This window comes from Lithobates pipiens, unplaced genomic scaffold (genome assembly GCF_037356315.1).
Source record: "Lithobates pipiens isolate NorthernLeopardFrog02 unplaced genomic scaffold, aLitPip1_a1.2 Scaffold_22, whole genome shotgun sequence".
NCBI lineage: Eukaryota > Metazoa > Chordata > Amphibia > Anura > Ranidae > Lithobates > Lithobates pipiens.
This window is the reverse complement of record NW_027507784.1, coordinates 41277023-41392128: the sequence shown is the minus strand read 5'-3', so window position 1 is coordinate 41392128 and position 115106 is coordinate 41277023. Positions and strand designations below refer to the sequence as shown.

General features: G+C 43.6%; 2 protein-coding genes and 1 long non-coding RNA gene across 5 annotated transcripts; 1 reads left to right on the top strand and 2 right to left on the bottom strand.

Annotated features, from left to right (window-relative positions):
• Positions 1-1326: 1326 nt before the first annotated feature.
• On the bottom strand, positions 1327-67859 carry LOC143923661 (uncharacterized). 2 transcript variants are annotated; one of them, XM_077447470.1, is made up of 6 exons: positions 67589-67859; positions 26190-26525; positions 20189-20251; positions 14479-14520; positions 8868-9209; positions 1327-4468 (listed from the first exon to the last, which is right to left on the bottom strand). In XM_077447470.1, exons 1-6 carry the CDS (start codon positions 67677-67679, stop codon positions 4311-4313), a joined length of 1032 nt encoding a protein of 343 aa, XP_077303596.1. In that variant the 5' UTR covers positions 67680-67859; the 3' UTR covers positions 1327-4310. The 2 variants fall into 2 exon arrangements, with proteins under 2 accessions (XP_077303596.1, XP_077303597.1); XM_077447471.1 differs by having other exon boundaries at positions 1327-4465.
• Positions 34542-45634, top strand: LOC143923662 (uncharacterized). Of its 2 annotated transcripts, XR_013261750.1 has the most exons (4): positions 34542-34678; positions 37583-37661; positions 41003-41081; positions 44547-45634. It is a non-coding gene; the product is annotated as an uncharacterized LOC143923662 (long non-coding RNA). The 2 variants fall into 2 exon arrangements; XR_013261751.1 differs by lacking the exons at positions 34542-34678; positions 37583-37661 and adding an exon at positions 39203-39338.
• Positions 67860-77673: 9814 nt separating the features above from the next.
• LOC143923659 (uncharacterized) lies at positions 77674-89313 on the bottom strand. Its single transcript, XM_077447468.1, has 3 exons — positions 89148-89313; positions 84918-85244; positions 77674-80981 (listed from the first exon to the last, which is right to left on the bottom strand). The coding sequence occupies exons 1-3, from the start codon at positions 89197-89199 to the stop codon at positions 80839-80841; spliced, it is 522 nt and encodes a 173-aa protein (XP_077303594.1). The 5' UTR covers positions 89200-89313; the 3' UTR covers positions 77674-80838.
• Between the last annotated feature and the right edge of the window lie 25793 nt (positions 89314-115106).

Here is a 115106-nt window from a genome sequence, read left to right as displayed (position 1 = left end):
ATTCAAACGAAAATGACTTGGGGATAGAATATCACCTACTGAAGGTGCTCATTAGCTACAAATTGCACTTCCTGGGATGAGACCTCCCTCAAACCTGCAACACTTGTTCCTCTCTAGCATAGGAGAGCATTTCTAGAAGTTGGGTATCGGTATTATTGTGTTTGGATCCTACGATCACTCACTGAATCCATCAGAGAAATATCCAGGTACCTGTAGTCAATACTCGTAATTTGTTCAGTTCCAGTGAACCTCAAATTACAAGAGTTGTCATTTAAATATCCCAAAAACTCATTGATTGAAAGACCTCGGTCTACAATAAAGATTATATTGTCAGAGTATTGGAAGAAGCACCCAATCCCATCTGTAGAGATGTGCTGCTTCTCCCACCAACCCATAAACAGGTTGGCCTATGTGGGCGCCAACTTTTGCACCCATGGAAGTACCACATCTCTGAAGATAAAACATCATAACATAAGTAATTGTGAGTCCATTTTTTTTCTTTATTCAAACGAAAATGACTTGGGGATAGAATATCACCTACGGAAGGTGCTCATTAGCTACAAAATGCACTTCCTGGGATGGGGCCTCCCTCAAAACTGCATCACTTGTACCTCGCTATCATACCCAGCTAAAGTAGAGCAATTCCACCTAACCCTAATAAAATGGCCATTTGGTATGGCCTTTCTAACATGTAAGGCACACAGGAGAGCATTTCTAGAAGTTGGGTATCGGTATTATTGTGTTTGGATCCTACGATCACTCACTGAACCCATCAGAGAAATATCCAGGTACCTGTAGTCAATACTCATAATTTGTTCAGTTCCAGTGTACCTCAAATTACAAGAGTTGTCATTTAAATATCTCAAAAACTCATTGATTGAAAGACCTCGGTCTACAATAAAGATTATATTGTCAGTGTATTGGAAGCACCCAATCCCATCTGCAGAGATGTGGTGCTTCTCCCACCAACCCATAAACAGGTTGGCCTATGTGGGCATCAACTTTGCACCCATGGAAGTACCACATCTCTGAAGATAAAACATCATCATAACATAAGTAATTGTGAGTCCATTTTTTTTTCCTTCTGATTCTCCCAGAGCTTGAAAATTTAGGTGTGCCTAGAGGCAACTCGATTTCTCAGTACTCAGTACTAACATTGAGCGCCCCTAAAGCTGCTTTATCCCAGGAATGATGACCAACAACCTTTGGACTGTCATTTCTTCATAACCCATCCAACTGCTGAAAATTCCCCTTATCAATTATTAAAAAAAAAAATCGAATTAATCAATTATTCAAATAGAATCAATACTCAATAAAAATAAACACTTTTATCACAAAGGCACAATTTTATTGTAGTCATTATTTTTACAATTTTTTTGTTAATTACTTATTTACTTTTCACTCTTCACCATTAACTACTGAATATCCAATGCATACGACAATTTATAATATTTAAATAAATGCACACAAACCCTTTTGTTTTTATATTTGCACGCTTTACTTAATTTTTTTTCTATATTTTTACCATTCAACAAAATTTTTGTTACTATAAAACATAAAAACTTGACTTATAAAAAAAAAAAAAAGGGAAAGAAAAACACAGCCACCTAGAGTTGATTATAGTTTTTGGCCTCATGCATACTGACCTTTTTACAGCTGCTGTTTTTGGCCTTTTCTGCAGTCAGTAAACACCCCTCCATGTTTCCTATGTGTCCATGCTCACACAGACTGTTATCAGCATTTTTTGACAGGGGTGTTTTCTGGCTGGAACCCCCAACCCCAAGTACTAGTAAGATTGAAGAGGAGTTTTCAGCTGTAAAAACGCTCTAACATTGAAAAATGCAGAAAAACACGGCTATTCTGCATTTATGAGTGTTTTGTGAGCCATAAGTTTTTGTGGGAATATAGTTTTGCTAAAAAGCGCTAAAAACGCAAAGGCTACTACAAAAACGCTGCAAAACTCATTATGCAGCTACAACTTTCTAGCGCTAACGCTGCTGGTGTTTTCATAACGACCAGCATGCATGAGGCCTATTAAGCAGCGTCAAATGGAAAGAATGATAGCACTAAAGATTGACATCTGGGGAAAATGAATCAAGAATCATAATGTAATATTTAAAAAGGTGAAGACCTTTGTGGAGGACTGGTAAAGACAGGTGGTTGAGCTGCATTTTTATCACCCTCTTCACCCAAGCTGCAAAGGCAGCCGTATGAGGGTGTAGACATGTTGCGGCCATGATGCGGCAAAAATGATCCCCCTTGTCAAGAGAATGTGGATACACCAATGATTGGTATGTGATTTTCTTTTTTTTTTGCTAATTTTTGAATACAATAAAAAAACAAATTGCCATAAATTAAAAAAAAAAAAAAAATTATTTTATGTTCTTTATTGTATTCAAAAATTAGCAAACAATGTAAGAATTTAGTTTTTTAAAATTTTGTTGCATTTTTTTTTTACAGTTTGTGGCATATTTTGGCATACTTTTAAGATACTTTTACTTTTAAGACTAGCAAGGATTTGCATGATTGGTAGGTGATTTTTTGTGATTTTTTTTTTTCTTTTTATTGCTAATTGTGACAGATCCCCACTGTGTGCAAAATACAATAAAGAAAAATGTAATTCTAAAATCAAAAACAGTCAGTATGCAAGAACAGACCTGCCATGTAGCTGTAGCAATGGTTTTTGTTTTAGAATTTGTGGCATTTTCTAGAATAATTTTAATTTTACTAGCAAGGATTTTCATGACTGGCAAGTGGATTTGGTGATTATTTTTTTGTTTGTTTTGTTTTGTTGATTTTTTTTTTATAATTGTGACAGACCCCAGTCACTGTAACGAAGAATAATTCAATTCTGAAATCAAAAACTTTCACTCATCTGGTATGCAAAAATTGAGCTGCCATGTAGCTGTGGCAAGACTTATTTCTTTAGTGTTTGTGGCATATCATGGTGTACTTTTAAGACCAGCAAGGATTTACATGACTGGTAGGTGATTTTTTTTTGGGTGATTTTTTTTTTCTTCTTTTTATTGCTAATTGTGAAAGACCCCCAATGAATGCAAAGCTTAAAGCAAAAAAAAAAAACTTTTCTTTTACTAAATTCTAAATTTGAAAATCAGAATTCTGAGATTAAAAGTCAGAATTATGAGTTTCAAAGTCAGAATTCTGAGATTAAAAGTAATGATTCTGAGTCTCAAAGTCAGAATTCTGAAATTAAGTCAGAATTCTGAGTTTCAAAGTCAGAATTCTGAAATTAAAAATTTGAATTTTGAGTTTCAAAGTCAGAATTCTGAGGCTCTTCTATAGCCTTATAGCTGTAGCAATGTTTTTTTGAGAATTTGTGGCATTTTTTAGTATACTTTTGAGACCAGCAAGGATTTGCGAGATTGGTAAGTGTTTTGTTTTTATTTTGTTTTGGTGTTTTTTATTTTATTTATTTTTTATATATAATTGTGACAGACGCCAGTCTGTCACAACATACATTCAATATGCAAGATTTGACCTACTATGTATATTTAGCTTGTTATTTTAGAATTTTTAGCATTTTGTTAGATACCTGTAATTATATATTACAATATACAATATATATAATTATATATAGCGGTTATATATTACGCAGTGCTTTATACAGTATATATATTTTGTACATTCACATCAGTCCCTGTCCACAAGCTTACAATCTAAGGTCCCTAACTCAGATTCATACATACACATACTGGGGCAATTTACAATTTTTTCAAGGGGATCGCAGTTGCGGCACCTCCAGCATTAAATGTATGCAATGACAAGGGGTGCTGGGGTGTGCTGGAGAGTCTATTGATGGTGGCCTACTGGGGGATTTATTGTTGCTGGGAACATCTATTGTTGAGGAAGCTGTCTATTGTTGTTAAGGAGGTCTTATGTTGCTGGGGGCTAATTGATGCCCAGAGGGATCTACTGTTGAAGGAGGTATCTATTGCTCCTGGCTTCTAGGAGAGCTATTGTTGCTGGTAGGAAGCTATTGTTTCTGGGGTGAATCTATTGTTGTTGTGGGGGCATTTTGTTGCAGGGGGGGCAATTGTTGCTGGAAGAGATGAAAACTCCAAGCAGGTAGTTCCATGGTTGGGATTTGAACTAACGACCATTAAGCTGCTAGGCAGCAATGCTAACCACTTAGCCACTTTTTGTCAAAAAACAACCAACTGTGAGGTCTGACGTGACTTTATTTATAAACAAAGCCGTGTCTACGTTTACCTAAATGTAAACTCCTATATTGCAATTCTGCTCTAATTCCAAAACAACAGCAGCTGTATAGCATTGTGGGTAAAATAAAATTAAAGTGCAATAAAAAAGTAGATGAAAAAGACCAGGCAGTTTGCAACGACTACCACTCCGACAACCATTCCAACTTTTTCTTTCCTGTATTTATCAGTGCTGCCGATTGTTGGTGCTGATTTTGGAGAGTCTGGCTTTGTCAAAGGGTCCAATTCTTCTGTACAAAGAAATAATAAGCAATTAGTTGTGTATGGACTGGTCTCTGGAATTTAGGATAGAAGGGGGGGGGGGGGGGGGTGTATAGGCTAGAGGTCTTTCATGTAGGAGTGGACTGTGATGGAGACTTTCATGTAGGAGTGGACTGTGATGGAAACTTTCATGTAGGGGTGGACTGTGATGGAGGCTTTCATGTAGGAGTGGACTGTGATGGAAACTTTCATGTAGGGGTGGACTGTGATGGAGGCTTTCATGTAGGAGTGGACTGTAATGGAGACTGTCATGTAGGGGTGGACTGTGATGGAAACTTTCATGTAAGGGTGGACTGTAATGGAGACTGTCATGTAGGGGTGGACTGTGATGGAGACTTTCATGTAAGGGTGGACTGTGATGGAGACTTTCATGTAAGGGTGGACTGTAATGGAGACTGTCATGTAGGGGTGGACTGTGATGGAAACTTTCATGTAGGGGTGGACTGTAATGGAGGCTTTCATATAGGAGTGGACTGTGATGGAGACTTTCATTTAGGGGTGGACTGTAATGGAGACTTTCATGTAGGAGTGGACTGTGATGGAGGCTTTCATGTAGGAGTGGACTGTAATGGAGACTGTCATGTAGGGGTGGACTGTGATGGAAACTTTCATGTAAGGGTGGACTGTAATGGAGACTGTCATGTAGGGGTGGACTGTGATGGAGACTTTCATGTAAGGGTGGACTGTAATGGAGACTGTCATGTAGGGGTGGACTGTGATGGAAACTTTCATGTAGGGGTGGACTGTAATGGAGGCTTTCATATAGGAGTGGACTGTGATGGAGACTTTCATTTAGGGGTGGACTGTAATGGAGACTTTCATGTAGGAGTGGACTGTGATGGAGGCTTTCATGTAGGAGTGGACTGTGATGGAGGCTTTCATGTAGGAGTGGACTGTGATGGAGGCTTTCATGTAGGAGTGGACTGTAATGGAGACTGTCATGTAGGGGTGGACTGTAATGGAGACTGTCATGTAGGGGTGGACTGTAATGGAGACTGTCATGTAGGGGTGGACTGTAATGGAGACTGTCATGTAGGGGTGGACTGTAATGGAGACTGTCATGTAGGGGTGGACTGTAATGGAGACTTTCATGTAGGGGTGGACTGTGATGGAGAATTTTATGTAGGCATGGACTGTGACAATGCTGTATCTTGGTCTATGCCAGGGGTCTTCAAACTGTGGCCCTCCAGTTGTTCAGGAACTACAAATCCCATCATGCCTAGTCATGTCTGTGAATGTCAGAGTTTTACAATACCTTATGGGATCTGTAGTTCCGCAACAGCTGGAGGGCCATAGTTTGAGGATCCCTGGCCTAGGCCAACAAGGCCCAGGCCTAGGGTGGCACTTTGGAGAGGGGCAGCAAGAAAGCTACTCCCCACACATAAAAAAACAGCCTCCTGTGTGTGTGTATATTGTGTGTGTATAAAAGGTCAATGAGTTTCTGGACTCCTGACATACCCTTGCATCTTTCATCCAGTGCTGCACTGACATTTCTGGATTCTGAGTCATGGGGAAAGAAATAGAATTGTCAAAGGATCTGCCAGTAAAGGTAGTTGAACTGTACAAAACAGGAAAGGGATCTAAAAAGATATCCAAGGAATTGAGAATGCCAATCAGCAGTGTTCAAACTCTAATCAAGAAGTGGAAAATGAGGGGTTTTGTTGAAACCAAACCACGGTCAGGTAGACCAACTAAAATATCAGCCACAACTACCAGGAAAATTGTTTGGGATGCAAAGAAAAACCCACAAAAAACTTCAGGTACATAAATATATAAATACAGGACTCTCTGAAAACATGGTGGTGGGGCTATTTTAAGATGCAAAATAAGGAGGCACTTGAAGAAAGATGGGCTGCATGATCAAGTCGCCAGAAGAAAACCATTACTATGCAAATGCAACAAAGTATCCCGCTTACAATACGCCAAACAGCACAAAGCCTCAAACCTTCTGGCACAAAGTCATTTGGAGTGATGAGACCAAAATATAGCTTTTTGGCCACAGTCATAAACACTACATTTGGAGAGGAGTCAACAAGACCTATGATGAAAGGTTCACCATTCCTACTGTGAAACACGGAGGTGGATCGCTGATGTTTTGGGGATGTGTGAGCTACAAAGACACAGGACATTTGGTCAAAATTGATGGCAAGATAAATGCAGTATGTTATCAATAAATACTGGAGGAACATTTGCATTCATCAGCCAGGAAGCTGCGCATGGGACATACTTGGACCTTCCAACATGACAATGATCCAAATCACAAGGCCAAGTCAACCTGTCATTGGCTACAGCAGAATAAAGTGAAGGTTCTGGAGTGGCCATCTCAGGCTTCTGACCTCAATATCATTGAGCCCCTCTGGGTAGATCTCATACGTGCCGTTCATGCAAGATAGCCCAAGAATTTACATGAACTGGAGGCTTTTTGCCAAGAGGAATGGGCAGCTTTACCATCTGAGAAGATAAAGAGCCTCATCCACAAATACCACAAAAGACTTCAAGCTGTCATTGATGTTAAAGGGGGCAATACATGGTATTAAGAACTGGGGTGTGTAAACTTTTGATCAGGGTAATTTGGTTAGTTTCTGTTGCCATTGTGATTTAAAAAGAGTAAACACAGTAGACTGATAATAAATGGCTTCAGCCAAACACTACTAATCACAACCATGAGAGAAAGAAAACTTTTTGTGTTATCCATTCTTATTCTCTGAAAAATGACCAAGAAATCATGAATTCTGCCAGGGTATGTAAACTTATGATCACAACTGTATAAGGGGAAAAACATTTTTGAAAAAAAAAAAAAGATGTTTTGATTGCATTTTCGAAGCCCTAAAATGCCAGGTCAATATGCCTTGTACTCAGTGTACCCCCTTGCTACTCGGCATCCCCCCATTTAGTTGGTGGTCAGGGGGAGCAGCATTGCTTACATTAAGAATTGCCAGAAGAGGAAGGAGGGGGGCTTCCAAATATAGGTGTTTGATCACAAATGTGATGTGATTGGCCGTCACAGAGATGATAAGGCACAAACATACTTTGAAAGGGCACACTGCCCCGTGTGTGTTTTCTGCAGTGCCGTTTATGAAAGAAAAGAAAGCCACCTCTCCGGCATTTTTACTATATGGTGGTGTTGATGTGGTTAAAGTGGAACCTCTGCCATTTTTTATTTTCATTGTGAATGTAGTTAAGAAAGGTTAGTGAGTTCTTGGGTCTGCTTACCTGCTGTACCCTTTATTTGAGGTTTACACCATTCCTGTGCTGTGTTCCCAGGTTTGAATGCCTGCCGCATCCATTATGAGGGTTTCCACCATCCCTCTCCTGAATTTCTAAGGCCGCGTACACACGAGAGGATTGTCTGCCCAACTAAGTTGGTCAGACAATCCGACAGACAGTTCGTCCTAATTTTGAATGAACGGACTTGACCACATACGATGAACAGACAGTCCGCCGAAAGCTTGCGCGATGACGTGTACAGCACGTACGACGGGACTAGAAATACGACGTCCAATACACTGCAATGCAACCTTTCGCCGTGTAAATCCTTTCTGAGCATGCGCCATACTTAGTCCGTCGAACTAGCCTACTCACGAACGGATTGTCCGCTGAAACCAAGTTTGGACGGACTGTCTTACGGAAATTCCGAAAGACTTAGTCCGCCAGACTGTCCGCTGAAAAAGTCAGCTGAAGCCCACACACGAGCGGATTGTCCGCTGAAACACGTTTCAGCGGACTAAGTTGGATGGACAATCCTCTCGTGTGTATGCGGCCTAAGTCTGTACAACTCCTATTCCCATTATGAGGGGTTCCCACCATCCCTGTGCTGTGTTTCTGGATCTGCACACTCACTGTACCCCTTATGAGGTGTTCCCACCAACCCTGTGCTGAGTTCTCAGGGCTGTACACCTGCTGTGCCCATTATGAGGGGTTCCCACCACCCACGTGCTGAGTTCCTGGGCCTGTCTACCTGTTATGCCCATCATGAGGTGTTCCCCACCATCCCTGTGCTGAGTTCCCAGGTTTGCACTCTTGCTGTGTCCATTATAAGGTGTTCCCACCATCCCTGTGCTGAGATTCTTGACCTGCACACCCGCAGTACCCATTATGAGGGGTTTCCCACCCTCCCTGCACTGAGTTCCCAAGCCTGTACACCTGATGTGCCCATTATGAGGGGTCCCATCATCCCTGCTGGATTTTTTTTATTTTATTTATATTGTTGGGAATGTAACAGGAGGAACTGAAGCAAACAACAGCTGAAGGTGGCTAAAAACTGAACTATGGCAGAGACATCTCTCCCGCTGGGCTCTATGTGAGATAAACTTGTGGATGACTCTACTCGGTTTTGGATAAACCGACCTTAATGGAGCTATCACCTACCTTTCACATTAACAATAGTGAGTAAGCGACGCTCCATTGAGCGGTATCTGATGGTGCAGGTGTACCTCCCGCTGTCTGTCGTCTGGACGGAAGTCAACTTCAAGCTCGCGTTTCCTCTAGAAAGTTCTTCCAACTTGGAATCATCCTCCTGGGAGTCTTTGTTGAAGACCCACATGGGGACACCATCCTTGGACCAGCGTATGTCTAACATGGTCAGCTCCATGGAGGGATCCGTGTGGAATCTACACATCAGGCTAATGTTTTCTCCAGGTGTAGCACTGACCGATTTATATCCTCCAATTTGTAGAAATGGTGCGGAGCTTAGTAGATTGCTTTGCTTGACTGTTGAGGGATCAAAGAGATCAGATCATCAGCATTATTCAAATTCATAATTAATTTCATATTTTTACACGGGGTATATTACACTCCTTTGAGACTCCACAGAATGTACCTGGATCGAGACCCTAGTTGCCCCTGGAGTCCATTGAATCATACTTTCATGTTTTGAGAATGCCCTCTCATTGTGTCATATTGGTCCTATATTTTCACAGAGAATAATCTCAGGTTTCAGTTGTCTCTACCTCCCCGGAATAAAGCCCCATACACACTATTATATTTTCTGCAGATAATTGTCTTCAGATTTACCAAAACCATATTTACCAAAACCATATAATATCAAAACTCTTAGCCCTTGTACACACGGTCGGACATTCCGATGGAAAATGTCTGATCGGACCGCGTTTTCGGATAATCCGACCGTGTGTGGGCTTCATCTGACTTTTTCCGTTGGACTATCCGACCAACAAAGTTTGAGAGCTGGATATAAATATTTTCTGACAACATGATCTGATCGGACTTTGTCTGATCGTTTGTAGACAATTCCGATTGGACAAAGTGCCACGCATGCTCAGATCAAATTACGAGACCAAAGCTATTGGCTACTAGCCTGAACGTATTCCCGTCGTAACTAAATAACGTCATAACGTTATGAACGATCGGATTTTCCGACAACTTTGTCCGACTGTGTGTATGCAACACCAGTTTCGGACAAAATCCGTCAGACAAAATCTGACGGATTTTGTTGTCGGAATGTCCAACCGTGTGTACAGGGGCTTAAGGTCAAATCTTAAGAGTTTCAATTTGTATGCAATCAGCCAAGCCCTTGCAATACATGGTTTTGGTAAATCTGAAGACAAAAATCTGCAGAAAATCTAATAGTGTGTATGGGGTCTTAGCCCTTGTACACACGGTCGGAGATTCTGTCGGAATGTGTCCTATCGGACCGTATTGTCGGATATTCCGACTGTATGTGGTATGCATAGGACTGTTTCTGTCGGAATATTTGTTGGACCAAATTTTCCAACTTGCTGGAAATATTTTCGACAAACTGGTCCGATAGGACATACTCCGATCATGTGTAGAGAATTCCACGCATGCTCAGATCAATTTCCTACATCAAAGCTATTGGCTACTAGCCTGAACGTAGTCCCATCATAACGAAATTACTTCATCACGTTCTGAAAGATCGGATTTTTCGACAACTATGTCCGACCGTGTGTATGCAACAGTTTCGGACAAGATCCGATGGAAAAAAATCAGACGGATTTGGTTGTCAGAATCTCCGACCGTGTGTACAAGGGCTTAGTCCTACTAGGTATGGAGGATGACCAACGCTCTCACCATTCTAAATGACTGATCTCCTATCTTTTGTAATATGCCAAAAAAGAAATCTTGTTAAAATGGACCTCGTCAACTCCCCCTGGGGTATCTTCCTGGGAGGCCATGGTGGATGCGGCCCTAACTATGTATAAGATTACCTATATAAACAGGGGTTGTCCTTGGAAATATGATAAAGTGTGGCTTTCTCTGTACTCTCGGTGGGATGAATAGATGGAGTGCACTGGACAAGGTGATAGGAAGGAAAGGAAGTGGGTGGGGGAACAAGGGCAGGAAAGCCCAAACCTTATCTCATTTATTTTCACTGTTCCGTTCCCATGATCTTCAGCTGTGCATTAACCTTCTCTCTCTCTCTCTTCATTGTACTCTAATCCTCTCTATTGGGTATGGAAAACTTGGCTTTTGATACCCCTAACTAAATCTATTGGAACCAATTGCCTTCGGAAGTCACCTAATTAGTACATAGAGTCTGCCTGTGTGTAATTTAATCTCAGTATAAACACAGCTGTTCTGTGAAGCCCTCAGAGGTTTGTTAGAGAACTATGGTGAACAAACATTGTCATGAAGGCCAACGAACACACCAGACAGGTCAGTGATAAAGTTGTGGAGAAGTTTAAAGCAGGGTTAGGTTATAAAAATATTTACCATGCTTTGAACATCTCATGGAGCTCTGTACAATCTATGATCTGAGAATGGAAAGAGTATGGCACGACTGCAAACCTACCAAGACATGGCCGTCCACCTAAACTGACAGGCTGGGCAAGGAGAGCATTCATCAGAGAAGCAGCCAAGAGGCCCATGGTAACTCAGGGGGAGCTGCAGAGATCCACATCTCAGGTGGGAGAATCTGTCCACAGGACAACTATTTCATAAATCTGACCTTTATGGAAGAGTGGCAAGAAGAAAGCCATAGTGGAAAGAAAGCCATATGAAGTCCCGTTTGCAGTTTGCAAGAAGCCATGTTGGGGACACAAGAAACATTTGGAAGAAGGTGCTCTGGTAAGATGAGGCCAAAATTGAAATTTTTGGCCTAAAAGCAAAGCGGTATGTGTGGCGGAAAATTGACACTGCACATCACCCTGAACACACCATCCTACCGTAAAACATGGCAGTGGCAGCATCATGTTGTGGGGATGCTTTTCTTTAGCAGGGAGAGGGAAGCTGGTCAGAGTTGATGGGAAGTTGGATGGAGCCAAATACAGGGCAATTTTAGAGGAAAGCCTGAAGGTTCACCTTCAAGCAGGACAAGGACCCTAAACATACAGCCAGAGCTACAATAGAATGGTTTAGATGAAAGCCTATTCATGTGTTAGAATGGCCCAGTCAAAGTCCAGACCTAAATCCAATTGAGAATTTGTGGCAAGACTTTAAAATTGCTGTTCACAGATGGTGTCCATCCAATCTGACAGAGCTTGAGCTATTTTTCAGAGAAGAATAGGCAAAAATGTCCCTCTCTAGATGTGCAAAGCTGGTTTGTAGAGACATCCCCAAAAAGACTTGCAGCTGTAATTGCAGAGAAAGGTGGTTCTACAAAGTATTAACTCACGGGGCGCCATACAAATGCCCCCCCACACTTTTCAGATATTTATTTGTAAAAAAAATTGAAAACTATTTAATCATTTTCCTTCTGCCCTGGTTCACACTGACTGCAGCTGAACTCGCACGCTTTCATTCCCGCATGTTAGTCCCAATTTCATATGTGCAGAAACCTACATCTGTGTGGGTTTCTGCACATATGTCAATGTAAATCACACCCCGAAATCGGCAAAAGTTGTACAAAAACAAAAACAAAAGCAAAACAGTGCGGTGCCGCAAATTTGGCACCACACCGATTAGGTCGGTGCAATCGCCGTCACTTGCCGCCGGTTTGGCATGCAATTTTACATGTCAAACCGCATGCCAAATCGCACCAATGTGAGCCAGGGCTCCACTTCACAATTATGTGCCACTTTGTGTTGGTCTATCACATAAAATCCCAATAGAATACATTTAAGTTTTGGTTGTAACATGACAAAATGTGGAAAATTTCAAGGGGTGTGAATACTTTGTCAAGGCACTGTGTATATGTATGTGTATATATCTATATCTATATATACATATATATGGTAAAAACATAGTTGTCATAGAGAGGTCCTCTGCTCCATCTCTTATCTGTTATGTTTTTAGTACATCAAAAAATTGTACAAGTCTAAAAAAAATGTTCGATCTTTAGATGAGTTTAGTTACATAGTTAAAGTATAGCCAAAAGCCAAAATTTTCTTTCTGCAGAAGTTAGCTGGCCCACCCATGGTGAACTCGTCATGAGTGAGTTGGACTTTGCTTTGACAAAACAGGGAGCAAATGTTCTTTAGGGAGATGTCCTACAAGAACTTACCTTGTTGAGCATGCATTGCATGCCTGGTTTGAGGCCTCGGATGGAGCACAGACTTAGAGGATATCGCCAGCAGTGGCGTAACTAGAACCTTCAGGGCCCCGATGCAAGAAACCATGGTGGGCCCCCCTGAACCCCAGCCAGGGCCCTTCCCTCCGAGTCCGGCGGTGGAACTCCAGGGCGTAGTCACAGGTATGACCTTTGTGAGCCCTGTAGTACCACCACTGGTATCAGTAGTTTTTATTTTAGGTGCCCCATTGGGGGACTGTCCCTAGGCAGGATTGGGTCCCCGTCCCCAGAAGAGATGAGGTCCTTTTCTCCAGGGCAGATGAAGTTACTGCCCCCAGGTGAGAAGGGGTCCCTGTCGCCAGGGGAGGTGGGGGTCCCTGTCCCCACGTGAGAAGGGGTCCCTGTCCCCAGGGGGATATGGAGGGGGTATGTAATAGTGTGTGCTAGCTGCCTATGCTGCTGCCGGCCATATGTAGAGGGGGCTGCATGGGCCCCCTGCATCACAGGGCCCAGTTGCGGTCGCGACTGCTGCACCCCCTATAGTTACGCCCCTGATCGCCAGGTCATATGGGTCTAAAGCCTTGTACACACGGTCGGAGAATCCGTCGGAATGCGTCTTATCGGACTGTGTCGTCGCATAATCCGACTGTGTGTGGTATGCATCGGACTGATTCCGTCCGAATCTCCGTCGGACCCAATTTTCCAACATGTTGAAAATATTTTCCGACCAACTGGTTTGATCGGACATACTCCGATCATGTGTAGAGAATTTTGATCGGACCAAGTGCCACGCATGCTCAGATCAAATTCCTACATCAAAGCTATTGGCTACTAGTCCCATCGTAACGAAATTACGTCATCACGTTCTGAATGATCGGATTTTTCGACAACTTAGTCCGACCGTGTGTATGCAACAGTTTCGGACAAGATCCGACAGGCAAAATCCGACGGATTTGGTTGGCAGAATGTCCGACCGTGTGTACAGGGGCTTAGAAGATCTTCTGCTAGAGTCATCACTGGAATGGAATGGAAAACCTTTTGTTTTGGGGCTTATGTGCACCAGAAGAAGTGCTTTGTGATGAATTCTGGATGCTGATACCCCCCAGAGCAGTGGTCAACTCCTGTCCTCAGGGCCCACTAACAAGCCAGGTTTGCAAGATAACTGAAATACATCAATAATCATCATAATTTGCTGCTCAGTGATTGCAGTATTCTAGTCTGCATCTCCCCAAAGTGATACATAAAACCGGGCCTGTTAGTGGGCCCTGAGGACAAGGTTGATGACCACTGCCCCAGAGGCTTCCAGCCAAGGAGCTGTAGAAGCTTGTTTTTTCCATCTCCATCGTCCAGCTCTCCTACTATTAAGTTCAAGTAAAGCATTGAAAACTGCTTTCAAGTGTGGTCCTGGGTACTAGAAGTTTCGTTTAGGGAGTTCTTGTTAAGACACCTATAGCTGGAGGCACTCTAGAGACTTAAGACTGTATGAATTGCAAGGTAGGGCTCATTCCACATGACCCCCTACCTGCAGAAAAGCTCCTGCAAGTAATTGCTTACCAGATTTCTTTGATGACCGTTTCATCAGCTTAATCTTCTGCTCTGAACAAGATAAAGAAAAAGACGTGGTATTAAAGACGACCAAAATCATTCACAAACGTCCACATTCCACCGGTATTAAAGCCTTCTGCAAGAGGGAATTCCAGCAATTAGTCAACTTATTTATTTTTAATATTTAAAATACAATGGAGGGCATTGTGCCACATTTTTCGCACCTTCCCATGAAAAGTGGACGATGGTCAGATTGATCAGGTGCAGGGTCCCCGAATTCTCAGTTTACGAACTCCACAAATACTGTACACTCAGAGTAAGTATACCCAGGAACAGCTCCTCATAGGCTCCAATGGGAAAAATATGGAAAAGAAAGGAGAGCTCTGGATGGTGCAGGTCAACCCAATAGGTTTATTAGGATATGTCATACATTAAAATGACAAAAATAAAAGTGTTCACAAAATTTAAAAACATATAAAAAGCAATGTGGGGTGCAGTAAATGCTAGCATTTACTGCACCCCACATTGCTTTTTATATCTTTTTGTGAGCACTTTTATTTTTGTCATTTTAATGTATGACATATCCTAATAAACGGATTGGTTTGACCTGCACCATCCGGAGCTCTCCTTTCTTTTCCATATGTAGCACTAACCCCCCGAAGGAGCTGCCGGTTAGATTTGGGCTTACCGTTACCTTTCTCCTCACTTAACGTCTAGGGGTGTCCTGTGGTAGATGGCCCAGTAACTCGAGAGACTGACAACAGATCCACTTGAATGGATTTTATTTGCAAAAAACGTAGACAATGAACAGTCTCTTAAATTGGGATCAGAGGGTTGGAAAGGAAGTTCAGGTACTCTTAAGCCACGTACACACGAGTGAATTGTCTGGCGTACTTAGTCCGGCAAACAATCCGGCGGATAGTCTGGCGGACTTTCTACCGAACGGACTTGGCCACACACGGACACACAGAAAGTCCGGCGTTTGCTAGCGCGATGACGTACAGCACGTACGACAGGACTAGAAAAAGGAAGTTCAATAGCCAGTAGCCAATAGCTTCCTTTTTCATACTTGCTTCTGAGCATGTGTCATTCTTAGTCCGCCGTACTAGCATACTGATGAATGTATTGTCCGCTGAAACCCAAGTACGATGGGAAGATTGGAGTGCAAAAATACTTTCTTAGTCCGCCGGACTTCACGCTGGAAAAGTCCGCTGAAGCCCACACACGATCGAATTGTCCGCTGAAGTACGCCGGACAATCTGATCGTGTGTACGCGGGCATAAGTGTCAAAGTCAAATGTTGAAGAACTTGCTTACTTTGACTGCATCCAGAGAATAGCCATTTGCAACTGGATGTTCACTCAGGTTGGACAGTCCCTCTCTCACAAGGCCTAGCAGCCAACAAGGTGCTTAACTCAGGAACAAGTCTCTGCCACAGACGTTGTTGTAGAACATACAAGATATGTCTCTGCCACAGACGTTGTAGAACATGTAGGAAAACTAAACTTGAAGAACACTTGTGGGATACCTGGATCTTTCAGCCAGCTTGGCGATATCCACGAGACCAGATTCTCTTGGGTACTTCAGTTCCTCCAGGCTCTTACTAAGAAACCAACCCGTACGTGGTCTTCTTCTGAAGAGTCCTCCCCTGGATAGCGTGAAGTCACTGGGTCTCTCCCAAACCGGAGACGGCACCCAAACACCTCAGAATCCTCCTTTAGTTTCCTTGCCTCGAGCTAGTCAGCCCCGAGACATCAAGATCTGGTGGATCCGCACCCCAGGCCATAGCCTTCCTGGGGGCTGGTCAGGAGGACCAGGATCATGAAGTCAGTACATCCTTCTAGACCGGAACATCGAACCACGTGACGTCTGCATCTTAAATACCCTCTGCCAGAAAGCACAGCAAGAGCACCACACCCACTGGGCAGGCTCTGAGAGAGAAACTACTTTAGCACCCAACCAGACCATAGATCCATACCTGCCAGAAGAGACAGTGCCCCCTGTGGTCAGGCGGAACATTTCATAGTCCAGTCAGACTGATGCTGAAGTCCAAATTTGGACAATTGTACCCAAACCAAACTGTAGTTTAGGTATGACCTTAAATTTGAAAAAGGCATAGCACGTGCTCTTCAGGAGCTGGCACTACACATATTTTTACCATTGGAGCCTATGAAAAGCTGTTCCTGGGTACACTTACTCTGAGTGTACAGTATTTGTGGAGTTCGTAGACTGAGAATCGGGGACCCTGCACCTGATCCGTCTGACCATCGTCCATACACAGCATCTTATCCGGACTACCCAGGATTCCAAGCCTTACTGACTCAATGTCGTACGACATGTGTGTCCATCCCAGTCGGTAAAAGTATCCATCTTCTTATCATTGAAGGGTTGTTTTAGAGTGACTACAGACAACTTGCTGTTTTCCTTTGCTTGGTTTGGTGTCACCCAACAGGAAGAAGTTCCATCTGTTCACTTTTCTGTTCATGTGGACTGTTCTCCATATCATTAATTGGAGTTTACACTTCTAATTGGACTCAACGCACAAATTGAGTTTATTGTGTTATGCACATTTTTTTTTTTTTACTCTTATATATTGTTTATTCACTTAAACATTAACATTGTGTTTTGGGTACACTTTTTGGTATTTTTACCAAACATTATTAGCGCTACACTAATTTCCCACCATTCGGTTATCTGATGCAGGGAGGAGCTACAAGAGCCACCGAGTGACCCCAGAAGTCAAGGTTCGGGGCCACTCTGTGCAAAACGAGCTGCACAGTGGAGGTAAGTATGACATGTTTGTTATTTTAAACTTTAAAAAAAAAACGACCCTTTACAATCACTTTTACTCTTCAATAAGACACAGGAGTTGAACCCAACACAATTTAGCTTCAGCTTACTGTAATACAGAGGACATCACCTACTATCGTCATAGTGGGTGGCCCATATGACTTCCAACCTCTAGGGATTGGCGACCCAAGCTGGTATCTTTAGAAGGCATCATTCAGTGGGTTTTGGGGGTCTTAGCAGCCTTCTTTATAAGGGCTGGTTTATATTTCCCATCACTTTCTATCCCAGTGACAAAGATCACCAGAACAAATAGTGATGGCAGTAAGGACCTGACAAAGGTTCTTTTTCTTTTCCAATAGATCCAAAACTGGGGGGAAAAAACTGAAAGGTGTTTTTAGGACAGCCTTCTTGAAACTTTTGCCTGATCTATCATCATCATATTGGATGGCCCATATGGCTGCCAACCACTAGGGATTGGTGAGCCCAGCTGGTATCCTTAGAAGGCAACATTCACTATTCAATCAGTGTTAGAATTCATCACCAATGATCTAGATTCTAGAACAGGGTAGGCAACTTTTTGAGCACAGTGTGCTGAAAAATACTTTTCAAAGAAATTGAGAGTGACGATTTTATAACAAAAAAATGTCAACTTCACAATCTCAATCACGAAAAGGATTTTCTATAAAGTAAATGCTGTAAACTACTTGAGTAGTAGTGAGAAATTAACATCCCACATTCTCACGCCTGAGATCAGCCCCAATTCCATCAACTCCACACTTCAGATCAGCCCCAATTCATGCACCTTCACACCTGAGATCACTGTCCCCCCCTGCAAATTTGCTTCACCACTGTACCCCCCTGCTCCTCTGTCCCACCACTGTACCCCTATGCTCATCTGTCCCACTACTGTAACCCCCTGCACATCTGCCCCACCACTGTACCACCCTACACATCTGCCCCACCACCATAACCCCCTGCACATCTGCCCCACCATTGTACCACCCTGCACATCTGCCCCACCATTGTACCACCCTGCACATCTGCCCCACCACTGTACCACACATCTGCCCCACCACTGTACCACCCTACACATCTGCTCCACCTCTGTACCCCCTGCTCATCTGTTCCACCACTGTAACCCCCTGCTCTTCTGTCCCATCACAGTAACCCCATGCTCATCTGCCCCACCAATGTTCCCCCTTTCTCATCTGCCCCACCACTGTACCTCCCTGCACATCCGCCCCACTGCCGTACCCCCATGCTCTTCTGTTGACCATCTTCTCATCTGACCTAAAACTGAACTTATCTTCTCATCTGCCCCACCACTGTACCTCCCTGTACATCTGTCCCACCTCTGTTCCCCCTGCTCATCTGTTCCACCAATGTACCTCCTTTCTCCTCTGCCCTTCCACTGTACCCCCCCTGTACATCTGCCCCACCCCTGTACCCCCTGCTCTTCTGCCCAACCACTGTCACCCCCTGCTCATCTGTCCCACTAATGCACCTCCTTTCACATCTGCCCCACTGCTGTACCCCCCTGCTCTTCTGTCCCACCTCTGTACCCCCTTCTCATCTGCCCCAACACTGAACCCCCATGCTCATCTGTCCCACCACTGAACCCCCTTTTCATCTTCTCCAACATTGAATCCCCCCCCCCGCTCATCTGCCCCACCACTGTAACCCCCTGCTCTTCCGCCCCATCACTGTACCCCCCCATTTTCTGTCCACCACTGAACCCCCTTCTCATCCCTCCCACTACTTTACCTCCTGCACATCTGCCCCACCACTGTACCCTCCTGCTCTTCTGTCCCACCTCTGAACCCCTTCTGCTCATTTTCCCCACTGCTGTACCCTCCTCTCATCTTCTCTATTGCCGTTCACTCTTCTCATCTATGATATGTGTGATATGCAGAGAAGTGAAAGGAAACAGAGATGAGACACATCTACCTGTCCTGTCACACTCATCCTTCTGATCCGCCTCTCGCATCCAGCCCACGTGCTTGTATGGGATGTATGTGATGCATGTGATGTATGAGATGTATGTGATGTATGTGATGTATGGGATGTATGTGATGTATGAGATGTATGTGATGTATGTGATGTCACATGTAAGCATCTGGAATGGATGTGCAATGATGAGCTCAGGTCAGGGGCATTTTGTGAAAGCAGTGGGCCTGTGTGCAGGATCATAAGTTGGGCCCCCGCAGCTGAGGAAAAGTGCGGCGCTCTGCACCACAGGAAAAGTTGGGTGTGATTATAATTGCGCTGAATACTGACTGTGGCTTAAAGGGACACAGAGTGCCGGGGTTCAGTAGTAAGTGACGCAAAGGTTCAGGAATAATTTCAACAAAGTTCACAGAAACTCAACAATAATTCCACAAACTGTCACCTGATTGGGGTTTTCTCCATCAGTGAAATCCCTTCTTTCTGAGATTGGTAGTGACAACCAAGCGAGTCGTCTTCCTCTAGATGTTGGGCGGGGCTAGCAGGACTTTGATTGGCTTTAGCAGTGGCCAATGACAGTCCTCCTCCTGGAAACAAGGACCACCCCCCCCCCCCCAGCAGAACTGCACCCAATCTCTTCCCCATCACAAAAGCTGATGATCACAGCTACAGCAAAGTTAGAGAACCAAACAATGTTCCCCATCTTTTACAATGTGTGGGGGCGCAGTGCCTCCCCCCCAGTGCGGAGTGGGGAACTCTGAGACTGGAATGCATTAGTGTCTCACCGACACTTCCCTGCACCACTCTGCTGATGGGGAGGGAGTCCAGTGCCGGTAAAAGAGGCTTTGAGTGCCGCTCGTGGCACCAGTGCCGGGGGGTTGCCCACCCGTAAAATAGAACATAGTTCACACCACACACTGCTTGCAGAAAAGGATTTCAGAAGGTAAAGAAAAGCAAGTGAGTAATAATTAGAATATAGGTCTTACCATCCTTATCACTGGTCTCCACAAACTTCTTGCGTGACAGATCAGTCAACTTGATCTGGTATTCTGGGAAAGAGAAGAATAAGTGTAAGGGTTCTCCTCCATCACATCAAATAAAATTAATTGGTACTCATGTGTTGACTGTAGAATAATCTATTAATTCCGAAAATGTTCTCTTCGAGGGAGTTGATTGGATAGCCATCGTATTATCATTTTGAAAGTAATCTGTTACTTTATTTACTGCTTGCTGTGTCATATATCCCATCATGGATCTGGGATTGAAGAACCACATCAATAATGAATTGTCCAGGTACAAATTTATTCCACAAAGGATGGAGCCAACACATTTTGGGAGCTTCAGAATGGCTTCCTTCATCAGGGCTTGAAAATGGGGAATGATGCATGCTGGGCAGAATAGAAGATGAGAATATAACGTTTTTAGACAGGATGAGTGCCATCCTGTTAAAGGACTTCACACTCCTCCAGTGAACAAATTCCATTCTGGCCAGCATGCATCTTCCCATTTTTAAGCCCTGATAAAGGAGGTGATTTAGAGGCTCCCAAATTGTGTTGGCTCCATCCTGTATCCAAATGCATATTGGAAGATATTTGTACCTGGACAATTGATACTTGGTGTGGCGGTTTAAAGATGAAGTTTAGCTATAGTAATTTTTACACACAGTAGTTCTATTGGAAGTAAGTACTGTATATGCCATACCTGTGGCATTCCCCGTGGAAGCTGGAAATCACTGTAGTTGGAAGCCCTACTACAGTGATCTCCTCTAGCTTCTGGGTCTCGTGCTGAGGAGTCGCCCTTCTGCTTAGTGAATACAGGGGGTCATCCGCTGAGCTGGGGCCCTATTCAGAAAACACTTAGCATTTTCTCAATGCAAAAAGCCCCAAGAAACTGACAGTGACCACTGTAGTTGCGATGCGTACTACAGTGATTTCCAGCTCCCACGAGGATCTCACAGGTATGACATATACAATATCTCACAAAAGTGAGTACATCCCTCACATTTTTGTAAATATTTTATTATACCTTTTCATGTGACAACACTGAAGAAATGACACTTTGCTACAATGTAAAGTAGTGAGTGTACAGCTTGTATAACAGTGTAAATTTGCTGTCCCCTCAAAATAACAACACACAGCCATTAATGTCTAAACCGCTGGCAACAAAAGTGAGTACACCCCTAAGTGAAAATTTCCAAATTGGGCCCAGTTAGCCATTTTCCCTCTCCAGTGTCATGTGACTCGTTAGTGTTACAAGGTCTCAGGTGTGAATGGGGAGCAGGTGTGTTAAATTTGGTGTTATCGCTCTCACTCTCTCATACTGGTCACTGGAAGTGGCACCTCATGGCAAATAACTCTCTGAGGATCTGAAGAAAAAAAATTGTTGCTCTACATAAAGATGGCCTAGGCCGGGGATTTGCAATTAGCGGACCTCCAGCTGTTGCAGAACTACAAGTCCCATGAGGCATAGCAAGACTCTGACAGCCACAAGCATGACACCCAGAGGCAGAGGCATGATGGGAATTGTAGTTCTGCAACAGCTGGAGGTCCGCTAATTGCACATCCCTGGCCTAGGCTATAAGATGATTGCCAAGACCCTGATACTGAGCTGCAGCATGGTGGCCAAGACCACACAGCAGTTTAACAGGACTGTTTCCACTCAGAACAGGCCTCGCCATGGTCGACCAAAAAGTTGAGTGCACATGCTCAGTCTCATATCCGGAGGTTGTCTTTGGGAAATAGACGTATGAGTGCTGCCAGCATTGCTGCAGAGGTTGAAGGGGTGGGGGGTCAGCCTGTCAGTGCTCAGACCATATGCCGCACACTGCATCAAATTGGTCTTCATGGCTGTCATCCCAGAAGGAAGCCTCTTCTAAAGATAATGCACAAGAAAGCCAGCTGAAGACAAGCAGACTAAGGACATGGAGTACTGGAACCATGTCCTGTGGTCTGATGACACCAAGATAAACTTATTTGGTTCAGATGGTGTCAAGCGTGTGTGGCGGCAAACAGGTGAGGAGGACAAAGACAATTGTGTCTTGCCTACAGTCAAGCATGGTGGTGGGAGTGTCATGTTCTGGGGTTACATGAGTGTTGCCGGCACTGGGGAGCTACAGATCATTGAGGGAACCATGAATGCCAACATGTACTGTGACATACTGAAGCCAAGCATGATCCCCTCCCTTCAGAGACTGGGCCGCAGGGCAGTATTCCAACATGATAACGTCTCCAAACACACCTCCAAGATGACCACTGCCTTGCTAAAGAAGCTGAGGGTAAAGGTGATGGACTGGCCAAGCATGTCCCCAGACCTAAACCCTATTGAGCATCTGTGGGACATCCTCAAACGGAAGGTGGGGGAACGCAAGGTCTCCAACATCCACCAGCTCTGTGATATCGTCATGGAGGAGGGGAAGAGGACTCCAGTGGCAACCTCAGAAGCTCTGGCGAGCTCCATGCCCAAGAGGGTTAAGGCAGTGCTGGAAAATAATGGTGGCCACACAAAATATTGACACTTTGGGCCCAATTTGGACATTTTCACTTAGGGGTGTACTCACTTTTGTTGCCAGCGGTTTAGACAGTCATTAGTGTGTTGAGTTATTTTGAGGGGACAGTAAATTTACACTCTTTTACAAGCTGTACACTCACTACTTTACATTGTGTAATTTCTTCAGTGTTGTCACATGAAAAGATAGAATAAAATATTTACAAAAATGTGAGGGGTGTACTCACTTTTGTGAGAAACTGTACATGCTTCCATCGGTCCAAACTGGATCAATGTAACATATGTAAAATATCCATAACTAAACTTCCGCTTTATCCTTGGAACCATTCAGACACCCAACGAAGGAAACTGCGGAAATCCTTTGGTGTGGAGAAGTTTAGAATCCATCCACCCTGACCAAATACCATCATACATTTCTATACTAATAGTATAACCCTAGGGTTTCAGTGTTAATCTTTCCTCTTCAACATTAATCTGATCATGACTATATTTTATGTACCCTATATGGCTGGTTTATGGAACATTGACAATCGGTGATGGGTACTGCTATGTTACATTATGTAAATACATTATAGACTATTGTGCTCTTCCAACCTTAAGGTTTTATGAGGACCCTTTTCTGTTCCAGTATGACTGTGCCCTTGTGAACAAAGCCAGCTTCATAAAGACACGGTTTGATGAGTCTTGTGTGGAGGAACAGACCTCCACCCTACTGAACTTCTTTTGGGATAAGTTGGAACTTTGATTGTGAGCCAGGTCTTCTCATCCAACATCAGTACCTGACTGCACAAATGAGCACAATTTCCCACAGACACCTTCCAAAATCTTGCAGAAAGCCTTCCCAGAAGAGGGGACGCCAAGTCCTGGTTTTGGAATGAGAAGTCCAGCAAGCTCATGTAGGTGTGATGGTCAAGCGTCCAAATCCTTTTGGCTAAATAATGTATGTAGTAATTTAGGCTGAAAAAAAAGACTCATGCCCATTAGTTTACAGTTCTAATAGAGTCAAACTAAACCCCACCCCTATCCCTGAGCAAGTGCAACCCTGAAATATTTCATATTGCAGAAGAGACTGTAGTGTTTCTAAAACAGTGTTTCTCAACCAGAGTTCCTCAGTATTCTGAAGCATATGGGGCCTGCAGCCGAGTGGGGCCCGGGGAGGATGAGGAATGCATACTGTACTTGGCAACTTTTTTTTTCCTTGAAGCCGCTAGAGGTCCGCGGCACTGGTCATTTCTGTCTCCGTCACCATTTTACAGAAGACCAGTTAAGACCATTGAAAGCGGCTGCAATAGAAGTGGAGCTCCATTTCTATTGTCCACTTTCTTGCCACCCAGGCTTCGCCCCCTGGTTCTGTAAAAGGTGTGGAGATGAGCACAATGAGTCCTGGGGGGGTCTGTACTCCTGGGGGGGATTGTCCTGGGGGCGTCTGTACCCCTGAGGGTGATGAATTCTCCTGGGAGGGGTCTGTACTCCCTGGGGGGTGAATTCTTCTGGGGGTCTGTACTCCTGGGGGGTGAATTGTCCTGGGGGCGTCTGTACTCCTCGGGGGGTGAATTGTCCTGGGGGGGTCTGTACTCCTTGGGGGGGTGAATTCTCCTGGGGGTCTGTACTCCTGGGGGGGGTGAATTGTCCTGGGGGGTTCTGTACTCCTGGAGGAGGTCTGTACAAATGGAGGGGGTTGAGTTGTCCTGGGGGGTCTGTACAGATGGGGCTGGTTTGTCCAGGGGGTCTGTACTGATGGAGGAGGGTCTATACTGATGGAGGACTATGGGGGGAGGGGGATAATGCCGTGTTTTTCCACATTGGCATCTAGTGGCAGGCGAAGTGGCAAGTGACACACTCGGGGCTCCCACTGATTCTGCATTAAGGTGAGTTGAACGATTTCATGTTATATTACAATGTAATAATAGAAATAATGCGCTTTAATCATCCTGACACCATAACAATCATGGTGCTGTGATGATTGAAGCACTAACACCAGGTGTTTGGAGTATCTTTATCTGTTGATTGTTAAACTTTCTGGAATACATATATTGCTATTGTGGTGTAGGATCTGGGCCTGTTGTCCCTCCATCCCTCTCTTTTCTTTTTTCTTTCTTTCTTTCTTTCTTTCTTTCTTTCTTTCTTTCTTTCTTTCTTTCTTTCTTTCTTTCTTTCTTTCTTTCTTTCTTTCTTTCTTTCTTTCTTTCTTTCTTTCTCTTTCTTTCTTTCTTTCTTTCTTTCTCTTTCTTTCCTTCCTTCCTTCCTTCCTTCCTTCCTTCCTTCCTTCCTTCCTCTCAGACTTGAAGCACACCCCTTTGAGCCACGCCCTTTAAGCCACGCCCACTATTTAATTTGTGGGGAGGGGGGCTGTTTGCGGGGGGGCATACAACATTTTGCTATGGGGCTCTATGATTTCTAGTTACGCCCCTGCACTGAAGTTCCATTTGGGTAGGGGGTATCTGATGTATAGGGGTGACTCTGCTGCAATGGGCAACTCTGATGTATAGAGTGGCCCCTGAGGAATAGAAGGTACTCTGATTTGATGGGAGTCTGTGATGTGATGAGGGACTCTGATGTGATGGAGAACCTCTGATATAATGTCCCACCATCTGATGTGATGGTGGGACTCATATATATAGGGGGTCTCTAATTTATGGACGTATAAAGGGGCATAGGGGTATAGGTATAGGGGGAAATCTGAGGTGATGGGGTCTCTGATGTGAAGGGGGATTCTGATGTGATGGAGAACCTCTGATATGATGGGGAGGATGCTGATGTGATGGTGGGACTCATGTATATGGTGTCTCTGATATATAGGAGTGATGCTCATGAGATGGGGGGACTCACTTATAGAGGGGCCTATGAAGTATGGGAGTACTCTTAGGTGATGGGGTCTCAGATGTCAAAGGGAGCCTCTGATGTGAGGGAGAATCTCAGATATGATAGGGGATGCTGATGTGATGATGAGACTCATGTATAGAGGGTCTTTGATATATGGGGCAATGCTCGTGAGATGGAGGGACTCACGTATAGAGGGGCCTCTGAAGTATGGGGGCACTCTGAGGTGATGGGGTGCCTCTGATGTGATGGAGAGTCTCAGATATGATAGGGGGATGCTGATGTGATGGTGACACTCATAAATAGGTTGTCTTTGATGTCTAGGGGCGACACTGATGTGATGGGGTCTCTTATGTGAAAGGGGGCCTCTGATGTGATGAAGAACCTTGGATATGATGGGGGATGCTGATGTATGGTAAGACTCATAAATAAGTGGTCTCTGATATCTAGGGGTGAAGCTGATGTGATGGGAGGCTCTCATGTATAGGGAGACTCTGGTGTAATGAAGGGGGTGCTTCAGGATTTTGCATAGTTTTAGGGGTGCTACAACTGAAAAAGTTGAGAAATGCTGTTCTAAAATGATAAGCAAGACTCTTTTTTGCCTATTTTCCAGATTTTGTTTCCTGTTCATTGCATTACAACGATTTATTGGTTCAACCTTACTCTCTACTTGAAGATAGTATTGGATGATCTGTTGCGTCCCATCATATTCAATCATGCAGGTGTAGTTTCCGGTGTCGTTCTTGGTGATATTAATAAGGATCAGAGAGACGTTACCCATATGAAACTTCTCCTGAGGCATCAATGCCCTGGGCTCATGAGAGGTCATGATATTATCTTTGTACTCCACCAGGGGGCGCCCATTATGTTCCCAGCTCAAAGACAACTGATCCAGGTTAAGCGATTCCTGGTTCGCCACAATGATGGCGGTCATGACCAATTGTTTGGGCAGGCGAGGAGAGATGGAGGCAGCTTCTGAGATTGACTGCAAGGCCAAGACTGCAAAAACAAAGAAAAAAAAGTGAACGGGTGCTGTTGTTCTATTTCGGAGTTTAAAGGCAAACTACCAGATAATTTTTCATTAGAGTTTATTTTTAGAAGAAGACAAGCTCTGGCTGTAATACTTACCTTCAATCTGTAGCTAGCCCCTGCAGTACGTCTTTTTCACCAAGAGTGTACTGTGTTGATGTCAAGCATCACTCAATTCCAATTGGCTAAGAAAGAACTGTGAGTGCAGGGATTCATCGGCTCCAACTCCTGAGCATGGCAACATGCTCTCACAGGAGACAAGGCAAACCTCTGCAGGGAGACCACTGCGCTCACACAGAGAGCCATGGTCCTTCTCTGCAGCATGCTGGAAGACCACAGGCTTTTCTACTCAGTTCAAAAGTTTAATTGTCCCTTTAACAATAGATTAACAGCAGTGAACTATGTAAATGCTGCATTCTGGCTACTAGATTGAGCTGATGATCATTCATAGTAATAAACTATTTTATTCCTATAAAGTGCCATCTAGAGATGATAATGTGGCTCCATCTAGAGGTCATAAGGTGGCTCCATCTAGTGGCCGTAAGGTGGCGCCATCTAGTGGCCGTAAGGTGGCGCCATCTAGTGGCCATTAGGTGGCTCCATCTAATGGTCATTAGGTGGCTCCATCTAGAGGCCATAAGGTGGCGCCATCTAGTGGTCATAAGGTGGCACCATCTAGTGGCCATAAGGTGGCACCATCTAGTGGCCATAAGGTGGCACCATCTAGTGGCCATAAGGTGGCGCCATCTAGTAGAGGTTCTCCATCACATCAGAGTCCCTCATCACATCACAGACTCCCATCAAATCAGAGTACCTTCTATACCTCAGGGGCTACTCTATACATCAGAGTTGCCCATTGCAGCAGAGTCACTCCTATACATCAGATACCCCCTACCCAAATGGAACTTCAATGCAAGGGCGTAACTAGAAATCACAGGGCCCCATAGCAAAATGTTGTATGCCCCCCCCCCCCCCCCGAAAAACAGCCCCCCTCCCCACAAAAAATGGTGGGCTCAAATTAAATAGTGGGTGTGGCTTAAAGGGCGTGGCTCAAGGGGGGTGTGGTTCAAGTCTGAGATGAATGAGGGATGGAGGAAGGAAGGAGGGAAGGAAGGAAGAAAGAAAGAAAGAAAGAAAGAAAGAAAGAAAGATAGGAAGGGAAGGAGAGAGAAGGAAAGAGAGGGATGGAGGGACAACAGGCCCAGATCCTACACCACAATAGCAATATATGTATTCCAGAAAGTTTAACAATCAACAGATAAAGATACTCCAAACACCTGGTGTTAGTGCTTCAATCATCACAGCACCATGGTTGTTATGGTGTCAGATTGATTAAAGCGCATTATTTCTATTATTACATTGTAATATAACATGAAATCATTCAACTCGGGGACGTGGCCTGATGCGAATGGCGGCGGATGTGTTTGAGCAGAGCTCCGTCCAGCCAGGGGACAATCTACCGACATCTGTGCCCTAGCGAACCCATCCCTACCAACATCCACCGTTACCTGGAACAGGGCAGCCGGCTCCACAATCCTAGTGGAGTATTTCTGTGAATTCAGTCCGTGGACACTCGGGATTCGCCGCCGCGGCCCTCTCCCGGCCGCCGCCATCTTGTCTCCCCGGAGTCTCCGGAATTAAAAGGTCTCCTACAGCTTCAGCGAGGTAAGGGACCACCATCTGTCCCCTCCGTTCCTGCTCCTTGCCTCCTGGGATACCCCGGTGCTATTTCCAGCCAATATTATCACCCGGGGCGGCCGTGGCTGGCTCCGGCCTAGCGCAGCCTAGTCAAGCCTGCGGATCCCCGGTGTTTCCTACGGCAGCAGCCCGGCAGAGCGCGCCACGGCGGGTCGGGCCCTCCACAGCAGCAGTGATCTATAACTAAATGTTGGCCTGGCATTTGCGGCCCCCTTGCTGTGATGTTCTCTGCAGGTCCTCATTAAATGTAAACAGGCCTCCCAGAGCCTGCTACATCCATCCTGTACCTCCTAGCTCAACACCCCAGGCCATCACAATACTGGCATCTCCCTCAAGTGCCTAAGTCCACGTCTCAGGAGGTTTTTACCTGCTTTCATTCCCTGGCTGTGTTAATAAAAGGGGCCATACACCACACAGTTGAGCCTGCAGCACTAGCACCATCAGCCAAAAATTAACTTTTATTTCGGATCCCCACATTTACTCTTTTATAGCTCATCCACTCTCTCTGCTATACTACTTCATTATCACCCACCTTATTTTTGATCCGCTAAAATGAGCTAGACTCTCCCCCCCATCCCTAAAGGGGGCGCATACTAGATGAGATGCATACCAGCTATACAAAAATGGTTATATTACCCAAACTACTTTTCCTTTTTAGAGCCCTTCCTCTCACGGTTCCCAAAAACACTCTAGACTGTCTCCAAAGAGAAATCAACAAATTCATTTGGCTAAACAAAAAACCAAGATTCAGCTATTCCTTAATGTTCAGGCCCCAACTGAAGGGAGGTCTCGGTATACCCAATCTATGGCTGTACTACCTGTCAGCTAGGCTTACTCAGCTTGCACAATGGTATGTAGGGATGAGCCGAATACCCCCCGGTTCGGTTCGCACCAGAACTTGCGAACGACCCCCACGTTCGTTACGAACGTTAGAACCCCATTGAAGTCTATGGGACTCGAACGTTCGAAATGGAAAGTGCTAATTTTAACGGCTAATATGCAAGATATTGTCCTAAAAAGGGTTTGGGGACCTGCCTCCTGCCTCAGGGGACATGGGTCACTGCAAAAAAAAGTTTTAAAAACGGCCGTTTTGGCGGGAGCACTGATTTTAATGACGATTAAAGTGAAAAAAAAAGGTGAAATATTCCTTTAAATATGGTGCCTGGGGGGTGTCTGTAGTATGCCTGTGAAGTGCCACGTGTTTCCCGTGTTTAGAACAGTCCCTGCACAAAATGACATTAAATGGAAATAACACCATTTAAAACTGCTTGCGGTTTTAATGTTATATCTGGTTCCTGCAATATGGTTGAAAATCATTCAGAAAAATGGCATGGGTAGCCCTCCCTGCCCATTACCAGCCTATTTGGGTCTTGTACGCATATTAAGGGGAACCCCGTACCCATATTAAAAAAAAAGGAAATGCGTGTGGCCCCCAGGCCCTATATACTCAGAACAGCAGTATACAGGCGGTGCAAACAAGACAGGGACTGTGTAGGTTTGTTGTGTTAAGTTGAATCTGTTTATAATTTTCAACCAGTACATTTTTAAAGTGTAGCTCCAGTCAAAAAAACTTTTTTTAAGCTTTTTGGAAAACATAGGGAAGGGTTATCACCCCTGTATAATTTGTTTTGTCGTCCATCTTTTTTCATCTCACTTGCTGCTGTCTCCTTGCGTTTGCAAGTAGGAGATGTTTGTAAGTTGGATGTTTGAAAGTAGGGGCCTGCCCTATATTATAGCGGTATGTACTGGGTACAGAGCACGCAGACAGCACGCACTATCTCCTAACACTACTGACTGCAAGCTCTATTATTAACCACTTGACCACTGGGCACTTAAACACCCTTAATAACCAGACCAATTTTCAGCTTTCGGTGCCCTCACATTTTGAATGACAATTACTCAGTCATGCAACACTGGACCTATAGGAAATGTTTGTCCTTTTTTCACACAAATAGAGCTTTCTTTTGGTGGTATTTAATCACCTCTCAGTTTTTTATTTTTTGTGCTATAAAAGAAAAAAGACCGAAAATTCTGCGAAAAAATGAATTTTTCTTCGTTTCTGTTATAAAATTTAGCAGATTAGTAATTTTTTCTTCATAAATTTTGGCCAAAATTCATACTACTACATATCTTTGGTAAAAATAAGTACAAATTGGTGGATATTATTTGGTCTTTGTGAAAGTTATAGAGTCCACAAGCTATGGTGCCAATATCTGAAAATTGATCACACCTGAAGTACTGACGGCCTATTTCCTTTTTTTTTTTTTTTTCCACAAAATTGTCATATTATCAGGTTATTTCACACACACAGCATATGCATACCACAAATTACACCCCAAAACACATTCTGCTATTACTCCCGAGTACGGCGATACCACATGTGTGAGACTTTTACACAGTGTGGCCACATACAGAGGCCCAACATGCAGGGAGCGCCATTAGGCGTTCTGGAGCACCCAGGCCAATTCTGACATTTCTCTCCTACATGTAAAAATCATCATTTATTTGCTAGAAAATTACAGAGAACCCCAAGACATTATATATTTATTTTTTTTTAGCAAAGACCCTGGAGAATACAATGGTGGTCGTTGCAAATTTTTACCTCACACGGTATTTGCGCAGCAATTTTTCAAACGCGTTTTTTGGGGGGAAAAAACAGTTTTGTGCTTAAAAAACAAACAAAAAAAACAGTAAAGTTAGCCCAATGTTTGCATAAAGTGAAAGATGAAGTTATGTTGAGTAAATAGATATCAAACATGTCACTCTTCAAAATTGCACATGCCCGTGGAATGGCGCCAAACGTCGCTACTTAAAAAATCCCCATAGGCGACGCTTTAAATTTTTTTTTACTGGTTACATGTTTTGAGTTGCAGAGGAGGTCTAGGACTAGAATTATTGCTCTCGCTCTAACGTTCTCGGCGATACCTCACATGTGTGGTTTGAACACCGTTTTCATATGTGGGCGGGGCTTACGCATGCATTCGCTTCTGCATGCGAGCACATGGGGACATGGGCGCTTTAAAACATTTTTTTTTTTTTTTATTGTTCATTTTACTTTATTTATTTTAGTTTGACATTTTTTTCCCCAAAAATATATTTTTGATCACTTTTATTCCTATTACAAGGAATGTAAACATCCCTTGTAATAGGAATATGGGGTGACAGGTCCTCTTTACAGTGAAATCTGGGGGTCAATATGACCCCACATCTCACCTCTAGGCTGGGAAGCCTGAAATAAAAAATAAAAAAAAAGATTCTGGCTTTGATCGTACTGGCGAGTTGGTAGAAGCACCGGAGGGCGGTGAGGGGTGGGGGGCGTCTATGGCTGGGTATTTCAGGGTATCACCGAGTATGGCTGGGTATCTCCGAGTATGGCTGGGTATGGCAATTTATGGCAGGGTATTGCAGAGTATTGGCGGGGTATTGGCGGGGTACTACAGAGTAATAGCAGGGTACTGCAGAGTATTGGGGAGTACTACACAGTATTGGGGGGTACTCCAGAGTAATGGCAGGGTACTGCAGAGTAATGGCAGGGTACTGCACTGCAGAGTAATGGTGGGGTACTGCAGAGTAATGGCGGGTACTGCAGAGTATTGGGGGGTACTGCAGAGTAATGGCAAGGTACTGCAGAGTAATGGGGGTTACTGCAGAGTAATGGGTGGTACTGCAGAGTAAAGGCAGGGTACTGCAGAGTAATGGCAGGGTACTGCAGAGTAATGGCAGGGTACTGCACTGCAGAGTAATGGCGGGGTACTGCAGAGTAATGGCGGGGTACTGCAGAGTAATGGCAGGGTACTGCACTGCAGAGTAATGGCGGGGTACTGCAGAGTAATGGCAGGGTACTGCAGAGTAATGGCAGGGTACTGCAGAGTATGCACTGGTATTGCAGAGTATTGGCAGGGAATTGAGGGGTTAAATTCGGTGAGCAGCGATGTGGGCACTGCAGATGCAGCCCACATCGCTGCTGACACCGATCTCTTTCCCCTCCGCTGTACCGATCGGTACAGAGAGGGGAGGGAGGAACTGACGCCGGTTTGTTTACAAGTGATCACTCCGTCATTTGACGGAGCGATCACGTGGTAAACGGCCGCGACAAGCGGCCGTTTACCGTGATCCGTGATGCAGGACCCGGCGGTCACGGATGCTCTCGAGTGCGCGCCCCAGGGGGCGCGCGAGAGCAGAATTCTGGGAGGCCGTTAATTAACGGCCTCTCAGAGTTAAACAACCGCCCTGAAGCCGTTAATCGGCAATGGGCAGTTGTTAAGTGGTTAAAGCTAGATCACTAGCTATATAGGTGAGGTGAATATAGCGGTGTATACTGCAGTCAGGGCACAGACAACAACCACTACACAGCAGCAAGATAGGAAATCAGCCAAAAACGATTGGTGTGTACTGTGTTGAAGGTACACAGAACACCCACTGCTTCAGATGCCAACACACTACACGAGGCCGCCTCAAAGGCGGCCTTATATAGTGTGGGGCGTGCACTACACAGCCTGAGCTATGATGCCTGTGGCCAATCATGGCTCTCCTTGCTGCTGGTGCTGCGATTGGCCAAGCATGCGGGGTCACAGTGCATGCTTGGCCAATCATGAGCCAGCAATGCACTGCGCCAACGCAGTGCATTGTGGGCCACACGAATTTTGACGCGAACGGCCAAAACGTTCGGAATTCGCCGAACGGCCAAACAGCCAATGTTCGAGTCGAACGTACGTTCGACTCGAACACGAAGCTCATCCCTAGTTATAACTAACTCGAAGGAGAAGGGGGGGAGGGGGGGGGCAAGAAGTATAGAAGAACATACGAGTCATGGGACGGAGAACGAGACTGTATACTAACTAAGGGGAAAACTCTGTGGAGTGGGTCTATCTATTGGAGGTCCTGAAACGCTATGGATTTAGCACTAAATACATCAGTTGGATACAGAGGCTTTACAGGGAACCAAAGGCACAGGTACGCACCAAACAATGGTTACCTGAGGCATTCCCTCTTTACAGAGGTACAAGACATCAGGGCAGCCTCTCTGGGGCCCATCAGGGCAGCCTCTCTGGGGCCCATCAGGGCAGCCTCTCTGTGGCCCATCAGGGCAGCCTCTCCGGTGCCCATCAATGTAGCCACACCTGTGCAACAGGAGCCAATATGAGGCCTGGCTGCAAGGATGGGGAAAATATCAGCTAGATCTGTGGGGCAGGCCAGGCCAGCCGGCCAGCCCCAGACAGTCTTAGGGACAGGATGAAGCTGATGAGTGTGACCTGGGGGGGTGGATACAGCTCATAAAGCCCAGGAGGTGGCCAAGATGGCGTTGGCCAGATGAGAAGACTGGCCTGGAAGTAGTGATTGAAATCAAGGCATCCGCCGTGCCTCACTTGAACACACCTCCCGCGGGTTGGGTAAATTACCTACGTGGGCCACAGTTTGAGGACCCCTGCTCCAGTCGCATGACAAGTCAGGGCAGTGTGAACCGGGGCTTATGCTGCTTTGCTTGCTACAAAACGGAGGACTCGCAAAGTGGGGTAGGCTTATAGAGGACACATCCAACGGCCTTGTCCTCAAAAGATTTCCAGCATTGATTTACTTTGAAGGTACCAGCTAGGATCCATGATTGCTCAGGCTATGTCCTGCACTGTATTCCAAGATATTAAATTTACAGGCAAGTAAAGTATAAGTTGTGCATTTTTTGCAGGTAAAAAATTAGCATTTACAATTTTTTTTTTCTTTTCTTAGGAGCCTGGAAAGCATTGCACCAGCGATCAGAAGAAAGTGGGTGCAGTGTCAGGCTCCTGCAAACTTGTCAGTGTCGCTGTCTGCTCATACCTCCACTATGGGCAAGCAGTTACCTCAGTCCAGGAAGATCCAATGAACTACAATGATGTTCACCAGCGTCCTGGTAGTTCATTGAGAGCTACAAGCCTTCAGCTGCTAAGGATGTCTGTCAGTACTTGTAGTCTATTGACTCTCAGGACTCTTGTGAATAATGCAGCCATGTGGGCAGAGTCCCACACTGCTGCAGTGTTTTTAAATTGTGAAAGCGGTGCAGGGAGTAGATCCCCAGCAGGGGCGTACCAAGCGGGGGGCGGGGGGCGTTCTGCCCCAGGTGCCACACATTGAGGGGGGTGTAAGTGGCTGGGTGCCATTGCTATGGGGTTCACTCTTCACTCAGACACTGTCTGACAGAATCCTGAAGGGAATCCCTGGCTCTGGCTGCTCTGTTTTTTGTGAGTTTTTTGTGAGCTGGAACACCCCCAGCACTGCGGCCGAAATAGTATGGTCTAGTTTCTGTTTTCCCCTGCTAGCTCCACCCACCACTGCTGAGCAGCCGAGCTGAGTGTGTCATCATCATTCATCACGGGGGTGGCTGCTGTTACATTCTGTGTCCACATCATCTTCCGGAGTCTAAACCTCCCCAGCTGAAGCTGAGAGCCGAGGTGAGCTGGTGATAGGGGGTGTGTGGGTTGTGAGAAGACGCTGGAGGAGTGTGTCTGTCCTGTCATCCTTAACTGTGCTGGCCTGTCATAGAAGGGGAAGGGGAAGGGGGGTTGCTGTGTCCACCACCACCCAGGTATAGTGTAGCTGACCTGATGGGGAGGGGGGGATGCAGGCATGTGCCGTGCACAGTTTGCAGAAGGCAGGCGTGTGCCGTGTACAGGTTGCAGAAGGCAGGCGTGTGCCGTGCACAGGTTGCCGAAGGCAGGCGTGTGCCGTGCACAGGTTGCCGAAGGCAGGCGTGTGCCGTGCACAGGTTGCAGAAGGCAGGCGTGTGCCGTGCACAGGTTGCAGAAGGCAGGCGTGTGCCGTGCACAGGTTGCGGAAGGCAGGCGTGTGCCGTGCACAGGTTGCGGAAGGCAGGCGTGTGCCGTGCACAGGTTGCAGAAGGCAGGCGTGTGCCGTGCACAGGTTGCAGAAGGCAGGCGTGTGCCGTGCACAGGTTGCAGAAGGCAGGCGTGTGCCGTGCACAGGTTGCAGAAGGCAGGCGTGTGCTGTATATTGCTGTGTGACTACCACCCACCTATAGTAGCTGAGCTGTGATCTTACCTGGTAAGGGGAGGGGGGGGGGGTGGTTTTGCTGTGTTCACAAACCAGGTATAGAGTAGATGAGCTGATCTGATAAAGGGGGATTTACACCCACATCTTGCAGCCATCAGATCCGTCCAGCAAGCAGCAGGTCACAGCAGCATCTTGCCATCTTCCCTGCAGCCCTCAGATCCCATCCACATCCAGCAAGCAACACGCCTTGTCAGCAGGTCAGTTCCCAAATCTGAATCAAATCATCAATGCCAATGCTGTCCCCAGGGACAGATCCGATCCAGAGATCGCCATACAGTGGGATCTCTGGATCAGATCTGTCCCTGAGGACAGTAGATAATGCAAAGTATGGGCAGAGGAGGGTGTTTTTACAGTTGGGGGGGTGCCAGATATAGGATGGGCCCTGGGTGCCGAATGCTCTAGGTACACCCCTGACCCCCGGCATGCTGTCATTGGGTGGGGGGAGCTGCAGGATTGGGAACATGAAGGTGAACTTCTCTAAAATATTTTAATTGTATTTTTTATTGTCAAGTCTACCCTAGCATCTGTAGTTTCAAAACACTGAAGTGACTCCTAGGCTTGCATTTTACATTTGCATAAAACAAGTATGACAATTCTCTGTTGCTGTAGTTGGTTGTTCAGATTTTAAATGTTTTTTGTTTTTTTTTCCCTGTAAAGCACAACTCAGGGCTCAGCTGCCTGGACACTCACCCATCAGTATTTTATGCTTTTATTATTTTAATTTATACTTGCCTTTATCCAAAATCGTTGGGCTAGTCTGGCAATGCGCTTGGTCCTCTTCAGTCTTCATTTGGAGATGGGTGATCCTCATGGCACCTATGTAATGAGTTCAGTGCTGGGCTCTGCATCACTAAATAGTAAATGCAAACAGGATCTCCTCAGTCTCTGAGACGACAGATATACACTGGGTGTCCTTTAGCTCAGAAGACTAAGGAAAACCGAGTACTGTGAGGGTAAGCTTCAGACATAAGCCCCATACACACTATCAGATTATCTGCTGAGTTTTTCCTTCAGATTTACCAAAACCATATAATATGAGGACAAACCTTAGGAGTTTCAATGTGTATGCAATCAGGCACGCCCTTCTACTACATGGATTTGGTAAATCTGAAGAAAAAACTCAGCAGATAATCTGATAGTGTGTATGGGGCTTAAGGCCTCGTGCAGACTGGACGTTATAATAACCTTTGAAAAACTCACTGCAAAGCTATTGGCATTTTTATAAGTTTTTGCAATAGCATTTTTTAGCGTTCTTCAGCATTAGCGTTTAAAAAAAAAACATTTTTTTAATGGATCAAAAACGTTAAACGCTGGTGAGCCGTGTTTTTCTGTGTTTTTTTTTTTTTTTTTAACGTTGGAACGTTTTTACAGCTGAAAGCTGCCTCTCAGAACCCACTAGTTGTGGGTTTTTTTACAGCCAAAAACAGTTGATAACAGCCTATGCGTGCATGGACACATAGGATAAAATGCTGGAGAGTTTGACTGTAGAAAAACCGTCTGAAGCCAAAAACGGCTGCTGCAAAAACATCCAGTATTTTTTTTTTTTTTTTTTTTGTAGTGTTAAACATATTTGTGTTTTAAAAGTGTGTGTATCTATATGATTTTACAAGTGTTTTTATGTCACTCTTTATGAAGACTCAAAACACTTTTTTTCAAAACAAAAAAAAAAAAAAAAACACACGATGTGTTTGAACTGGAATATTTTTTGCATATTTTTTGTCAGTGTAAATGAACCTTAGACTGGGCCTTGAACAACTAAAGCCTCATACACACGATAGGACTTTGTACAAACTTTCCCTTGGATTTTTGTACAAAGGGCGTCGGCCCTGAACTTGTATTGTATACACACAGCAGGACTTTTTCAGCCAACTTTCACCAAATCATGTGGTTTTTCTGCTCTTTACCGCCACCTTTGGTCAACTTCTGTATTGTTGTCTGATCTTTTACATTGGTTCTGAGCATGCCTGTTTGTACTTTGTACAAAAGGCCGATGGTTTTCTGTACACACGATCAGACTTTGCTCCATCGGACTTTTGTTGCCAGAAAGTTTGTCCGTTCGCACAGCCAATAAAAGTCCGATGAAAACCAAAAAAGTTTGTCCAATGGAGCGTACACACGGTCGGATGTTGCTCCAAAACAGCTAACTTGCATGTTTGTTATCAAAAAGTCTGATCGTGTGTATGGGCCTTAAGTTTTAAAGCAATATTTGTAAAGAATATATTTGCAGTCGTGCATTTTTTTATTTATTTTTTTTTTTTTTTTATTCTTGGTTTATTGTTCCTCAGGTCAAAGAACTAACCAAGCCTGCCATTAGCTCAGCTCCCATGTTTGGAGGACAACAAAACTCTTCCTTTCCCACTGCAAGTGAGTTTCCATTAAAGTTATGCAAGTCATACATTTTGGTATGTGGATACTGCTCACACTGATTACCGATGGGATAAAGGGAACACCAGTAGGCCAGCACAGACATGATTACTGTATCAGGTGGATAAAAAATCATCAGCTTTACTTGGGGACACCCCATATGGCACCATTGTTTACATAGTTTTAATTCTATTTTAGATTTAGCTTCAGTAAACAGCCATTGTGTTCTAGATGCAGAAACATCCTGTTCAAATTAACTTTTGACATTTTAACCACTTGCTTACTGGGCACTTAAACCCCCCCTCATGCCCAGACCAATTTTCAGCTTTCAGCGCTGATGCACTTTGAATGACAATTGCGCGGGCATACAACACTGTACCCAAATGACATTTTTATCATTTTTTTCCCACAAATGGAGCTTTCTTTTGGTGGTATTTAGTTACAGCTCGGAGTTTTATTTTTTGCTAAACAAACAAAAAAGATGCAAAAAAAATAAAAAATCATGTTTTAATAGTTTGTTATAAAATTTTGCAAACGGGTCATTTTTCTCCTTCATTGAAGTGCGCTGATTAGGCGGCACTGATGGGCTGCATTGGTGGGCACTGATGGGCTGCATTGGTGGGCACTGATGGGCATAGTCAAGGCGGCACTAATAGGCACAGATAAGGCAGCACTGATGGGCAAAGATGGGCACAGATTGGGTGGCACGGATGGGCACTGATAGGTACCACTGATAGATGGGACTGATGGGCTCTGATAGGTGGCTCTGATAGGTGGCACTGCTGGGCGGCACTGGGGTGCAGCACCTTTGAGACAGATTGTGGGCACTGTGGGTGGCACTGTGGGTACTGCTGGGTGGCACTATGGGCACTGCTGGGTTGCACTTATTAGGGTGGCACTGCAGGGGGCAGGTGGGCACTGGCAGGGGGCAGGTGGGCGCTTGCATTGCTGGCCGTGATCGGGACTGATGTCCCGATCATGGCCGCCGGTGATCAGCTTTTTTTTTTTTCTCCTCGCGCTATCAGCGCGAGGAGGAATACTAGCCGATTACCGGCTCCGTTATGTCACCCAATCAGCTGTCATTGGCTGACAGCTGATCACGTGATAAGGGGTCGGGATCGACCCCTTGCACGGATCGGTGATCAGGCGAGTCTCATGGACTCGCCGATCACAGGGCGCGCGCAGGGCGCTCGTACACGGGACAACGTCAATAGACATAGTCCCGGAAAAGGAGATCCGCGCTGTAGCCGTCAATTGACTATAGCACGGGTCTCAAGTGGTTAAATTGTGAAAGCGGGTGCAGGGAGTAGACCCCCGGCAGGGGCGTACCAAGTGGGGGGCGGGGGAGGCATCTGCCCCAGGTGCCACACATTGAGGGGGGTGTAAGTGGCTGGGTGGCATTGCTATGGGGTTCACTCTTCACTCAGACACTGACAGAATCCTGAAGGGAATCCCTGGCTCTGGCTACTATGTTTTTTGTGAGCTGGAACACCCCCAGCACTGCGGCCGAAATAGTATGGTCTAGTTTCTGTTTTCCCCTGCTAGCTCCACCCACCACTGCTGAGCAGCCGAGCTGAGTGTGTCATCATCATTCAGCACGGGGGTGGCTGCTGTTACATTCTGTGTCCACATCATCTTCCGGAGTCTAAACCTCCCCAGCTGAAGCTGAGAGCCGAGGTGAGCTGGTGATAGGGGGTGTGTGGGTTGTGAGAAGACGCTGGAGGAGTGTGTCTGTCCTGTCATCCTTAACTGTGCTGGCCTGTCATAGAAGGGGAAGGGGGTTGCTGTGTCCACCACCACCCAGGTATAGTGTAGCTGACCTGATGGAGGGGGATGCAGAAGGCAGGCGTGTGCCGTGTACAGGTTGCAGAATGCAGGCGTGTGCTGTATATTGCTGTGTGACTACCACCCACCTATAGTAACTGAGCTGTGATCTTACCTGGTAAGGGGAGGGGGGGTGGTAGGACAGTAGATAATGCAAAGTATGGGCAGAGGAGGGTGTTTTTACAGTTGGGGGGGTGCCAGATAAGACTAAGGAAAACCGAGTACTGTGAGGGGAAGCTTCAGACTTAAGCCCCATACACACTATCAGATTATCTGCTGAGTTTTTCCTTCAGATTTACCAAAACCATATAATATGAGGACAAACCTTAGGAGTTTCAATGTGTATGCAATCAGGCAGGCCCTTCTACTACATGGATTTGGTAAATCTGAAGGAAAAACTCAGCAGACAATCTGATAGTGTGTATGGGGCTTAAGGCCTCGTGCAGACTGAACGTTATAATAACCTTTGAAAAACTCACTGCAAAGCTACTGGAATTTTTATAAGTTTTTGCAATAGCATTTTTTAGCGTTCTTCAGCATTAGCGTTTAAAAAAAAAAAATGTAATGGATCAAAAACGTTAAACGCTGGGGAGCCGTGTTTTTCTGTGTTTTTTTTTTTTAACGTTAGAACGTTTTTACAGCTGAAAGCTGCCTCTCAGAACCCACTAGTTGTGGGTTTTTTACAGCCAAAAACAGTTGATAACAGCCTATGCGTGCATGGACACATAGGATAAAATGCTGGAGAGTTTGACTGTAGAAAAAAAACGTCTGAAGGCAAAAACATCCAGTATTTTTTTTTTTTTTTGTAGTGTTACACATATTTGTGTTTTAAAAGTGTGTGTATCTATATGATTTTACAAGTGTTTTTATGTCACTTTATGCAGACTCAAAACACTTTTTTTCAAAACAAAAAAAAAAAAAAAACCACGGTGTGTTTGAACTGGAATATTTTTTGCCAGTGTAAATGAACCTTAGACTGGGCCTTGAACAACTAAAGCCTCATACACACGATAGGACTTTGTACAAACTTTCCCTTGGATTTTTGTACAAAGGGCGTCGGCCCTGAACTTGTATCACATACACACAGCAGGACTTTTTCAGCCAACTTTCACCAAATCATGTGGTTTTTCTGCTCTTTACCGCCACCTTTGGTCAACTTCTGTATTGTTGTCTGATCTTTTGCATTGGTTCTGAGCATGCTTGTTTGTACTTTGTACAAATGTCTTATGGTTTTCTGTACACACGATCAGACTTTGCTCCATCGGACTTTTGTTGCCAGAAAGTTTGTCCGTTCGCACAGCCAACAAAAGTCCGATGAAAACCAAAAAAGTTTGTCCGATGGAGCATACACACGGTCGGATGTTGCTCCAAAACAGCTAATTTGCATGTTTGTTGTCAAAAAGTCTGATCGTGTGTATGGGCCTTAAGTTTTAAAGCAATATTTGTAAAGAATACATTTTGCAGTCGTGCATTTTTTTAATTTTTTTTTTTTTAATTCTTGGTCTATTGTTCCTCAGGTCAAAGAACTAACCAAGCCTGCCATTAGCTCAGCTCCCATGTTTGGAGGACAACAAAACTCTTCCTTTCCCACTGCAAGTGAGTTTCCATTAACGTTATGCAAGTCATACATTTTCGTATGTGGATACTGCTCACACTGATTACCGATGTGATAAAGGGAACACCAGTAGGCCAGCACAGACATGATTACTGTATCAGGTGGATAAAAAATCATCAGCTTTACTTGGGGGCACCCCATATGGCACCATTGTTTACATAGTTTTAATTCTATTTTAGATTTAGCTTCAGTAAACATCCATTGTGTTGTAGATGCAGAAACATCCTGTTCAAATTAACTTTTGACATTTTAAACCCCTGAAAAATTGACTATTGCACTGTACAATTGGCCCTTCAGTGCAAAATATTTCAGTCAAATTCACTAATATGTCCTTAAATGCAAGCTAATCTCTGGCCCTTAACCACTTACAGACCGGACCATTTTGCTGGTCAAAGACCAGACCACTTTTTGCGATTCGGCACTGCGTCGATTTAACTGACAATTGCGCGGTCGTGCGACGTGGCTCCCAAACAAAATTGCCGTCCTTTTTTTTTCCACAAATAGAGCTTTCTTTTGGTGGTATTTCATTGCCTCTGTGGTTTTTATTTTTTGCGCTATAAACAAAAATAGAGCGACAATTTTGAAAAAAACGCATTATTTTTTACTTTTTGTTATAATATCCCCCAAAAATATATAAAAAAAACATTTTTTTCCCTCAGTTTAGGCCGATACGTATTCTTCTACATTCAAGCGATTGATTGGTTTGCGCAAAAGTTATAGCGTTTACAAAATAGGGATAGTTTTATAGCATTTTTATTAATAATTTTTATTTTTTTTTTTTTTTTTTTTTTTTTTTTACTAGTAATGGCGGCGATCAGCGATTTTTATTGTGACTGCGACATTGTGGGGGACCCATCAGACATTTTTGACACATTTTTGGGACCATTGTCATTTATAGAGTAATCACTGGTATATAAATGCAGTGATTCCTGTGTAAATGACACTGGCAGTGAAGGGGTTACCCAGTGGGTGGCAGTGTAGGGGTTAAGTGTTCCTAGGGATGTGTTACTAACTGTGGGGGGGTTGGGCTTAAATTTAGTGAACACTAATCTCTGCTCCAATCACATGGAGCGAAGATCAGCGTCACTAGTTGCTAGGCAGAATGGAGAAATGTTGTTTACAACGGCACTTCTCCATTCGGCCGCTCCGTGAGATGATCGCGGGGATGCCCGCGGCGATCGGGTCCCGCGACCGGACTCACGGGGATCCCGACCAGCGTGGGAGCGCGGCACCGGCGGCGCGCTCCCCGATGGCAGGGCCGCAAATTTAAAGGGACGTACATGTACGCCCATTTGCCTGCCCGTGCCATTCTGTCGACGTACATCGTTGTGCGCTGGTCGGCAAGTGGTTAACTAAACAAACAAACCTTTTAAATGTCGCACAGAATGACAGGGATGGGTCCTGGACAGCAGGTATATTTCCTCACTATTTGGGTTGTGGTCCCTTTTAAGGGGGACAGTTTGAAGACATTGTTGAGTACTCAGGGGGTCACAATCATGCAGGGTGAGGGGATCTGGGGTAGTCTGGCTGGAGAAGAGAGGACTTCCTTTTTTTAGTACATTCTGGATTGGTAAGTCCACATTAGTGACTTTCAAGGGTTTTAGGAGGGAAAAATCTTCAAACCTTGATTATGGAGACCAAGTCCAGAAAAGGAAGAAGAAACAGATGGCACCTGTCTGTGAGGGAGAGAGCAGAACACAGCTGATTGGGCAATGTGGACTAGCTCGTGGCCCAGACACGCTTGCTAAACACTTCTCAGATGACCCGTGTGTCGTATTTTTTTTTTTTTAAGGTCAGTATGGGAACTTACCACTTTTGACCCTTTTCAACCACACTGTAAATGCCATAGACGCGTTTACAGTGTGTTTAAGGTGCGGTTGTCGTGAAGGGAAGAAGTGAATGGAGACCGTTGCAAAGTGTCAATGGCTACCAAACTCTGCAGGCAGCATTATTTTGGCCTCGCAGCAATGCTAACGCTGCAGTGTGAACACGTTCCTCCGCTCCCTATTGTAACAATTCAGTGTGGAATTAATAGGCGATTGGGAAGCAATAAAACGACACAACCACCTCATTTCAATGCCTGTGTGAAAGAGCCCTTAGGCAGCTGGAAACTTGAAAATGAGTGGGACTGGAGGGGTGTGGACTGTTTTTGCACCAGGACTTGATAGTTTTTGCTTGCTGAAGACAAGCTGTTTGCCTGTTTTTGTTTCTCTATCAAGTGATGTGCATGAGTGCCTTGGCTTTCTGGGACTCTCCTGATTGGCAGAGACACAGGAGTGGTGCCATTATCTTCCGCTGCTGTCAGTCAAAGTCAATTAGCCAATCAGACGGGGGGCTGAACCACAGCTCCATGTCTGAATGGACACACAGAGCTGTGACTCGGCTCCAGTGCCCCTTTAGCAAGCAGCTTGCTGTGGGGGGCGCTCAACAGGAGGGAGGGGCCAGGAAGAGGGATCCAAGAAGAGGAGGATCTGGGCTGCCAAGTGCAAAACCATTGCACAGAGCAGGTAAGTAGGGGCGGCACAGTGTGTAGTGGTGTAGTGGTTAGCACTCTCACCTAGCAGTAAGCAGGGTCACTGGTTCAAATCCCAACCATGACACTACCTGCCTGGAGTTTGCATGTTCTCCCTGTGCCTGCGTGGGTTTCCTCCGGGTACTCCGGTTTCCTCCCACACTCCAAAGACATGCAGGTAGGTTAATTGGCTTCTGTCCAAAATTGGCCCTTGTATATGAATGTGGACCTTGGATTGTGGGCTCCTTGAGGTTAGGGACCAATGTGAGTGTGCAATGTACAGGGATAGGGGTAGACACTCACTGAGGTTGAACTGGATGGACTGGTGTCTTTATTCAACCTTACTAACTATGAAACTATGAAACATGTTTGATATTAAAAAAAAAAAAAAACTGACTTTAGTATCACTTTAAGCTTTCTAACCCTGCTACACTCTATCAAAAAAGATTTTGGCTGGAGTTGGAAGCACTTGTGACTATGTGTATGCATACACAGCATCTTGCACATTATGGCCCATTTACCTCCCAAGCTTATCCTCTTCCAGCAATGACCATTCAGGGCTTCCCATTGCCACTCTGTTGAAGTGGCTGCCATGCTCTTGGAATTATTCTACTGGACCAACATCTTCTTCAGCAAGTGGGCAGGCACTGATAATGTAACTTCTACACGTGTGTTGGAGCTACATTGTCCTGCCAAATGGGACTTCTTACAGATTCCAGGCATCTATGCTGAACATGTGCAATAGTCAGTGTTCAATTAAAAAAAAAAAGTTGCTAAAAAATAAAAAAGCGGTTTATAGCATAGTAATCCATGATAGCCTGTCTTTATGAATGTTTTCTCATTCAGACGTGCATTCAGGGGGCAGAAAGAGCAGGCAGCTGATCCACGGTTTTACTGCCTCACACTGATTTAACAGTAATCTCTTATTTTGCAGGCTCCTCCGCCAGCAGTGCACCTCAGTCTGCCAGTAGTTTCAGCTTCAAGCCGGATTCTCAGGCACCTAGTGCAGGGCCTATTTCCAGTTTTCCCACTGCTTCAGGATTTGCCAACAAACCGGCAATCAGTTTTAGCAATGCAGTCATGGGATCCGCAGCTTCATTTACTCTTGCGTTTATAGGATGTTTATATCGGATGTTTATATCGGATGTTTATATCGGATGTTTATATCGGATGTTTATATCGGATGTTTATATCGGATGTTTATATCGGATGTTTATATCGGATGTTTATATCGGATGTTTATATCTGATGTTTATATCGGATGTTTACCGTATATACTCGAGTATAGGCCGACCCGAATATAAGCCGAGGCCCCCAATTTACCCCCAAAAAAACTGGCAAACTTATTGACTCGTGTATAAGCCGAGGGTGAGACATGCCTGTCCATCCCTGTGTGTGTGTCCGTCCATCCCTGTGTGTCCGTCCATCCCTGTGTGTCCGTCCATCCCTGTGTGTCCGTCCATCCCTGTGTGTCCGTCCATCCCTGTGTGTCCGTCCATCCCTGTGTGTCCGTCCATCCCTGTGTGTCCGTCCATCCATCCCTGTGTGTGTGTGTGTGTCCATCCATCCATCCATCCCTGTGTGTGTGTGTGTCCATCCATCCATCCATCCCTGTGTGTGTGTGTCTCCATCCATCCATCCATCCCTGTGTGTGTGTGTCTCCATCCATCCATCCCTGTGTGTGTGTGTGTCTCCATCCATCCATCCATCCATCCCTGTGTGTGTGTGTCTCCATCCATCCATCCATCCATCCCTGTGTGTGTGTGTGTGTGTGTGTCTCCATCCATCCATCCATCCGTGTGTGTGTGTCTCCATCCGTGTGTGTGTGTGTGTGTGTGTCCAGCCTACCTGTGTCCCGAGCCTTTGTCCCGAGCCTCCGTCCCGTGTCGTGCCTTGCCTTCGTCCCGTGCCTTGCCTTGCCTCCGTCCCGTGCCCTCTTCGTCGGCGGCCATTGTAAAATTCAAAAGCCGCGCCTCCTCCTTCGCCTGTGATAGGCGGAACACTGAATTTCCCAGCAGCCTGTGTTCCGCCTATCACGGACGTCGTATCATCCTCGTCCGTAGTACGAGGATGAGCGGATGCCCGTGATAGGCGGAACACAGGCTGCTGGGAAATTCAGTGTTCCGCCTATCACAGGCGAAGGCGGAGCCGGAGGCGCGGCTTTTGAATCATAGAATGGCCGCTGTCTGTCTGCTCGACACGCTGATCGAGCAGGCAGACAGCGATGACTCGAGTATAAGCCGAGGGGGGCACTTTCAGCCTCAAAAAAGAGGCTGAAAATCTCGGCTTATACTCGAGTATATACGGTATATCGGATGTTTATATCGGATGTTTATATCGGATGTTTGTATATATATATTTATATATTTATTGATATATTGTTGGAGCGAGTTTTAAGACGTGTTTAATAAAGGCTGTATCCAAGAGGTTTTCACTAGAGAACATTCCCACGTGCCCTCCACCTGCAGATCTTTCAAAGGTGGCAAAGCAAAGCAAGCCTGTTTATTGAGATGTGGGCTGTTTATTTTATATATTAAACATATTTTCAGAATTTTGAATTTTTGTTTTTGTTTTTTCTGAAAATCTTAGGGTGAAATTTTCAACATCGAGTTGAGTTTGTTAAAATATAAATATGTATATAAATATATAATTTTTTTATTATTTTTTTCCCAATGAAAAAATAAATCTGGTGCTTTTCCCTTACAAGTCTGTTAGATCTCTGTAAATAAATGTGGATGTGAGCAGAACTTAGCACAGCTGTGCTAATTTCAAAAGCTACAGCTGCTATGAGGAAAAAGAGAAGCACGGAATATAGCCTGAAAGGGTTAATGCAGTGCTGGCATGACAGGGGTGACTGAGGAGCAATATAAAGCACAAGGGCGGAGCTAGTGAGTCACTCGGGAGAAGATCACAGAGGAGGCAGCTTGTGTTTCTGGTGGTTTCTGACGGTAGACGGTTAATCAGAAAATGGTCTGAAGGTGTGGGGGGCTCGGGTTGTTATAAGATGTTTGTTTATAAGATGTTTGTTTATAAGATGTTTGTTTATAAGATGTTTGTTTATAAGATGTTTGTTTATAAGATGTTTGTTTATAAGATGTTTGTATATATATATATTTATTGATATATTGTTGGAGTGAGTTTTAAGACGTGTTTAATAAAGGCTGTTGTGGCCAGTTTACTCCAGCAAAAGGTGTGGTCTCGTGTGTGTTTTTGTAGTAGAGACACTAGAGAATAAAATGGCGGTCCTTGCAACTTTTTATGTCACATGATATTTGTGCAGCAATTTTTTTTCAAACACATAAAAAAAAAAAGTTTCATGAATTAAAAAAATCTGTAAAGTTGGCTCAAATTTTTTGTATAATGTGAAAGGATTTGTTACCTCAAGTAAAGAGATACCTAACATGTCATAAAAATTGCGCACACTTGTGGAATGGCGCCAAAATTTGGTACTTAAAAATCTCCATAGACGACGCTTTAACATATAACATATATATATATATATATTTTTTTTTTTTTTACAGTTTTTATTTGACTACCGTTTACATATGTGTCTCGGCCTTTCCAGTCGCGCCCCCAGCATTGTTTACTTCCACCGGCCCAGACGTATTGTCATAATGTCGCTCCTGGGCCTCCGAGGGTCATAGAGATGACTGGGGACCATCTGATCACCAGAAATCTCTATGCTCGACTTCTGGCGGTGACCGATTCATTATCCGGCTCGCCAGTCGCATGGACCGGAGGACGGCGGGAGAGGGGGAGGAGAGTCCCCTCCCACCGCCTGTAAAAATGATCAAGCTGCTGAACTGCCGTCATGATTATTTGTGGGGTGCAGGGAATCTGCCGGCCGAAAAGATATCTGGATGATGCCTGTAGCTGCAGGCATCATTCAGATCTCCCCGCTTAAAGTATGATGTGCCTTGGGTGGGAAGTGGTTAAATCAATTCTTTAAAAAAAAAAAAAAAAAACTTCTTATACTTGCATTTGGTTTCGCACAGAGCAGCCCAAAACCTCCTCTTCTAGGGTCCCCTGCTGGCGTTCTTGGCTCTTCCTTTTCTCGTAGCTCCCTAATAGGAAGATGCTTCCTATGGGAGCCCACCTGAGGGCTCGCCTGTGTCGTGCTGCCTGCGTCCATAGTCCCAGACAATGCGGCTAGGCCCTGCTCCCCGATCCCTCAGGATTTGACTGGTAGGAGACAAAGGTTCCCACTGCTGCTCAAGTGCCTGTGAGAAGAGGAAGAGAGGGAAGAAAAGACAGCAACAGGGACAGCCCTGGCCACCCCAACATACACAGGTAAGTGTTGGGGGGGGGGTGAAATAGTTAATGGGGTGTTAAAAAAATAAAAATAAAAATCTTCATGCAGGGAATGCGTTAGGATCAAAAACCACTTAAGGCTTTAGAGCTATTTTAGGACCTCTGTTACCGAGAAGAAGCGTCACTCGGTGGGAGTCTCCCATGGAGGCGGAGCTGTTGCTTTTTTTTTTTTTTTTTTTTTTTTTCCGGCTCTTAATAAAGGACTTGTCCCAAAATGTCTCCTGTCTTTACTATTTTTGACACTTTTTGTGAAATGGTAGGGGTTCCCGAAAGGGGACACAGAGTTTTACTCAAACCTATTCAAGGTTCAAAAACCAAACAGGGACACAAGGCCCATTTTGGACCTAAGATCCCTAAACCAATATCTACTGATCCAGTCCTCTGTCTGCTCAGTAGTAGCCTCACTCCAGATGGGAGACTTTCTAGCCTCCATTGATATAAAGGACGCGTATTTACACGTACCTATCTTTCAGCCTCATCAGAGGTTTCTGCGATTTACAGTAGAGGTCATTTTCAGTTTGTGGCTTTACCCTTCAGGCTTGCTACAGCTCACCGGGTGTTCACAAAGGTCCTAGCACCAGTACTGGGTCTTTTAAGGGCTCAAGGGTTCCTGGTGCTTGAGTATATGGATGATCTCCTGCTCAGAGATCACTCACTACAGGCTCTAGAACAGAGCATAACATGCACAGTGCAGTATTTGGAAAGCTTAAGCTGGATCATAAATACTGAAAAGTCAACCTTTTTTTTTAAACTTTATTAACCAGTTGCCGACCGCCGCACGACGATGTACGTCGATAGCATGGCACGGGCAGGCATATTGGCGTACATGTACGTCCCTTGCCTCCCGCGGGTCGGGGGCCCGATCGGGCCCCCGCCCGGTGCCTGCGGCGGTCGGTATTCGTGCGGGAGCGATCCCGGACGAGGGGACGGCCATTCGTTCATGGCCACCCCCTCGCGATCGCTCCCGACGAATAGGAATCCCCCGTGACATCACTTCCTCTCCTGTAATGTAAACACAGGAGAGGAAGTGATGTATTCTCTCCTCCGTGTCGGTATTTTTCGTTCCGACACGGAGGAGAGCGGATCGGTGAGTTGCACCAACACTCTACACACACAGTAGAACATGCCAGGCACACTCACACCCCCCCTTTACCCCCCGATCACCCCCCCAATTACCCCTGCCCCCCAGTCACAGTGACACCAATGTCATTTTTTTTTTTTTTTTTTTTTTTTTTGCATTGGTGTCATTTGTGACTGTAATAACTGTTAGGGCAGTTAGAGTTAGCCCCCTTTAGTTCTAATGTACCCCCCTAACCCCCCCAATAAAGGTTTAACCCCGTGATCACCCCCCGTCGCCAGTGTCACTAAGGCTGGGTTCACATTGCAGCGGTTTATGAGAACGAATGTGATTCGCACCGCACTGCAGTGCAAATCACATCCGATCTCTGTGCGATTCGAGTTCAGCCATTCGCCGCACCCGCCGCACCCGCCACACCCGCCGCACCCACCGCAAATTCGCACGGGACCCTTTTTTTGGCTCGCAGCAGAATCGGATCGCATGGGTGTTCACACCATGCGATCCGAGTTTGCAGATCGCACTGCGATATGCGAACTGATCTGGGGGTGTCAGTAACATTTCACTGACACTCCCAGCAGTTCGCATAGGGCAGTGTGAACTGCCGCCGGGAGGCATGCGATGCGGGAACCCGCCGCGGATTTGCGGCGTTTCCGCATCGCTCCAGTGTGAACCCAGCCTAATAAGCGATCATTTTTCTGATCGCCGTATTAGTGTCACAGGTGACGCTAGTTAGGCAGGTAGGTATTTAGGTTCGCCGCAGCTTTTTATAGCGCCGGGGACCCCCATATACTACCGCATAAAGCCCCCTGATTGCCCCCTAGTTAACCCTTTCACCAGTGATCACCATATAACTGTTACAGGTGACGCTGGTTGGTTAGTTATTTTTTATAGTTTCAGGGCACCCGCCATTTATTACCTAATAAAGGTTTAACCCCCTGATCACCCGGCGGGTGTCATTTGTGACTAATAACTGTTAGGGCAGTTAGGGTTAGCCCCCTTTAGTTCTAAGGTACCCCCCTAACCCCCCCAATAAAGGTTTAACCCCGTGATCACCCCCCGTCGCCAGTGTCACTAAGGCTGGGTTCACATTGCAGCGGTTTATGAGAACGGATGTGATTCGCACCGCACTGCAGTGCAAATCACATCCGATCTCTGTGCGATTCGAGTTCAGCCATTCGCCGCACCCGCCACACCCGCCGCACCCGCCGCAAATTCGCACGGGACCCTTTTTTTGGCCCGCAGCAGAATCGGATCGCATGGGTGTTCACACCATGCGATCCGAGTTTGCAGATCGCACTGCGATATGCGAACTGATCTGGGGGTGTCAGTAACATTTCACTGACACTCCCAGCAGTTCGCATAGGGCAGTGTGAACTGCCGCCGGGAGGCATGCGATGCGGGAACCCGCCGCGCATTCGTGGCGTTCCCGCATCGCTCCAGTGTGAACCCAGCCTAATAAGCGATCGTTTTTCTGATCGCTGTATTAGTGTCACAGGTGACGCTAGTTAGGCAGGTAGGTATTTAGGTTCGCCGCAGCTTTTTATAGCGCCAGGGACCCCCATATACTACCGCATAAAGCCCCCTGATTGCCCCCTAGTTAACCCTTTCACCAGTGATCACCATATAACTGTTACAGGTGACGCTGGTTGGTTAGTTATTTTTTTATAGTTTCAGGGCACCCGCCATTTATTACCTAGTCTCACTAGTGTACCCCTAAATTTAGGGGTGTCTACTTTCCAAAATGGGGTCATTTGGGGGGGGTTTGTGCCATCTTGGCATTTTATGGCCTTCAAAACTGTAACGCCCTTAGAAAGCCTGAAGGCGGTGCTTGGTTTTCGGGGCCCCGTACGCGGCTAGGCTCCCAAAAAGTCCCACATATGTGGTATCCCCGTACTCAGGAGAAGCAGCAGAATTTATTTTGGGGTGTCATTTCACATATGCCCATGGCATGCGTGAGCAATATATCATTTAGTGACAACTTTGTGAAAAAAAAAAAAAAAAAAAAAAAGTTTGTAATTTTCCCGCAACTTGTGGCAAAATATAAAATATTCCATGGACTCAACATGCCTCTCAGCAAATAGCTTGGGGTGTCTACTTTCTAAAATGGGGTCATTTGTGGGGGTTTTGTGCCATCTTGGCATTTTATGGCCTTCAAAACTGTAATAGGTAGTGAGAAGTGAACTCAAAAATGTACGCCCTTAGAAAGCCTGAAGGCGGTGCTTGGTTTTCGGGGCCCCGTACGCGGCTAGGCTCCCAAAAAGTCCCACATATGTGGTATCCCCGTACTCGGGAGAAGCAGCAGAATTTATTTTGGGGTGTCATTTCACATATGCCCATGGCATGTGTGAGCAATATATCATTTAGTGACAACTTTGTGAAAAAAAAAAAAAAAAAAAAAAGTTTGTAATTTTCCCGCAACTTGTGGCAAAATATAAAATATTCCATGAACTCAACATGCCTCTCAGCAAATAGCTTGGGGTGTCTACTTTCTAAAATGGGGTCATTTGTGGGGGTTTTGTGCCATCTTGGCATTTTATGGCCTTCAAAACTGTAATAGGTAGTGAGAAGTGAACTCAAAAATTTACGCCCTTAGAAAGCCTGAAGGCGGTGCTTGGTTTTCGGGGCCCCGTACGCGGCTAGGCTCCCAAAAAGTCCCACATATGTGGTATCCCCGTACTCAGGAGAAGCAGCAGAATTTATTTTGGGGTGTTATTTCACATACGCCCATAGCATGTGTGAGCAATATATCATTTAGTGACAACTTTGTGTAAAAAAAAAAAAAAATTTTTTTTTTTGTCATTATTCAATCGCTTGAGGCAAAAAAATAAAATATTCAATGGGCTCAACATGCCTCTTATCAATTTCCTTAGGGGGTCTACTTTCCAAAATGGGGTCATTTGGGGGGGTTTTGTACTGCCCTGCCATTTTAGCACCTCAAGAAATGAGATAGGCAGTCGTAAACTAAAAGCTGCGTAAATTGCAGAAAACGTACCTTAGTTTGTAGATGTGACAACTTTTGCGCAAACCAATAAATATACAATTATTGACTTTTTTTTACCAAAGACATGTGGCTGAATACATTTTGGCCTAAATGTATGACTAAAATTGAGTTTATTGGATTTTTCTAATAACAAAAAGTAGAAAATATCATTTTTTTTCAAAATTTGCGGTCTTTTTACGTTTATATCGCAAAAAATAAAAATCGCAGAGGCAATCAAATACCATCAAAAGAAAGCTCTATTTGTGGGAAGAAAAGGACGCAAATTTTGTTTGGGTACAACATTGCATGACCGCGCAATTACCAGTTAAAGCAGCGCAGTGCCAATGTGTAAAAAGACCTCTGGTCATTTACCAGCAAAATGGTCCGGTCTGAAAGTGGTTAAGATTTATTTTGTTTACAAAATACATCAAAATTGAACATCCCCTCAGTCCCCCCCACCACCTTATCAGATAAAAATATAAAAAAGGATGGTTCATATCTTGGGTGGCCTAAGAGGGGATTGGTATCATGAGGGCCATCCTAGCTGATGTTCCATGTAATCTAGATTCCCACTCTATCACACTTCCCTCTCATCCCCATTCTCGCACACTTCCACCCTCTTCATTTGTCCTCTTACTTTAATTCTTATTGGGTCACTTTTCATCGTTAAAATATTTATTTTTCACACTATTATTATTCACATATCAATCCCTCTGGCATCCCACCAAGGTTTCCACATCTTGTCATGTTTCCTTAAAGTCCCTTGTTTTATATATAATGCTTTCTCTTTAAGAATTACCACATTCATGCTATTTATCCATTCTCTACGGGACGGAGGCGACACTGACAACCATCTTAGGGCAATCGGTTTCCTTGCCTGAAATGGGCATCTCGGGACCGCCGTCTGGCTCCTTCCTGGGTTTCCAACTCCCTCAACTAATCCCAGGAGACAATACTTCGCCTCCATCCTGGTGGAGGTTCCAAACACCCGATCAGCAGTTCCTGTCACCTCCGCCCAGTAGCGGATCGACTTTGGGCATCTCCAAAACATGTGAATCATGTCTCCCGCCATGTCCCCGCACTGGGGGCAGCTTGCATCCGGCCATCGGCCAAATTGAAAGAGGTTACGAGGAGTATAATAGGTTCTATATAATAAGAACAGATGTGACATCCTCTGAGAGGGAGAGAGTGATACCAACGGAGCCAGTTCAAGAATTCGATTCCGTTGTATTTCGGAGATATCTCCCACATCTTTTTCCCACTTCCTCTTGTACATAGGGGTCTCTATCCCTCCCATTCTCCCCTTGTTTATATGTGGGTATATTTTCGAAATTAACCACTTCCCGACCAGCGCACGATGATGTACGTCAACAGAATGGCACGGGCAGGCATATTGGCGTACAGGTACGTCCAATATTCAATGCCGCCCTGCCATCGGGAGCGCGCCGCCGGCGGGACCCCCGTGAGTCCGGTCGCGGGACCCGCGGACTCGATCGCCGCGGGCATCCCTGCGATCGTCTCACAGAGTGGCTGAATGGAGGAAATGCTGTGTAAACAACATTTCTCCATTCTGCCTAGCAACTAGTGACGCTGATCTCTGCTCCATGTGATTGGAGCAGAGATCAGTGTTCACTAAATGAAAGCCCAACCCCTCCACAGTTAGTAACACACCCCTAGGAACACTTAACCCCTACACTGCCACCCACTGGTTAACCCTTTCACTGCCAGTGTCATTTACACAGGAATCACTACATTTATATAGCGGTGATTATTGTATAAATGACAATGGTCTCAAAAATGTCCGATGGCTTCCCCACAATGTCGCAGTCACAATAAAAATCGCTGATCGCCGCCATTACTAGTAAAAAAAAATAATAAAAAATGATTAATAAAAATGCTATAAAACTATCCCTATTTTGTAAACGCTATAACTTTTGCGCAAATCAATCAATAATCGCTTATTGCGATTTTTTTTTTACCAAAAAGATGTAGAAGAATACGTATCGGCCTAAACTGAGGGAAAAAATGTTTTTTTATATATTTTTGGGGGATATTTATTATAACAAAAAGTAAAAAATAATGTGTTTTTTTCAAAATTGTCGCTCTATTTTTGTTTATAGCGCAAAAAATAAAAACCGCAGGGGTGATCAAATACCACCAAAAGAAAGCTCTATTTGTGGGAAAAAAAAGGACGTCAATTTTGTTTGGGAGCCACGTCGCACGACCGCGCAATTGTCAGTTAAAGCGACGCAGTGCAGAATCGCAAAAAGTGGTCTGGTCTTTGACCAGCAAAATGGTCCGGTCTGTAAGTGGTTAAACCTTTTCCTGTTTCTGCATTATTTTTTGAAGAACACATGGACATCACTGAAGAGGAGAAAGCTGTTCTTTTTGCACCGTGAATGCACAATTGCACTTTATATTTGGACTGTTTATGATTTTTTTCACTTTATTATTCACCATTGGATCATTTCTATTTTAAATTAATATTGTGTTATTAGCATTTTTATATGCACTGCAGCACTTTAGTTTGTTTTATCACTAGGTTTTATCACAGCACAAGTGGTATTTTGCTGGATACACAGCACAAGTGTAATTTTTGTTGTTTACACATTAATTATTTGTAGTTTATCACGTTTTTATGACATCTCTATTTTTATACACTTGAACACTTTATTTGCAAGTTTATGATAAGAATTCTTGCTTTACATTATTTAGAATCAGTTTTTTTTATTCTGTGGGATATATTTTCCAATTTTTTATTGTATTTATGGTAGCGCAGCACCTTTTTTATCACTGATATAGGCCACTGTTGTGGCACTGTCGGATGGATACTGACAGGGCAATCCCGTAAATCTGAGCGTCCAGGCCTTCAGGGCCAGGCGCGTTGCAAGGTCATTTCTGATTTGGACCTTTTTCCTTGGACAGATGCTTCTTCCAGGACTGCTCCCCAGCCCAGAAGGCTGGTATCTGTTGTTACCACCTTCCAGGTAACTGGTAGAAAGGATCTTCCTTTTTTTGAAGATTCTTGGGTATCAACCACCAACTGAGGTGTTGACGCACTTTGGGGATAAACGCATTGGGAAGTCTAGAGCTTGGATCTTCTTGTTCCAAGTGGACAGGATACTGTTTTGCAAGAGTCTTGAATGCAACTACGCTTAAGGAATGGCCTCGAATGAAGCCACCATCTTTCCCAACAATTTCATGCAAAGTCGAATAGAAGGATTCTTCTTTGTTTTGACCAACTGAATCAGTTCCCTTATAGAACTGTTCCTTGCCTGGGGCAAAAACACCTTCCTCTGAGCTGTATCTATGATAGGACCCAAGTACTGCAATCTCCTTGATGGTTTTAAGGAGGATTTCTCTAGGTTGAGAATCCAACCTAGGTATTCCCGGTAGCTGACTGCGGTGACCAAGCATTGGTTTAAGCAGGCTACCGATTGATCTATCAAGAGTAAATCATCTAAGTAAGCTAGAATCGTTAAACCTTGAGCCCTTAATTTGGTTAAAGGAGGAGCCAGGACCTTTGTAAACACTCAAGGTGCAGTAGCTAGACCGAAAGGCAGAGCTACACACTGAAAATGAAGATTTTCTATCTCTATCCAAAGCTAGAAAGAGAGAGTTTTTTTTTTTTTTTTTTTTCTGGATCCCTGGGAACGTTTCATCTGAGAAAATGAGGAGACGGGAACTCTCGGAACTCTAGTTTATAACCTAGAGATATTGAGAAAGCCATCCATCTGTCTCATCACTGTTCCTGCCAGACCCTTGAGAACTGCAGAAGTCTTGCCCCCATTTGAGTGAGTGGGGGCGCCCCTTCATAAGGAGGTTTTAGTATTTTGTTTTGTGGGTTTCCTCCCCCAGTATCTCTTTTGACCCTGGGGCTGACCCTGAGGTCTACCTCTTGAACCTGAGGGTGGAGGCCGTTGTGACTGCCTGCAGGCTGATGCTCCTGGCACTGGAGAAGAAGCTTGTTTAAAAGAAAAAGCTTAAACTTCTTCTTAACTTGTAAAAGGGAACTTTTGCCATTAAAAATTCTTTGGATGTTTTTATCCAGATCGTCCCCAAATAACCATTCGCCGTGAAATTGAAAACTGGCCAAGAGCTTTTTGCATGGCGCTTCGGCTGACCAATTTTTCAACCATAAAATTCTACGCACATGTACCACCCCTAGCATAAGCCGTGAGGCTTGGAGAATAGAATCTCTCGTAGTGTCTACTGTAAAACATATCCTGGGCCTGCTGATCAGGAATAATCTTGATTACCTCTTTAAACTGGTCCTTTAAGGACTGAGATACCCCGATCGCTGCCAGCGCAGGCTGAACCACTGACCCTGCCAGCTAAATATAGTTTTTAAATAGGAATTCCAACGTATTATCTGTTGGATCCTTCAGCATTTGAGCATTGTCTACTGGACAAGTCAAGTTTTTGTTCACAGAGGATATAGCAGCGTCAATTGCTGCAATCCCCCATTTCTTACAAAACTCTTCCTCCATAGGATAAAGTGTTGAAAACTTTTTTGGAGGAAAAAACGTTATCTGGTTGCTCCCATTCAGAATACATCAGCTTATTTAGTAATGAATGGCTAGGAAAAGCATTGAATAGTTTGGGGAGGCTTTAGTGAGAGATTGTACCAACAACCTTTCTTATTAACCTAATCCTTCCGTATTAGGTTCTTCGGAAGAGGAGTCAGTAGCCTCTTCCTGGTCCCCTGAGAGAAATTTGTCATCTCTTGCCCCCTGTTCCTCAGTTTGAGGGTCCTGAGTAAAGGACGGGGCCTGTTATGCTTAGTCCCACTCTGGGGAGGGAAAAAACCTCTTTAGTAATATATACAGGGGCTGCAGTGTTCAGAGCAGCTGCAACACTCAACATCTCTGATGGCTCACTCTGATCAGCCAAATCACTCTCAGTGGAGGATGCCTTTTGAGATGGTTCTAGGCTTCCTTGTGGCTGTAGAAGTCTTTCTAGAGCCCTTTTTTTGAGATTCTTTTACCCTCCCCATCTGACCATAGCCCGATGCACAAAGCAGAGGTACTACCAGAAGGAATACATCCACTGCTTGAGCAATAGTCCAGCCCTGCCGCTGCTATCAATGCTCAGCTTGATGGAAAAGTAAATGTGTCAAAAGAAATGCCTCTTTCATGCCACTCTTGCTCTTGTGTCCCTTTGCAGCTTGCAGCAGTAACAATGGTGCTTTTTAAAACACATTTTCCCGCCCTGGATGTTGGAGGACGCCAATGCCGCGCTAAGCCATGTCCTCCTCCGTCGCCTACGGTCCCCTCCTCTCTTTTAAAAAAAAAAGCTTTCCCACGTGAGCACGGGCCTCTGATCCTGTGGGATCATACAGTGAGGGGGAAAATGGCAAAGAGGGAGCCTGGAAGTCGCTTAGTAGGGCGGCGTGCCGTTCGTTTTTTTGGGGTTTTTTTGGTGCTTCTTCCTCGCGAAGAGGGAGAGAAAACAGCACAGGTGGGGGGAGTCTAGTGGGAGGAAAACCTCCCCCCAGATTTACTGGAGGTCTGCTGCTGGCTGGAGGAAAGGAATCTGCTGTACCAGACACAACGTGAGCTCTCTGAGGAAGCATGAGAAGGTATGTGCTCTATACAGCCCCCAGTGGTGACACCTAGGCATGACAACATTCACTAAATTAACCACTTGCCGACCGCCGCACGACGATGTACGTCCTATTTTTGAAGAGGGATATCTCGGTAACGTCAGCAGCTGCTGCCACAACCGAGATATCCATCTCTTCAGGCGGCGGTCGGCTGTACGATAACGGTGGTCTCCGTGGCAGATTCGCAGTGAGATCACCGCTATCGGCGGCGGGAGAGGTGCCACCCCCCCCTCCCGCACCTTCCGCCGCTTACCGGAGCCGTCGGTAGCGGCGGAGGCGATCGGGTCCTTTTATCTGCTGGGCATAGAGACAAGTGAGGCTAAGATGGCCCCCACTCGTCTCTATACTATAGGAGGGCGGAAGCGACGTCAAAACGTCACTTCCGCCCATACCTCTTAAAGGTGTATTTTTTTTTAAATGTCAGATTTTCTTTTTTTTTTTTTTTTTTTTGCATTTTAGCCCAAATATGAGATCTGAGGACTTTTTGACCCCAGATCTCATATTTAAGAGGACCTGTCATGCTTTTTTCTATTACAAGGGATGTTTACATTCCTTGTCATAGGGATAAAAGTGATCCATTTTTTTTTTAAAACAGTGTAAAAATAAATAAAATCAATTAAAATAAATAAGAAAAAAATTTTTTTTTTTAAAAACACCCCGTCACGACGAGCTTGCGCACAGAAGCGAGCGCATACGTGAGTAGCGCCCGCATATGAAAACGGTGGTCAAACCACACATGTGAGGTATTGCGCGATCGGTAGAGCGAGAGCAATAATTCTAGCCCTAGACCTCCTCTGTAACGCAATAAATGCAACCTGTAGAATTTTTTAAATGTCGCTTATGGAGATTTTTGAGGCTAAAAGTTTGACGCCATTGCACGAGAGGGCGCAATTTTGAAGCGTGACATGTTGGGTATCAATTTACTCAGCGTACCATTATCTTTCACAATATAAAAAAAAAATTGGGCTAATTTTACTGTTGTCTTATTTTTTCCAAAAAAAGTGCGCTTGTAAGACCGCTGCGCAAATACGGTGTGAAAAAAAGTATTTCAATGACCGCCATTTTATTCTCTAGGGTGTTAGAAAAAAAACAATATAAAATGTTTGGGGGTTCTAAGTAATTTTCTAGCAAAAAAAAAACAGTTTTAAACATGTAAACACCAAGTCTGAAATAGAGGCCTGGTCCTTAAGTGGTTAAAGGAGACATTCATATCTTTCCCGCCTCATGGTTTTCTGTGGTAAAACCAATGGACTCAATCTTCACCCTTCATGGTGGGTTGCGTTAACAAACCTTCAGGAGCTGAGGACCCTCAGGGAAATCTACAATCCTGGACCTGTAATAACACCACCGCCAGTAAAACTTTATGGCCTTAATACCAAAAGTACTGGATCTCTGGGTCCAGCTCTCTAAAAGAAGAGAAGAGAAGTGTTTACAGTCAAAACCTTGTTTCTTCGGACACGAGGCCCGGGTACCATTCACTTTGGCCAAAAAGACACTTTGAATGGACCAATGTGCATGGCTAGCCCCAGCAAGGATTGCTCCAGTGGAGCTCAGCCCAGCACATCTTTACTCGTGAACAGCACGTTAGACACTGGCGAAAAAACTGAGGTACTCCCAGTAGTGGGAGGGGTTATATAGAGAGTGGACATTTTGTCTGAGGGCGTGCCAGTGTCCATCACCTAGAACCCACATAGTAACTACTATGGCTCTGTTTCCCATGATGTACAATAAGAAAGTCGAGTTTTCCAGGGTTTACAAATTCCAAAGTTAATTGGAACAGGGTGTTTCTGCATCTAAAACACAATGGCTGTTTATTGAAGCTAAAAACGAAATATAATTAAAACGATGTAAACAATGGTGCCATATGGGGTGTCCCCAAGTAAAGATGATGAGTTTTATCTATCTGATACAGTAATCATGTCTGTGCTGACCTATTGGTGTTCCCTTTATCCCATCGGTAATCCGTATGAACAGTATCCACAGGTGAAAATGAATGACTTGCATGACTTTAATTGAAACTTACTTCTAGTGGGAAAAAAGTTTTGTTGTCCTCCAAACATGTTAGCTGAGCCAACTGCAGGCTTGGTGAACTCATTGATCTGAGTAACATAGTAAAAGACCAGGAATAAAAAAAGAGAATAAAAAAATAAAATAAACAAATGCACTGGAAATGTTTACTTTTCAAAAAGTTCTCAACAAACACAGTCTTAAAACTTGTCTGTTTTGTCTAAGGTTCATTCACACTGGCAAAAAAATACATGCACGATCGATCAATCAACTTGGGTAGAACCCACCTGCTGGATTAGTTAGTGATAATCATTGGCTTCCACACCCCGCCCGCCCCCCCCCCCCCCCCCCCCTGCCGGGAGCAGACAACTGCCAGGCAAGAGCGACCCTCCTGTCAGCACTGTCTGTGTTGATGGGGGAATCGTGCAAATTTCTTTCCTGCAACCCCTGGTTACAGGAAAGAATTTTGCACCGTCCATGGCCGGACTTAGTCTTCTGTGCTAAAGGACACCCAGTGTAACTCTGGAGTGTCATCGACTGCGGAGATCCTGTTTGCTCAGGGCATCAAGGACCCACCCCCTGAAGGGGAGTAATCATGGTGGCCTGCATTTACTGTGTAGTGGTTAACTCATTACATCGGTACCATTTAAGGACCAACCATCTCCAAATAAAGACTGAAGAGGACCCAGCACATAACCAGACTAGCCTAATGACTTACGAAAAGGCAAGTATAAATTAAAATAGCATAAAATGTTGCTGGCGTGGGACTCCAGGGGGCTGAGCCCAGTGTTGTGCTTTACAGGAAACAAAAAACAACTCTTGAACAGTCTACTATGGCAACAGGGCACTGTCATACTTGTTATGTGTAGATGTAAAATGAAAGCGCAGGAGTCACTTTAGTGTTTTCAACAACAGACGCTATGGTAGCCTTTGACAATAAATATTCAATGAAAAAAATAGGAATTTTAACCACTTCAATACCGGGCACTTAAACACCTTCCTGCCCAGACCAATTTTCAGCTTTCAGCGCTGTCGCACTTTGAATGACAATTGCGCGGTCATGCTACACTGTACCCAAATGAAATTTTTATCATTTTTTTCCCACAAATAGAGATTTCTTTTGGTGGTATTTGATCACCTCTATGGTTTTTATTTTTTGCACTACAAATAAAAAAATACCGAAAATTTTGAAAAAAAAATGTTTTTTTTTTGTTTCAGTTTCAAAACTTTGTAAATAAGTACGTTTTCTCCTTCACTAATGGGCACTGATGGGGCTACACTGATGGGCACTGATAAGGCGGCACTGATGGGCACCAATGTGGCACCAATGAAGTGGCACTGATAGGCGGCACGGATGGGCGACACGGATGGGCGACACGGACTGACACTGAGAGGTGGCACAAATTGGCACGGATGGGCGGCACGGATGGGCATGGATAGGCGGCACGGGTGGGCATGGATAGGCGGCACAGGTGGGCATGGATAGGCGGCACAGGTGGGCATGGATAGGTGGCACAGGTGGGCACTCATAGGCGGCACAGGTGGGCACTCAGGTGGCACAGGTGGGCACTCAGGCGGCACAGGTGGGCACTCATAGGCGGCACAGGTGGGCACTCATAGGCGGCATCGGTGTTATACTATAGTAATGGATGCCAATCAGTGCCAAACAATAATGCATGCCAATCAGTGATGCCCATTGTGGGCACTGATTGGCATCCATTATGGGCACTGATTGGCACCCATTGTGCTGACTGGCATCCCTGGTGGTCTAGGGAGGATTATGACCTTTATTACCTTTTCCCTGGTGGTCTGGTGGCGTCCCTGGTGGTCCAGTGTGGGCATCCTCGGGGAGGCTGTGCTGATAATCGATCAGCACAGACCCCCCCTGTCAGAGGAGCAGCCGATCGGCTCTCCTCTACTCGCGTCTGACAGAGGCGAGTGAGGGAAAGCCGATCACTGGCTTTTCCTATTTACACTGTGATCAGCCGTGATTGGACACGGCTGATCACATGGTAAAGAGTCTCCGTCGGAGACTCTTTACCGAGATCGTAGTTGCCGGGTGTCAGACTGACACCCCACAACAACGATCGCCGCAATGCGTGCCCCGGGGGCGCGCAGCGGCTCATAATCCTGATCACGTCATGTGACGTCCGGTCAGGATTATGAAACCACTTTGCCGCTGTCTATTGCCTATAGGGCGGGCGGCAAGTGGTTAAATTACCTTTAAATTGCAAGCTTTTGACAACAAGGCAGTTGGACATGTCCTCTATAACCCTACCCCAATTCATGAGTCCTTAAATTTGTAGCATGCAAAGCAGAACAGCAAGGGAGGGTGGCCTGTCTCCTGTACTATACTCCAAGATATAGAATTTACAGGCAAGTCAAAATTCCTCTTACAATAATTGTACAGTACACATGGGCATCCACAAAGGGTGGCAAGGGGGGTCAAGTGGAATTAACGATCGGATCAGCACTGTTACATTCAGCACAGTGGTGTCGCTATGGGGGGGTCGGGGGCCTCCAGTGGGATGACACCATCAAGGTGCTGTCAAGCCCATCTGTAGTTCCACAAAAGCTGGAGGGCACCAGGTTGCCTACCCCTGGTGTAGTGTGGCTGCGGGCTCTTTTCCCCGCTCAGTCCAGCAGAGAACTTGGCGACGCTGTGACAGGGGAAAGGCGAGCTGTGGACTGTCAGAGGTTTCCCCCACTCGGCCTCCTTTCTCCTGTCAGGGAGAAGAGACAGAGGCTCTCACCAGGTTCCCCCGCCCAGCTTCCTGCCTGCTCTGTTCCTTCCCCATTAGCCACAATGGAGGGAAAATCAAAGGAGACTAGGAGAGGATAGCAGCATGGAACATGTAGTCTCGAAGATCGGTAGCCCCATTTTTCACAAGGAGGTGGCTACAGCTCGATCGAAAGAGAGATTGGGAAACTTCAGCCTGGAAAAAAGCTGAGGGAGTGAGTGCTACCAGACAAAAAGGAGTGCGTTGGGCGGAAGCCAGAGAGAGACGTGCTGCCCAGTGCCACCAGAGAGAGCCACGCTTCCCAGTGCCACCAGAGAGAGAGACACACTGCCTAGTGCCACCAGAGAGCCACGCTGCCCAGTGCCACCAGAGAGAGAGCCACACTGCTGCACAGCACCACCAGAGAGAAAAAAAAACTGAGCTACTGCCAGGGTACAGACATGCTACACTACTGACCAGTCACCCCGGGGAACCCAGAGTGAGCGATCATCCAGCCGGAGGTATCATTGCTGCTGTTTCACTGGGTCTGGTAAGAGGGTGGTCAGCCATTACCCATTACTGCTCCTAAGGACTGAGCCATTAGGATGTCCCTAACATCCTTTACTGCACCAGGTGATGCCACTGAATGTCCCGGAATGACATAGAGGACACAGGACGCCCTACTAACTGATTTCCAGAAGTGTCCACAGTCTCTGGCCATCTCTTGTATCATGTCCACAGTCTCTGACCATCTCCTATATCATAATGAATGAGAAAGGTGGGCAATAATTAGGCAAACAGAACTGTATCAACAAGCCCTACAACAAGAGTCAATCGACCCAACTTCAGCAAGCAAGAACCTTGTGGTTGAAAGCTGCATATGCTGAAAATTGTCCACCCGATAGAAACGATTAAATGGTATAAACAGAGGACAAGATGGCAGTGTTACAAAGCTAAGGAAACATCCGCCGACCTGGTGGAGTGATCACATAGAAGCACAGGAAAAGATTTGTTCTTTAGAGTGCAAGCTCTGGTGATGAGTTGTCTTATCCATCTAGCGATGGTGGACTTGGAAGAAAGATGCCTTGCAAGGTCCTAAGGAGCAAAAGAGGGTAGAGAATTTTGAAAAAGAATAGACAAGCCCAAGACCTGTTTTTTCAAAGTGCGGGTCTGCTCAAGTCCTTATTCTAGTAAGGGCAGAATGTAAGGTAGTAGTTTTTGGGATTGAAGCAGTATTTCCATGCATGATAGAGCTTTCTGGAAGTGTAAATGATTTGGCCCTGGACTTCATCCAGACCGGCCCACTTTAGTTTTGCAAACAAGCATAAAGACAGTATATAAAACTATACGTAATTGTGCAAAAAAACATAAGTAGCATAACATAAGGAGTCCTCACTAACCTCTTTTATTATTTTACTTATTCTCCTCTGTATTTTTCTCATCTTTCTCACATCACTGCACAGCCATTACTTTGTCACTGAAACCGGCCCACTGAGTCATCGGCCCACCGGGAAACTCCCTGTAGTCCCAATTGCCAGTACATGCCTGCTCATGTCCATAATGGGGGTGGTAGTGACACAGCCCCAAATGATCCACAATAGCTCAAAAGTGATATGGTCCAGAAATATTTAGACAGAATAAAGGTGGATAAAGCACCTGGATCTGATGGCATCCACCCACGGATCCTAAAAGAATTGAACTCTGTCATTTTAAAGCCATTGTTTTTAATATTTAGGGACTTGTTAATGACTGGAATGGTACCACTGGATTGGCGCAGGGCCAGTGTGGTGCTGATATTTAAAAAGAGAACAAAGTCTTTACCAAGTAACTATAGACCTGTTAGTTTAACTTCTATAGATGGGAAGATATTGGAGAGTTTAAAAAAAGGTCACGTCAAACAAACCTGATTTCTTTTTTTGAGGAGGTAAGTAAAACCTTGGACATAGGGGTGGCGGTGGACGTGGTATACTTGGATTTTGCAAAAGCGTCCGACACAGTTCCCCACACACGGCTCATGTGTAAGGTAAAGTCTGCAGGTTTGGAAATATCAGTTTCTAAATGGATAGAAAACTGGCTAAAAGACAGAATTCAGAGAGTCGTGGTTAATGATTCTTACTCTGAATGGTCTAAGGTTATCAGTGGTGTACCCCAAGGTTCTGTGCTGGGACCCTTACTTTTTAATATCTTTATAAATTATATTGGGTCTGGGATTAAAAGTAACATTTCTGTCTTTGCAGATGACACCAAGCTATGCAGTGCAATAACGTCCTTACAGGATGTCTCCAATTTATAAGCCGACCTCAATGCTCTGTCTAATTGGCAATTAAGTGGCAAATAAGGTTTAACGTTGATAAATGTAAAGTTTTGCACTTGGGGGCTAAGAATATGCATGCATCATACATACTAGGGGGAGTACAACTGGGGGATCCATAGTGGAGAAGGATCTGGGGGTTTTGGTAGATCATAAGCTCAATAATAACATGCTATGTCAAGCTGCGGTTTCCAAAGCGAGCAAAGTCCTTTCTTGTATAAGAGAGGTATGGACTTCAGAGAGAGAGAGAGAGATAATTTTGCCCCCCTGTACAAATCATTAGTAAGATCTCATCTGGAATATGCAGTTCAGTTTTGGGCACCAGTTCTCAAAAAGGATATGGGGGAACTGGAAAAAGTGCAGAGAAGGGCAACCAAACTGATAAGAGGCAGGGAGGAGCTCAGCTATGAGGAAAGATTAGAGGAACTGAATTTATTCCCTCTTGAGAAGAGGAGATTAATGCCATTAAAGCCATTTCTCAAAGATATCCATAAAAAGTCTCGTCTAAAGTTTGCCACAAGCCACCTGGGAGACACACCAAACATGTGGAAGAAGGTGCTCTGGTCAGAATATACCAAAATCCAACTTTTTGCCCACAATGCAAAACGATATGTTTGGCATAAAAGCAACACAGCTCATCACCCTCAACACACCATCCCTACTGTCAAACGTGGTGGTGGCAGCATCATGGTTTGGGCCTGCTTTTCTTCAGCAGGGACAGGGAAGATGGTTAAAATTGAGGGGAAGATGGATGCAGCCAAATACAGGACCATTCTGGATGAAAACCTGTTGGAGTCTGCAAAAGACCTGAAACTGGGACGGAGATTTATCTTCCAATAAGACAATGATCCCAAACATACAGCAAAATCTACAAAGGAATGGTTCACAAATAAACGTATCCAGGTGTTAGAATGGCCAAGTCAAAGTCCAGACCTGAATCCAATCGAGAATCTGTGGAAAGAGCTGAAAACTGCTGTTCACAAACGCTCTCCATCCAACCTCACTGAGCTCCAGCTGTTTTGCAAGGAAGAATGGGCAAGAATTTCAGTCTCTCGATGTGCAAAACTGATAGAGACATACCCCAAGCGACTTGCAGCTGTAATCGCAGCAAAAGGTGGCTCTACAAAGTATTAACACAATTTTTTTTTTATTAATTAAAAAAGTTTCAAAAGTTTCAAAAATCCAATAGATTTCGTTCTACTTCACAATTGTGTCCCACTTGTTGGTGATTCTTCGCAAAAAATAAAAATGTTATATCTTTATGTTTGAAGCCTGAAATGTGGCAAAAGTTTGAAAAGTTCAAGGGAGCCAAATACTTTCGCAAGGCACTGTATATAGACAGTGTGACATGAAATACTGCAAAGATCGCCCATTTTATTCTCTAGAAAGCGTGACACGTTCGGTATCTATTTACACAGCATAATATCATCTTCCATATTATACAAAAAAATTGAGGTAACTATTTTTTTTTTTTAATACATTAAACTGTGTGTTTTTACAAAAATAAAATGTGTTTGAAAATACACTGCGCAAATACAGTGTGTCATAAACGATCACCCATTTTATTCTCTAGGGCAGGGGTCTTCAAACTACGGCCCTCCAGTTGTTCAGGAACTACAATTCCCATCATTCCTAGCCATGTCTGTGAATGTCAGAGTTTTACAATGCCTTATGGGATGTGTAGTTTCGCAACAGCTGGAGGGCCGTAGTTTGAGGATCCCTGCTCTAGGGTCTCTGTTAAAAAAAATAATATATATATATATATATATATATATATATATATATATATATATATAACATTTGGGGGTTCTAAGTAATTTTCTAGCAAAAAAATACAGATTTTAACTTGTAAGCAACAAGTATAAGAAAAAGGTTTAGGCATGAAGGAGTTAAAAGAAGTATTTATTTTGTTCGAAGCTCCATCTAGTGGCCATTCCCTGCACCCCGTGTGGACAGGCCGCCACTGGAAAACATACTATAAAAAATGTTTGTTTTTTAAGCCAGACACTATTGCCTGCATGGGCATTTTAGCATTTTAAGTGCGTCCTTACGTGTTGTGTGTAATTGAAATGAATGGGCTGCCTTACACACGAGAAATGCAGAAAAGAAGTCCCCTCAATTACAACAACGCGTTGCACCATGCGGTTTGGAGCTTGCCAAAATGTACCTGTTTACAGATGCTTCAGGGTGCCATTAACAAATAATGGCACCCCTGTATGTTGTGTGCTAAAAAAAAAATAATGCGAGTTTGTGCGTGTTGTCAAAATGCGTAGAACCGAGGACATGGGTGCTCAACCTGTGGCTCTCCAGCTGTTGCAGAACTACAAGTCCCATTATGCCTCCGCCTTTGGGAGTCATGCTTGTAACTGTCCGCTTTGCAATGCCTCATGGGACTTGTAATTCCACAACAGCTGGAGGGCCACAGGTTGAGCAGCCATGCCCTAGGGGTAAGAATGGGGCCCTGATTCTCCGGAGATGGATTCCTATGGATCATACATAGGGGCTATAGCAATAAAGTATCTCTTTGTATCACTAAGGTATACATTGTAACCATTGGAGGATCTGACACTTTCAAGGAGCGAACAATGGAAGCTGCCATCACCCAATTCTTCCCCTGACAATGCTAGTTTCCTGGCTGCCTGGCTGAGTCTATTACCCAATACAAGAACGTAGATAAGTACTTCTGGCTCTGTGCACGCTTGTTCCGGGTTTGTGACTCTGAGCATTGTAGCCTATCAGCCGTTCTCAGAGGGAGGTAACAATGGCGGCCCCCATATTCCTCTCCGTCTAATATTGAGGCAGCCTATATCCTATATCTGTGTATATATGGGCACAATGCAGGGCTGTCACTCTGCTGGAGCCAGTTCTTCATGTTGTTTTCAAGATCATGAAGTTTAAGTGGAACTCCACCAAAATAGATATAGATATAGGTAAATATAGATAAAACAGATATTGGGTACTTACAGGTGATGCAGAGGGGTAGAAGGGTCATGGTGGGTCCTCGGCACCCCATAGTCCTCCGTAGCCGGTCCTGACCGCTCTGTCCCTTGTCCATCGTACACACACAGGCATCGGGCGGGCAGGACAGTCTCAGCACTCAGCTCTTATCTTGCCCACACACTGGCAGCCTTCACATAGATAAGGTTTGAGTTGTCATAACCGCAAACTGACCTTCAATGACAACTCACAGCGCGCTTTTCTCCATCAGTATCTGCCAGACCCATCTACCACCAAATATGACTCCACGTATGTCAGCCAGTTCTGATATAATGTTATTTGGAACAAACAAGGATCCCGCACCAACCAAAACATCCTGTTTTATGGATTACATAATAAAATCCTATCTTCTCCTCAAATAACCATCAAAATATACCACAAATATACACAAAATATACAAAAAATATAAATAAAATATTCAAGAAATATAGCAAATATAAACAAAATATACAAGAAAATATTCAAGAAATATAAACAAAATATACAACAAATATAAACAAAATATTCAAGAAATATAGCAAATATAAACAAAATATACAAAAAAATAAATACAATATTAAAGAAATATATAAACAAAATATAAAGAAAACATTCAAGAAATATATAGAAAATATAAACAAAATATACAACCAATATAAACAAAATATACAACAAATATAAACAGAATATTCAATAAATATAGCAAATATAAACAAAATATACAACCAATATAAAGAAAATATACAACAAATATAAACAGAATATTCAATAAATATAGCAAGTATAAACAAAATATACAACCAATATAAAGAAAATATACAACAAATATAAAGAAAATATACAACCAATATAAACAAAATACTCAACAAATATAGCAAATGTATATTTTGGTTACATTTGCTATATGTGTTGTATATTTTGGTTATATTTGTTGTATATTTTGTTTATAACAAATATAACCAATATATACAACACATATAGCAAATGTAACCAAAATATACAACAAATATAGCACATATAAAAAAATATACCACAAATATAAATAAAATACCCAACAAATATAAATAAAATACCCAACAAATATAAACAAAATATACCACAAGTATAAACAAAATATGCAGCAAATATAGCACACATAACCATTAAAAAAATGCAACAAATATAAACAAAATATACAGCAAATATAAACAAAATATACAACAAATATAGACAAATAAACAAAATATACAACAAATAAAACCAAATATAAACAAAACATGCAGCAAATATAAACAAAATTTACAGCAAATATAAACAAAATATACAACAAATATAGCAAATATAAGCAAATTATGCAACAAGTATAAACAAAATATACATCAAATAAAACCAAAATATACAACAAATATAACCAAAATATGCAAAAAATATAAACATAATATACAACAAATATAAACATAATATACAACAAATATAAGCATAATATTCAGCAAATATATATCAAATATAAACTAATTAAATACAACAAATATAAACCTTGGGAATGTTTTTCTTTCAGAAGTTCTGTTTATTGATATAAAGAAAAAAAACCCCCTGACAATGGGACATTAAAGCTGAACTCCAAGCACAAAAATGTTAATTTACATATATTCCTCAATCCACCCAATGGCCTCTACAAACCCAGATATTACCTTGCAACAGTAGCAGTGACATCATCACTGTGCTGGACAAAGACTGTGCAGAGAGCAGAGCTGTGGGAGGGGCCAAGCAGGCTCCACCCACTATAGAAAAGTACAGGAGGGGGTGGAGACGAGACCTGTCACGCTGCATAAAAAGAGAGAGCAAAGCTCTCGGAAGGGCCCAATAGGCTCCACCCACTACATAAACCTAAAGGAGGGGGTGTAGACAAGACCAGTCACCCTGCACAAGGAAAGAGAGCAGAGCTGTGGGAGGGGCCCAATAGGCTCCACCCACTACAGAAACCTAAAAAAGGGGGGTGGAGACAAGACCAGTCAGCCTGCATAAGGAGAGAGAGCAGCAGTGTGCGGTCGTTATTATAGGAAGCTCCTGCTCAGATCTGGAAGAAATACACAAAGCGCACCTTGATTCCAGGAGAAAACACATGACTCTTGTATGTAGACAATATTTGCTTATCCTTCAGCTTCAAGAGAATACCTGTGATATGCCCATCCCCTGCCAATAGAGCACCATGCTCACAGTAAATATATACATGCCCATCAGGACCCATTTCCCATTATAACCCTGAAGGAGCTAGCGATGAGGTGTAGTGATGAATGTCTGAAGGCAGGTGCAGGTATTCTTTCTTCCAGTAGGTGGCATTGTGCAACACTTATTCAAGCCAAAACTAAACAGACTCGGCCTTTGAGCTGGAATGCGAAGTCATTGATCAGCACTTATTGGACCGAGGTTATAACGAATCTGTTATACCCCAAGGACTAGAAAGGATGGAAGTAAATAAATAGAGGAATTACTGTGAGATAAACCTAAAACCAAGAGAGAATTTAAGAATAAGAACAAATCTTCTAAACCTTACAAATCTGGAAATAGAAGAACAGGCAAACTTATTACGTTTGTAACTACATTTTCCCAAGAATATCATCAAATAATCAGGATAATATAAAAGAATCTGCCAATACTGTATACAGATAAAGATTTAAATGGGATATTGCATGCAGGTTGCCATTTTTTTAACCGACGTGCGCCCACATTAGGGACATTATCACCTAGCCTTTTCTCATCCAAACAATGCCAACCCACCTGGCTCTCCTTTCCTGGAAGTTGCCCTTGTAATAAAAAAAAACCTAGTAGGTACTGTAATTTGTGTCTTTTGGGTAAAACGTTTGTTGCCACAGCCACAGGTGAAGAGGTCATTGTACAGCAATACATGGATTGTGGCACAAACTATGTAATTTACCCGATGGCCCGTATTTCATGCAGCCTCCAATATGTAGGTTGTACCACACGTCCTCTGAGAGCCTGTATAGGGGAACGATAGTGTGACACAAATAACCCAAATTCTAGAAATATTTCGAATGCAACACGTCACTTTAGAGAATGCCATCAGGGCGATCTTTCTACATTTCGCTTCAGAGGAGTAGAACGATTGTCTCACTCGCCCAGATGAGGTGATAGGGAGAGAAGAATACTAGGGAGAGAAACATGGTGGATTTTTAGATTAAAAACTAGATCACCTTAGGGTTTAAACCTGAGGTGGGATCTGGACTTGCACTTACCCTGTTTCCCTTACCCTGTTTCCCTGAAAATAAGACAGTGTCTTATATTAATTTTTGCTCCCAAAGATGTGCTAGGTCTTAATTTCAGGGGATGTCTTATTTTTCCATGAAGATGAATAGGGTACACATTTATTGATTTCGCCCCCTTCTGATCCTCCTGTGCCATTTTGATCCCCCCGCCTCAAGTCCACCCTGTGTCATTTTAAGTGAGTCCTCCTCCACCCACCTATGTGCCAGTGGATTATTTAGTCCCCCCCCTCCCATCTTCACCAGACATATCCCACCCTTTACCAGACACCCCCCCCCCCCACCTCAGTCACCCCTGTGTGTCTGTGGAGGCCAGATTCCACACAATGTGCCCGACTCCTGCCCAGTGTGACTCACTGTCTAATTGTGAGTCAGCCAGACTCCGTCAGGGCAGAGCGAGCAGCAGGCGGCAGAAGGTGGCAGCTTGTGCTGGCGCCAGGGCGGACTCTCTGATGATGGGTGACGTCACTCGTCATTCAGAGAGCCAGCTGTAGCTCACTGATTTATAGAGACCTCACACCTACCTGCCTGAACAGCTCCGGCTGAGCTGCGGCCAATCAGTGAGCTGCGTGGCAGCGCCCACCGCTATGGTCCAGAAGAGTCAGATGCCTTATGGCAGCTTTAGGGGCCTTATATTCAGGGGTGGCCTTATTATTGGGGAGGCCTTATTATCAGGGAGGCCTTATTATCGGGGGATGCCTTATTATCGGGGGATGCCTTATATTTCTGCGAGAGGGAAACCTGGTGGGAGGTCTTACTTTCGGAGGATGTCTTATTTTCGGGGAAACACGGTACATTAAAACCTCGTACACACAATCGGATTGTTGGCCAACTAAACCTTGGACTTTTGTCCGAAGGGCGTTGGCCCAAACGTATCTTGCATACACACGGCCACACAATTGTTGGCCAACAATTACAAACGTAGTGACGCACTACGTGTTTTTTCAGCTCTTTAGCGCCACCCTTTGGGCTCCTTCTGTTAATTTTGTGTTAGTAGAAGTTTGGTGAGTGTTGATTAGCGTTTTTCTTTTTGCACTTTCCATTTAGCGATTTTCAGTTCGCACTTTTCATTTCGCACTTTTCAGTTCATTTCTGAACGGCCGTTCGCCAACCAGCCATGTTGCGGAATCGGAGGAGATAATGTGTTAATTATTATTGGCTTTGGAGTTATTGCTTTAACATAATTTTTTTGGTTGAATAATGATTTCATTTGGTATAGTTTCTATATTTTTGGATTCATAGAATGCACTTTTTGGTTGAGTTCTATCAGCAGATAGCATGTCAAATTATTTGTTTTCTTTTCTTAACGCACAATAAAAAAAAATTGTGGCGAATAATACTTGGCTATTACTTCAAGTGACAGTTTGGGAGTAGGCAGTTACACTTTAACCGCTCCAGCCCCAGAAGATTTTACCCCCTTCCTGACCAGACCACTTTTTGCCATTTGGCACTGTGTCGCTTTAACTGACAATTGTGTGGACGTGCGACGTTGCAACCAAACAAAATTGACGTTCTTTTTTTTCCACAAATAGAGCTTTCTTTTGGTGGTATTTGATCACCTCTGTGGTTTTTATTTTTTGCGCTATAAACAAAAAAAAGAGCAACAATTTAGAAAAAGACGCATTATTTTTTACCCTTTTCTATAATAAATATCCCCTGAAAATATATAAAAACACAATTTTTTTCCTCAGTTTAGGCCATACGTATTCTTCTACATATTTTTGGTACAATAAAATTGCAATATATAGACTGGTTTAAGTAAAAGTTATAGCGTCTACAAAATAGGGGATAGTTTTATGGTATTTTTATTATATATATATATTTTTTTTTTACTAGTAATGGTGGGACTGAGACATTATGACGGACACATTGGACACTTTGGCACATTTTTGGGACCATTGGCATTTATACAGCGATCAGTGCTATAAAAATCCACTGATTACTGTAAAAATGTCACTGGCAGGGATGGGGTTAACACTAGGGGGGTGATCAAGGGGTTAAATGTGTTCCCTAGTGTGTTTTCTAACTGAAGGGGGGAGGGGACTGTGTAGGGGAGATGACAGATCGCTGTTCATACTCTGTATGAACAGACTATCTGTCTCTTCTCCCTTCAGAGAACCGGAAACTGTGTGTTTACACACAGAGATCCCGGTTCTTGGTGTGTCACCAGCGATTGCGGGAGCCCGGCGGTGATTGCGACCGTCAGGCACTCGCATCGGCTCCGGCAGTGCATGCGCCCCCCTAGTGGCCACAGGGCAAAGTGATGTTACATACAGGGCCATCTTTAATATTGATTGGACCCTGGGCAAACATTTTCTTGGGCCCTCCCAAATCTACTTGTCAACTATTTTCAGGCAGTGTAGGCTCAAGGGGGCAGCTGCTTTGGGTCCCTCAACAATGACTGTGCCAAGGGCAGCTGCCCTTTTTCCCTGGCTTAAAGACGGCCCTGGTTACATAACATCGTTTCGCCCAGCTGTGCCATTCTGCCACAATAAAACTGTGGCGGCTGGTCGGAAAGTGGTTAAAAAATAAAATTTTAAATTGACAAGGGACACCAACATAGTTCTATCTTTGATCTTAAAAACTACGGGATAATGGTGTTATGGTAACTTGCCCAAATAAAAAAAAGGGGTGCTCTTGGCGCCTTGCACTGTATATGTGTATTGCGGTGCTCTTGGTATCTTGCACTGTAGATGTATATTGGGGTGCTCTTGATACCTTAAACTGTAGATCTGTATTGCCCAACTTGCTCAAATAAAAAAAAAGAGGTGTTCTTGGTGCCTTGCACTGTAGATGTGTATTGGGGTGCTCTTGGTATCTTGCACAGTAGATATGTATTGGGATGCTCTTGGTATCTTGCACTGTAGATGTGTATTGGGGTGCTCTTGATGCCTTGCGCTGTAGATGTGTATTGGGGTGCTCTTGGTATCTTGCACAGTAGATATGTATTGGGATGCTCTTGGTATCTTGCACTGTAGATGTGTATTGGGGTGCTCTTGATGCCTTGCGCTGTAGATGTGTATTGCGGTGCTCTTGGTGCCTTGCACTGTAGATGTGTATTGGGGTGCTCTTGGTACCTTGCGCTGTAGATGTGTATTGGGGTGCTCTTGGTATCTTGCACTGTAGATGTGTATTGGGGTGCTCTTGGTTTCTTGCACTGTAGATATGTATTGGGGTGCTCTTGGTTTCTTGCACTGTAGATATGTATTGGGGTGCTCTTGGTTTCTTGCACTGTAGATATGTATTGGAGTGCTCTTGGTTTCTTGCACTGTAGATATGTATTGGGGTGCTCTTGGTGACTTGCACTGTAGATGTGTATTGGGGTGCTCTTGGTATCTTGCACTGTAGATGTGTATTGAGGTGCTCTTGGTATCTTGCACTGTAGATGTGTATTGGGGTGCTCTTGGTATCTTGCACTGTAGATGTGTATTGGGGTCGCTCTTGGTGCCTTGCACTGTAGATGTGTATTGGGGTGATCTTGGTTTCTTGCACTGTAGATGTGTATTGGGGTGCTCTTGGTATCTTGCACTGTAGATGTGTATTGGGGTGCTATTGGTATCTTGTACTGTAGATATGTATTGGGATGCTCTTGGTATCTTGCACTGTAGATGTGTATTGGGGTGCTCTTGGTACCTTGCACTATACATGTGTATTTGGGTGCTCTTGCTATCTTGCGCTGTAGATGTGTATTGAGGTGCTCTTGGTATCTTGCACTATAGATGTGTATTGGGGTGCTCTTGGTGCCTTGCACTGTAGATGTGTATTGGGGTGCTCTTGGTATCTTGCACTATAGATGTGTATTGAGGTGCTCTTGATATCTTGCACTGTAGATGTGCATTGGGGTGCTCTTGGTGCCTTGCACTGTAGATGTGTATTGGGGTGCTCTTGGTATCTTGCACTGTAGATGTGTATTGGGGTGCTCTTGGTATCTTGCACTATAGATGTGTATTGAGGTGCTCTTGGTACCTTGCACTATAGATGTGTATTGGGGTGCTCTTGGTATCTTGCACTATAGATGTGTATTGGGGTGCGCTTGGTACCTTGCACTATAGATGTGCATTGGGGTGCTCTTGGTGCCTTGCACTATAGATGTGTATTGAGGTGCTCTTGGTACCTTGCACTATAGATGTGTATTGGGGTGCTCTTGGTATCTTGCACTATAGATGTGTATTGGGGTGCGCTTGGTACCTTGCACTATAGATGTGCATTGGGGTGCTCTTGGTGCCTTGCACTATAGATGTGTATCGGGGTGCTCTTGGTATCTTGCACCGTAGATGTGTATTGCAGTGCTCTTGGTATCTTGCGATTTAGATATGTATTGGGGTGCTCTTGGTACCTTGTACTGTAGATGCGTATTGGGGTGCTCTTGGTATCTTGCACTGTAGATGTCTATTGAGGTGCTCTTGGTATCTTGCACTGTAGATGTGTATTGGGGTGCTCTTGGTGCCTTGCACTGTAGATGTGTATTGGGGTGCTCTTGGTATCTTGCACTGTAGATGTGTATTGAGGTGCTCTTGGTATCTTGCACTGTAGATGTGTATTGGGGTGCTCTTGGTACCTTGCACTGTAGACGTGTATTGGGGTGCTCTTGGTATCTTGCACTGTAGATATGTATTGGGGTGCTCTTGGTATCTTGCACTGTAGATGTGTATTGGGGTGCTCTTGGTATCTTGCACTGTAGATGTGTATTGGGGTGCTCTTGGTATCTTGCACTATAGATGTGTATTGAGGTGCTCTTGGTACCTTGCACTATAGATGTGTATTGGGGTGCTCTTGGTATCTTGCACTATAGATGTGTATTGGGGTGCGCTTGGTACCTTGCACTATAGATGTGCATTGGGGTGCTCTTGGTGCCTTGCACTATAGATGTGTATTGAGGTGCTCTTGGTACCTTGCACTATAGATGTGTATTGGGGTGCTCTTGGTATCTTGCACTATAGATGTGTATTGGGGTGCGCTTGGTATCTTGCACTATAGATGTGTATTGGGGTGCGCTTGGTACCTTGCACTATAGATGTGCATTGGGGTGCTCTTGGTGCCTTGCACTATAGATGTGTATCGGGGTGCTCTTGGTATCTTGCACCGTAGATGTGTATTGCAGTGCTCTTGGTATCTTGCGATTTAGATATGTATTGGGGTGCTCTTGGTACCTTGTACTGTAGATGCGTATTGGGGTGCTCTTGGTATCTTGCACTGTAGATGTCTATTGAGGTGCTCTTGGTATCTTGCACTGTAGATGTGTATTGGGGTGCTCTTGGTATCTTGCACTGTAGATGTGTATTGAGGTGCTCTTGGTATCTTGCACTGTAGATGTGTATTGGGGTGCTCTTGGTACCTTGCACTGTAGACGTGTATTGGGGTGCTCTTGGTATCTTGCACTGTAGATATGTATTGGGGTGCTCTTGGTATCTTGCACTGTAGATGTGTATTGGGGTGCTCTTGGTATCTTGCACTGTAGATGTGTATTGGGGTGCTCTTGGTATCTTGCATTGTAGATGTGTATTGGGGTGCTCTTGGTGCCTTGCACTGTAGATGTGTATTGGGGTGCTCTTGGTGCCTTGCACCGTAGATGTGTATTGGGGTGCTCTTGGTGCCTTGCACCGTAGATATGTATTGGGGTGCTCTCGGTATCTTGCATTGTAGATGTGTATTGGGGTGCTCTCGGTGCCTTGCATCGTAGATGTGTATTGTGGTGCTCTTGGTATCTTGCGATGTAGATGTGTATTGGGGTGCTCTTGGTACCTTGTACTGTAGATGCATATTGGGGTGCTCTTGGTATCTTGCACTGTAGATGTGTATTGTGATAGTACTAGTGCTAGTATTTTGTACTTATGAAAATAATGAAATGTACAATCTCACATAAGTCTCATTGTGAGCTGAATCTGTCCTCATAGCATTTCCAGTAAGGCCCTGGAGGGGAGGACTCACACAGGTGAGTGGTGGGTTGCAGGACTGGAAGTCCCTTATTTTGTACTATAGTCTTCTATTTTCTACTATAGTGATGACTTCATCAGTAAGCATACTTACCAGCCTGCTTTAGGCCCGCCCAGTGACCAGGTGGTCCTGCCCAGACTTCACCCACATCCCAGAGAGTTCCCACTCAAAATCCACCTCGAAATTTTGCAGGAAACACCCACTTCCAGCCAACAATCACCTTAATGATTGCTTTATTGAGTTACTGTGTGTGCCCTGCAACTCAAATACCAGTGAATATTGGGATCCTAGCTGGGATACAGCAGCACTGAGACTGAGCAGTTAGCCTATATGCGTATGCTGAGACTGAGGACAGTTAGCCTATATGCGTATGCTGAGACTGAGGAAAGTTAGCCTATATGAGTATGCTGAGACTGAGGATAGTTAGCCTATATAAGTATGCTGAGACTGAGGAAAGTTAGCCTATACAAGTATGCTGAGACTGAGGACAGTTAGCCTATATGAATATGCTGAGACTGAGGACAGTTTGCCTATATGAGTATGCTGAGACTGAGGAACGATAGCCTATAAGAGTATGCTGAGACTGAGGAAAGTTAGTCTATACGAGTATGCTAAGACTGAGGAAAGATAGCCTATAAGAGTATGCTGAGACTGAGGAAAGTTAGATTTATATGAGTTTGCTGAGAGTGAGGAAAGTTAGCCTACACAAGTACTGTATGCTGAGACTGAGGAAAGTTAGCCTACAGGAGTATGCTGAGACTGAGGACAGTTAGCATCTAGGAGTATGCTGCTGCTCCCTCATTGTCCAACCAGCAGGGGGCAGATTGGTGACTGAACTGCTTTGTAAATCCCCCCTTATTGACAAACAAGACATTCACCTTTTCACTCCATAAAAGATTTTATTGAAAATAATTTATAATTCTGCACAGCAAACCCAACAATACAAGCCGAGATTTTACCGCCCACCATGGCGAAGCATTTTCTTATTATGTTAATAAAAGGTTTGCAGAAATGTTATCGCACACAATCACCTACAGAATGGGAAAAATTTCTTCTACATCCGATAAAATATACCTTCTAAAAATTGGGCCCCCCTGAGACCTGTATGATACGGGACCCCAATTTTATGATCACATCAGGTTATATTTTGTATTCATTGTGATGATAACGACATGTCCATAAAGTATTTTATTCATCCAGAAAAATTGGCAACAATATTCAGTGCTTGTTTTGACTATTACCCTAAAGCCCCCTTTCACACCTTCCGATCAGGTCCCCCTGTCAGTTTTTCTGGCAGACCTGATTGGACCCTCCATTCACCCTTGTGGAGCGGCGAATTTCAGCTGTGATATGTCCGCTGACACCCGCCGTCATCCGATCCGATCCTGTCCATAAAATCCAGACAGATGGTGGTCCTATTTTCCATCCATCTGGTGGATCGGATGGGATCGCATGAAAATGGACAGGCGGTCCATTTTTACCCAATCTCCCCATAGAGGAGAGCGGAACTGTGTCTGTCTCCGCTCTGTACAGTAAGCAGACACAGACCTGGCATCCACCTGCTCAGCGAGGATCGGAGGAGCGTTCCCCCACTGAGCAAGCGGAGTCCGTCATACGGAGACGCCCGTGTGAAAGGGGCCTTAGGCAGCCAGTTGATTGGCGTTTTTACCGCTGGAGATATTCGGAGATTCAGATATATTTGAATTTCCGAATCCCAATAGTAACGACTTTCTACGTATCCAAAATAAATTTTAACGAAACAATTATTCAAATTCAAATCGAAAATGAGTTTGGATTCAAATATGAAAATAAGTCTGAATTTGAAATGGGAAATTTTGCAATTAATACAGTATGGTATAAAGGAGAAAAGGGTGATGATTCCTATTTAGGCTGCATTATAGAATAGAATAGAATAGAAAATAAAATAAAAGCATAGAATAGAAAATAAAGGAATAGAATAAACCAGAACAGAATATAAAATAAAAAATAGAATAGAATGAATAGAATAGAAAAAAAGGAATAGAATAGAAAATAATAAAATAGTATAGAACAGAAAGGAATAGAATTTGTTTTTAAATGAAATAGAAATTAGAAAAACATAATAGAAAATAAAAGAATAGAATACAATAAAGTAAAATGGAATAGAAAAGAAAAAATAGAATACAATAAAATAGAACAAATGTAGCCACCCTCCAAAATTCTAAATTCTAAATCCAAGTGTCGAATTGATTGTAAAATAGTGAATATACCAAAAAAATCTGAATATTAGAAATGAATCCTGAAAACAAATCATTCTATTATGATGAAACAAAATTATTAACAAATTAATACAAAAACAAAACAAATGTTTCTGCCAGGGACATCTCTAGTGATGACTATTTGTTCTACAGAAGAAATGTTTGTCAAAGTCATTAGGCTGTCTTCTGTTTGCACTAGACACCTGATATGTGGATGGAAGTGTGCTCCATTGTACAACATAAGAGAGTGACTACACGAGAGAGATTCCCCTCACTTCCTGTCCTGGTTTCACCAGACAGGAAGTAGAGGAAGGTCTTTAACAGCAATACAAACCAAAATCGAATGGTTCTTTAGTAGAGTAGGGAAAGGCTTGAACCTGGGTCAGCATTAAAGCCCTGGCAGGGGTTATAACCTCATCATTTTCTATCCATCACTAAATAAAAAAATTATTGGGTGGACATACACTTTAAACCTTATTGTGCCTCGGCAATCACATTTTTTCATTCCAAATTTAAAGAAAAAAAGTTTAAGCTTTTGATCCATTTCTGCAGAGCTTTTTTTGTGTTTATGACCTTGTTTAGCGTTTTTTAATTTTGGTCAATTTGTTGTTGGGCAGATTCAAATTTAAATTAAATTTTTTTTTTTTTTTTTTTTTTAGGGTTTTGGGTTTGTATGATTTTTTTTTTGTGGTTTTGTCTATACTGTGTTAATGTTGTTTTTATATAAAATAATGAAAAGGATTTGATAAAAAAAAAAAAAAGAAAAAATGCGTCCAGCTCACTACATGCTTTTCTGCAGCATCTCCATTGAAGTCTATTGAACCAAAAATGCACTTTTTTGCATTTAGAAAAGTCCCTGACCCTTTTCGAAAAATGCAGCGGCTGAAAAAAAAATGCATAGATGTGAACGCGTCATATAGGAAGCCACGTTAAAGTGTAAGTAAACCCCCCTATCGTTTTTAGCCAAGGAAGCTTCCATCTTTGCCTCTGTTTAATCGTAGCCCTTGTACACACGGTCGGAGATTCCAACGGAATGTGTCCGATCGGACCGTTTTGTCGGATATTCCGACTGTGTGTGTGGTCTCCATCGGACTGTTTCTGTCGGAGTATCCGTCGGACCAAGTTTTCCAACTTGTTGGTAAAATTTTCAGACAAAATGCTCCGATCGGACATACTCCGATCATGTGTAGAGAATTTCCGATCGGACAAAGTGCCACGCATGCTCAGGTCAAATTCCTACACCAAAGCTATTGGCTACTAGCCTGAACGTAGTCCCATCGTAACAAAATAACGTCATCACGTCGGATTTTCCGACAACTTTGTCCGACTGTGTGTATGCAACAGTTTCGGACAAAATCCGTCGGACAAAATCCGACAGATTTGGTTGTCGGAATCTCCGACCGTGTGTACAAGGGCTAAAACTTCCATGGTGCTGCACATGTTATCAGTCATGACACCAGCCATTGGATGGTTTAACAGTTTGATTGAGAGCACAACCAATGGGAGTGTTACGTTTCCGGCATGCCCCCGGAAATGAAACTGTTTTATGAATGGGTTTACTTCCGCTTTAAATGGACTGTAGTGCGTTTCTGGAAAAAGCGGCAAAAAAAAAAAAAAACGCATAGGTGTGAATCAGGCCTGAAAAAAACATTTAAAAATAGCAAAAGAACGGACCTTGGAGTTTCAGCAAGGCCAGCAATGGTGGACGATGTTGGAGGGATCAAAAGTGAAACCGAAGCCTCATTGTAAAGTTTGCCAGCATAGATAAAACACACAGAAAAATGCAAAACAATTCATGGCGAGCTTTTTATTTTGGGCACTTCTTCAGCTCCTCCAACTTGGCATCGACCTTCTCAGACCACTTAATGATGGTGTCCAACTTTTTGTCTAGGATGGTCTCACAAGTGCTCAGCTGGTCGTCCACCACCTCCTCCTTTGGCTTGGAGGCATCTGCAGACACGGGAGATAGAAAGGATAGGTCACACACACTTTATAAAGAAGATATCTGCATGAAGATATACAGTAAGAACTGGTGGTATTATTAACTTTTGTAATACGCTGTACTGTTGAGGACTATTACTTTGGATTGCACTATTTATGCCAAGGACTATATTTTGTTTTTACACTTATCAAAGAGGATTATTATTTGAGTTAGAAGCACATTTATAATGGTATTGTCAAATTACTGTTGGTGATATTTATTACACTAGGCCAGGGCTTGACAAACCCCAGGGGTCCTGGCGCCTGGGCTGCTACCCAAATGCTGCACAGACACCCCCCCCCCACCACTATGTATTTTGGGCTTTGCTTGCCCATCTGCGAGCCCAAGACCGGTATAGCAGGTGCCGTTCTTCTCCCCTTCTTGTTGTTGACCCGGGAGAAACGTGTGTGATGTCACTTCCGGGTCACCGTTTACAGTTCCCTGTAAACGGGGACCCAAAACCCCCTGTGACATTGACCCTAGACCCCCTGTGACATTGACCCTTCACCCCCTGTGACATTGACCCTACACCCCCTGTGACATTGACCCTTCACCCCCTGTGATACTGACGCTGTTACACTGACCCTGCACCCCCTGTGACACTGACCCTGCACCTGTGACACTGAACCCACCCCTGTACTTACCCTTTGTTTAGAAAGTCTGGAGACCCCTGACTTAATAGTTTAAAACCATTTGCTTGTAAAATGTGTGGACAGCTTTAGACTCAGATTTTAACCAAAGAGCCTTTTTTATCTATATTCTTATTAAGGGTTATGCAATATAAGGTGTAATGGAAGCGGTGGATTTGCAAGGTACTTTTAGATGTTCCTTGAGTGTCTTGCTTCTATGGCCAGGGCCTCTTGTCAGCAAAATAACAGAGTCCAACTCTGGAAAAAGTGCAGCAGGAAAGGGAAAGGAACCTTAGGCAGAGAATTCAGCAAAGAGATGGGAAATAAGAGTAGGAAAAGAGGACATTCAAGGTCAAGGTTCAACAGCCTCACTCCATCATGGTATGTTGCAAGCCCCAGAACAGATAATAAAGTGTACCCTGAAAAATACTCCTCGAGACCCACTAGTTGAGTATACTGTGGCTTCACTCATTGGGAGGTCCAACTTAAATTTATATGGAACAAGCACCCCTATTTTAGTTAGGGACCATATCACACCATCATACCCATGGGTGCCTTGAGGCTTTTTGGACCCTAGCACAGGCCTTGTCAATGGGGATTATGGTTTGTTGGAAATTGGGTCAGCCTTCTCAGAGGTGTATGGAGAATTGGACACAAAAAGTTCTCTTTCACTATCCACAATTTTCCCCTGGGCCTCAACAGTGCAGTTAAGATACTTGCTCATATGTCAAACATCCATGTTTAAGCTATTACATGATCCCTCCTCTCCACTAGTGGGTTGAGAGCCACTAAATAGCAAAAGGAGGTTGCACTTAGTAGTGAATTATGGTTGATTTAGCTAGAGTATGTATAGCCAAAACATTTTATATACATTTCAAATACAGTAAAGAAGCTTGAAGACCACTGTCATTCTATTTTTCGCTCTCAGTGCCCTGTTGGGGAGATTTCCCTTTACTTCCTGTTCCTGAAATTTAACATTGAGAAGAAATCTGAGGGCAATTGCCCCTTTAGACAGTAGTCACCGGAACAAAATGCCCCTATTGGAAGACTTATCCTCCCCTCTTGTTCTGGTGACAAATTTTTAATTTATTTTCATTGTATGTCACAATTAGCCCTTGTACACATGGTCAGACATTCCGACGGAAAATGTCCGATCGGACCGTGTTGTCGGATAATCCGACCGTGTGTGGGCTCCATCGGACTGTTTCCATCGGAATATCCGACAGACAAAGTTTTAGAGCTGGGCTATAAAATTTTCCGACAACATGATCCGATCAGACTTTATCCGATAGTTTGTAGAAAATTCCAATCCGACAAAGTGCCACGCATGCTCAGATCAAATTCCTAGATCAAAGCTATTGGCTACTAGCCTGAGTGTAGTCCAGTCGTAACGAAATAACGTCATTGCGTTCTGAACGATCGGATTTTCCGACAACTTTGTCCGACCATGTCTATGCAACACCAGTTTCGGACAAAATCCGTCGGACAAAATCTGACGGATTTGGTTTTCGGAATGTCCGACCGTGTGTACAAGGGCTTACAGTGGTCAACTGGTCAAAGAGTGAAGGGGAATCTACCATGCTGGGGACACAGACAGCAATAAAATTAAAATAAATCCTGACATCATGTTGATAAAACAAGAAGAGTTTGAGGGGAACCAGATCTGAATTTAGGAGCCATTCTAAAGCAAAACCAGCTCCGTGTTTACAAGAGCAGAGAACTTTGAGAAAGGTGACCATGATGGATTCGTTTTTTTTTTAATCCACCCAGATGATAGTGATATAATATTTCTGCTTCAAAAAAATAGCAAACATTGATATTGGTGAATTGATAATCAGTCACCTAAATATTGTGAATCCTACACAAGAGCTTTAACATTTAAAAAAAACAAAAAAACATTTGAGCTACAACCACTAGCTACTGGCTGCTCCAACACTGTTAGGTGATTTCAATCCACCCCTTGAATATACACTTTACCCTTTACGATGTAGCACAACTTGTAAAAACAATATAGAATAAAAAACATATGAAATCCCAAAAAGTCCACAAAATTGATTGTGATTCAACAGAAGTCCACAAAATCTTCTGTGCTTCCAACCACCAGTGAAATTGATGTATCCACTTATCTTCACACTACATATCACACGTGCCCAACACGCAATTCGCCTCCCATTAACCGTATATGCTCACCTCCAGTATTTGACCCCAAGTATTAGGCTTGTGCAATTCGTTTCGTAACTAATCAAAATTCGGCCAAATTTTGCATCTTTCGGACATTCGGATGCATCTGAATATCCGAATAAAAAAATAACGAATTACAACGAATACGAAAGAAATATAACGAATGAATTCAAATGAATTCAACATGATTCGGTAATTCTGTAAAGATCTAATGAATCAAAAGGTCAGCTCAAAGTAAATCTTATAGTCCAATCAGCTAATTAATTTTGTGTCGGAGGATGGATTACTGGCAAAGTGCATTCCTGAGAACTGAGTTAGAAGGGTGTTGTATTGTATTTGAGCCGAGGAGAAGAGACGTTGTCATTGTGTGTGTTAAAAGATTCAATAAACAAACGACTTTCCAAACTACGAATCATTATCACGAATGTCTATACATACATAAAAAGCGAATTGAATTCGACACTCTACGAATAATAACGAATTATCCGAAAATGTATTAAAGTAACATAACGAATATAACAGAACGAAATTATGTATTTTACGAATGACAACGAACCGAAACTAAACAAAATTTTCCGTTGTGTACAAGTCTACCAAGTATAAATCACAGTCAATAGCGCTTTTGCCCCTTCATGTGCTATACATTGAATGGCTTCTCAAGAAGTTCCTTCCTCTTCTCTAGTCTCACCAAATGCAGGCATTCATTCGTGGAAAAGAGTAGGAACATCTTAAGGAGCTATCCAATGTATAGCCCATGAAGGGGCAAAAGCGCTATTGACCGTAATTTATAATTGAAGTCAAATGCTGGAGGTGAGCATATATACGGTTCATGGGAAGTGAATTGCGTGCTGTGCACGTGTGATATGTAGTGTGAAGATAAACAGATACATCAGTTTCACCAGTGGTTGGACGCACAAAACATTTTGTGAACTTTTGTTGAATCACAAACAATTGTGTGGACTTTCTTGGGTTTTTATTCTGTATTGTTTTTACTAGTTGCGATATTGGTGAATTGCCAAAGAAAGCATACAAATAGTGTATAGCTGCTTTATACAGCCATCCCACCTACTCCGTATTGGTCTGATGTCCACTTACCTGACAGCACAATTTGTTTCATAGCAGTATCTGAGTTATAGTAGACATAACAGCGATAGTTGCCAGCATGGTCTGGGGAGAAGGACTCAACGGTCAAGGTGAGATCTCCTTTCCCTATGGCGTCCAGGGACATTGACAATCCCGGTTTACTGATGGTGATTTTATCATCAAACTCAGCCACTTGCACCCCACGGGTGAACCACTGCACCATTAAATCCTTCAGAACCAGAGGCTTTGATAAGTTCTGCAGAATACATTTCAGCTGAACCTTGTCTCCAGGTTTGGCTGATACAGTGGGATGTTCCACAAGGACATCCAGCTTGGCCCCTGGAGGAAGATAGAGATTTATTGGTCTAAATATGTCAACATAAAACTTGTGTTTCCAGAGGAATATTTAAGGCAAAGCACAACAATTCAATACATAGAAACTATGGCAACAGATGTGTCTACGCTACGTTTCTAGGCTCAAACTAAAAGCTAAGGCAGTGGGAAACCATGAACAAGACCGGTACACTCAGGATCAGTCCAATCAAGTTTGTCCTGCATGTTTGGCTAGTAGTAGTTCATACCTCCCAGCGTTCTAAACTGAGAAATATGGCTACTGTGAACTAAACGGTATGTAGGTAAAGAACATGCCCATGCCACACTGCCAGTTATGTAGGCCACAGAGAATAAATTCACAATACAACCTTTGCTCAACCCTACAAACATTTATTTTCCATATTGCTTTTCTTTTAAGTTTGGATGAAAGGTTTGGTGTAGTAGGACAGTGGTGGTCAGAATTCGCCCTTTACAGACAGCTGGTGACATGAAGCTAGTTTTGCCAAGTGGATTCAGACCTGGAACTTTGCAGACACCATAAAATGAGGGGTCAGTCAGCCACCTCTTGAGGAACCCCTGACAACCCCTGGAGGAACTCTAGGTTTCCAGGAACCCTGGTTGAAAATGGCTGCCTGATTGGGTCCCCCAAAACAAACAGGCAGCAGCCAGGTAAGATTGTGGATATAGTGATGGAGACTTTATCACACCCAAAGCTCTACAAAGCCTCCAGACTCCGGGACCAAGAAGAGGACTTGTTAACATTCTAAGCCCTTGTACACACGGTCAGAGAATCCGTCGGAATGTGTCCTATTGGACCGTGTTGTCAGATAATCCGACTGTGTGTGGTATGCATCGGACTGTTTCCGTCGGAATATCTGTCGGACCAAATTTTCAAACTTGCTGGAAATATTTTCCGACAAACTGGTCCGATGGGACATACTCCGATCATTTGTAGAGAATTCCAATGGGACCAAGTGCCACGCATGCTCAGATCAAATTCCTACATCAAAGCTTTTGGCTACTAGCCTGAACGTAGTCCCATTGTAATGAAATTAGGTCATAACGTTCTGAAAGATCGGGTTTTTCTACAACTTTGTCCGACCGTGTGTATGCAACAGTTTCGGACAAGATCCGACTAACAAAATCCGACGGATTTGGTTGTTGGAATCTCCGACCGTGTGTACAAGGGCTTAGAAAACAAAAAGTCTGTTTTCTCCACATAAGACACAATCCCCGGAAGCCCTTCACTATGTGTACATGAGATCCCCAGGTGATATAAACCATCTATAATCCTATATAGTTTAAATGTTCTGCACTTACCAAAGCGATAATGTGATTGTTATTATAATAACAAGCGGTTGTGAAAGAAAAAAATTTGAAAAATAATTGAAAACAAATTAGCAAATATATGTGTAAGTGCCGCTACTCCCAAGAATGAAATACTCAATTCAAACACAAATATATATATATATATATATATATATATATATATAAGGGAATTGCGCAATCCTAAACCACATAAAGTTGCAAATAATAGAGACTTAAAGTGGAGGGCCACCCTGAAAACAAAATTTTTTAAAAAAATGAAAAAAAAATCTAAAAAAAAAAAAATGAAAAAAAATTTTTTTTTTTACTTACCAGAAATGGCTGTTGCTAGGCACTTAATTCTAATCTTCCTCTTCCTCCTCCGCGGAGATCTTCTGTCTTCTCTCTTCGTCGCGGCGTCTTCTGGGTAATGGGTCGCGCTGTGTTCTGGCAACTGTGTGTTCCAGAACACAGCGCGTCCCATTCAGAAAGCGCTGCGGGACTCGCGCATGCGCAGTAGCTGCGGGACTCGCGCATGCGCAGTAGGAAACAGGCAGTGAAGCCATAAGGCTCCACTGCCTGTTTCCCTTAGAGGGAATGGCGGCGCCGGGACCCGAGAGCCGAAGGACGGGTCGGCCTCGGGCGGCCGACATCGCGGGCGCCCTGGACAGGTGAGTGTGTTTATTAAGTCAGCAGCTGCAGTGTTTGCAGCTGCTGACTTTTTTTTTTTTTTTTTTTAAATGGCCCTCCTCTTTAATAAAACAAATGAAAAACAACAAAGTAATATTGATCAATCAATCAGTGCAGAGCGATTATTAAATTAATCAAAAAAAATAATTTTGTTTTACTGTGTTATTTGAAAGTCCCAAAGACAAAAGAAGTGATGATAAATGTTCATATAAGCTTCCCGTTCCCAGTCGATGCTTGTTACAGGGAAACGCGTCGGTTGTCACCACTCACTAGCTGGCAGTTTGAAAGTTTGCAGCTGTGTTTGTATTGATTTCTTCGCTGTTTATGTGCAATACTTGGAATAAAACAACCATTTCTACTGCACTATGAAGTTTCCTCTTTTTTGAATCTTTCACACATACTGGAGAAATACAAGGCAGATCGATTGGAAGGTTTGGAATTTTTTAAAATCATCCCTTTTGTCTCTGGCGGAGGAGAGTGGTTAAAGTTTGGAGCAGACCGAGTGGAACATCACAGGTGACCACTGTGCATATCAAACGTGTTTGACCCCTATAATTTGGGGTCCATCTTATCTGGTAAGAGGCCATCCGGACGTTTTTTTTTCTCGGCTGGGAGATAAAAGTACCCTTTGCTAAAATTGCAGATATCCAGGTGCTGCATCAGAAGCTTATATGAACATTTATCATCACTTCTTTATGTTTTGTCTTCGGGACTTTCAAATAACACAGTAAAACAACACAAATTTTTTTATTAATTTATTAATCGCTCCCCACAGATTGATTGATCAACATCACTTTGTGGTTTTTCATTTGTTTTATTAAGTCTCTATTATTTGCAACATTATGTGGTTTAGGATTGCGTAATTCCCTTTTATATACACATCCATAATCCTCACAATATATATATATATATATATATATATACATACATACATACATACATACATACATATATATATATATATATATATATATATATATATATATATACATATATTATATATATATATATATATATACACATATATATATATATATATATATATATATATACACACATATATATAAATATATATATATATATATATATATATATACACATACATATAACACATTTTATATATAAACTATTAAATTATATGTTAGGTTTCTGCTTTGGGTGCATTACGCATATTTCTGTCTTTGTTCCCAATTATATATAAAAGAAGATCCACTGGGCTCACGAAGAACGCATAAAATAAAAATTTAACATGTATTAATGAAATATGAATATTTTTATTACAATTGTATAAATAATAATTATTCTTAAAGCGGAGTTCCACTTAAAAAAAAAATAAAAAAATTAAAAGTCAGCAGTTACAAATACGGCATCTGCTGACTTTTAATAAATCGGACACTTACCTGTCTCAGGGTCCAGCGATGCGGGGGAACGAAGCCTCGCTTGTCTCCCCTCGTCTCCCCCTCCACTCAGCGGCGCCGGCATTATAACTGTGGGCACCAGGCTGTTATATCACAGCCGGGCACCCACAGCGCATGCTCGTCCTGTATACTAGCCCATGGTAACCTATTACAAATTATTTTTCACTAACCCAAGCCACAGTCCTGAAGTCTAACAGTTGCCACTGACTGCTGATCTCTATATATCCCTTCTGATATTTGCACTTCTCATTTAAATATATACATTTTAAATGAAATTTTACATTTTAAAATTAAAAAAATACATTTCAATTAAATTAAGTAAAATTAAAATTGAAACGTTAAAATTAAAATAAAATGAACGATGAGGTTAAAATTCCAACTAAACATACATTTTAAAAGTAAAATAAACCGATAACCTGATACTTTGTATTGATTAGACTGCGCTACTGTCTTGTCAGTGCTGTGGTCTCCTTATCAATATTGTATTGGGACTTACATGTAGTGTGGAAGGCCAGGAGTGTGGTTAGGAGGAAGATCCTGGAAGCCATGTCGTCTCTCTATCTCGTCGTCTCTCTGAGTCCTGTGAGCTGTGACCCCCCGTCTCCATAATAACCGAGGGCGTACCCCTCAGTGCCCTTATCAGCCTCCATATTGAGCCGGGTATGAGCTGCAGAGCATAGATAGACCTTCTTTATCAACGTCTGCCCTGTGTTCTAACATCTGTAAACAAGGGACATGGTGTTCTGGTACAGGGGGGTTATTAAAGTTTCTTATTATACTTAATTATATTTATACATTTTCCTAAGGGCCCATTCCCTCCATTGCATTTTATGAGCATAGCAATGCTGGATCACAGCGTGCTAAACTGATTACATATATACATGAGTATGCAGCAAGCAAGATTTGTTGAAGCAACACACTGAAGTAAAGATCTTCATATATATATATACAGTATATATATATAGACATAAAAATGTAATTATATATATATATATACAGTTATATATATATATATATATATATATATATATATATATATATATATATATATATATATATATATATATATAAGGGCTGTTACGGATTACATTTTTCGTGTTTGATTTTTTTATTTTATTTATTAATCGACTAATTTCAATTAATTATAACGCACATACAGTTTTTACAATGTTTTCAATTAAACTTTAAGAAAAACATAGAAAGTTAGTTTAACTTTAATTATAAAACGTATCTAGTATATTGACAAACTGTAATGCCCACATCTGCCACCATACTGTAATGTCCACATCTCCCCACATACTGTAATGTCCACATCTGCCCCCATACTGTAATGTCCACATCTGCCCCCAAACTGTAATATCTACATCTCCGCACATACTGTAATATCCACATCTCCCCACATACTGTAATATCCACATCTCCCCACATACTGTAATGTCCACATCTGCCCCCATACTGTAATGTCCACATCTGCCCCCATAATGTAATGTCCACATCTGCCCCCATAATGTAATGTCCACATCTGCCCCCATACTGTAATGTCCACATCTGCCCCCATACTGTAATGTCCACATCTGCCCCCATAATGTAATGTCCACATCTGCCCCCAAACTGTAATATCTACATCTCCGCACATACTGTAATATCCACATCTCCCCACATACGGTAATGTCCACATCTGCCCCCATACTGTAATGTCCACATCTCTCCACATACTGTAATGTCTACACCTGCCCCCATACTGTAATGTCCACATCTGCCCCCATACTGTAATGTCCACATCTGATCCCATACTGTAATGTCCACATCTGACCCCATACTGTAATGTCCACATCTGCCCCCATACTGTAATGTCCACACCTGCCCCCATACTGTAATGTCCACATCTGCCCCATACTGTAATGTCCACACCTGCCCCCATACTGTAATGTCCACATCTGCCACCATACTGTAATGACCACATCTGCCCCCATACTGTAATGACCACATCTACCCCCATACTGTAATGTCCACATCTGCCCCCATAATGTAATGTCCACATCTGCCCCCAAACTGTAATATCCACATCTCCCCACATACTGTAATGTCCACATCTGCCCCCATACTGTAATGTCCACATCTGCCCCCATACTGTAATGTCCACACCTGCCCCCATACTGTAATGTCCACATCTGCCCCATACTGTAATGTCCACATCTGCCCCATACTGTAATGTCCACACCTGCCCCCATACTGTAATGTCCGCATCTGCCCCCATACTGTAATGCCCACATCTGCCCCCATACTGTAATGTCCATATCTGCCCCCATAATGTAATGTCCACATCTGCCCACATACTGTAATGTCCATATCTGCCCCCATACTGTAATGTCCACATCTCTCCACATACTGTAATGTCTACATCTGCCCCCATACTGTAATGTCCACATCTCTCCACATACTGTAATGTCCACATCTGACCCCATACTGTAATGTCCACACCTGCCCCCATACTGTAATGTCCACATCTGCCACCATACTGTAATGACCACATCTGCCCCCATACTGTAATGACCACATCTACCCCCATACTGTAATGTCCACATCTGCCCCCATACTGTAATGTCCACATCTCTCCACATACTGTAATGTCCACATCTGCCCCCATACTGTAATGTCCACATCTCTCCACATACTGTAATTTACACATCTGCCCTCATACTGTAATGTCCACATCTCCCCACATACTGTAATATACACATCTGCCCCCATACTGTAATGACCACATTTGCCCCCATACTGTAATGTCCACATCTGCCCCCAAACTGTAATGTCCATATCTGCCCCCATAATGTAATGTCCACATCTGCCCCCAAACTGTAATATCCACATCTCCCCACATACGGTAATGTCCACATCTGCCCCCATACTGTAATGTCCACATCTGCCCCCATACTGTAATGTCCACACCTGCCCCCATACTGTAATGTCCACATCTGCCCCCATACTGTAATGTCCACACCTGCCCCCATACTGTAATGTCCACATCTGCCCCCATACTGTAATGTCCATATCTGCCCCCATAATGTAATGTCCACATCTGCCCACATACTGTAATGTCCATATATGCCCCCATAATGTAATGTCCACATCTGCCCACATACTGTAATGTCCATATCTGCCCCCATAATGTAATGTCCACATCTCCCCACATACTGTAATGTCCACATCTGCCCACATACTGTAATGTCCATATCTGTCCCCATAATGTAATGTCCACAACTCCCCACATACTGTAATATCGACATCTCCCCACATACTGTAATGTCCATATCTGCACCCATACTGTAATATCCACATCTCCGCACATACTGTAATATCCACATCTGCCCCATACTGTAATGTCCACATCCTGCTATTGTCCGCTCTGTCCGGAATAGACAGGCAGACCCATCCGCAGAGTAGACGACACAAGCAGGGGGGTGATGATGAATTCATCGCGCCGCTACTAGGCAGCTGCCGGGCGGACCAAGATGGCCGCCGCTCCGGAGCTAGGCGAAGCTGCGGCCTTTCCTATGGGCGAGACCGCCGAGCTTAATTATTTTGATCGATCAAAGAAATGAACGATTAATCGAGCAATTAATCGTTAATTTCCACAGCCCTAATATATATATATATATATATATATATATATATATATATATATATATATATATATATATATATAAAGATTTTTTTTGGATTTTTTTTTTTAACAAGTAATATATATTAAGATCTTTACTTCATTGCATTGCTTCAACAAATCTTGCTTGCTGCATGCTCAATTGGTTAGCACCTCTGCCTTGCAGCATTAAGATCGCTATCTGCACTACCAACATGTTCTTCCTGTGCTTGTGTGAGCTTCCTTCCACACTCCAAAGTAGGGTTGCCACCTTTTCTTCAATCCAAACCCGAACACATTAACGGCGGCATTTTTTTGTCAGGAAGGATACAGCTTAATCCTTTTCCCCTAGTTTCAACACACATTTAACCCTTGCAGTGTGGGGGGGGGGGGGGGGGAGGTTGGGGATTGGGTCACATTGCTGGAGTATCTCCCTCCTCTCATCTCCTTCAAAGCCGCATGATAAAATCACTCTCCCCATTTTTTGCCATTTAACCCTAACAGACTTGCCCAGTAACCCTACAATGGCTTTCAAAAAGGATATGTCCCCACCCAGTTTCCTGTGTAGGGCTCTTCCGCTAAGTTTGGTTTCTCCATATTTCGATCCCGGGCAGACTCGCTCATCCCTAGTGACCCACATAATAGAAGATGCCATCTATATAGGTCTGTACACGTGAGCCTGGGGCCAGGTGGAATCGCAGACCGCGTCTCATAATCTTGCTGTCACTGTGCTCCAGGTGTTCACCCTCCTCGTCTCACCCTCCCCGGACTCAAGGTCCAGACATACTAACCTATTTTCCTGATCGGGGCTTAGAATTAAATTACAGAACCATGTAAAGAGGAAGGTGTAATCTTTATCGCATTAATATCTGTCTGAACAGTCAACTGTCCCCATCCAGCTTCCTGCGTACCGTCTCCAACCCGCTTCCTGCATAGCAAATATCTGTAAACCTCAGAAGTATTATTACTCATCAAAGCAGCCTTGCTCAACCTTTCCACCACCAAAATCCATACCAGACCCCTATCCAGGCAAGCAGCCTTTCTGGCTAAGAAAGAAAGGGGTAATGAATGTGCACCCCCATTTCTCAAACCATACAAAGCCAGATGCCTTCAACAGAAGCCAGAAGGCTCCATTGGCAAGGGTTAAAAGCCCTATGTTGATAGAACCAAGGGCCTTATACCAACATCCAGCGGCTTATCTAGGGCATGGCAGATAGTGCATGTGCCCTAGGTGCCACTTATAGGGGGCGCCAACCCTACTTGTAGGCAGAAGCAGTCTATTTTCTCCACGGCAGGTGACGTTCAACCGCAGTGGCATTGCAGAGGGAGAGGAAGTCACGAGGAACCTAGTTCCTCTATGGTTTCCTGGGTCACAAAAGGAAAGCTATCCGATTGGATGCTGGGACCCCCAGGTGACTCTGGCAGCCATCTTGGGTCAGGCAGAGTCTATTTAAGAGATACAGAAAAGACTCTGCCCACTCTCCACTTGCCCCCATCTATAGTTGGCTATCGCAGTAAGAAGAATTGGAAGGCTAACAACAGGTATAAACAAGGCCAAGAATAAATCCAAGGGAAAAAACCTAGCTTAACTTACCGACCAGACCGCAGACAACCAAGTAAACCTGTCTAACAGTATGCATTAAAAGCAGGGGTTTAGTCTACACACATTCGCAAATGCATGGGTAAGCCACAGAGCCTCGTCAAGGCACCCTAGTATCTGTGGTACCTAACACTAACTTATAAGTATCCCCACAGTGGAGGCACATGCATTCTAATGGATAGGTGGACTGAAGGGGAGCCATCCCTTCTTAAAGGTACAGGGGTACACTGAACACCCAGCATTTAGCACAATGGCTGCAAAGGTGTCAGTGCATTGCCTGACCAAAAAACAAGACAGTGATACAAAAAAGAAGCCACTTGTCCCTATCTATAGCTGGCTATCGCAGTAAGAAGCATTGGAAGGTCTATTTAAGACTCTGGTTACTGGGCTTGGTGCGCGTTTCACGTGCGGCTAGAGTAGGGACAGGTCACACTTCTGTCATGGACAGTGCTTAGCAACAAGGAGAGGTTACTGAGGGGTAAGGAAATTGCAGGGACATGGCATCCTTTCTGGAAGCCTTCCCACTTGGGTACGGAATGGCCAGACCGCATTCCGCCCAAGATACAGGCTGTCAGCACGCCTGAGACCTTCTGCTACTCCTCATTGCTGTACATCCTGTGAGTGCTCCCGGTCAGGTTGCCTTCCCGTCTATCTTTTTGTATTTAGATGAACTTCAATTACAATATATGTCTGTTCTCTGCACCTGGACCTGGTGTTTTTATTTTTTTTTTACCACCACACCACGCTGCACCTACCCACATACTCAAGGTCAGTGGTGGGGTCTGCCCCCTTAACTTAGGCTGAACCATATTCAGACCTCCCGTCAGCATGGTCCCTTAGTGATTGCAGCTGGAGCCAGGGCAGAGGAAATTACAATAGTCACTTCCTTTGCTGAGCCTGACTGATGACCCCATCTAATCTAATAGGCAAGATAATTTCCTACACTCTGACTGCTTGTTTACAAAGAACAGCAGTGATTGGCCAAGCTATCACTGCAGGGCCAGGCTGATGGAAGATCTGAATGGTGCGCGGCTTAACTCATCTCTGGGACCAGGGGGGCTAATGGAGGTTGGAATGGGGCCGGGATTGTTCTATTTAGGTATAAAAATATCCATGCTAGTATACCCCATACTATACATTCCCTATTTTGTACTACTTCATTCAATATACCATGCTTGCGTGTTACATATTCCACACCACCTCACTCCATGTTGTATGTTCCCAATTGCACATTGCTCAATTTTGGTATACCAACGCTTGCACTTTCCCCATTCCATATGTTCATTATTTATACTATTTTTTTACGTTCCCTATTCTGCACCCCCTCATTCTGTATTCCATGCTGTGCATTCCTTATCCCATAGCACCACATTTCGTATACCATACTGTATTTTGCCCATTCCCCACTGCTTGTGCTATTACTATTCCACACCATCTCATTCTGTAAACCATGTTACTTGATTCCCTTTTCTGCACTACCTCATTCTGTATATCATGTTTTACGTTCCCTAATTCAGCACTGCCTCATTTTGTATACCATGTTATACATTCCCTATTCCACATCTCCTCGTTCTATTTTCCATGCTGTGCATTACCTATTCCACAGCGCCTCATTCCGTATGCCATACTGTACGTTTCCCATTCCACACTGCTCTATTTCGGTATGCCATGCTTCTGCTATTCCACACTGCCTCCCTCTGTGCACCATGTTTTACAATCCCTATTCCACACCTCCTCGTTCTGTATAATATACATGTGCACACTGAAATATTTTGAATCGGAATTTAATTTTCGTCTGAAAAATACATTTATTTAGTTACTTCCGAAATTCATAGTTGCATAGTTAGTAAGGTTGAAAAAAGACACCAGTCCAACCTGAGTGAGTGTCTACAATTGTCCCAATCCCTGTACATCGCAAACTCACATCAGTCCCTACCCTCAAAGAGCCTGCAATCTAAGGTCCCCATTCATATACTAGGGTCAATTTTGGACAGAAGCTAATTGACCTACCTGCATGTCTTTGGAGTGTGGGAGGAAACCCGCGCAGTCACAGGGAGAACATGCAAACTCCAAGCAGGTAGTGTCATGGTTGGGATTTGAACCAATGACCCTTCTTACTGCTAGGTGAGAGTGCTAACCACTACACCACTGTGCCACCCGAATTCATTCTTATTTATTTTCCTTAAAAATGCATTCATCCGAAAATCTGAAATAATTAAGGTCCAATCCGTCATTGAAGGCTTATGGTGTCCGTTGAATGTTCTAAAAAGATTTGACGGAGCAGCTAAACTGTTCGACGCTGCAATCGTACATTTCCGGTCGAATGTTCTTCCTACAAGCTATAATAGAATTCTAATGTTGTATGACACTAGTAATAATTATATTTATTAATTATTATTACTAACATTAGAATTCAACCAACATTAGCATTCTTCTATAGCCTATGGGCTGAGCATTTGACCATAAATGTCCACTCGTGGCGACTGCTTCGTCAAATCTTCATGTCAAATCTTTTCTCTCTATGTCGAATAATCTTGGACTAATAGAGTTAGGTTAGCCACATTCAATCTTTTTTGCTATTGTCTCTATAATGTCGAATCTTTTCTCTCTATGTAGAATAATCTTGGACTAATAGAGCTAAGGTTAGGTACATTCCACCACAGGTTCGATGGACACAGATCGCAATTGTCAGCGTCATGTCAAATCTCCTATCTATATCGAACTGTTGTCACAATGAAAAACGAAAATAAAGTATTTGTTTATGTTGGATCTTTCGGTTTTCGGATTCTGCACGTTCAAACGATAACCAAAATACCCGCAATTCGGACGAAAATGCATTTGCAAGAAAACAAATGCACATGTCTACTGTATACCATGTTTTATGTTCCCTATTCCACACCGCCTCATTCTGTATACCATGTTTTATGTTTAACCTTAGAGGGTTCTTTAATGTAAGAGTGGCAAAGATGTGGAATTCCCTTCCACAAGCGGTGGTCTCAGTGGGGGGCATGCATAGTTTCAAAAAATGATTAGATAAGCACCTGAACAACCGCAACATACAGGGATATACAATGTAATACTGACATATAATCACACACATAGGTTGGACTTGATGGACTTGTGTCTTTTGTCAACCTCACTTACTATATAACTATGTAACTATGCTTTGTTAATTTTGTTTACATACTATGGAGTATGGGGATGCTAGAAAACGACAGAAGCGTAACAGATATAATTGATTGGGCAATCCAATCAAAAATATTTCATGTGAACTGGGCTCTGTGTTTGCAGGATTTCTGACATGTTGATGAGGATTGATACGCCATGTTTGTGTTTAATTGCACTCTGTAATTACGGATGTAGAGCACTGGCCTTTTAGCCCAGAGATTTTACTTTCTCCTTCCTGTCTGTGTGCCGCAGCGTTAAATCACAGATCAGATCGGATCAGAGACTTAATCCCGGGTAATCCGGATCTCTCTTCAATCAATTACTTGTGTCCAGAAAGGGTGTTAGTGGTGGCAGCTGGGGGGGGGGGGGGGGGGCATGTCCCCTCTTTGAGTAATGAAACACTTCATGTCACGTGTCATATTTTCTGTCTGGGAAATATTTTATATTTGTTAATTTTCATTACAAAGTTCTTCCATCCTCCCTTTTCTCCTTCCTTCTTTCATTCCTCCTTTCCCTCTTTTTCTTTCATCCTTCCTTCCTTCCTTTTTCATTCCTTTCTTCCACCTTCCCATCCTTCTTTTGTTCCACCACTTTTTTCCCTTCCTTCCTTCCTTCCTTCCTTCCTTCCTTCCTTCCTCCCTTCCTCCCTTCCTTCTTTCCTTCCTTCTTCATTTCTTTCATCCTCCCATGTTATCCTTCCTATCCTTCTTTGCATCTTCCCATACTTCTTTGCTTCCTTTCCTTTTTTGCATCTATCCATCTTTCATTTCTTCCATCCTTCCTTCCATCTTCGCTTTCATCCTTCCTTCCTCCCTCCCTCCCTTCCTTCTTCATTTCTTTAATCCTGCCATGCTATCCTTCTTTCCATCTTCCCATACTTCTTTGCTTCCTTTTTTTGCATCTATCCATCTTTCATTTCTTCCATTTTCCCTTTCCTCCTTCCTTCCTTCCATGCTTCCATTCCTTCCTTCCCTTCTCCCTTCCTTCTTCATTTTTTTCATCCACCCATCCTATCCTTCCTTCCATCCTTCCTTCCTTCCCTCCTCCCTTCCTTCCTTCTTCATTTCTTTCATCCTCCCATGCTATCCTTCCTATCCTTCTTTCCATCTCCCCATACTTCTTTGCTTCCTTTCTTTTTTGCATCTATCCATCTTTCATTTCTACTATCCTCCTTTTCATCCTTCCTTCCTTTCTTCCTTCCTTATTCCTATCTTCCCTTCCTTCTTTCCGCCTTTCTTTTCATTTATCCTTACTTCCTTCTTCATTCCTTTCTTCCATCTCCTCATCCTTCTTTTGTTCCACCACATAACCTATAACTGGCCTTCACAGTGAGGAGCCCATGGAGGGCATATACATATAAAACAAAGACAATGCCGTAGCTCAACTCACCAACCAGTCTGCTGACCAACCCAATTAACCTGTCTAATGTTTGTATATAGGGTCCAGGAACACACTGGGCACCTTCTCTGCCATTGTGCTCTTGCTGGGTGTCCAGTGTGCTCCTGTTCCTATAAGGGGGCTTGGTCAGTCTCCAGGCTCACCTGTCCCACATCTATCTATTCCATGCATGTGCTTCCACTTTGGAGACACTTATAAATTTGTAGTGTTAGGACTGCAAACAATGCCGGGTGCCGTGATGAGGCCATGCAGCTTTCACATGTGTTTGCAAATATGTGCTAACTAAACCCCTGCTTTTAACAGACTGTTGGACAGGTTAATTTGATTGGTCAGCAGACTGGTTGGTGAGTTGAGCTATGGAATTGTCTTTGTTTTATATTTCTTTCTTTTATCCTTACTTCCTTCTTCATTCTTTTCTTCCATCTTCCCATCCTTCTTTTCTTCCACCCAATGACACAATGATGATTTACACTTTCTGGTGTTGCTGATCTAACTGTAGGCAAAGCAGCAGCTGCATCCCTTCCAGGCCATCCAAAGACAGTTTTACTGAGCAGTGGAGCCAGAGGATGGGGACTGCTGCCCATGGGTATACTTGTGAGTAGGACTGCAACCTCTGATCATAGGACTCAGCTGCCCATTGGTATGCTTGTGTGTGGGACTGTAGCCTCCTATCATAGGACTCAGCTGGCCATGAGTATGCTTGTGAGACAGACTGCAGTCTCCTATCATAGAACTCTGCTGCCCATAGGTATGCTTGTGAGTGGGACTGCAACCTCCTATTATAGGACTCAGCTGCCCAGTGGGTATGCTTGTGAGTGTTTGTGAGAGCTTTCTATCATAGGGCTCAGCTGCCCACGGGTATGCTTTTGAGTGGGACTGCAGCCTCCTATCATTGGACTCAGCTGCCCATGGGTATGCTTGTGAGACAGACTGCAGCCTCCTATCATAGAACTCAGCTGCCCATAGGTATGCTTGTGAGTGGGACTGCAGCCTCTTATCATATGACTCAGCTGCCTATGGGTGTGCCTCTAAGTAAGACTGCTGCTCCTTCGTTGTCCAATCAGGAGTCTGAGAACGGTTCTTGATCAAGATGTATTCCCTTACCAGCGGCGGAGAAAAGTGAGGTCACAGACTTCACTGCGTTCTTTGGCAGCTAAAACTATTCACACATTTCAATTTCAAATGTGGATTTAGCTGCATGCCAGAAATAAACGACAGCAATAAATACAAAAATATTCAGATTTGACTTGAAATCCTTAAAAAAAACAAAAAAAAAAAAAACAAGTGTCAAACACCTCCAAATTTAACATAATCAATTTAACCAATTTTTGGCCAACAAAACCCTGGCCCATGAAGGGTTACTTGTCACCCGTATAGCTAATTAGTTCAGTAAAAACAGGAAGTCCTTTATCTTTGGCTGGTTCTGTGATATTTTCCCACACTATCTATATCAGAGAAACCATAAAACGAAGGTACAAATTATGTTCACTGCTAGAACAATCATCTACCTGTCACTGAGCAACAGAATGGGTAATAGGCGCAAAGGCAAACACACAAGTAATAGTCCAAAATGTTGGAATCCATCCTCACACATTTGTCTGGGGCTCCTCCAGGCAAGGCAGACTTTGAAGCGCCCTACTCATCTGGAGGCATCTCCTTACCCGACCTAGCATTATATTATATAGCCTCCCAATTATCCCACTTTTATTACCTCAATAGACACGATAAGCTCCGCCGCACTAGTGTGTGTGGCAGATACTGATGTAGTCAGATACTCTTCTGCAAACACCGTGGCCTCTCCCACCTGGGCATTAGGCGACATATGCTATCACAACATAGTAAAATATGGCAATTAGCGCAAACAATTACTGCGCCCCCCTGCACGCCCACACGCCTCTTTGGGACAATCCAGGGCCGTCTTTAAGGCAGGGCAAAAGGGGCAGCTGCCCTGGGCCCTGTCATTGTTGTGGGGCCCAAAGCAACTGCCTCATAAGTGCCAACTATCCCAGTTTACATTCCCTTGTCCCTTGAAGTTTTAGTCCTGTGCTGCTACTTATGCTGCCCAGCTCTGCCCTATTGTTGTGTACAGATGACTCAACTGCAGACCCTGTGTTTACATGTAAATACTGGCATTCATATGTAAATAGCAGTGACATGCATATGTAAATAGCTGAGGCCAACGGCATTGACATGTAAATAAAGGCAGCATTCATAGGTATATCATGCCCCCCTGCAGTGAGGAGAAGATGTGCTGTAACCTATAGCAACCAGTGAGCAGTATTACTGTACAGTAATCTCTAGCAGCCAATCAATAAGCAGAAATGTGCTGTAACCTCTAGCAACTAATCAGTGAGCCGTAATGTGTGCTGTAACCTCTAGCAACCAGTCAGTAAGCAGTAATGATATGCTGTAACCTCTAGCAACCAATTGCAATTGCTGCCTGATCTGATACAGCATCTTGATACAACTGATACAACTGATTTTAAGTCTAGCTGCTATTTATTGTATGTCTCAGAGAAGGTGGAGAGCAAAATTGCATGGGGGGGAGGGGGGCCCTAAGAAAAATTTTGCCCAGGGTCCAATCAATATTAAAGACGGCCCTGGGACAATCCCCACCTTCCAGAACTAATGACCATCCCGACCACCAAATTTGGATAGCTAGGAGAGTCATATATTTGTCTCAACTCATCACGGGAGGCGCTGTTAAGCCATTCCAAGCCCTCAAAGAGGAATTTGACCTCTCCAACCACATGCTCTTCCGCTACCTGCAGGTCCGGCATGCTCTCCAATCCCAATTCAGTGTCTCCACCCCCAGGCTGGAATCGACACCCTTGACAAATGTGGTCCTTGGCGAAGACCCTAAGAAATGAATTTATTTTCTGTACAACCACCTTCTTCTACCCAGGGCCACCACACATGCATACCAACTGAAGACTAAGTGGAAGACTGACCTTGGAGAGATAGAGGATGAACAATGGGGGGAAATACTAGAAACCCCTAAAAAAGTATCATCCAAACTGTCGGACCGTCTCACCCATCACTATATCATCCGTAAGTCCTACATCACTCCCTCCCGCATGTCCAGGTATAAATCTGACATTGACCCAGTCTGCCCCAGGTGCGGCAATACTGATAGTACTTTTTACCATCTCGTGTGGTCTTGTCCACCCATCCAGCAGTACTGGTCACAGATCATCAAATTCCTTCACGATCATATGGGCACCCCCTTGACGCTATGCCCACGCCAGTGCTTACTTGGCCTTCTTCCTATTTCTGAGGGGGAAAAGTACTTAACGATATTCCTACCGGAAACCCTGTTCACTGCCAGAATGCAGATAGCCCAATTGTGGCTTAGACCTGCCTCCCCTACTATTCAACAGTGGAAGAGGGCAGTGAATCTCACCCTCCCCTATAAGAAAAAGTCCTCTACTCTCACCGAGGATGCCCTGGCAAATTCAATAAGATCTGGGGTAGATGGGTGGACGATTCCTCAACTTGTATTGATTAATATCACCTGCTTCTCAAAATCAGTCCAAAATGTCCAAAAAGCAAGCACCCTCACTGCCCATGCTGGCAAAGATTATATGTACCCACGCTCCTAGTGCAGGTAACTACGTATGGAAATATCCCAGCTACTATTATGCTCTGTCAGACAGTGTTATACATTTTGTTATTTTATTATGGCGCCTCTTGCACCTTACTCCTTGTATGTATTTTCCTGAATTGACTTTTTATGCTCAATAAACTTTTATTTTGATTTAAAAAAAATAGTCCAAAATGTTCACAATATAGGTTCCCAATGACAGTCCATACACTTGCGTCAGCTTAAAAATCCAGAGCGCAGCTCACTTTGTAGTAAACAGACAAAAAGAAAGAGAAAAAAACATCACTAAGTGTAGTATTAGATGCAATTTAATACGGCCCCCATAATGGGTTACTCACAAAAGGTAGGCAGTATACAGACACTTCAATATGGGTCCACTATAAGGGGTCTATACATGTGTCTCGTGTTGTGGGGGGGATACAGGAGCTGTGGTGGATGGTCGCCACAGAAGCCCCGGAGCAGTTCCAGGATCTGAGATGGAACGCAGCGTTGCGTGAGTGGTGGAGAGGGTGCAGACGTCACAGGTCCCAGAATGTTGTGCGACGCGTTTCGGAGCATGCGCCTTGCTATGTTCGAGCATGCGCACTCCTTTTTCAAGCTAAAGATGGGAAGCCTGGTATTTATGATAGAACGGCCAGAAGTGACAGCCATACACTTTCAACATTCGACTCAAATTAAAAACAGCAATATAGAACAGCAATATAAAAACAACATTACAAAGGCAATCAAAAAGAAATCATTAATAACAACGATACGACTCATAAATAAATTTTAATGCACGGGTTTATCAAGCCATTCTCTCACTGTCTATTCTACACTGACAATCACAGTGAGGATGTTCATGGAAGTATGTGTGTATATGTATATATATATATATATATATATATATATATATATATATATATATATATATATATATATATATATATATATATATAAGGGCTGTTACGGATTATATTTTTCGTGTTTGATTTTTTTATTTTATTTATTAATCGACTAATTTCAATTAATTATAACGCACATACAGTTTTTACAATGTTTTCAATTAAACTTTAAGAAAAACATAGAAAGTTAGTTTAACTTTAATTATAAAACGTATCTAGTATATTGACAAACTGTAATGCCCACATCTGCCACCATACTGTAATGTCCACATCTCCCCACATACTGTAATGTCCACATCTGCCCCCATACTGTAATGTCCACATCTGCCCCCAAACTGTAATATCTACATCTCCGCACATACTGTAATATCCACATCTCCCCACATACTGTAATATCCACATCTCCCCACATACTGTAATGTCCACATCTGCCCCCATACTGTAATGTCCACATCTGCCCCCATAATGTAATGTCCACATCTGCCCCCATAATGTAATGTCCACATCTGCCCCCATACTGTAATGTCCACATCTGCCCCCATACTGTAATGTCCACATCTGCCCCCATAATGTAATGTCCACATCTGCCCCCAAACTGTAATATCTACATCTCCGCACATACTGTAATATCCACATCTCCCCACATACGGTAATGTCCACATCTGCCCCCATACTGTAATGTCCACATCTCTCCACATACTGTAATGTCTACACCTGCCCCCATACTGTAATGTCCACATCTGCCCCCATACTGTAATGTCCACATCTGATCCCATACTGTAATGTCCACATCTGACCCCATACTGTAATGTCCACATCTGCCCCCATACTGTAATGTCCACACCTGCCCCCATACTGTAATGTCCACATCTGCCCCATACTGTAATGTCCACACCTGCCCCCATACTGTAATGTCCACATCTGCCACCATACTGTAATGACCACATCTGCCCCCATACTGTAATGACCACATCTACCCCCATACTGTAATGTCCACATCTGCCCCCATAATGTAATGTCCACATCTGCCCCCAAACTGTAATATCCACATCTCCCCACATACTGTAATGTCCACATCTGCCCCCATACTGTAATGTCCACATCTGCCCCCATACTGTAATGTCCACACCTGCCCCCATACTGTAATGTCCACATCTGCCCCATACTGTAATGTCCACATCTGCCCCATACTGTAATGTCCACACCTGCCCCCATACTGTAATGTCCGCATCTGCCCCCATACTGTAATGCCCACATCTGCCCCCATACTGTAATGTCCATATCTGCCCCCATAATGTAATGTCCACATCTGCCCACATACTGTAATGTCCATATCTGCCCCCATACTGTAATGTCCACATCTCTCCACATACTGTAATGTCTACATCTGCCCCCATACTGTAATGTCCACATCTCTCCACATACTGTAATGTCCACATCTGCCCCCATACTGTAATGTCCACATCTGCCACCATACTGTAATGACCACATCTGCCCCCATACTGTAATGACCACATCTACCCCCATACTGTAATGTCCACATCTGCCCCCATACTGTAATGTCCACATCTCTCCACATACTGTAATTTACACATCTGCCCTCATACTGTAATGTCCACATCTCCCCACATACTGTAATATACACATCTGCCCCCATACTGTATATATATATATATGTATGTAAATAATATAATAATGATGATGATAATAATAATAATACAGCAACTTTTACATTGTAGATGTTACTACTAGCATGTGGATGTTTTTGACATTACAGAACACCATGAGGGGAAAATGTATTGATTATTAAAAATGTATTTATAAATTTATGTTGATTTCTCTTATATATTAAATACTCAATTAAAACCTGAATTCAAATAGAAATACGATAAACTTGATTAAAATATGGATTATAGTTTGTATTAAAATAACAGTATACAAAATCATCAATTAAATAATTACTAAACATTATTATTAATAAATCATTGTGGGATATGGTTTTATCCAAATCAATCTACTTACTGGTATCGAGGTCCTGACCACCCCTAAATATAGAACAATTATATATTTGTTTATAAGGATAATTCATGTAAATTAGGAAAGTGAAGTGAAAAAGTGGTCATAGGGGATATATATTATATGTTACAGTCTATATATATATACATACACATACACACCTGTAGCCCTTTAATAGATTTGTTGTTGACATTCAGAAAGTGATGTGAACACTGTGTTCATAGTTCCCTTTTTCTATATATACCGCCGATGATTTCCAAACCTCTGGCGTAATGGTCTAATGATGCAACCTATGTAGTATAGGCCACAGGGGCAGGTAAGACAGTATATTACAAAATTTGTACAGCAACAGAAAAAATCCTTAATGCTATATGTTTTCTATATGTTTTTTCTATTTATGGCATATTGTTGGTTGCCATGCTCTACAAATTTGCAAGTTTTACATCGTGGCTTTCGACATTTGTACATGCCCAGGAATTAGACAAGGTGTAATATAAAATGTTTTTGTTGTGATTTTAATTTACTGGGTGCTATTTTTTGTTTGAGGTTAGGTGCTTTTCTAGATGTTATTTTTGGTTTATTTTATACACTGTTCTGCAGGTGTGGCCTGATAACAGTATATTCCAATGTTTTTACACATCGGATTCCATTTTTCGAAGTTTACTATGTAATTGAGTAATGAACCTAACAGACATGTCATTTTCTCGCTTAGTTCTACCTGTAGGTTTCTTATGTAAGTATTGACCATACGCAGATTCTACCAAGTCATCTGGGTATCCTTTATCCTTGATTTTATTCTTTAGAATCAGGCTCTGTTCTTTATAGTCATCATAGTTTGTGCAATTTTGTCTGAGATGAAAAATTGACCTTTGGGGATATTGTTTCTCCATGTTGGGTGATGACAGCTGCTATAATGTAGGGACAAATTACCAGCTGTGGGCTTTGTGTGGTTTTTGGCATGAATAGTCTGATCCATATCATATAGTACAAGGTCTAAGCCCCTGTACACACGGTCGGAGATTTCGACAACCAAATCCGTCGGGTTTTCTCTGTCAGATTTTGTTTGTCGGATCTTGTCCGAAACTGTTGCATACACACAGTCGGGCCAAGTTGGCGAAAAATCCGATCTTTCAGAACGTGATGACGTAATTTCGTTACGATAGGACTACATTCAGGCTAGTAGCCAATAGCTTTGATGTAGGAATTTGATCTGAGCATGCGTGGCACTTGGTCCGATGAAAATGCTCTACACATGATCGGATTAGGTCCGTCCGGCCCAGTTGGTCGGGAAATATTTCCAACATGTTGGAAAATTGGGTCGGACGGAGATTCGGATGGAATCAGTCCGATGCATACCACACACAGTCAGATTATCTGACGACACAGTCCGATAAGACTCATTCCGACAGTTTCTCCGACCGTGTGTACAAGGGCTAAGCCAGTAGCTTTGATGTAGGAATTTGATCTGAGCATGCGTGGCACTTGGTCCGATGAAAATGCTCTACACATGATCGGATTAGGTCCGTCCAGCCCAGTTGGTCGGGAAATACTTCCAACATGTTGGAAAATTGGGTCGGACGGAGATTCGGACAGAATCAGTCCGATGCATACCACACACAGTCGGATTATCTGACGACACGGTCCGATAAGACTCATTCCAACAGATTCTCCGACCGTGTGTACAAGGGCTAAGAATGGCAAACTGACTGAATCCATCACAGAGGTGAAGGAAAGTCCTAATGTGTTGTCATTACAAAAAGAGACAAAATCCTTTACAAAGATAAAGGGCCATCGCAAATAATAATAATACCGTCTATAAAACGGCCATAGTAGACGATATTGGCTCCAAAGGGATTGTTATGTCAAATATGATTCTCCTCCCAATAGGCCATGGTAAGATTGGCATAGGATGGTGCAATGTTTGCCCCCCATGGCTGTGCCGTGGACCTGCAGATAAAAATTTTAATCGAATAAAAAATAATTGTGCATTAAACAAAAGGTAGTGGCTTCAATAACGAAGGCAGATTGTTTAGAGTGTAGCAAGTGATCTAGAGATAGAAAATATTGGATGGCCCTTAATCCTATTTCATGGGGGATGGGTGTCTACAAAGAGCGTACATCCAACAAAACCCAGTGGTAACTGGGCTGCCAGATGTGATGTTGAAGTTGGTCCAATAGATCTGTACCATCCCTAAAATATGACTGTTGGTTTAATGCTAGCGGCTGGAGGAAAGTGTAGATGTACTGTGACAGGCCACTAGCGATGCTATCCATAGCAGCCACTATTGGCCTGCTTTGGGGAGGGGATTTGTTTTTGTGGATCTTGGGTAAGTGAGAAAAGTATGCGGTCTTAGGGAATATATTAATTAACCAATTCGCATCCAGGCCAATTATGACATTTCTCTCCTACATGTAACATTCTTTTTTTTTTGCTAGAAAATTACATAGAACCCCCAAACATTATATATGTTTTTTTTTAGCAAAGACCCTAGAGAATACAATGGCGGTCGTTGCAACTTTATATCTTGCACAGTATTTGCGCAGAAATTTTTCGAACAAAAAGTTTCATGCTTTAAAAAAAAATCTGTAAAGTTAGCCCAATTTTTTTGCATAATGTGAAAGATGAAGATACGCTGAGTAAATAGATACCCAACATGTCATGCTTCAAAATTGTACACGCTCGTGGAATGGCGCCAAACTTTGGTATTTAAAAATCCCCATAGGCGACGCTTTAAATTTTTTTACTGGTTACATGTTTTGAGTTACAGAGGAGGTCTAGGGCTAGAATTATTGCTCTCGCTCTAACGTTCGTGGCGATACCTCACTTGTGTGGTTTGAACACCATTTTAATATGTGGGCGGGACTTACGTATGCGTTCGCTTCTGCGTATGAGCTCACGGGGACAGGGGCACTTTACATTTTTTTTTTTTTATTGTTACTTTTACTTTAATTTTTTTTAGTTTGACACTTTAAAAAAAAAATTGATTACTTTTATTCCTATTACAAGGAATGTAAACATCCCTTGTAATAGGAATATGGCATGATCAGACCTATTTACAGTGAGATATGGGGTCAATAAGACCCCACATCTCACTTCTAGGCTGGGAAGCCTAAAATAAAAATAAAAAAAAGATCACGGCTTCCCAGCCAAGGCGGTGCCATTATTTTGAATGCAGAGGCCAGGCGTGACGTCATAACATCGCGCCCTTCCTCCGAACAATCATAGAGACTCCAGGGACCATCTGGTCTGCCGGAAATCTCTATAATACCATCTGGGGGCCGGCGGATCCTGTGACCGACTCACTGATGGAAGCGGTGAATCGGTAGAAGCACCGGAGGATGGTGGGAGGAGGGACATCCCCTCCTGCTGCCCGTAAGAACGATCAAGCGGCGAAACAGCCGCTATGATCATTCTTATGGTGCAGGGAATCGCCAGCTGAAAATGCAGATATCTGAATGATGTCTGTAGCCTCAGGTATCATTCAGATATAACACCACAAAGTCCACAATGTCATATGACATACCTTGGGCGCCAAGCGGTTAAGAAGGAGACCTTGGCCTTACTCAGAACTCCTTCTGAGTGGGCTTGTGTAATTAGACTCTCGACTTCTGATTTATATACTGATTCTCACTCAGTGTTATATACATTTTAGTGTCAGACAATAATCTATATTCCTCAGCTAGGTAATCCATTTTATTTTGTAATACAATCCCTCCCCCTTTGTCTGCTTCTTTGATGATAATGCTGGAATCGCCCATTAGAAGGGCTACAGGTGTGGATAGTGGAGGTCATGTCTAGGGATCTCCCCGAAGCAGAGCGCTTCCACAAGCTCTACCAAAGGGAGACCTTCTGGATATTTACTTTTGATACCCTCTCTCCTGATGGGTTAAAAATTAAGAGTTGGATGTAAATACCATTGTATGATGGCACATGTGTGTGTGTGTGTGTATATGTGTATATATATATATATATATATATATATTATATGTAAAATAGGTTGTATGACCCACATTTAAAGTGATCCTCCCAGGCTAAGTTTGTGCAAGCAAAGAGGGCTGTATGAGAGCCAAGGACTGAGGAGGTTGTATGACCCAAGTGATCCCACCAAGCCAGGGTTGGTGTACCGTTATGGAGGACCAAGATGGAAGCGTGACCCACATTTAAAGTTAACCTTCCAGAACAGGATTGGTATATCACCAAGGAGGTTGTATGACCCACATGTAAAGTGATTCTCTCAGACCAGGGTTGGTGTACCACCAAGGAGGGCCCTATAAGGACCAAAGAGATTGTATGAACCAAATTTAAAGTGATCCTTCCAGGCCAGGGTTAGTGTACCTACATGGAGTGCAGAAGCTACAACCGCCCGAAGACCAAGAAGGTCATATGACCTGCATTTAAAGTGGATCATGTAGCTTTACAAGTAAATCTACATGAACACACACTACTGTTTTTATCTAGATCGAACCAGAATTACTTGTTTTACGGCAAAATGTACTGCCCTGTACCTTGTGTTGGTATGCCTTTTTTTCTTGGAAAATCCATAAAAATGTTAGTTCTCAAAAAAAAAAAAAAAAAAAAAGGCACATTCTGACATGTAGGTAGGGTGACCACATATCCAAACTGGCATTCAGGGACACACCCCCCCATCCCAAAAATCATCCCGAATCACAGCACAGCCAGGAAGGCGGGTGCACGCTCTATCCAGAAGCACTGATCACACCCCCAAAAAAGGCTGCCGCATCGCCACTTTACTCACTGACAGTACTTGTCCTGCTTGCTGGCCGAGACCCATTTTCCCTTTTTCCAACGCTGGCTCTACTCTGCCCTGCAGTGATTAGACACAAGTGTCAGGATCTATGATTTCTCAAATCACAAGCAGGGGGTGGGGATTGTGCCTCTCCAACATTCCAGGCCAGGACAAGTACCGTTAGTGAGTAGATTGGCGATGTGCCCTTTTATGTGCATCGGATCGGGGGGTGGGGGGTGGCTGTGTCAGTTTTAGTTTCATTCGGGGACACTGCATTGTCTTGAAATGAAGGTGCCCGGGACAGACCTGCATAATACGGGACTGTCCCGGGCAATCCGGGACATGTGGTCACCCTACATGTAGGTCGCCAGATGCAGAGCATATCACCTAAGCTCTGCCAGCTCATGTGTCTCATTAGTAAGAGCTTATTTGAAGAGATGGAAGTTGTCAGGCCGAAGGATAGCTTCATACTTAAATCAATGAAAGAAATATGTATAAGAATCAGCCTCCATTCACACACATGATTTGAACCGTGTTCCCAGAAACTCTTCAACATTCCACACTTAGATTTCCACTTTATTTTATTTTGCCCATACACATTGGAATGCCTTGATGGGTGGATTTTAGCTTAGAGTAGTGGGTGCTCCTAAGCAGGCTACATTTACATACAGTGGTGTGAAAAAGTGTTTGCCCCCTTCCTCATTTCCTGTTCCTTTGCATGTTTGTCACACTTAAGTGTTTCGGAACATCAAACCAATTTAACCTCCTCGCGCCCGCCCTATGGCCGAATGACGGCAGTAGAGCAGGCGCCTTCGTCCGGGTTGCCGTCCCTGGACGGCGTGATGTTTACTTCCGCAATGCGCGCCGCCGCGGGCGCGCATCGCGGAAGTTCTGTGTTCGCCGTGTCCCCCGGGGACAGGCAAACACAGATCGCTGTAAACGGCCAATCACAGCGGCCGTTTACAGCGTGATCGGCGTATCCAATGGGTGATGATCTCATATGTTTACATATGAGATCATCTCTCAGCGCCGCTCTCCTTCCTCGCACAGACAGTGCGAGAGGGGAGAGATGAACGGCTGCAGCGGCAGCCGTTCTGCCTGTGAAAGAAAAAAAAGTAAAAAAATAAAATAAAGTGCCATCCTCCCCTAGCAGTGCCATCCTCCCCTAGCAGTGCCATCCACCCCCAGCAGTGCCATCCGCCCCAGTGCCATCCGCCCCAGTGGCATCTGCCCCAGTGCCATCCGCCCCAGTGCCATCCGCCCCAGTGCCATCCACCCCAGTGCCATCCACCCCAGTGCTACCTGCCCCCAGTGCCATCCACCCCAGTGCTACCTGCCCCCAGTGCCATCCACCCCAGTGCTACCTGCCCCCAGTGCCATCCACCCCAGTGCTACCTGCCCCCAGTGCCACCTGCCCCCAGTGCCACCTGCCCCCAGTGCCACCTGCCCCCAGTGCCACGTGTCGTCAGTGCCACGTGTCAGTGCCACATAGTGCCATCTGTCATCAGTGCCATGTATCAGTGCCATTTGTCATCAGTGCCACCTGTCAGTGTCACGTGCCATCTGTTGTCAGTGTCACGTGTCATCAATGCCACTTATCAGTGCCATCTGTCATCAGTGTCACGCGTCATTGGTGCCACGTATTAGTGCCATCTGTCACCGGTGGCACGTATTAGTGCCACGTATTAGTGCCACGTGTCATCAGTGCCACGTATTAGTGCCACGTGCCATCAGTGCCACGTATTAGTGCCACGTGTCATCAGTGCCACGTATTAGTGCCACGTGTCATCAGTGCCACATATTAGTGTCATCTGTCATCAGTGCCACATATTAGTGCCATCTGTCATCAGTGCCACGTGTCATCAGTGCCACGTATAAGTGTCATCATTTTTTAAGTGTCATCTTTTTATAATAAAGCATTTGTGTGAACGTACTTCACTATTGGAGCCCCCCTCTTTCTTTCTTGGGTCTGATTTGCGATCCCTTGCGGAATTTCTGGAGGAAAAGGTTTTGGGGGCGCCCATACTACATTTAGGATATACACCGCAAAGTGTTGAAGTTCCCCTACACCTATTGAGGATATACACCCCATTTGAGGACACAACTGCTGCACTGGAGTATTTTGCTGTCTTACTGACAGCAGTGAGGTAAGGTACCCACTGCACTCAGTGTGTGAGCACCCACGTTTAAGGAGCTGAAAAATCACTGGTGGAATCATCCCGGGGTTGTTTATAGGATTCATTTCTTCACATAGCACAGCGTGGATTTATTTCATCTTCTGCATGAACTTTATGATTTAGCCTTTGTACACTTATTTAGAGACATTTTTATCACGTTTGCTGGACTATTACCTTTTGTATTTTGTGATAATAATTTTGTCATACACCGTTTTTTATATTTTTATTGTATATTTTTATATATACTCTTTTTTGCACATATGCTGGCACTTGTATGCACTTTCATGGACTGACACAGATTTGTTTGATGTCACGATTCTTTTGATAATTTTAAGACTTGCGATTTTTTTCTTGTCACTTTATCACGAGTATATAGATTATTTTAGCTTCTTCATTTTATGAATATTAGTAGGAAATAGCTTCAAGCACTGTATTATTCACTTGGTATTTATTTTAGAATTAATGGAATTTTTAATCGCATGAGCACATTTTCAAGATTTTATGCGATTATTTAGTGATTTTAATTTTAATCACATGAGTGCGTTTTCAAGATTTTATGAGATTATTTACTAATTGTGTTATTAGACTTAATTTATTTTATGTGGAGCGCAACACCATCTATTTACTATTTAAGTGTCATCATTGCCACGTATCAGTGCCATCTGTCATCAGTGTCACGTGTCATTGTCCTGGTATTTCAAAAGTGTAATAAATAGTCAACAAGTTAGATGTGTAATTTATGCTTCTAGAACACGTGATGGCGCTCCCTGCATGTTGGGCCTCTCTATGTGGCCAGGCTGTGAAAAAGTCCCACACATGTGGTATTGTAATATTCAGGAGGAGTAGCAGAATTTTTTGGGGGGTGTCATTTGTGGTATACACATGCCACGTGAGAGAAATAACCTATTACAATGACAATTTTGTGGAGAGAAATAAAAAAAATGAAAAATCTTCATTTTGCAAAGAATTGTGGGAAAAAAATGACAACATCAAAAAGCTCACCATGCCTCTTACTAAATACCTTGGAATGTCTACTTTCCAAAAAGGGGTCATTTGGGGGGTATTTGTACTTTTCTGACTTGTTCGGGTCACAAGAAGCGAGATAGGCCACCAGTACATCAGATGTGATCAATTTTGTGCGATTCGCACCACAGCTTGTAGACGCTCTAACTTTCACAAAGACCAAATAATATCCACTAATTTGGGTTATTTTTACCAAAGATATGTAGCAGTATAAATTGTGACCAAAATTTATGAAGAAAAATTAATAATTTGCATAATTTTGTCACAGAAACAAAGAAATATGCGTTTTTTTTCAAAATTTTCGGTCTTTTTTCATTTATAGCGCAAAAAATAAAAACCCCAGAGGTGATCAAATACCACCAAAAGAAAGCTCTATTTGTGGGAAAAAAAGGACAAAAAATTCATTTGGGTACAGTGTTGCATGACTGAGTAATTGTCATTCAAATTGTGAGAGCACCGAAAGCTGAAAATTGGTCTGGGCAGAATGGTGTTTAAGTGCCCAGTAAGCAAGTGGTTAAACAATAGTCAAGGACAACACAAGTAAACACAAAATGCAATTTGTAAATGAAGGTGTTTATTATTAAAGGTGAAAAAAAATCTAAACCATCATGGCCCTGTGTGAAAAAGTGATTGCCCCCCTTGTTAAAACATACTATAACTGTGGTTGTCCACACCTGAGTTCAATTTCTCTAGCCACACCCAGGCCTGATTATTGCCACACCTGTTCACAATCAAGGCATCACTTAAATAGGAGCTGCTTGACACAGTAAGGTCCACCAGAAGATCCTTAAAAGCTACACATCATGCCGAGACCCAAAGAAATTCAGGAACAATTGAGAAAGAAAGTAATTGAGATCTATCAGTCTGGAAAGGGTTATAAAGCCATTTGCAAAGCTTTGGGAATCCAGCGAACCACAGTGAGAGCCATTATCCACAAATGGCGAAGACATGGAACAGTAGTGAACCTTCCCAGGAGTGGCCGGCCGCCCAAAATTACCCCAAGAGCGCAGCGACGACTCATCCAAGAGGTCACAAAAGACCCCACAACAACGTCCAAGGAACTGCAGGCCTCACTTGCCTCAGTTAAGGTCAGCGTTCATGCCTCCACCATCAGGAAAAGACTGGGCAAAAATGGCCTGCATGGCAGAGTTCCAAGGAGAAAAACCACTGCTGAGCAAAAAGAACATCAAAGCTCGTCTCAATTTCTCCACAACACATCTTGATGATCCCCAAGACTTTTGGGACAACATTCTGTGGACCGATGAGACAAAAGTGGAACTCTTTGGAAGGTGTGTGTCCAAGTATATCTGGCGTAGAAGGAACACTGCATTTCATAAAAAGAACATTATACCAACAGTAAAATATGGTGGTGGTAGTGTGATGGTCTGGGGCTGTTTTGCTGCTTCAGGACCTGGAAGACTTGCCGTGATAAAAGGAACTATGAATTCTGCTGTCTACCAAGAGATCCTGAAGGAGAATGTCTGACCATCTGTTCGTGTACTCAAGCTGAAACGAACTTGGGTTCTGCCGCAGGACAATGATCCTAAACACACCAGCAAGTCCACCACCGAATGGCTGAAGAAAAACAAAATGAAGACTTTGGAGTGGCCTAGCCAAAGTCCTGACCTGAATCCTATTGAGATGTTGTGGTATGACCTTAAAAAGGCCGTTCATGCTCGAAAACCCTCGAATGTAACTGAATTAGGACAATTCTGCAAAGATGAGTGGGCCAAAATTCCTCCAGGACGCTGTAAAAGCCTCATTGCACGTTATCGCAAACGCTTGGTTGCAGCTGTTGCTGCTAAGGGTGGCCCAACCAGTTATTAGGTTTAGGGGGCAATCACTTTTTCACACAGGGCCATGATGGTTTGGATTTTTTTTCACCTTTAATAATAAACACCTTCATTTACAAATTGCATTTTGTGTTTACTTGTGTTGTCCTTGACTATTGTTTAAATTGGTTTGATGTTCCGAAACACTTAAGTGTGACAAACATGCAAAGGAACAGGAAATGAGGAAGGGGGCAAACACTTTTTCACACCACTGTAAAGACCTCCCTAGATAATGACCACATGTGATTAAATGAACTGAAATCCACTGAAAGAAATAGGTCGGGTCAGGGACAATCAGGCTAGGATGAAAGGGGCAAGATGGGGCAAGATGATGCTGGATGTCCTCCACCCAGGATATGAGGTGG

What these genes read in the sequence shown, in the direction of transcription:
- LOC143923659 (XM_077447468.1), bottom strand. Translation starts at nt 89,199, where the DNA reads ATGGCTTCCAGGATCTTCCTCCTAACCACACTCCTGGCCTTCCACACT. An exon ending in CCTGGCCTTCCACACTACAT is followed by an intron (nt 85,245 to 89,147) that starts GTAAGTCCCAAT and finishes ATCTTCCTCCAG; the next exon opens with GGGCCAAGCTGGATGTCCTT. An exon ending in GAAACAAATTGTGCTGTCAG is followed by an intron (nt 80,982 to 84,917) that starts GTAAGTGGACAT and finishes CCGTGTCTGCAG; the next exon opens with ATGCCTCCAAGCCAAAGGAG.
- LOC143923661 (XM_077447470.1), bottom strand. Translation starts at nt 67,679, where the DNA reads ATGGACAAGGGACAGAGCGGTCAGGACCGGCTACGGAGGACTATGGGG. An exon ending in TCTACCCCTCTGCATCACCT is followed by an intron (nt 26,526 to 67,588) that starts GTAAGTACCCAA and finishes TTGTTTTTGCAG; the next exon opens with TCTTGGCCTTGCAGTCAATC. An exon ending in CACTATTGTTAATGTGAAAG is followed by an intron (nt 4,469 to 8,867) that starts GTAGGTGATAGC and finishes TTCTTTGTACAG; the next exon opens with AAGAATTGGACCCTTTGACA.